Source organism: Monodelphis domestica, chromosome 1 (genome assembly GCF_027887165.1).
Source record: "Monodelphis domestica isolate mMonDom1 chromosome 1, mMonDom1.pri, whole genome shotgun sequence".
NCBI lineage: Eukaryota > Metazoa > Chordata > Mammalia > Didelphimorphia > Didelphidae > Monodelphis > Monodelphis domestica.
Genome location: NC_077227.1, coordinates 340,676,065 through 340,820,243, shown reverse-complemented (window position 1 = coordinate 340,820,243; position 144,179 = coordinate 340,676,065). Strand labels below are relative to the sequence as shown.

General features: G+C 37.1%; 1 protein-coding gene and 1 pseudogene across 1 annotated transcript; both read right to left on the bottom strand.

The window, feature by feature from the left end:
* Positions 1-53,435: 53,435 nt before the first annotated feature.
* Positions 53,436-109,642, bottom strand: NDFIP1 (Nedd4 family interacting protein 1). Its single transcript, XM_007473804.3, has 8 exons — positions 109,242-109,642; positions 85,809-85,896; positions 81,220-81,350; positions 68,215-68,302; positions 66,790-66,914; positions 65,536-65,602; positions 63,955-64,060; positions 53,436-54,459 (listed from the first exon to the last, which is right to left on the bottom strand). The coding sequence occupies exons 1-7, from the start codon at positions 109,284-109,286 to the stop codon at positions 63,957-63,959; spliced, it is 648 nt and encodes a 215-aa protein (XP_007473866.1). The 5' UTR covers positions 109,287-109,642; the 3' UTR covers positions 53,436-54,459; positions 63,955-63,956.
* On the bottom strand, positions 85,042-85,141 carry LOC130456661 (U6 spliceosomal RNA; annotated as a pseudogene).
* Positions 109,643-144,179: the final 34,537 nt, after the last annotated feature.

The window sequence follows — 144,179 nt, the reverse complement described above, 5'->3', positions numbered from 1 at the left end:
TCACAGCTATTCCACCAATCTCCTGGAATGCAAGACATTTTGTTACTAAGACCCACAGGGCACTCTCAAAACTAGAGCCAGGCAGCATAACACCAAAGATAGTGCTGGTTAATCATTTGCTTATATGGTTTCCTAATGTTTCCTAAATCAGCCTTTTTCCAAAGTTTCCAATCAGGTTGAAATTTCCAAACTGTGCCCTCCCCAATCTAACCTAATCTAATCTAACACAATCCAATGCACCCCAATATATTCCAATCCATTCTATCCCCATCCATTACAAACCAATAAGAATTAAAAACGCACTGTCCTAGGTACTGAGAATAGGAGGAGAAAATGAAAAAAACTGTCTCTGCCCTCAAAGGGGTTATATTCTAACCTAATTTGAGAGATTCCTCATTTGGGGTAACCTACTTTAGTTGAGGTTAAGAATATCTCAAAAGCAGACACAAGAACACGCACACACATCTATGGATATAATGCAATATGGTACAACTGGTGTGGATTTTACAAAACTGGTTAAAGAAAGATCAACTTCAGAAGGCAGTTTAGTGGATTGAGAGTCAGGCCTAGAAACAGGAGGTCCTGGGTTCAGATTTGATCTCAGATACTTCCTCGTCATGTGACTATGGGCAAGTCATTTAATTCCCATTGCCTAGTCCAGTGATGGTGAACCTATGGCATGTGTGCCAAAGATGGCATGCAGAGCCCTACAGTCACCCACCAGAGTTCATTACTAGAAACTGAAAAGCCAGAAGGACTCAGGGAGGAGCTGTTCCCCTCCCCCTTTCCATGTGCCTGATGACATTCCTCACTTCACCCTCTCTTCTGGGGTAAGGGATGAGAGGCTCAGGGGGGGAAGGGCCAGAAGGCAAGGGAAAGAAAGAAAGAAAGAAAGAAAGAAAGAAAGAAAGAAAGAAAGAAAGAAAGAAAGAAAGAAAGAAAGAAAGAAAGAAAGAAAGAAAGAAAGAAAGAAAGAAAGAAAGAAAGAAAGAAAGAAAGAAAGAAAGAAAGAAAGAAAGAAAGAAAGAAAGAAAGAAAGAAAGAAGAGAAAAAAGAAAGAAAAATCTTTAAATATCTGCATTTTCAGAAAGGGTCAGGGATCAAACCATTATCTCAATTTCAATAAAAGGTGATGCTGAAGACTATGAGGAATAAAGTACTTTGTACTTATATGACCTGCTCTGTTCTGGGCTTAAAGAAATAATTATTGTTACTATCAATATTAATAATACCTAACATTTGGGGGCAGCTGGTTGACTCAGTGGATTGAGAGCCAGGCCTAGAGATGGGAGGTCCTAGGTTCAAATCTGACCTCAGACACTTCCCAGCTGTGTGACTCTGGGCAAGTCACTTGACCTCCATTGCCTTGCCCTTACCACTCTTCTGCCTTGGAGCCAATACATAGTATTGACTCCAAGATGAAGGTAAGGGTTTAAAAAAATAATAATAATACCTAACATTTATATAGTGACTTTAAAGTTTTAAAAGGTTTTACATTATCTCATTTGATGCTTCTCAACAGGCTTATGAAATAGTTCTGACAGGTATCATTATTCCCATTATACAGCTGAAGAAACCAAGGATCAGTTAAATTACATAATTTTACCCATTATCAATCACCCAGCTAGTAAACGTCAAAGGTGGAATTTGAAATCAAGTTTTGAATTTAGGACTTCACAAATCCAAGCCTAGTCCTCCAGCTTTTACAATAAGAGGATTATTTTTTTTAATGGATTCGTTCTTCAGTAGTTTATAATCTGGGAGGAGGAGTGAAGACTTAGTCGCATGAAACAATTAGGGAATAATAATAGGTCACCTATATGTAGTTTATAGTGCGTTTATAAGTAAATTACCAATGAAATAACAGAAAATGGAAAAAAAATTTTAATTTTTAAAGTACACCCATAACCAGAACCCAGCCAGCTCTAAAACTATGAGCCCATGCTCCTAAGAAAGAGATCAAAATAGGCTGGAGAAGTCAAGAAAGAAGTCTTCACAAAGTTAAGTTTGAGCTATTAATATAAAACAGGTAGATCCCTCTCTTTGTCTGTCAGTCCCTCTTTCTCTCTCACACACACGCACGCACACATGCACACTCTCCCTCCCTCTCCCTTCTCTCTCGGACTCTAGCTACCGAACCCAATCCAAACACAAGGCAGCGAGGTCTGCCAGCTCCCATGCTAATGTGATTAGGGCCTTATCTTCAAGGCTGGGGAGGAAGAAGGGTGAAGGAGCAGGAGAGTAAAGTATCTACAGCCTGCGCCGATAACATATCCTCGGAGGAGCTGGGGTTCGGACATCTTCTTGGGGACTTGTTCAGGCACGACGGGCCGCGGTGGAGCCCAGCCGGATGGGAAACCTGGCCCTGAGCTTCTGAACGTGCCTGTTGCGGCGGGGGGGCGGAGGGGGGCGGGCTGAGTCGCTGTGCGGGACACAGGAAGGCCTGGGGGACCGGCCCCTTGCTATTTGTTATGGGGTGAAGAGGAAGCTATAAGTGGTCCTCTGTCCTCCATTAACAGCAGGATGGAGTCAGGCTGGAGCCGGCGGGCTGCAAAGTCAGCCTTGTTTTTTAAACACACATGGTGGGGCCAGGCCTTTTAACCCCCAAACACCCCATGGTTCCCGGAGGAGAAAAACAGTAGCCTTTGGTCTAAGAAGCTCAACAGCTGGGGTGCAGCTCAGGGCATTTCTGTTCAGTTCAGAAACAAACAGAAGATAAGAGCGTTTTGTGATAAAAAGAAACTGCACTTTTATAATGGATTATTTAAACCAGAGAGAGTCTGGGCTGGCCGCGCCACTGGCTGCTCTGGGCTCGCCTCCTCTGTAATCTGTACACACACAGCGGAGCGTTTGAGTGCGAGGAGATTCTGCGAGTTTTGCAGATGATTATAAAGAATCCATTTGTTCTCTGTGCTCCCTCACCCTCTCAGATTCTCCCCCCTCTTTCCCGAGAGGTGCCTAGGCTATTAAAAAAAAAATCAAAATCAAAAGGAAGAGAAAACAGGCCCAGGCCACCTCCTCCCTGACACTATGTACCCAGGGCTGTTGGCTATCTCCCAGGCTTCCAGCTCATTTCAAACACATATGTAGCCAGAGATGGGTTTAGAGAAAACCTTATTATTCTTCAGGGCTACAGAGAAAGTGGATTTGAATTCTGTGGGGCTTTGGTGAGTAGGAAACACCCAAATAAAGTCTGGTGACACACATGCTTCAGGACAACACAATCAAATTCGAACTCTGATCCCATAGACACCCAGATGAGTTTGGTTTTGCACTGGTATTCTGACAGTTAGGAAGGCAGGATTCTCTGGGATTTCTTTTTCATTAGGACAGGAAGTACTTAAATCAGTTAGATTTAGAATTGGGCATTTAGCAGGCAAAAAAGATTTGACTTCCCCATATCCTTGAGAGCTTAACAAAGTGCCTCACACATTTAATAGATGCTTGTTGGGACAGCAAAGTGGCTCAGGGGATAGAGAGCCAGGCCTGGAGATGGGAGGTCCTGGGATTAAATCTGGTTTGTGACCTGGGCAAGTCACTAAACCTCAAATGCCTAGCCTTTACCACCCTTCTGCCTTGGAACTGATACTTTAGTCTTGATTCTGATTCAGAAGGTATGAGTTTCCGGGGCAGCTGGGTGGCTCAGTGGATTGAGGGCCAGATCCAGAGATGGGAAGTCCTGGGTTCAAATGTGGCCTCAGATATGTCCTAGCTGTATGGCCCTGGGCAAGTCACTTAACCCCCATTGCCTAGCCCTTACTGCTCTTCTGTCTTGGACCCAATTCACAGTATTGATTCTAAGATGGAAGGTAAGGGTTTAAAAAAAGAAAAAGAAGGTATGAGTTTAAAAAATAAAATAAAATCAGTAAGTCCAACTGCTAGCCACAGTTCTCTCTCTGACTTTGCACAGGGATGCTGTCCTCTCCTTCCTCTCTTGGACCTTTTGGAATCTCTAGTTCTTTCCAAGCCTCAGTTCAAGGGCCACCTTCTACATGGCATATTCTCAGCCCCCTCATTGAACCCATATTTTATTTGAGCCATTCCTGATTTTCCCCAATTGTTAAAGCTTTCCCATCCACTGAAATTGCTTTGTATTTTCTTGGTATATATGCAGTAGCTGCTTCTTTGTATCCATCTTGCTCCATCCCCTAGCAGAATGTAAGTTCTTTAAGGACAGGGACTGGGTCATTTTGTTTTGTTCTGGTTTGGTTTTTTGTTTGTTTATATCAGGAACCCAGCATAATGACTGGCATATAGTAGTCACTTAAATGCTTGTAGAATTGAATGGAAATAATATTATTTGACAGCTAGGAAAAGTTCCCTAACCCAGCCTGCCTAGCCTACCCATCCCATCTGTTTCACAAGCTCATGTTTTCCTCAGTAAGGAGGTGGAAGGATCCGTTCTGTTGAAAAGGGTGCATTCTCAGCCCCATAATCAAATCCAGATTTTATTTAGAGATTCCCCAACGCTGAGGCAGAAAAAAAACATGTTGGAAAAGAAAACTCAAAAATATCCATCACTTCTTAGGGAGACTCAATTCATTCATAGCTCGAAACGTGAGGAAATCAGGGTTGGAATCTGATTTTCTCATTTCACAGTTGGGGAATGTCTGGCAGAGTCAGCAGCAGCTCCTCTCAGAGATTCCAATTCACCTCCAATTTCTGATCTAGGGAAGAGGCATTAGGCAAAGGCCTTTCCCCCACCCCAGAGGGGCCAACCGATGCTTTAATAAAACATTGGTCAAAGTGAGGTTGCCACTCCCAAAAGGGGCCTATAGAAAATCAAAGAGTTTATGGCTTGTGTGGTGGCAGGAAGATTAGAATCCTTGGGCCTCTGGTCACGACAGACCCAAAATGAAGAGAATGATTACTAACAGACTGTGGGCCAACCCTACACATGTTCCACATCCAAAGATTGGAAAAAATGTTGAATTAAATATGAAACAGGAAATGAAGATAAAGAGCTATTCTCACACACTCATACGGACACACACAGATACACACTCTTCTAGTTAAGCAAACGGATGAAAGCCAGTGGCGGCAATTTTCAATTAGAAATAAGGGGCTAATGTAATAGGTATAAAGCCAAGAGTTTTATCTTTCTCCCACTTTCCCTTCCAGCTTTATCTTGAGGTGGTCCATTCAATAGAGGAACATTCGAAGGGATTTGGGGGAGCTGGTATTTAGTCTGGAAAAGAAATAAATTAAGGGAAGGGGTAACTTATTTCAAGTATTTGAAAAACAATCCTATAAAAGAGGGATTAGACTGATTTGGTTTGGTCCCAAGGAATCAGATTAGGGATACCCAATGAAAATCATAGGAAGATAAATTTAAATTCAATATTAGGGAAAACATTTTTGGTGGTCAAATTTTATTTTATGTATTTATTTATTTTAAATTTTTTCCACGGGTTACATAATTCTTGTTTTCTCCCTCCCCTCATCTCTCCCTCCTCCCAGAGGTGACAAGCAATTCCACTGGGCTACACACACACACACACACACACACACACACACACACACACACACACATATGCACGCATATCACTTGAATCCATTTTAGGGAAAAACTTCTTAACCATTAGCATTATTCAAAAGAGGAATGGGTTGCCTCAGGAAACAATGGGGTCCCCCCCCACTCACTGGTGACCTTGGTGTGGAGGCTGAAGGCTAGACCATTTGTTGGGCACACTGTAGAGAGAAGTTCTGCTCAGGGAAAGGATGGGATAACTGCCCTCATAGGTCCTTCCCAATGCGGAGTCCATGGTTTTAAACGCAAGGCTAAGGCAAGTAAAAGGAGTCCTTTTTTCTTTTTTTTATTCAAAGTTATTTTATTTTCCCAATCACATGTAATAACAATTTTCATCATACATTTCCGAAATTATAAGATCCAAATTGTCTCCCTCCCTCTCTTCTCTCCCTCCTCTCAACAATGATAAGCAATTTGTTCTGAGTTATACATATATAATTATGCAAAACATACTTCCATATTGATCATTGGTATAAGAGAATGCTCATATAAAACCAAAAACCCAAAATAAAACCATAAACTAATGTAAAATGTAGTATGCTTTGATCTGCATCTAAATCTAACAGTTCTTTCTCTGGAGGTGGATAGCATTCTTTGTCATAAGTCCTTCAAAATCAAGTAGCTAAGTCTTTCACATTTATCATTGTACAATATTATTGTTACTGTGTATAAGGTTCTCCTGGTTCTGCTTATGTCACTGCATCGTTTCCTGCAGGTCTTTCCAGCTCTTTCTGAAATCATCTTGCTTATCATTTCTTATAGTATAATAGTATTCCATCACCAACATGTACCACAATTTGTTCAGCCATTCCCCAATTGATGGACATCCCCTCAATTTCCAATTCTTCACCACCATGAAAAGAGCACCTATAAATATATTTGTACAAGTAGTAAAGGAGTCCCATTTAAAAAAGCACCAATTAAAGTTATAATGGACTTTTAAAAAACAACAAAGAAAAAGCCTCAGAGATCATTAAAAGTATACAAAGATTTCTTTTAAAAGTCTTTTTAAAAAGGAATTTTGAAGTCAGAAATTTGTTTAATAAGAGGTAAGGAGTTAGTTCCAGGTCTCTTTCCTCATTGTTGTTATTGTTGAGGCATGTCTTATTCTTTGTGATCCCTTTTGGGATTTTCTTGACTGAGATACTGATAGTGGTTTCCCATTCCCTCCTCCAGCTCATTTTCCAGATGAAAAAAAACCATGGCAGAGTTAAGTGACTTGCCTGGGGTCACACAGCTAGGAAGTCATTACTTTCTTGTTATAGGTTGTTCTAGTTCCAGGGTCAATACCAAAACTTACTCTAAATCACCAACCATGATGGAATGCTATTGTGCTGAAAGGAATAATGAACTGGAGGAATTCCATGTGAACTGGAATGACCTCCAGGTGATGCAGAGTGAAGGAGCAGAACCAGGAGAACATTGTACACAGAGACTGATACACTGTGGCACAATTGAATGTAACTGACTTCTCTACCAGCAGCAATTCAATGATCCAAGACATTTTTGAGGAACTTATGAGAAAGAACAATATCCATATCCAGAGAAAGAACTGTGGGAGTAGAAACACAGAAGAAAAATAACTGCCTGATCACATGGTTCGATGGGGATATGATTGGGGATATAGACTCTAAATGATCACTCTAATGCAAATAATAATATGGAAATAGGTCTTGATCAATGACACAGGTAAAACTCAGTGGAATTGCTATGGGGGGGAGGGGATATAAAGAACATGAATCACATAACCATGGAAAAAGATTCTAAATTAATTAATTAATTAAAATTTTCAATAAATAAATCACCAACCACTCAATAGTCCCAAATCACCTCCCATGGCTTCTCCTTCCCTAGGAGCTCCATGACAATGGAGAGGTGGGAAGAAACCAAGTCTTTGCCCTTTTAAGAGTCCTTTCCTGAGGGATTTCATTGGAACAGAGAATTCATTCATAAACTCTATATAGGCACTAACAAAAAAATCAAGAAGACTCTAAATAAAATCTAGATGTAACAATAGAACTGAGAATGGACCCATGTGACAATTGAGCTGTTGTTTTTGTTTGTTTGTTTTTTAACCCATACCTTTCATCTTAGAATCAGTACTATATATTAGTTCCAAGGCAGAAAAAGAGTAAGGGCTCGGTAATGAGGTTTAAGTAATTTGCTCAGTCACACTACTAGGAAGTGTCTGAGGTCAAATTTGAACCCAGGACCTCTTATCTCTAGGTCTAGCTCTCAATCCACCGAGTCACCTAGCTTTCTTTTAAACTAAATCATTTAAAGGGCTAGGAATTGGAAGGGAGGAGGGAGGAAATTCCCTTCTTTCAAAGGGAATAGGGAGTTACTCTGTTTTGCATCCTACTACAGACAGAGTAAAGTATATAGCAAAAACTCTACCCTTTGGTACTCCAAGCACTTCCTGGAAAAGTGTTTGTTGGCCACCAGGCATTGATCTGGAAACAAAGAGCTATAAGGGACCTGACTGTGCTATTCATATATCAATTCCAATTCTGCAAGGGTTCCTCACCTATCCCTCACCAGAAATCCCATCAAGAAAGTTCAGATCTGAGTTCATAGAAACAAGAATAGAAATTGACTCTTCTTTTAAACTGACACATTTTCCTGCTCTTATTCCACTCCACCAGTTTTTGGTAAATCAGCTGTCGTCCATTTGACTTACTTGTCTATATTCCCATTTTGGGAAAATTTCTGAGCTCTTGGGGGTGATATTGTCTTTTCAAGTTTCTTTCCCAGATCTTGAGGCAAAGAGCCCCAACCAAGTCAAGTGGCATAGTTTCCTATGGTCTTTTAAATGCCACACACACATACACACACACACACACACACACACACACACACACAAACTTTAGGTAGTTCATTCATCCAGCACAGTCCTTCAGTAATCCCCAAATTATAGCCTTTCGGTAAGACCTAGACATGCCAAAAGAAAGGTGTTGGAGATCACAATCATTCCCAAAATACAAAAGGTAAACTAATTCAACAAAAGACAGTCTGTAACATTTTTCATCTTCTGGGCACGGCCCTCAAAGATGTAGAGCACCTCCCCTTCTGCACCTGGCTGCTGACCTTCCAACACTCTTTATTCTCTAATTCCCTCAGGTCAATGGAAGAGACTTCAGTTTGTGGCCAATAACTCCAAAAACACTGACAGAACAATCAAGGTCTTGGAGTGCCAATTTCTGTATCAGTATCTCCCTCCAATCACCTTCCCTAAATCATGGTTCTCTCTTGAAGGGAGGCCATTCGAATCCAATCTTGTTAATGACTGAGGGATGGGAAGAGAAGAGTTGTTGGTATTTTCAGTCATTTTGGTCATCTCTGACTCCCCATGACCCCATTTGGGGTTTTTTTTTGGCAAAGATACTGGAGTGATTTATCATCTCTTTCTCTAGCTCATTTTCCAGATGAGGAAATTGAGGCCAATTGAGTTAAGTGACTTGCTCAAGGTCACACATTTGGTAAGTGTCTGAGTTCAGATTTGAACTTAGGGAGATAAGTCTTCCTGACTCCAGGCCCCCTGCTCTATCCACCATATCAGGAAGGGAATAAACATTTAAGTAGCTCCTACTAGTTACTAGGCACTGTACTAAGCACTTTTTTTTTTAACCTATACCTTACATGTCAGAATCAATACTACATATTGGTTCCAAGGTGGAAAAGTGGTAAGGGCTAGGCAATGTGACTTAAGTGACACAGCTAGGAAGTGCCTGAGGTCAGATATGAACCTAGAACTTCTTCTCTCTAGGTTTGGTCCTGTGATAGAGACATGAAGAGAGAGGTTTTGCAGGACTTGTGGACCAAGATGCAGGGCTGGAGATCTAGCTCTAGATGTCTGTCAAGACAAGATTCCAATGGAATGTCCCCAGGAAGGGCAGTTGGGGGTTTGCTGGACACGCTGGGACTCACTCACTCTCTCTCCCTGGAAGTTTGAACCTGGCTGAAAGACTTTTGTGAGGCTGATTTGATTTTTTGTTTTCTCTGACTCTGAGCAGTTGAAGTTGACACTGAGAAGAAAAACTTAGCTTTGGGGACTTGGCCTCTGTTTTCTCTGGCTCTGAGCAGTGGAAGCTGATCAGGGGAAAAGCTTTTGAGTTGGTGGTCTATAAGAGAGTTGAGCTGGCCAGGAGAAAAGGAGAGACTTTGAACTTTGTTTCTTTCAGGGGTTAAGCTAAGAGATTTTACTAATTTCTGAAGAAGAAAGAAGAATTTGAACTGCTGTTGTCCTCCATCTCCTTAACTGTCTCAGAGTCACAGTTTGTGACTGGAGTACTCCCTCAAACCTTTCTAAATTATCCCCATAGTCTAGGGGAATCCTCATCCCTCTTACCTCAGTTTCCCATCCTGTTATCCCAATAAACCCCCTGACTGAGAAAGCAACTGGAGTATCTTTATAGTTCACTCAGGAGGGAGGGAAGGAGCAAAGGTTTCAAGAAGATTTGGGAGGTGAGGGAGGCAAAAGGGAGAAGTTGGTTAAGGGAGGGAGTGAGGGAGGAAGGGGGTTAGGAAATAAATTGATCCATCAGCAATCGGTATGGATCAATAGGCAAACCCCAGAGTAAACCCCAGAGCAGTCCTCTGTGTATGAGCATTCCTGTGTAGCAGCATCCCCCAGCATTTCTGTTCTCCCTCCATTACCAATAAGCAGCATCAGGTTCCTGTAGGCAGCCCTCTCTAGTCACAGCCAGCCAGAGAACAACAGTCATTGCAGGAGAAACAGGTTCTCCTCAGTTTACCCTCACCCTTTCAAGCAGTAACAGTATCAGTCAGTTTACATTCTTTATTTCAGTCCTCAATCCATGGAGCCACTTAGCTTCCCCCTAAGCACATTTTACAAATATTATCTCATTTTACTCTCACAATAACCCTGTGTGGTAGGTACTATTATTATTCCCATTTTACAGTTGAGGAAACTGAGGTAAGCAGAGATTAAGTGACTTGCTTGGGGTCATGGAGCTAAGTATCTGAGGCTGGATTTGAGCTCAAGTCTTTCTGACTTCTGATCTAGTGTTCTTTCCAACTATATGATTGACTAATACCAAAATGTTGTAGGCCAGGCCTGACCTCAAGCTAGTCTAATAGTTCAGGTTCATAGCTGGAACAAAATGAGACACTCCCAGATTATATAAACATTAATAAAAGGAGGTTTATTTAACCATAGCATGGGAGGGATAGTCAGCAAAGGATACAGCATTAATTCAGTGGAGTGCAGCTTTCCTGCTTGTGCTAGCTAGCCAGGCTAACATGCCAGTCAAGCCTCCTGATTCATCCATCATGTATTTGCTTTTGTACTTATGATTGGGAAGCTATGCCAAGGATTCAAGCCCAAGATCCCTGGATTAATTAATTCATTTAAGGGAAAAAGTAACCTAGCATATGTGGCCAGGACCTCAATGTTTATTATTCCTATGGTACAAGTCTAGAATATGTATGACTTAGGAGTAGGGAATTATTGCTCTACAGGAAGAGTTCCAGGATCTTTCCTTTGGACCTACCATTTTATTGATACTTCCCAGAAAGATTCTATCCAGGATCTTGGAGTGGCAGATTACTTGCTAGTGGAAAAACAAACAAACAAGGAAAGAAATGTACATAGATATAGCTTTCAGTGCAACCAAGTTATATATCATTTAATAAACATGCAGAGTTTCTGAAAAGCTTTAAAACAGATTTCAGTCTATCCCCCCTCTTTTCAATAGTGGTGGTTGAATTATGGCTCTATGAGTTTCAGAAATGTTAGTTTAAGATCCATATAGTCAGTCAGGTAACAATCATTTATCAAGTGCCAGATGTTGTGTTAAGCACTCAGGATATAAAAACAAGCAGAAAGGAAGATAATCTCTGACTTTGAAGAGTTTTTATTTTATTAAGTATGATAGCACATAAAAGGGGAGCTAAAAAACAGTGGGGGGAAGAAGTATCTGTACAGTGGCATAGTGGCTCTTGACATAATACCAAGTTTAGAGAATTCCCTACTTGAATGAATTAGAGGCTTTGCCACTAAGAACAGAGATAAAATAGGGCTATCCAAGCCCACCATCACTATTCCATATAGTTTTAGATATAATAGCTATAACAATAATGAAGAAAGGGGAATTTCTGCTGCCATATTATAAACTACATCATAAAGCAATATTTACCAAAATTATTAGGTACTAGATAAAAATAGAAAAATAGATCAATGGAATAGATTAGATAATACAGAATTATAATAAATTAGTGATTAATGGTTCCAAGGTAATAAAAATCCAAGTGAAGAAAACATTATTCAATTAAAAATTGGGATGGGGCAGGTAGACAGCACAATGAATAAAGCCCCAGGCCTGGAGTTGGAAGGACCAAGGTTCAATATGGCCTCAAACATTTCCTAGCTGTTTGACCAGGAGTAAGTCTTGAGCCCTAGAGAGCTTCCTATACCCTGCTTCCCTTTCTTATAAGGCCCATGACATCTCTTATCCTGCATCTCTGATTGGCCAGGCTTAACTTCAATGAGTCTCCAATTTGGAGTCTAGCCAGGTCATCCATAGGGATTTCACATTTGGATTTACTAGCCATGCACCCTTTGCCAGAACACCATGTAGACACATGCCTGACCAGTGAAAGGCAGGGTTGGACTCAAGAATCTGATTTTCAAACTGAATAAGTACATTTTAAATTATAGTTACCCAGGGCAGAGATACAAATTGCTCTCCTGAATGATGGAATCAGTTCATAACTCCCCCAGTAGTGCATTCCTGTCCCAGTTTTCCCACATCTCTTCCAAGTTTTGTCATTTTCCTTTCCTATCATAATAGCCAAACTGATAAGGTGTGGGGTGGTACTTCAAAATTGTTTTATTTTCATGTGTTCTATTCGTTTCTCTATTTAAGAAATTAGGTTTTAATTAGGCTTGTTAAAAAAACTTGCATCATTATGATTACTGTGTATTACTTTCCATCCTATTTACTCCCATTTAATTTTTGACCTCCACCTCCCCAAATTTCCCCTCTTTTCTATCAGCCCCAACTCCCTTCTCTTATCTCCTTCCCCTCCTATTTCCTATAAGTAAGATAGCTTTCTCAACCCAATTGATTGTGTATGTTCTTCCCTCATTGAACCAATTCTGATGAGAAGATTCGTTTGCTCTCCCCCTGATCTTCCCTCTTTTTCTCTCCACTGTGAACGCTCTTTCATGCCTCTTCATATGAAATAATTTGCTGTGTTCTATTTTTCCCTTCCCCTCCTCCCAATGTATTGCTCTTTCTCATGCCTTAATTTAATTTAATTTTTTATATCATCCTATCATATTTAACTCACACTCTCACCCTCTATCTCTGTTTACTCCTTCTTATTGTCCTAATAATGACAAAGTTCTTTGGTGTGATGGGAATAACCTCCCCATGTAGGAATGTACATAGTTTATCTTATTGAATATCTTTTGATTTCTCTTTCCTGTTTACCTTTTTAGGATTCTCTTGAGTCTTGTATATGAGAGTCAAATTTTCCAGTCAAGTCTGGTCTTTTCATCAAGAATATTTGAAAGTCTGTTATTTCATTGAAAATCCATATCCCCCCTAAAGGATTATGATCAGTTTTGCTGAGCAAGTGATTCTTGATTGAAGTCCTGGCTCCTTTGCTCTCTGAAATACCATATTCCAGGCCCTAATATCCTTTAATATAGAAGCTTCTAAGTCTTCTGTTGCCCTGAACAAGGCTCATTGATATTTGAGTTGTTTCTTTTTGGCTGCTTACAATTTTCTCCTTAACCAGGGAGCTTTGCAATTTGGCTATAATATTCCTGAGAGTTATCGTTTTGGGATCTTTTTTAGGAGCTGATCATTAGATTCTTTTAATTTCTATTTTGTACTCTGGTTCTAGAGAATACTTGATGATTTTTTTTTGAAAGATGATGTCTAAGTTCCTATTTTTTTAATCATGGTTTTCAGGTAGTCCAGTAATTCTTAAATTATTTCTCCTGAATTTATTTTCCAGGTCCGTTGTTTTCCCGGGAGATATTTCACATTTTCTTCCATTTTTCCCCCATTCTTTTGATTTTGTTTAATTGTATCTCGATGTCTCATGGAGTCATTAGCTTCCACTTGTCCAATTCTAATTTTTAAGACATGATTTTCTTAAGTGAACCTTTATGCTTCCTTTTCCATTTGACCAATTCTACTTTATAATGAGTTCTTTTCCTCAGAGAATTTTTGTACTTCTTTTTCCAAAGGGCCAATTTTGTCTTTCAAAAAGTTTTTCTCTTCAGTGCATTTTTGTATATCTTTTTCAATTTGGCAGATTCTGCTTTTAAAGAAGTTCTTCTCTTCTTTGGATATTTGTTCCTCTTTTACCAATGGGGATATTCTGTTTTTTAAAGTATTAATTTCTTCACTTTTTTGTGCCTCCTTTACCAAGCTATTGACTCTTTTTTCATGATTTTCCTGTTTCACTCTCATTTCTTTTTCCAGGAATGACTTTGTTGCCCTCTTGAATCTGTCTACCCTGCCACCAAAATATCCTTCTGTGTTGATTTTCTTTTTTTTGTCATTTGCTAATTTTCCTGACTTTTTCTTCTTCTTTTTAGTTTAAAAACTATTAAAGTTGGATTCTGTAACTTGTAAAGAGAGCATTGTTCTGAGCTTCAGTTTTTTTGCTTATCTGCTTTCAGAACTGGCACCAAGGGTGTATCTGCTTTCATTTTTTTCAAGGTATGATCTAAGGAGAAGTGTCCTTGCCTGTGTTCTGGTCTGTAAGTAACCCCAAGTGCTCTTTTATCCCTTGGGACTATGTCCAGGGACCTCTGCTTCCCCATAGCTGCAAATGCTGGTATATGCTGGTGCTCCTCCTCACCCTTGTGACTGTACCCCAGGGCTGTGTCCTGTTTCTGTGTATGGGCAATATGACAAGAGTCTTGAACCCAGAGCCAGCAAAGGAACTCCTGTAATCTCCTTCTGAGCAGTTATCCAATCCCCTTTACCATCTGTGGCTGAGAGTTCTAGAAGCCTTGGATGCTGCTTCAGTTGATCCCAAGGTTTGTTGCTTCAGTGGAAGCCACTGTGCTCCACCTCTACCCTGGTATAATAGATCCCTCTTGCTTACCTTCTAAGTTGTTTTGGCCTGAAAAATTATTTCACCTTGTCTTTTTGTTTTTGGTTTTTGGAGAGTAATTTGGTAGAAATCAGATGAGTCCCTGTACCTTCTCTACCATCTTCCAGAAGGTAGTTTCTAAACAACAGAAAGGAAATGTGAAGGAAATTTTCCAAGAAAATCCAAAATCTTTTTTAAAAATACTATTTCCCCTAATTATGTGTAAAAACAGTTTTAAACATTCGTTTTTTAAAAACTTTTGAATTCTAAAATCTCACTCCTTCCCTCCCTGCCTACCTTGTACTCTACCACCCTTCCCACTCACTGAGATGGCAAGCAATCTGATTTTATATGTGTAGTCATGTAAAACATTTTTCTATATCAGTCATTTTATGGAAGAGAACTCAAATAAAAGAAGAAGAAAGAAAGTGAAGCATAGTGTGTTTTAGTCTAAATTCAGATTCCATCAGTTCTTTCTTTTTTTTTATTTTAAATTTTGTTTTTTAAACCTTTAACTTCCATCTTGGAATCAATATTGTATATTGGTTCTAAGACAGAAGAGTGTTAAAGGCTAGGCAATGGGGGTTAAGTGACTTGCCCAGGGTCACACAGTGTCTGAGGCCAGATTTGAAATTAGGACCTCCCATCTCTAGGCCTGGCTCTCAATCCACTGAGCCACCCAGCTGCCTCCTGCAATAAATGTTTTTGTACAAATAGATCTTTTCCCCTCTTTTTTAAAAATCTCTTTTGGATGCAGACCTAGCAATGCTATTGATGGATCAAAGGGTATGCACAGTTTTAGAGTCCTTTGACCATAGTTCAAAATTGTTCTCCAGAATGCTTGTATCAGATCACAACTCCACCAATAGTGTATTAGTGTCCCAAATTTTCCGCATCTCCTGCAACATTTATCATTTTCCTTTTCTGTCATATTGGCCACTCTGATAGATATGAGACAGTACCTCAGAGTTGGGAAACCCAAAAATCTTGATCGGGTGTAAATTTATTCATTCACTGGTCATTTATTAAGCACCTACTCTGTATGAGGCTTTGTGTTAGATACTAGGAGGACAAAAACTAAACCAGTCTTGCTCTCAAGAATCTCACATTTTTCTGGGGTGGGGAAGTCACACATATATAGGAAAGTCAAAATAACATATACCCAGGGAAACTAGGTAGGGCAGTGGATAGTGTACAATGCTGGGAGTCCGGAAGACCTGGGTTCAAATGTGACCTCAGATACTTCCTGGCCGAGTGACCCAGGGCAAGTCATTTGAGCTCTGATTCCCTCACCAATCCCAAGTGAACACAAAGGAGTTTGAGAATAAGATGAATATCTAGTACCATCTCTCCTAGAAGACCTCTTGAGTTGAGCTGAAAAGGAAGCTAAGAATTCTAAGTGTCAGAATGAGCAGGAAATCTACTATAAGCATAGGAATAACACACACACACACACATTAAAAAACAACTCTATAAAGATGGATGATGGAGTGGAACACAAAAGCATCATTCATTCCCAAATTCTGTGACTTGGATTATTGATAAAAAGTCTGGGATTATTCTTTCCACACCCTGGTGTAAAACACAGAAGAGCAGGGGGTAGGCCAATAGGTTTTTCCTCTAGCATCCTGTGCCTAGGCAAAATTGGGAGAGGTATTCAGTGTTAGAGGAGCCCACTTTGAGTGACACAGGAAAGCCTAGCCCGTACTGACTGGGTAATCCTAGGCAATGACGTAGATTCTCTGGGCCCCAGCCAACTCTAAAACTATTCATTCGTAGAACAGGTGCCACTCTCGACTGATAGAGGCACTTTCCTTCCTTGGAATTCCCTACCCAAATGAAATCATAGGTCTGATCCTCCCACAAAAAGACGGGAGCAGACTCTTTTTTTCTAGATTAAATTTGCAGACCATGTAAAGAGGGATTAGAGGGCATTTCTTCCCCTGACTAGCCCTCCCCCCACCCCCATCTTGATGTTTTCGAGAGGAATTAAATGATATTCATCAGAAAGAACTGAAAGGCAGAAGAATAAGCCCCCAGCCAGGGCACACTCATGCTGGCCCCAGGCTTCTCCCAGCCAAGAGGCAACAGAACAGATCGCTAGGGATTACGCAGAAAGCAACAGTTTAAGGATGTTGGACAAAGAAGGGGTCAAGGAGAGCCCAGTGTACCTCTCTCCCGAAATGACCAAACTGTTTTCTGTAGTCCCAGAACAATGCTGGGAGAAAGACAGGGTTATTCGTCTTGAAAGCTCAAGTTGCTAACTGCCCCTCGGCCCCTCGAGGTCAAGGCCTTTCCAGTCCTCAATAGACCAAGCAGACCAAACAGCAGCTCCTTCTCCACAGCTGCCAGACCTGATCTCCTGTTTCTTTCTCTCCCCTTGTTGCGCTTTGTGAGCTTCCCATCAAGAAATATCTCTTTATATACCCTTAATCCAGAGAGTAGACCTTCTCAATATGAGGCATTTCCTAAAGGCAGAAAAGGCACGAGACTTGCTGTCATACAGGACTGGGAGCTCGTGGTTCCTCTTGTTCTCACTCCTTAGAGACCTGCCTGCTATGTTTATTTTTTTATTTTTTTCCTCTTTCTTTTTTTAAAAATATATTTTATTTGATCATTTCCAAGCATTATTCGTTAAAGACATAGATCATTTTCTTTTCCTCCCCCCCACCCCCCATAGCCGACGCGTAAGTCCACTGGGCATTAGATGTTTTCTTGATTTGAACCCATTGCTTTGTTGATAGTATTTGCATTAGAGTGTTCATTTAGAGTCCATCCTCTGTCATGTCCCCTCAACCTCTGTATTCAGCCTGCCTGCTATGTTTAAGAGTAAGCAGTGACAAGGACCATGGACATTTGGGAAGAACTGGGGGAAGCTGAAGCAGCTAAAAAGAAATACTCACAAACACTATGCAGGGCAAGTTACCAAAGAGGTTTCTGAGACAGATTAAGAATTATCTTGACCAAACAAAAAGATGGATAAATAACACGACCCTTAGGAGGTCTCTTCCAGGCTGTTATTCCATGATCCTTTCTTGATATGTGCTCAATGGGGCTTGAGCTGATTAAGCATTTCTTTTCAAATCAAGTTTCTCTCTGTCCCTCTTCTCCCTCTCCCTCTCCCCCCTTCTCCCCTCCCTCCCACCCTCTCTCCTTCTATCTCTCTCTCTTTCCCCCTCCTCTCTCTGTCTCTCTCTTCTCCTTCTCCTCTCTCTCCTCCTCCTCTCTCTGTCTCTCTTTCTCTCTCTCTCTCTCTTCCTCCTCTCTCTCTGATTCTCTCTGGCTCTCTATCTGTCTGCCTGTCTCTCCCTTTCTCTCTCTCTCTCTCTCACACACACACACACACACAGAGTTCTGAGAATATCTTAGAATATTCTGTCTCCCTAAGAGAATTTGGTTTCTCCATGTAAGCTTTTCCCACACACAGAAAAGCTCTTCAAACCCTTTCTGGGTCTTTTAGAAACTCCCCAGGGAAAGGAGATGAATCTCAAAAAACATCTATTTCAGGGGAATGTTTTTGAGAAAAAAAAGTTTCCTTCACCAAGAGCCTTCAACTAATTCTACCCAAGTAAGGATGGAGAAAAAACAACCCACAAACAAAAATGTTTCCTCCTAGCCAGTTTTGCTTTAGGCAATTCACTTTGAAAATCCAAACACTTCAGAGACACCAGGCATTATAGATAGCTAGTCCTGAAAGTTATCTCCCTTCCCTTTTGAGTAAACTAGTCTTCATACACTAAGCCATTAAGTTGCTCATATTTCTATAGGATGTCAAGCTTTGAAAAGTGCTTTACATAATATGATATCCACTCCCAACTTGATGAGGTTAGCTCTGTGCTGTTTGACTCCTAATTGGATGATAAAATGCATACCTACATTATGAGACTTACTTTACCTGGTTGTAAAGATACTTTGAGAGAAAAGGTTGAAGGAGGTAGGAGGAGGGTAGGGAGAGAGACAGAGAGAGACAGAAAGACAGAGAGAGGGAGGGAGGAAGGGAGAAAAAGAGAGGGGGAGAGAGAGAGAGAGAGAGAAGAGAGAGAGAGAGAGAGAGAGAGAGAGAGAGAGAGAGAGACAGACAGACAGACAGACAGAAAGACAGAGAGAGGGAGGGAGGAAGGGAGAAAAAGAGAGGGGGGAGAGAGAGAGAGAGAGAGAGAGAGAGAGAGAGAGAGAGAGAGAGAGAGAGAGAGAGAGAGAGAGAGAATTGAGGAAAGAGTACTGAATTGTTTAATAGTACACTGAAACCTTTTGAGTCACAGATGTATATGGAAACTAGTTGCGTTATGTCCCTTGACCTCTAGGGCCTACAATCTAGAGACTAACAGTGGACCTCCTCCTGGATGAGACTGTTTCCAACCTCCTGGTCTGGGTTGAGAAATTATATCACTTCTCTAACTTATTCTGTATTCAGTGTTATTTTCTAATCTGTAGAACTTCTCCAGTTTTTATATGCTGTTTTGCTAAGATAAAAGGGTTTACTCACTATTTGCTATTTGTGAAGTTCTTTTGTATATTTGTATAATCAGTATTTGGCGGTGCAAGGCTAAACTGGCAAATACAAGCTAACCGCTACTCTTCAACTAGAGTGATCAAGGCTTTTCTCCTTTATGGGGAGTTGTACAAGGGCCATGCTGACATAGAGAACAGCTGCCTTAGGGGAGGGAAAGGTATTGCCTAAGATCATTAAAGATCAGCAGTGTGTCCTCCAGTCTCCAAAAAGAGTATATGGCTGGAATTATATCTATCTGCCCTACCTCAAATATCTATAACTTAGAGATAACAATCTAGATTTAGAGCAGCAGTTCTCAACCTCTCAATTTGTAGCAATGAGAATACATAATGCATATCAGGTATTTATATTCTGAATCATAACTGTAGCAAAGTTACAATTTTGAAGTAGCCACCAAAATAATTTTTTTGTTTGAGGTCACTGCAACATGAGGAACTGTATTGCGGGGTCACAGCATTAGAAAGGTTGAGAACCACTAATTTAGAAAGAAAGCTGCTTCCTTAAATATTCTTAAAGGGGTGGGTAATCTTTAGCATCTTATACTTACCAGTTTAACTGTTTCCTACTAAATGAGGTTTATACAAGAAACCATCACAATCATATTACTTGCCATATCAGTGGATGGGTAGGGAGTGAGAGGAAGAAAGAAAATTCAGAGCTCAAAAAGTTTTTTTAATCATTAAAAAAATAATAATAAATTTGTTTTACAGAACATACACATACAAGAAACCATCACAAATAGCAAGTAAATCTATTTATCCAAGCAAATATAAATTGGAAAATCTATATTTATTAGAATTATTTTATATATCACATTATAGATATAATATATATTTATAATTATCATTTTATTAGAATTTACGATTCTAATCTACAGATTAGTATATGCCAAGAATACATGAGAGAAAATAAATTCTTCCTTCGGAAGCAAGATAAAATCTCAGCTCAAATCAGGAGGCTAAAATCAATCTTGCCCAGGGGAGATCCATTCTCCATGATCTCTAGTCTAGAATTGCAAGTCTTGGAGGTCAAAGGACAAGATCAGTCTAGTTCACTTCCCATATATATCTGTGTAGCTCCAAGAATTCTTGCCATTTAAAAGTTTGCTCCTTGTCTGTTTTCTTTCAACCATCTCCTTCGAGGCTCTCTCTTCAAGTGTGTCTGTTGAGTTCGGCATTCTCTCCGCTGCTCTAGTCACGTGTCCCTTGGCATAGCCAACTCTCAGCCCAGGGCTTTCTCTCCTTCCCCTCACCTGGGTAGGAGTGGCCACTTCAGCACATTATTGCATTTGGTCTTCATAACAACCCTGTGAGGCAGGTACAATTAATCGACCCCAGTTTATGGAGCTTAAGGAATTTGTCAAGTCATGCTATAGCTAGAGAGTGTTGGAGTTGGGTTTCAAATCTAGGTCTTTCCAATTCCTGGTCCAGTGTCCTAACCAATATGCCAAGCAGCTTTTCTTTGAAGCTTCATAAGTGAATTTTAATGTCAGAATAAGAACTTAAAATAACTTTTCTTCTTTCTGTTATCACCTTTTTTTCATCCTCATGTCTGTTTGACTTTTTTTTTTGGTAGGGGGGAGGGGGAAATAGTTCACAAAAAGGCACTATCAGCCTCAAGTTACTAAAGTGAACATTTATATTATTATTATTTCACTTTTACTGAATGAGGGCCAAATGTGTGCCTAAGGGCATATGTGTCCTGCTATGTTCTCCTCTGTCACCTGTGGGTGTAATAATTCTCTGACCTACAATTACCATCCTTGCACCAAGCATAGAATTATACCTTTTGAGAGTTGGCAGGGACCTAAGACATCACAGACTTTAATTTCCTCATTTCTTTTTACATTCTTTGGGAGTTATTTAGCTTGCCTTTCATTTTGTACCTCTGGGAAGGCAATAGCTAGTCAGGCCTAATTTTAAGGGAGGAGAACAAATCCTCTGGTTGTTTGGGAACCAAATAAAAGCCAGCAAACTCCATACCCAGGGTGTTTTTCTTCTTTTTTCTTTTTTCTTTTTTTTTTAATTTTAATTTTAATTTAATTTAATTTATTTTTTAATTGCAATTTTTTATTTAATTAATTAATTTAGAATATTTTTCCATGGTTACATGATTCATGTTCTTTCCTTTCTCTCCTCCCCCCCGCCAACCATAGCTGACACACAGTTTCACTGGGTTTTACATGTATCATTGATCAAGACCTATTTCCATATTTTTCTTCTTATATTCTATCAATTCCATTTTACTGAGTTCAATAAGCCTACTATATGTCTCCATTTGCCAGGTACTTGTTGTTCAGTCATTTTTAGTCATGCCCTATTCTTCGTGAATCCCATTTGGAGTTTTCTTGGCAAACTCCTTTTCCTTCTCCATTTCCTTCTCCAGCTCATTTTACAGATAAGGAAAGGTAGAGGGACTTGCCCAGGATCACACAGCCAGTAAGTGTCTGAGATTTGAACTCAGGAAGACGAGTCTTCCAGCCTCTGGCCCCAGCACTCTGGGCATTATGGCACCACCTACCTGCCCTATCTGAGATACTATGCACCCAAAAAAGCAATGAAACAAAACAAATGTCCTGTCCTCAAGGAATTTATATTCTACCAGTAGCATTGTTTCTTAGCCTAGTTTCTTCTTCCCTTAAGAAGCAATTGTGAGGCTCCTGGATCTCAATCCTATTTTTTTCCCCCACCCTGAGCTGCTGGGTCATCAGATTTGCTCCATGGATAGATAGAGTATATTATAGGAATGGCTGGGTCAAGTTTTTATCTGCTTTGGCCCATCAGGAAGCTGATTCTGACTATCTCCTCAGAACCAGGCACTGGACAAAGAAAAAAATGAACCCTAAAAATGGAATTGAGCCTCTTTGGTATTCCAAATGTTTTATAAATTTTATTTCTTAATATCCCACTTTCAGCAAAAATAAAATAACACCCTGCTCTCTGGACCCCTTCTCTTTCAAAGCTCCATAGGAAAAGAACCTTGAAAGAACAGTGATATCTTACACTGGCATCATGGTTCTTGTTTCTCCAGGGGTCCATAGCTCAGACAAGGAAGTCCTCAGAATCTTCTAATAACTTCAATAGTTGTATCACCATTCAATTGTCTGTGTTGGGACATCAAGGGGGCATCACTGAGGGTGAGAGTCACAAGCTTTCTCTTCTGCCAGTAGTGCAATGTGCCAGATCCCTAGGAAGTGCCTAGATATCTTTTTCCCATTCTTTTCACTTCTTGCACTTATAGAAATGGTATTTTCCTTAAGATACTACTCCTTGGGCACCTTATTGTGAGCCTTGCTCCTCCTCTCTGATCCCAAGACACACAGGATCAGGAAGAAGAGTCAACATATCTCTTTTGGTCATTGTCACTTCCATATTCTCCCTCTGTTGCCATCATTCAGCAGCCTTTCCTTCTCTGGGGTTCATTCTCTTCAACTAAGAGGCATAGTGGATGGTAGTAGACTTGGAGTCAGAAAATGCTGCATTTGAATCCTTCCCGAGACACTCTCTGGCTGTGTGACGCTAGGCTAGTCGTTTACCCTCTTTAAGTCCCAGTTTCCAAATCTGTGAAATGGGAATGATAACAAAACACCAACTTCACGGGGTTAATGTGAGAATCAAATGAGAGAATTCTATTTTACAAATATATAAAGAGCTTTGTGAACCTTAAAATACTATTAAAATGCTGTCGTCACCATCATCATCATCCCCGTTATTAATCCAAATTCCTGTTACCATAATCCACAAGCCTTGAAATTAGTCTCTCCTTGCTTTTTTAATTCAATATTTTCAAAATTATTTTTCCCAGTTACAGTTAAACATTTTTAACATTTGGTTTTTTTTTATTTTTGAGTTCCAAATTCTCTCCCTCCCTTCCCTGCCTCCTTAAAAAGGCAAGCAATTTAATATAGGTTATACATGTGCAGTCATGCAAAACACATTTCCATATTAGTCATATTGTAAAAGAAAACACAGACCAAAAAAAAGAAAAGAAAAACAAAGTTTAAAAAAAGTCTGCTTTGATCTGCTTTCAGACTCCGTCACTTCTTTCTCTGGAGGTGGACAGCATATTTCATAACAAGTCCTTTGGAATTGTCTTGGATCACTGTACTGCTAAGAAGAGCTAAGTCACTCACAGTTGATCATCCTACAATGTGGCTGTTACTATGTACAATGTTCTCTGGTTCTACTCACTTCACATTGAATCAGTTCATATAAGTCTTTCCAGATTTTTCTGGAAGCATCCAGCTTATTATTTCTTATAGCACAATAGTGCTCCATTAATCATATTCCACGATCATATACCACAATTTGGTTTAGCCATTCCCTAAATGATGGGCATCCCTTCAATTACTGATTCCTTGCCACCACAAAAAAGACCACTATAAATATTTTTGTACGTATAGTTCCTCATCCTTTTATTTATTTTTTTAAAATATCTTTAGGATACAGGTCTAGTAAGTGGTATTGCTGGGACAAAGGGTATGCATGGTTTTATAATCCTTTGGACTATGCCTTTGGGTATAGTTGCAAGTTGTTCTCCAGAATATATAGATCAGTTCACAACTCCACCAACGGTGCTTTAGTATCCCCATTTTCTCACTTTTCTTTAATATGAGTCAGTCTTATAGGGTTGAGTGATAATTCAGAGCTGTTTAATATACACTCCAGTCAATAGTGATTTAGATAATTTTTTCATATGACTATAGATAGCTTTGACTTCTGAAAACTGTGCATTCATAACCTTTGGCTATTTGTCAACTGGGAAACAACGTGTAGACTCAATTCTCTCTATAGCTGAAAAAGGAGGTCTTTATCAGAGAAACTTACTTAAAAAATTCTTTTTCACAGTGCATTTTTTTACTGTGTATTTTCTTCCATCCTATTTCTGCCTGTTTATCCTTCTCTCTCTCTCTCTCTCTCTCTCTCCTTTTACCCTGACCCTCCTCAAGTGTTTTGCTTCTGACTATAGCCTCCCATAATCCACCTTCCCTTATATAGGTCCCATTCATCTTCTCTTAATCTTTTTCCCTCCTACTTCCCTGTAAAGTAAAATAGATTTCTATACCCAACTGAGTATATAGAAGAATAAGGTTCAAGTGTTGTCCAATACACACACACACACACACACACACACACACACACACACACACACACACACACACACATCTCTTCCCCTCCACTGTAAAAGCTCTCTCTCTCCTTTCTTAAAAAAGAGCTAACTGGTCCACAATCTTTTTCTCTCCTAGAGTCCCTGCTCTCACATCTGGGGGCTTTGGTATATCCAAAGGAGTCCCCTTGAATACCATGTCTTCCTTATTTATCAACCTCAATTCCCATGACATTCATCTATACATCACCTTAACCACTGATGAAGATGATCATATCTTAGAATTCACCATCATAATTATGCCAGCTCCATGATTTTGAACTCTGAAATTCCTTTCTGTAATCACAATCTCTTGTCCTTTATCCCTTGTTCTGTATCACTCCTTATGTTTAATACAGCCTTCAGTTCATTCTCTCCATATTCTTCCAAATAATCATGCTTGCTATGGCCTTCTTATGCTGAAGCTGGAGATGATGCCACCTCTGTTTTAACTTTCTTGGATCAGTGAGTTCCATTTGAGAAAGAATCCATTCCAGCCATGTTTGTTCATTAACTGGTTAAGCCAAAATGGAACAAATTATTTAGCCATAGCATCCCTCAAAACCTTTTGCAAAGCAATAGAGAAGTTGCAATCTGTACCTTTGGAAGGAGTTAACCATGCAGGTCATTGTAGTATTAGAATAAAAGTAAAGTCCTATACTTGGGTTAAAAAAAATAAGTGGTAAGATGGAGAAAATATGGAGATATAGATAAAAAGTTTGTTTGATAACTAGGGATTTGGGTAGAATATGAGTTCAATAAAACAGTAATATGATGTGATAGCCAAAAAAAAAAAAGCTAATTCTAGAAGTATAGCAAACTTCTAGAGGGATGGAGAATGCAGACTAGTGCTATTGCGATAAGGTCATATTTGGAGTATTGTGTCTACTTCTATGTGCCATATTTTATTTTTTAAATAAGTTTTAGAAAAGATTCCCTTTATCTTTACATTACAGTAATTTTTGGATATAACTTTCTTCCTCCTATAACTCTTCTTCATTGAGCCTTTTCCTGTAACAAAAAAAAAAGGTAAAACCTTTTGAAACAATGCCCCAGTCTAGCAATTTGTAATATGGCTATATTAATGTCTCTCACAGGGATAAACTGTTTCCTGAGTTCTACTCACTTCATTCTGGATCAGTTCACCAAGATTTTCCCAAACTGGCCTTTTGGTAATTCCTTATATTACAATAACATTATATCATGATTTGTTTAGTCATTAATTTTTCATTTTTGACTACCATGGAAAGAGCCGATGTAAATTTTGGTCTTGCTGTTCAGTTGTTTCAGTCATGTCTTACTCTTAAATCCATTTGGGGTTTTCTTGGCAAAGATGCTAGAATGTTTTGCCATTTCCTTCTCCAAACCATTTTACAGATGAGGAAACTGAGGTCAACAGGGTTTACTGACTTGCCCAGGGTTACACAACTGGTAAGTATATGAGGCTGGATTTGAATTCAGGTCTTCCTGACTCCACACCTGACACTCTATCCTCAGTGCTATATAACTCCCCTGATGCTATAAATATTTTTTTTTACAAATAAGTCCTTTTCTTCTTTGATTTCTTTTGAATATTGCCTTCTTATGGTATAGCTGAGTCAAAAAGTATGCAGTCAAGCAACTTTTCTTTTCTTTTTTCCTGTATTTTTTTAAATCCTTACCTCCTGTTTTAGTGTCAATTCTAAGACTTAGAAGAGCAGTAAGAGCTAGGCAATGGTGTTAAACAATTTGCCCAAGGTCATACAGCTAAAAAGTTGAACCCAGGTCCTACCATTTCCAGGCCTGGAGCTCCATCCATTGTGCTAACTAGCTGCTCCCCAACTTTTATTTTCAGAACTCTTTGCCAGTACAAATCCATTCTCTACCTTGGTCAGATATGTAAGAATTAGTAGTTTCACTCTATAAACATTACAACCAAGCTTCAACTTGAAGGAGTTTTTAAAAGTTACATTTGTTAATTAGCTGTTGAGGAAGCATTTTCAGATCCTTGGCTGATTTCTGGGCAAAAACGTTTACAAATTAGGTTCAAAATATTAAGGACCTTTTTGCCCATTCTCAAACTTCCAGTGTGACCTCATGAAAATTTGCACTACTTCCCCAAATCAGTAGCACTACTATTAGCTCAGATTCATTCAAGATTTAAAAGGTTTTTTTCTTGTGAACTACTCTGTCCCCATAAGAACACCACCTTTTTAAATGACCTTATTTTGCTTTATTAATTATTAATAGTCTTATTGACAAACCTTTCTAGCTTAGAATTGCTGTTTTGTTGAATGTTTACTATTTTGTTCTTCAGTATGGTTGAGTGACTGAAGTCCCCAAGTAAAGGACTTTGCAATGCCCCGTTAATTAAAACATTCCATCATACAAATGCCACATACCAAAAAAAAAATGCCTGGGTACGAATTAGGTAGCTCAACAGGGTGGCCAAATTTAGCAATAAAACATATTGAAGCATTGGGATCTATGACATTAATTTTTTCCCTTAGAATCAGAGTTTAGACAACTGGGAAAAGGCTTGGATCTATCCTCATTGTCAAAATCTTGTCCAAAATTCACTTACATCCCACCTTGTGCCTCAGTGAGTGAGGAAACAATGTGCTGAGGGAAAGAGTAGGGGATCTGTAGTTAAAGATCCTTGGATTGGCTCTTGGTTCAGCTGCTTACTCTCCCTGTGACCCTGAGTAAGTCACCTGATCTTCTGGAACTCAGTTTACCATAAAATGAGAGAACTGGTTTCAATAATTTTAAGGTTTCTCTTTTTCTGACTACTAAATCTATGATTTTCAATACTTCTCTTTCTTCAAAGTAATTTTTCTTATATTTGCCCATTTGTTTAAAAACAACCACCATCTCCAACACATTTCCAGAGAGCAGCACTGGCCAATGGGAGAACCATGATGGTCCTGGGTTCCTCATGCAGACTTCATTTTCTAATGCATCCAAACATATGTTTCCAGTAATGCTGTTTGTGGTCGCTTTCCTCTCTTATCACTCCCCATGACCTTTGCTTGTTATAGATTTCCTGGCTGGAGCCAGTTGGATTTGTTTGATTTTTGTTGATGGTTATTAGGAAAAGGAAGTGCCAGAAGGGATTACCTCAAGTTTAAACCGATTTCCATTAGAGTCATCAGGCCTTTAATTACATATCTTGGGTCTGTTTGGTAGAGAAGTGGTCAAAGATGCACTTTTATCTCCCCTGGAATCTCCTTCTATGTCTTGTGGTCGTCCCATTTATGTCTGAAGTTCCTGTAAACTCGAGTCAGAAGCTAATATAGCTTTTGTATGGGAACCAAGGACAAGACGTTAAGATTTTAGATTGAGAAAAAGAAATGGGCAAGTCACAAGTTGGGGGAGGTGGAGTCTTTGAGATCAGGGCAAGGATTCTATCGGGGAGATGATATGCCTGGCAAAAGGGAATTGGAACTTACGTTTGTTGCCCTCCAAAAGCTTTGTTTCCCATACTTAGAAGGCTAACTGTTGTAAGGAAAACAGCAATGAATTTGGAGTCAGAGGGTTAGGGTTAGGGTTAGATTTGAATATTGGTTTTGTTCCTTACTATCTGTGAGCTGTTTACAGCAACCTCTCTGGACCTCATCTTCATCTAGATTTCTTCATCTATAAAACAGAGATTTGGAATAAATCATCTTTCAAGTACCTCATCACTGCAAATTCTGATCTAATAACGACTATCATTCCAGTGATCCCACTACTGGGTTTGTACCCCAAAGAGATGATAACAAAGTGTTTGTACAAAAATATTCATAGCAGTAACAAAATTTTGTGGTGACAAAAAAAATTAAAAAATGGGGGGGAGGGGGTGTCCATTGATTGGGGAATGGCTGAACAAATTGTGGTATCTGTTGGTGATGAAATACTATTGTGCTGTAAGGAATGATGAACTGCTTGATTTCTTTACAAACTGGGAAGACCTCCATGAACTGATGTGGAGCAAAATGAGCAGAACCAGAACACTGTACACAGAAAATGAAACACTGTGGGATGATAAAATGTAATTGACTTTACTAGTAATAGCAATTGCAGTGATCCAGGACAATCCTGAGGGACTTATGAAAAAGAATGTTATGCACACCTAGAGAAAGAACTGTGGGAGAAGAAATTCAGAAGAAAACATATGATTTATTAATTGGTTATATGGGTGTATGATTTTGGATTTGGGTTTTTAAATGATTATTCTATCATAAAAATGAATAATATGGAAATAGGTATTAAGTGATAATATGTATAACCCAGTGGAATTGCTTGTTGGCTCTGGGAGGGGGGAAGGAAAAGGGGACAAGGAGAACATGAATCATGTAACCTTGGAAAACTTATGTGTAAAATTGTTACTGGAATAAAATAAAGAATAAATTTTAAAAAATACGATGGAAGGTAAGGGTTTTTTTTTTTTAGTAGCACTTACCACCCAGGATTGTTGTGAGAATCAAATGTGATCATATACGTAAAGTTCTTGCAAATCTTAAAGCATTATATAGATACTCGTTATTACTGGTATTATTAGAGGTAGATAGTTGTAGGTGATGGGGTTCCAAAGTTTCTTCTTGAACTTTGGCCTGAAGAAAAGAATATCAGAGCCATGATTAAAGTCAATAGAGATAAAGGGCCCCTTTCACAGTCCCAGAGGGGGTCCTGATATAATCTTTCCCCTAAAGTGATCAGTTTGGCCTCTAAGTTGCAACCTCTTTGCAATGCCCACCCTGGCAGTCCTATGAAGCACACAACTATGGAGGGAAGCTTGGCTCCTCTCTAAGAGACCTGAAGCTTCAGCAAAGCAGGCCAGTCTATTTATTCCTCTCTATAATGTTCCATTTGAACAAAGGAACATAGATGTGCCCAAGGACCAAGGGCCCAGATAGACAAAGAAAAGTTAAGAGAAGTCAGGCTAGAGAGCTAGGGAGGGTAGAAAGCAGGGGATTGGATTGTGAGGAAACGTAACTAAAAATTTTAACTAGGACTGACACATCCCTGGCACCTCATTTCCTGAGGCCCAGACATCACCCCATGTGGTAAATTTGAGAAGGGCTATCTGCTAAAACTGTGGTGGCCTGAAGACTGACTTAATCCCCCTACAGATGCCCTTTAAAACTTACATTACTCGATGCCTGCGATGATCAAACGAGATAACGTATATAAAAGTAATTTGGAAAGTTTATAAGTGGTGTACAGATTCAAGGCATCATCATTATCGATTGGCACACCTTACCCATCCCTCAGGAAGGTTTCCCTTCTGTATAAATGATTATTTGTCACCAAAGACAATTACTTAAAGAGAAAGGCAAATTTTTCAGAATAACTTAAACATCCCTGGCAGGGAGCAGCTAGGTGGCACAGTGGATAGAGCACCAGACCTAGAGCTGGGTTCAAATGTGGTCTTAGACACTTCCTAGATGTGTGACCCTGGGCAAGTCACTTAACCCCACTTCCCTAGTCCTTGCCCCTCTTCTGTTTTAGACTTGCTATTAGGATTGAAGGCAAGAATTTTTTTTCCTTTGTTTTTTGTTTTTTAAGTACCTTGCAATAGGAAATCAGCTGTGGCAAAACTAGCATTTACTCAAGAAGATAAAAAGCAAAGGAATCATGAACTAGAGTAACAAGTGGGAGTTCAAGGGAAGCTTCTCTCATCACATCTCCTCTTGGGAGGGCTCATGGGTATCTGCAACAATGGGGCATGTCTAAGTCAGGGCTTGGTTCTCTTTATATGAATAAGGAGGCTATCACAACTTTATAATGCATTTGGGTGGAATACAAATAATCTAGAGGATGCCACACCCCTGTAATCCAATAAATGTCCTGTTCCCAGACTTGCTTCTTAGGACTGGTTTCCTACTCAGAAAAACTGGAGTGGCCCAATCAGGTGAGACATGTGAAATTTCTAAGCTCACCCCAATGTGGCTGAGTAAACTACAGAAACTGGTGAATATACATGGAAAAACCTGGGCTTACCTGATAAGCTGCTGATACAGTGTGCCTATGCTTCCTTCCGCCAGTTCTATTTAAACACTGATAGACTCTTGGGCAAACAAAAAGGTTTTTGTCTTCAGTGCATCCATCACTTGCCATCCTCAGTTCTTTTTGAATATGGCTGCAACTTGGCAGGGGAAGGTGGGAATGGGATCAATAGGGAAGCAAATTCTTACAGACTACATCATCTTTTTGTTTTCTGTATTGGGGATGGAGGCAATCTCTGGCACTCAGACACACACTCTTGTACTGGTAGGACAAAGGAGATCACCCAAGAAAGGGATTACCCCAGAACCACCTAATAAGAGGCAAACAATTCTCTGCTCAGCAGTCAAGAGAAAGCAAGGGATCTGAATCATCCTTATGTATTCAATAATGCAATCAAAAAAAGAAGTCAGGTTCAAACCCATGGAAGGGACAAGATTTCTGTTTGCTATGAGACTGGCTGCGTAATCATATCAGGTTTTTTAAAAATATTTTTTCCAAGGTTACGTGATTCATGTTCTCCCTGTCCCCCCTTCCTTCCCCCCTCCTGGAGTTGACAAGCAATTCCACTGGGTTATACATGTTTTATCACTCAATACCTATTTCCATATTACTCATTTTTGCAATAGAGTAATCCATATCAGTTTTTACTCAAGTGAATGGATGGCTTTTTTACATTTCTTGATCTGTATACCAAATATACCAAAATTTGTTTTTTAAGACTCCAAATTCTCTCCAAAAATGAAGATTATGTAGTTTGTGCTTTAAAGGTACAAAAGGGGCAAGAAAAAAAATATTCTTCTGTTGTTTTTGCAATATGTTAGAAACTATGTTTTTCTAAATTTTAGATTAGAAACAAAGATTCTCATTTCATGGTAGTATCGGCAAAGCATTAGACAGAGAAGCTTAGTACTATCATCATGAAAATGTCTTCTTCTCTAGGCATATTTCCTCATTCATAAAATTAGGAAACTGGACCAGCATTTAGAGCTAGGAGGAGCCTAAAAGATAATCTAGTCCTGTGCTGGAGAACCTATGGCACACATGCCAAAAAGGGCATTTCTGTGGGCACACCTGCAGTGACCCACCAGAGTTCAATACTAGAAAGCCAGAGGGACTTGAGACAGAACTGTTCCTCTCCTCGCCAATGCATCTGAGGGCATTTCTCACTTATTCCACCCCTATGCCCAGCAGCCAATGGGAGAACTTCCTCCCTCCCCTCTTTGGGGTAATGGGAAGGTGGGTAACACTTGTGGGGGGGGGCAGCACTCAGTGTCTAAAAGATTCACCTCACTGATCTAGTCTAGTCATTCATTTTACAGATGAAGAAACAGAGACCCCGAGAGGTTAGGCGATAGGTCCACAGTCACAGATAGTAAACAGAGGAGCCAGGATTAAAATCCAACTTGTCTGACTCCCAAATCACCGTTCATTTCATTACCACCTTCATTTTTAAGGTTCCTACTAGTTCTACAAACCTGTAGTTCTAAATAATATTGTGAGTGTTTGATTTTAATCAAGCACAAAGAACAACATGTCCTAATGGCAGCTCAGGTTTCAGCAATTGGGGAGAGTTTGGTGAAATCACATCCTTTAAAAATGATTCAGTAAATATTCTATCACTTAGACATTATTGCTTTGGACTAGAAATCAGAAGAACATGGGTCTAATGTCAGCTCTCTAATTAATTGGCTATGTGACCTTTGGCAATTTTACTTCTCCTGGGCCTTAGTTTCCTTCACTGTAAAATAGAAACAATAAGAGCTTCGAATGTACAATTAGTATGTCTTAGGAGGGGGATGACACATCTGGGGCAGTGGGGGGCTGAGCCTGGGGGACATGCTGCAATGTGACTAATGAAACCATGAAGAGATATTGTCCCATTTGGAGATGCCAGGACACTTGGAAAAATTGAGGAAAGGAGGAATAAAGAATAAAATTAGTTTAGTGTAGAAGGCTTCCAAGAATATCTATAAGAAGTTAAAACACTGGAAAGAGAGAAATAGTACCAGAGACAAGTGGTAGGGGAAGAAATCAAGAGGAAAGGCAAGGAAGAAGTTCAAGGGAAGGCAGGAAGGACAAGTTAAAGGTATGCAAAGATGGGATAAAGTACAAGTGAAAGTAAGACAAACTAATGCAAATAACATAAGAAAATAGTTGATAATCAACCTTTAAAGATTTGAGAAAGGCAAGGAATGGGGAAGATAAGGAAGTCCAGAAGGGCGGTAGTATTGGGAGGTTTTTTGGCTTGGATTTTTGGTAGCCAGTAGTCACCAAAGCAGTGTTTGAAAGAAGCTAGCTTGGGCGAACTGGTGGCCATAAAAAAAAAATTGGAAGGAACATATTAAACCACTTTATAATTTTTTTAAAAATCCTCTAGGTTCAAATGAAAACGTGAAAGAGCTATATAAATCCAAGATGTCAGGATCCCACCCTTACTCCCAAATGGGAAAAACAGAGGCCAAAAAGATTGCTTTTAAAGTCTCCTCTCAAAGTAGTTGAAAGATTTAGAGAAACTGACTGGTGCAGCAGCAAATATATGTATGTATATGTATATATGTGTGTGTTATATATGTGTTATATATATATAAATACATAGGGATATAGATATAACTCTTCCCTCCACCTCTACTCCCCCAGAATTTTCAGAAAGATTGCATTTTGATCCTAGGTCTCTTTCATTTAAAAAGAGGAAAAAAAAGGGCAGTTCAGGAAAATCAATCAAATCATCACTAATGTCAGTATATACAACGCTCCATACCCCTGGTCTCCTATCTCTGAAAAGAAGGTAATAGTAGTTCAATTTCTTTCTCTTCCCTTGGGTCAATCATAGCAATTATAATTATGCAGCATTCTTTTCCATTTCCATCTTCATACTCATTGAATATATTGTTTTTCTGGTTCTGCTTACCTCATTTTGCATCACTTTGTATGTTTTCACCCCTCCCCTTCTCTCAGTTCTTCATCAGTACAGTAATATTCGATTATGTTCAAGTATCACAATTTATTTAGCCATTTGTCGATTGATGGGCACCTACTTTGTTTCCGATTCTTTGCTACCACAAAGGTCAGCTTTAAGATTCAATAACACCTTTTACTAAATGAAAGCTGTGAGATGTTAGGAAGAAAAATAAAACCCTTAGAGGGAACCATGTAAAGTCATTTTCTTCAACAGACTGGATCATACATTTGTGCTCAGATTTTTTTTCTGTCTTTGTAAATAACACAGGAACTGTTATAAAAAGAAAAAAAAACATTAGTCTTTTTTAGCTTCTACTACAGGTAACTTTAGCATCATCAGCACTTCATCTGTAAATCTTTCCAAGAAAGGGAACAGAAATAAAGATTTTGAACTGAGACAAAGCCAAGGAGCATGTAGAAGGTTTCTTAGCTTGGCTCTTTGGTTGCCAACCAGTCCCCAAAGCAGTGTTTGAAAGCGACTAGCTCGGATAAACTTGTGACAGTCCTCTGACCTTAAACAGCTAAAATGGGGGGGGGGGGGGGAGGGGGAGAACAGATTTAATGGGAAGGCCACTAATAGACCAGTTGTGTTAATGCTTCATCATCTAGCTGGGAAAAAAAAATCCTAATTTGACTGCTACTGGAGTTGGCTTAGAGAACATATTTTTTGCAAAACACATTTGTTTACCTTTCCCTCTAATAAACTATGCCAAGCCATAACTAAAAGACAGTCAAAGTATCCATGGTGCTATTAAAATTTGATGTAGTTCATGAAACTTCACTGTACTCCTTTGAATGGATCAGGTAATATTTGAACATCGTCAAGGAATGATTCAGATTGGCTGCCGGGTCCAAACAGAATCATTTGTCCCTAAATACGGTGTCTGTTTTCTTAGAATTTAAATCTCTCCCTCTGACATATCAGATTACACTTTAAAAAGGCCAATATACTTGCAGGAGTCTAGTAGTGAGTCATTTGTATTAAAAGCCACCATAAAACACATTAAAGTTTTTTCTTTTTTTTTTTTTTAATCTACAGTTCAGTGAATTCCATTCACCACACTCTGTTGCATAAGTGCTGCTGTGGAGGAAAAGTCTTTGGAATTTAGGAAGGGATGGGGGCAGGGAGCAAAACTCCCAGAGTACCCAACCACTTCTAAGACACATAATCATGTTTAAATAAAAAATGAAGGAAAAATCCTTACTTTCCCACAGATTTGTTCTTAAATTTGGGCCAATCCTCTCTGGCATGGGGACTCCTAGCAATTAGCTGGCAACCTTTTACTGTGAATTTGAAGGATTAAAACATAAGGGAGAACAAAAGGAACAGATTTTCTACACTTCCCCCCTCAGTTTTCCTTTCTTCACAAATAGACTTCATTTCCTCTGGTGTCCTCCTCAACCATTCTAATCTCCTTCCTCCTCCCATACTTCCCTTAGGGGATTCTAAAAGATGACTTTGGGGAATGCGGAAACCTGAATAGGATTTGATCTGAGTTCTGTGATCCTTTGGAAAATGACTTCAGAAATTGGAGTCTGGCCAGGACTTCTAACAATGGGAAGAAAATTATACTTTATTGGGAACTTATCTCTAATGTATTTATGTAAACAAAGTAACCGGTAATAAGCCACAGAATTCGCTGGCTAGTGGTTTCAACTACTGCTTTCTTTCTCCTTGGAAAAGATTCAGGGCAAAAGTCCCCAAAGATGCTGGCTCTTAAAGGGAGAATAGCCTAGAAGTGGTGCATCCCCAATGCTCTGCTCACTGACGTGGACCATCACTCTGAGGAGCACACAAAGTCCTCCAGTTGTTGCTGACATCTGACAGGTCAGTTAATCCATCCCTCTGCCTTTCCCCTTAAACCATTACAAAGGAATGAGAAGCTGTCCTCTTTTAAAAGGCCTCCAGAGCAGATTTCACAATGCCCTCGGCCACTCACAAAGCCAAGTGTCATTTTCAATCTCCTAATGAGAAACTGGCACAATAGAGAGTTACGGGTGTATATCCTACACAAATTTGTTCTAATTCAACTCTCTTCTAAAGGGGAAGTGGAGATTCAGGATAGATGCTCACCCATTAGCCGACTTCTCTTGTTGGGAGAAAAACTGCAGCGAGGTCATCTCATTAATAACACAGAAGCCTAAGGGGGGGGGGGGCGGGAAGAGGCATTAAAAATGGATTTTGAGAACTCAAACAAAGCTTAGGAACCCGCTAAGTTAGAAAAGGAAGGGTCAGGACCCACATATAGAAAAGATGCCATGTGCGGACATACATCCAGCTCACGGGTACTCTCAAATGTCACTGCAGCTGTTACAAAAGAAACTGCTTTTGATGTAAATATGTGCTATTTTCATTACTGCAAATGCAAAAGAATACCCTAAGCATGTTAGTACTTTAGCATTAGGGCTTTTCTTTCCCCAAGCACATCTATTGCAGATACACCAATGCCATCTATGATTTATTTAAGTTTTCGATTCCGGGAGCCTGAGGAAGACAGAGTTAAGTTAACTTAAGTAACTTGCCTGTTATCACCCATTTACTAACTCAGGTCCTCCTGCCTTAATTTAGGCACCATGCTGCCTCTGGGCCATATGCCTACCTAGAGGTTATTTTTAGAGAAAACACAACTAAGTCAACCCCAAAAGTAATCCAGCTTAGAAACCACCTGAGAATTCGAAATTGTAAACATTTGCACATGGCTTAAAATCAAAAGCATCAGATGCCACAATTGGGAAGGGATTCTTGAAGGATTTTTTGGTTTTTAGGCCATCACTACCCAGTGTTAATAGAGACATCATGAAATGACACGAGAGGGGTTGCCAAAGACAGTTTAACAACATGAACAGCAACCTCAATTAAAACACAAATGTTAGAGAAACAGTGGGAAAAGAAAATCGCCAATTGGGCAGACAATAAAGAAAAGAGCATGCCATTTAGTCCAGGGCTACTGGTCTGAAAACATCCCCTCAAAATAAAGATTCCAAGGCAGGAAGCAGTTGGCCAAATTCTTGAGAAAAGCCCATGGAAGGAGTCCATTTCAGGTATTTCTGACTGCTCTGCAAGTGAAAAGAATGCTTTTTCATCAAGTGTAACTCTAGCTGGGCTTCGATAATGGGTCGCCTGAATCTTTTCTACTCAGCTCAGGAAGTAACTGGCTTAAATGGGGGAAATAGATCTCTGCAGGGGGCATGAATGCAGACCCCAAGCAAAGTGAAAGTCATGAGGGCTCTGGGATGGCTTTCTGTATGAAGCAGAGGATTGTGCTCTAAGTCCATTGAGTCCATTTTGCCGTATATTGATCTGTATTCTGATAATGCTGAATTGTGGAACACCTGTAAGGTCTGGGGATTCCTATTCCTATTTCTATCAGTGGTGGGAATTCTGTGGTTTTTTTCTGTACGCTATCTCAAAATCTTACAGTTTATATAATTTTACCCCACCCTCTCAAGGTCTGTTAGGACATGTTAAAGCGTGCTGCAGATCCCAAAAGCTTGTGGAATACTAATTTTTATAAACTTTTTATACGAGAAATAATCACTTCTTGCTACAGGAGGAATACTGTACAAGCTGGAGGAAGAAGATGCCTATTTTTCTCATAATCCATCCATCCCATTTTCTCACTTCTGTGATATAACTGCTTAAGTGGAGGGAAACTCTCTTCACTCTGCACTCAAGATTACCATCAAGATTTTAGATTTAATTAATCTGGTAATTGGTCATATTGAAAGTATAAACCTCTCATGACAATTAAGGACCATAGTTTCTGATTCAGAAAAAAATAGCCTTAAATAAAAGCTCAATCAGGAGAAGAATTAATGCCTTCTTTTGGGGAAGTGATACTAGTAATATTCATAATCATTTCTACTCTTTTGAAAAATTTACCTTTGATATACCTCTAAAATCTATCCCTATAATATATGCATAACCCAGTGGAATTGCTTGTCAATTCCAAGAAGGTGGAGGGGAGAGGCGAGGGAGACATGAATCATGTTGTCTATGTAACCATAGAAAATTTTTTAAATTAAATTTAAAATTAAAATAAATAAAAAGTAAAATCTAACCCCAAAAGTTTTAAAAATTGTGCTGATGCTTATTGACTGTCACCTCTGACAGATTTCCTCTGTATAATGAGACCCAAAAGTCTTAGTGCATTCAAACTTTAGGGATGACCCAGATTTAGCTAATTCCAGACATTCTTTCTCATTTCATTTTCTTGAATGTCATTTTTATGTCCTCACATAGCACAGTTAAGTTCAAATGTGATGGTTCCATTGACAATAATGAGGAGAGTTAGAGAAACAGTGGCAGATCTGTTCCAATTTGCATCTATTTGTTGCCTTAATTTCATAAATAAATGTTCTTAGGATGAATTGGTTTAATTGAGAGACAATGTGATATAATATGCATGTGTCAAATATCAGAATAATACTCCCTAAGTCCAAAACAGATTAAAATGTAATTAGGGGGCCTCACGAGCAACAAGATGGCAGATTGGATATTTTTTCTTATGCCCATGACCTCTTAAATCTCTCCAAAACAGAAACAATGTGCTAAAGATATGACAACTTTAACTGTTCCCATGATCTAAGATACCCAGAATCCAAAAGAAAGTAAAAAAACAAAACAAAAAACCCCAACCTAGAAACTGATGCTCACTGACCCTGAGCTCACTCAACATTCCTCACCAACTTACCATGCTACTAGAAGTAAAGTTGCACTAGCAGACCCAAGGACACACTCCAGGCTTACATCAAAACACCCTGACAGACTGATCTCCAGTCTATCTTTCTGGTGCCATAGAGACCCTGACTCCAGACTGTGGAAGTTTCCTTGAGCCTCTACAGCCATCTTGGTCACAGCCTTTCCGGAACAAAAGTCTGCTGGGGGCTACATCCAGGAATCACAAAGGCTACAAAACTCTGAACTGCTAGTGGCAAGGGGAATGGGAAGTAGGCTCTGCCAAGGGTAGGGAAAGCAAGCTCTGAATTGCTGTGCCAGACCAGAGAACTAAAGAATAGTATAAGAGATAGATCAACAGGACAGGACTTTCTGTGATATAGGGAACTGTGCAGTATTACACCAAGCCTGAGGGAAGAATACAGCATCTATCTAGGATCAGTTCTGACCACTTAAAAATTAATTGGAGCAAAGATCTAGACTGGTAAATGATGAATTGTCCAATGTTGGAGAAAGGTGAGGTCCAGCTTTTCTTTGAGATTCAGTCCCTAAGAAAACCAGAGGGGAAGCAGCCAGAAATGAGCAATAAGGAAAATAAAGGAGGTGAGGAGGGAGGAGACTGGAAGTATCAAATATTCCAGGAAAAAGCAACCTCAAAAACCTTGAACCATAAACAGATAAATTAATAGGAAAAACAGAAACAACCAAAGGAAATATTCCCTCTAGACCTAGTAAATGGGTTTAGGTATCTATGAATCCTGCAAAGTAAAGAAAAATGATCCAATGCTGGATGAGACAAAGGATTCTAGAGAATTTGAGAATATGGAACCCTATGCTATTCTTGAATGGTTTAAAAGAGAAATGAGACTTAGAAGAGCAAAATTTATGCCCTCCACAGCAAAAATAGTGAACAGAACAGAAGTCTCCCTAAAGAAACAAAAGAGAATAGATTGGGAATGCTAATACCCAGAAGTAAAAGCCGGCCTACAAGGAGAAAAACAAAAAATAAGAACATTAAAGGTGCCTAGGTGATATAGTGTATAGAATGTAAGGCTTGGAATCAAGAAGACTCATTTTTCTGAGTTCAAATCTAGCCTCAGACAGCTGTGTGAGCTTAGGGAAATCACTTATCCCTATTTGCCTCAATCCCTCATTTGTAAAATAAACTAGAATAGGAAATGGCAAACCACTCCAGTATCTTTGCCAATAAATCCCCAAATGAGGTCATAAAGAACCAAAGGGAACTGAAGTAATTGAACAACAAAAGAATGTTAAAAAAAAAAACACCTCATAATGTAAGCATAACATATATCTCAAGAAAAGAGGACATAAACAACCTAAAGATTACAGGTATCCCAGAAGAAAATGATAAGGCAAAAAGCTTACCACTACAATGAAGAAAACAATAAGAAGAGAGCTTCTGAGAACTTCTGAACATAGAAAATGAAATTCTAATTGAAAGAATTCAGATTGCCTCCAGAAAAAATAAGACTATAAACTCCAAAACACACAGGCCTTCTCATCTGCTATTAGTTAAAGAATAGAGAGATAGATCAATAGAACAGACAAGGAAGATTCAGAAACAATAAAACTCAATAACCTAGACAAAGTTTGATAAAGTAGGAAATAGAATTAATTAAAGGGGAAACTCCCTATTTGATAAAAACTTCTGGGAAAACTGGAAAGCAACATGGCAGAAAAACAGGCTTCAGCTAATACTTTAGATCACATATTCTTCACAGCATATTCTAAATGAATATGTGACACTAATATTAAAGATTCTGCTATTAAAAAAAATTAGAAGAAAAGCTGATAAAGGAGGTAAGGAAGGGAAGAGACTAAACACACATGACCCCATGACCTACTAATATCTCCAAGACAGAAATTATGTGCTAAAGATAAAGCAATTTCAGCTGTTCCAATAATCTAAGACAACTAGTATCCAGCAGAAAAAAAAAATCCATAGCTTATAGCTAAGAGATGTTCCTTAAACAGGAAATAGAGGCAACTGATATAAACATTCTGAGAGCAATCTGGAACCACACCCAAAGAACTTTGAAACTATGCATACCCTTTGACCCAGCAAGACTGCTTTCTGGGTCTATACTCCAAAGAGATCAGAGATGGAGGAAAGGACCTACTTGTTGTAATATATATAAGGAAAATCAGTGGATTGATTGAACAGGGATTACAGAAGGGTTTTTAGCAGGGAATGGAGGAGCTGAAGGGAGAGACGGAATATGGCTGCTGGTGAGGTAAAAGGAGAGAGATTTTTGAAAAATGGGGTTCCTGAGAAATGGGCCATTTATGATAGCTTCAGGGGATGTCTTCTCTATGGATTGATGTGGAAGATACCCCATAGCAGGTAAGCACAGACCCTCCTTAGGGACAAGCCTCCCCCCAAATTTAGTCACCCAGCAAGGGTCCAATAAGGACTGTTTATAGTTGACTGGCTGTCCTGAGGTTCAGCTCCCTCTATGTCCTCTGAAATGTTAGTCCTCTTATCTGACTGTGATATTCAAATAAAGATAAATTTTAATAACAAGTTTGGATTGGGGAGGTATCAGGGAAGAGGGAATAGGGATGTCCCTAGATGAGGTTTGAGTCTCTCTCAGCTTTTGAGCTGAGCCCAGGCCTCACAGGCTGGTGGAGGGTTTTTGTTATTCCTGTCTATTCTATATCTGTGCTAGCTTTCTTAATTTCAAAAGTCTTAGCAGTAGACAGCAAGAGGAAGAAAAGTTCTGACTTTTAGAGCTGGTTGGGCCTGTCTCTTCAGGCTGACACCTCTAAAGACCAGCCTTACAGTTCAAACTGCTTCCCTTAAGTTCTTTTGTTGATGACACAATCACAGGAAACCAGGGAGAGCACACCATTGGGATCTTGTTGTCTCAAACATTATGTGTCACTATTGTTTCTTTGTCATGTACTTTTTGATGTTAATCAGTTTTTGTTTTCGTTTCTCAGCATTATCTTTTGTATAATTATCTTCTATGTCTGTTACAGTGATGTTGAATTTTTCTGGTTTTACATGGGAACAGTGGAACCATGAGTCTTTCCCTGCAATTTTTATAGCTGTTGGGGTAGTAAGCAATACTTCATGTGGTCCAGTCCATTTTATGTCTAGCCAATTTTCTATTGAAATTTTTAAAGTATACTTTGTCTCCTGGTTTGATGTTGTGCAAATTGTAATCCAGGGGTAATGTTTGTTGTATCAAGCCCCTTTCATGCAACTCTGCTATTCTTTTTGTAAAGCTTGTATATATATTGTTAATTGACAGTCTAGTTTGTGAGAAGTTCTAGATCAGAGAAAGAAAGGTGTGATAGGATCATTACATTGTTTGTTTCTTCTTCTGTTTGTTTTCTATCAGGTATACAATTTTGTTCTACTTCTAATTCAGTGTCTTCTTCCTCAAACTCATACTTTTCATAAAGTTCTTGATAAGTCTTGACTCCCAATGCTGCCAGCATTTCTTCTAATGAGCTTGTGTATTCTATGTCCTGAACTAACTCTTCTGACAGGATCGTTTGTTCTTGATTTGAGTTCTTAATGTAATCATCTGTCTCCCACTCTTGTAAAGCTTTGTGATCTTGATTGTAAAGTTTGATATATTCATAAGGTTCTTGGTCTTCCTCACTTTCTGAGTCAAATATTATTGTATATAGTGGTTCTGTGTGATTCGTGTCTTGCACTGACTCTTGCTTGGTGATTTCTATATTCCCCAAGTCTTTTGCAAGCTCTTGCCTAGTAGTATGCTGTAACTCTGTGTTATGTGTTGATAAATTTGGTTCTTGTGTGTTTGTTCCTTCCTGTGGATCTGCTGTCATATCCCAGTTTTGTTCTTTTGTAATATCATCTCTGCTTTCAGTGTCGTTGTCTCCAGGAAGTCTGCTCATTTGAATGTTCTCTGTTATTGCATTTTCCTCCTCATTTGACCATTCTGCTGTTTGCTCATGTGCTTCAATTAATTCAGTTGCAGTTTGTTTAGAATCTTTAGACCCTCTACTATTTGTGTCTCATATGGTTCTGTTTTTTGGTTTTGCTATTTGTTCTATACTTTGTTCTATACTATTTGTTTCTAAAGTATATTCTTTCCTTTCTGCTAAGTTACTTTTGTCTTGTGCCGAGACATGTTGCAATTCACTGTTGCTTGGATCTAATCTTTCATATTCTTTGCTTTTAAAGTTATAATGTCCTAATAATTTTAAGGTTTTTGTATTACAGATTATTGCCAGTTTTGTTCCTTCCTCTTTCATTGTGGCTTGTTCCACAAATTTTCTCTTTAATCTATGTTACTATCTAATTGGATTTCTTCTTCTATCTGCTCTTTAGTTTTATTTTGTGCTTTTGGACCCCCCAAATTTTATTTGCATGCAGTCTCCTTCCTTTTCATTTTCCCCATTTCCTTTCCCATTTTTCCTCTTTGATGTTACCCCATGTACCTGGCTTCATAACTGACTTTGTTTGGCAGCACCTGAGAATACTTGCAAATAACATGGTTTCACTGAGGAGATGTCCATCAATTGAAGAATGGCTAAACAAGCTCTGATACATAGTTGTAATGGAATACTAGTGTTCCGGGCATAAGAAATGTATGGGACAAGTTAAGAAAAACCTAGAAAAACTTATATGAACTGATGCAAAGTTAAGTGAGCAGAACCAGGAGAACAGAGTATACAGTAAAGGAAATATTTTATGATGATCAACTATGAAGGACTAAACTATTATCAGCAAAGCAAGGTTCTAATATATCCAGAAGGGACCCATGATAAAAATGCTATCCACAGCCAAAGAAGAAACTTTTGGAATCTGATTACAGATCAAAACATGCCATCTTCCACTTCCTTTATGAGTTTTTCATTGTATGTGTGATATGTGTCCTGTGTCATGACATGAGCAATATAGAAATATATATTGCATGAAATCATAGCCTACATTAGACTATCACCTTAGGGAAAAGAAGGGAGTCTGAATCATAAAATGTCAGAAAAGAATTGCCAAAAATTGTTTCTACATGTAATTTAAAAAAATAAAAGATGTTTTTTAAAAACCCAAGAGATAGAGACAATTGCAAAAGATAAAACAGATAACTTTGATTACTTGAAACTAAAACATTTCTGCAAAGACAGAATTAATATATCTAGGAATAAAAAGGAAATAGTTGAATAGGGAAAAATGCTTTAATCAAATTTCTCTAGTAAGGGATTGGTATCCAAGATATATTTAAAATTAATATATGTATATACACAAATGCATGTGTGTATATCTGTGTGTGTATGTAACTAGTAGCCATTCCCCAAGAGACAAATGGTCAAAGAATAGAAACAAAGTTCTCAAAAGAGGAGTTGCAAAGTATTTACAACTATATAAAAATGCTCCAAATCTCTATTAATAAGAGAAATGCAAATAAAAACAACTCTAGGGCTTTATCTCCCATCCTAAAAATTGGCAAAAATGACAAAAAATGGCAACAGTCATAGTTGGAGGTATTATGGGAAGATAGGCACACAAATACGCTGCTAGTGGTGCAACCATTTTGAAAAGCAATTTGGAATTCTGTAAAGAAATGACTGCAATGTCCATATACTTCGAACCAGAGACTCCATTACTAGGCTTATAACCCAAGAAAGGCATCGATTAAAAAAAATCCTTATACACTCCAAAATATTTATAGTAGCATTTTTTGTGATAGCTAAGGATTGGAACAAAGTGGATATCCATCGACTAAGATATGGCTGTATAAACTGGAGTATGTGAATGGAATGGAATATTACTGTGCTAAAAGAAATGAGGCATGTGATTAATAAAGAGAAGTATGCAAAGAGGTATATGAACTGATACAGAGTCAAGAAAACATATATACAGTGACTACAACATAAATGGAAAGAACTATGCATCAAAAAAATCAAGATTGAATAATTAAGTAGGACTCAAATGAAAAGATATACGACATCCCTAGCTGACTACTTCATGTTGGTGAGAGATACACAAGTGTATCTGTTTTTGGACTTTCTCAATATATCAGTTAGTTGTGTGGATTATTTTTTTTCTCTAAAAAAATACTGTTTGTCATATGAAATGGCTCTCAGGAAAAGGGAGGGATACTATAATGATGGAAGAGACAGAAGATATCAAAAGATACTTATTTCTCAAAATATAATTGGGAGGGGCAGTTAGGTTACCCAATGAAGAAAGACAAGAATGGAAAGTGGATGTCCTGGGTTCAAATCTTACCTGTTACTTCCTATCTCTGAGACCCTGGGCAAGTCACTTAACTCCCACTGTCTAGCCCTTACCGTGGAACCAACACATAGTACTGATTCTAAAATGGAAGGGTAAGGATTTTTTTAATTAAAAAAAAGTATAATTGGGAAATGTTTGACAAAATAAAAGATTAAAAACAGAACATAGATAGCATGTGTGGTTTACTACTGTAAAGATACTTATGTATAGTTCAGCATATCACTCTCCCTTTTCTATTTGAATTTAATTATTGTTGTTCAGTCATATAAAACTCTTTGTGACCTCATTAGGGGTTTTCTTGGCAGAGATACTGGAGGGTTTTGCCATTTCCTTTTCCAACTCATTTAACAGATGAGGAAACCGAGGCAAACAAGGTTAAGAGACTTCCCCAGGATCACACAGCCAGTATCTGAAATCAAATTAGAACTCAAGTCTTCCTGACTCCAAGACCAGCACTCTTATCCATTGTGCCCCCTAGCTGCTCCAAGTTTGATACCACTGGTGTAATGAACTGCTGTTCACCATACTAGAAGTCAGCAAAGAGTCGTATTTTGATCCCGCTTCAGACGCTTGGCAGTTGTGTGATGAAAGGCAAGTTATTCAACCTTTCAGAGTTTATTAGTTTCTCTTCATGTGATGTGAAAACAAAACCCTTCACCATTCTGATTGGCTTTCCTCTAGATTCTCTCCATCTAATTAAGGTCTTTCCCAACCTTTGGCATGCAGCACTGAATAGAATATCCCAGATGTTATGTGCCCAGGGCAAAGTACAAAGGAACTATCACCTCCTGATTTTTGGAAATTATGCCTCTCATAACTAGCTTTTGGGGTTGCCATACAACACTGCTGACTCATATTATATTTACAATTCATTAAAGCAACTTCTAATTTTTTTTCAAACTTGATGTATGATCTTGTCTCCTCTTGTGAAACTGATTTTTTTAACCCCAATGTAACTTTACATTTATCTATATTAAATTTCCTCTTCTGACATTCATCCCAATGTTCTCATCTCCCAGGAACTTTTTGGATGCTTTCATCCAGTCCACAAACTGATTTCTCCCAACTTTGTGGCATCTGCAAATCTGATGAGCATGCCTTCAAATCCCTTTATCTAAATCAATATTTAAAAGCACACATCCTTAGGGCACTCCCTGAAGACTCCCTGACAGCCTGACGTTGAACCATTAATGGCTACTTTTGTGAGTTCAGCCATTTCACCAGTTCCAAATCTAACTTCTTATTGTCCAGTCTGTAGTTCTCTTCAACTTTTCTATGAGAATGGCATAAGATAATTTATCAAATGTTTTGACAACATCTAGACCTATTCATTTAATAACTGTGCTTAAAAATAATGGTGTTTGGCTTTATTCCTGATAAAGCCAGACTGGCTCATTGTTGTTATTTTCTTGTCCAGAAGTTCAATAACCATCTCTTGCGGCAATCTGTCCTAGAATTTCCCAGGGAATCAATATCAATAGCATTGTTCTCTTTCTACTTTATAAAATATTCTAACATTTGCCCTTTTCCAGGCCAGCCACACATGATCCACTCTGTGTGGTCTTTCAAATACTGTAATAATAATAGCTAGAATTTATTTAACACTTAAAGGTTTGCAAAGTGTTTTATAAATGTCTCATTTGACCCACATCATGCTATAATGATCCCTGGTTTGTAGATTAAGAAACTGAGGCAGAGGTTAAATGATTTGCCCAAGGTCACATAGCCAGTGTGTCTGAGGTTGGATGTGAATGAGTTTTGAATTTGAATTCAGGTCTTCCCGAGTGTAGATCCAGCGCTCAACCCACTGCACCCCCTAGCTGCCAAATATCGACAGTGGCCCAGCAACCACATCTGCCATCTTTCAGGGCTGAGGAAGAATGAAATCAAGTCTATTTGCTAGCTCTTTTTTTCTGTGCTCTTTTGGCTTCCTCTCTGTGGCAGCCTTTTATGTTAAATGTCTTCAGGTGATAGTGATAAAGTCTTTCTTTATTTTCATCCACTTCCCATTTTTCTTTGTTTAGATGTCTGGAGCTATTAGAAAGTCTAGTGTTTTCTTAATTTTGTTTCTTGTTTCAAATGCTTTACTCTAATCAGCTAATGATCTCATTCAATAGACAGTCCAGTTCTAAAATGAGTCCCACATCATTACCCAAGCATTTCCTCTCTACTAAGATAGTTTTATTTGTGTAATGAATGTCTAGTGCTCATTATGTCTGGCACCACCCAACTCTTCTCTTAAAAGTAATCATGGTGGGCAGCTGGATGGCTTGGCAGATTGAGATCTATGCCTGGAGATTGAAGGTCTTGGGTTCAAATTTGACATCAGATTTCCTGTGTAACCCTGGGCAAGTCATTTAGGGTTATAAAGGGAGGGCAGCTGGGTGGCTCAGTGGATTGAGAACTAGGCCTAGAGATGGGAGGTCCTGGGTTCAAATCTGGCCTCAGACACTTCCTAGCTGTGTGATCCTGGGCAAATCACTTAGCCCGCATTACCTAAGCCTTACTGCCCTTATGCCTTGGAACCAATACACAATGTTGATTCAAAGACAGAAGGTTAAGGGTTTAAAAAAAAAAGTAATGATAGGTGGGGTGGTTCTAAAAGAAAATCTTTGGCTTTTTAATTTTTTTTTTTTACTAAACCTTTACCTTCTGTCTTAAAATCAGTATTGGTTATCATGCAGAATGGCAAAGACCAGACAGGAGTGGTTAAGTGACTTGCTTTGGCTGGAACAGCTAGGAAGTGTTTGAGGCCAGATGTGAACCCAGGACCTCCTGGCTCTCTATCCACTGAGCCATGTAGCTTCCCCTTAAACTCTATTTTCCATGTATGGTTTTGTTTCTTCATCATCCTCTTTATACCCTCCTTTATACTGAAGTCAACAAGAATCCAGCTATAGGTTGCACTTGGCTTAGAGCAGGGAGTTCTCAACAGATTTTTGTGTCACATTCGTTTGCCAGTCAGATGAAAAAATGTATAGACTTCGATGTAAGGGGAATAAAAGGGTTTATTTATAAAAAGGTTGGACTGGGTTATATTTAAAATAGGGTTGCCAGAAATTTCTATTAATTCCAAAGAGATTTATTTACAATATATAGAGTGAAGTAAGAAAATCAGAGAGAGAATAGGGTAAGATATTTGGCCTAAGCACTAAGTAATTTACTCCCAGCCCCTGGCTCAACCTGGGCAGGGAGAGTTAGTCCTTAGGTCGAGGACCTGGGAAAGTCTCTCTCAAGAGGTAAGTCTCTCCTGAGGCTTTTTTTTTTCCCCAGAAAATCCAGCAGTTAAGAGTCAGCTTTTCACTCACCACATGTCAGTTCAAAGGAAGAGATTTTAGAACAGCCTCTCCAGGAACAGTCTCAGGTCCAGCCTTCACTCCAAAGAATGAAGAATTGTCTCTAGTCTCTACTTCCAAAGAATGAAGAATTGTCCTTCACAGGAAGTGACAGCTCCTTTTAAAGACACTTCTTTTGCATCACTTCCTGTGTCTTCCCCTAATTTTAAGTCTACAAATGTGGAAATTACACCAATCACAGTTGAAGCTTTGCTTTAAGATTGCCTAGTTAGTTTAATTCTGATTCGTCACTCACTATTGCACATGTGGGTCAGACCTCCCACTTAATGATTAAGTGGAATGTTTACACTTTTGGTGATTAAATCTAAAAAATAGGCAGGGGTTACAATTTTAATCTTCATAATCAGGGGTCAGTTGACGTTAATCTTCACATCAGAATGTTTTTAAAAGCATAAAGTACATAGGAATACAAAGGAAAACAATTACACTGAAATAGTTACAAAAAGATATATTGAAGTAAATGACTAGCAGGTTAAGAATGCCTCATCTGGAGAATAACATCGAAATTCTTCTCAGAATTTATCTTTCTTTTACAACAAATGTTGGCAGATAAGCAGCCACTCTCTTTGTGGCAGCCCCCTTGTTTGTACTAATTAAACTTCCAGTTTGCACAGGAAGGCAAGAGAACCAAGTGCTCTATAAAATGTCTCTTATTGTCCTCGGATGCACAATGAAACCAAATTCCCCAATCTGTAATTGCCTCTGGTTTCATTTTTAGTGAGAATGTTGTATATGTAGCTTAATTCCTCTAATAGTATAGAATTGTACTGATCATTAGGAAAAGTTGTTGCATTTAGAATACTAATAATTAAACTCATATTTACAAACAGTCTAAAAACTATTAATTCTTAGCACTTTTTTTCTGGCCATTTTACCAAATTCTCACTATGGAGGGAGAAGGGGCACGTAAGACTGAGCGCAGTTTTGTATTTTGATTTGCTTCATGGTGGATGTGCCCGATTATAAAAGAAGAAAGATTTTTAAGGTTATTTTAAAATGGGAGATTGATACATCATTTCCCTAGAATGCCTTCTCGACACCTAGATCCCCAGATCCCTGAGATCTTAGATAATGTTCTGTTGGAGGCCCCATCTTCACTATCATCCAATGACAGAGGTGTGGAAAATAAAGAGTCCACTGTACTTATTGTTCCCTGATTACAGAAATTTATTAGATTATGTAAAAGATATTCTTGAAGGCTTGCCTACAATGAGTTATCTCCCAAGTAACAGCACTATGATTCCTTGTGAATTGGCACATCAGATAATTTTGCTTGATGTTGCTGTTATAGATTTCATAGATGCTCTTTTTTTATGGCTAACAATATACTGATTAAATTGAATCCTTCCAACAGTCTGAGACTCATTCCCTCAAGAAAATGGTCTGGACAAACAGAAAAGCCAAGTAAATGGAGAATATTTACTGCCCAGCTGTTGCCCACACATCCACAGTCAACTGACTTAATCTGTCAATGTATTTATTTTTGACAGGCATTGCCATGGGCCCAAAATTAACTAGGTGGAAGCTAGTTCAGCTGAAATCAAGTAGGGCCACACCTTGTCACCAATATTTAAATGGATGTATGATCTTATCAGTTTGGAGTTTTTATTTTTGTTGGCATGCAAAACACGTGTCCATATTGGTCATTGTTTTAGAAGAGCACATTCATACAAAACCAAAAGCCCATCAGTAAATACACCATTGTGAAAGAGGACTCCATCAGTTCTTTCTCTGGAGTGGGATAGCATTCCCCAGCCTAAGTCTTTCAGGGTTGTCCAGCTTGGGAGTTCGTACCTACAACATACACTGTTGCCCACCTAGGCCTGCCCAGTCAGGGCTATACAGAAACCATGGAAGCATTCTGTCTGTCTGCAGCTAATCAGCGCATCTTTTCTCTCAATACAATTGAAATCGTATCACACAATTGTAATACAATTCCTTGATGACATTCTTTATTTCTATTTATCTTTGGAATTCCCCAATGGTTTATGTGTGGCAACTTGCTCACACCTACCATGAGTCTCTCCATTGTGCGCTGTGATGCTCACCTTCACTTCTTCAGAAGCAGTGGTGGTCTAGGTCTCACTGCCACAGCAACCCAGATAAAAAGTATGTGTATTGAAAAGAGAGGCATTTGCTCTTCCGGAAAACTTGGAATTTGCAGCCAAAGCACACCTTTTTACCATTATTTAATAATACTTTTTCAGGAAGTCTATATGACTGAAAATCATAGAGCCCCATAAGCTCAGAAGAATCAGTAGAGGACACAGTGGATAGAGCAGCAGGCCTGCAGTCAGGAGGATCTGGGTTTAAATCTGGATTTACACTTCCTAGCCGTGTGACCCTGGGCATGTCACATTTTGTCTAGTCCTTGCCCTTCCGTTGTTACTAAGACAAAAAAAAAGCTTTTTAAAAGTTGCCGGTGACAACCAAGGGCAATAGAATAGCATATGATGTAGTCGAACATCAATCAACAACTATCATGAAAGCTACCGTTGAGAAAGTGTATGATCAGAAAAGAGTGGGCCAATCACATTGTGAGAACAAGATGGAGAGTTTAGGTGTTGCATTAGTCGCCACAAACCCTTGTGTCCAATTCTTCATGACTCTTTGAGATTTTCTCGGCAGGATACTGGAGTGGTTTGTCATTTCCTCCTCCAGCTTTTACAGATGAGGAAGCTGAGGCCACAGGATTCAGTTGACATGGATCTACTCCACTAATAAATACCTTAAGTCTAATATACTGTGAAAATTCCCAGAACTCTGTACTTGAAGATCACTTCCTGAAACAGTTTATTTTCTAAATACTAATTTTTGATAGAGGTAACCATTGACTCTCAGACTACAGAAAGTAATTTTAAGTTAAAAAGTGTTGTTCTTTGGGAACAGGAAGGTAATAATTTTAGTTGAATTGGAAGATTACAACCTCCACTTAACATTACCAATAAAAAAAAAAAGCACTTTTTTTGTGGATGGTCAGTTCATGTGCAAAAAGGAGGAGTTAATATATGTGTGGGTATGTATATATAAACCTATACATAGGATAAAAATAAAGCCTAAGTGTATTTTTAAAGGCAAGTTACTAAACATCCCCAATCAATTCAGCTTTATAGAACATAACCCTTAAACAAGGATAAAAGAAAAAGTAAAATGTATTCTCACCAAATTTTAAGGCTATGTAAATAGATATGTAGATATTAAATGCTGGTAGAAATATACTTTGACAGCACTTGTTCTCCAAATCAAACTGCTATAATGCCTAGAAAACAAACCATGAAAATAGTAAAAAGCAAGGGAAAATCTTAACGCTTAAAAATCATTTCACAAATGTCATCAATATTAATTTGTTCTTCTTGCGAGCCCAAACCATATATAAAAGTCAGGAGAGCCACAACTACATTGCAAATAACTTTATATTTTATGTTTACCTATATGGGCTATAATAAAACTCTTCTTAGAAATATTTTAAATTAAAATGATTTTCTGGTATTAACTATGAAGTGATTTGTATCCTATAGCAATTCCCGAAGAAGGCCAGATCTGGGCAGTGTGAAGATTCAATTAACTCTTCCCCTGTCCATTTTTAGATTTAATCACCAAAAGTGTATACACCCCACTCACACTTGAGTGGGGAAGGCCTGTGACCCACGTGTGCAATAATGAGTGATGAATCAGAATCGACTGACTGCCCCCTGGGCAGTCCTAAGAAAAAGTTTTAGCTGTGATTGGTACACGTAAAGTGGAAGAAAGCCACAGGAAGTGACAAAAAGGAATGACCTTTAAAAATGCCAAGAACTTCCTGTGAGCACTCTCTTTGGTCTTTCATCTTCAACTTGACTTTGGAGGAGCTCCATCTTGAGATCCCAGACTGCTTCCCTTTGGACTAACATGTGGTGGACAAAGGGCTGACTCCCTTTCCTAGAGACCTACCCCCCCCCCCCTTTTTTAAACCTTTACCTTCTGTTTTAGAATCAATACAATGATTTAGAATGACTTAGATGATTTAGAATACAATACAATGGCTCTAAGGCAGAAGAGTGGTAAGGGCTAGGCAATGGGGGTTAAGTGACTTGCCCAGGGTCACCCAGCTGGGAAGTGTTTTGAGACCACGTTTGAACCTAGGACTTTCTGACTCTAGGCTTGGCTTTCAATTTACTGAGCCACCCAGCTGCCCCTTAGACCTACCCTCTTGAGAGAGGCTCCCTGCATCCCCAAGTCCTCAGCTCAAGGCCCGAGGCCCCTCCAGCTAAGGACTAAGTAGCCCTGCCTGAGTTGGGCCCAGAGCTGGAGCAAAATACTTAGTGTGTAGCCTAGATATCTTACTCTACCCTCTCTCTGATTTTCTTAGTTTCACTCTTTCTATATTTTATAAATAAATCCCTTTGGAATTTCACAGAATTCCTGGCGACTCTATTCTTAAATGATCCAGTCCAACCTTTTATAAAAAAACCCTCACATTTCTTTATCCCTTACAGCAGTGAGGGTAAAGAGACAGTTCAGTTTGAAATACGTATGCCAGATGGAGAGCTCTACTGTTCTCCTTTCTCAGATCTGTTTATACTGCCTCCCACCCCAAACTTTGACATTCTGGACAAGTAGTAAGTGTCTCATATCCCTTCAATTACACCTGCTTATGACTCTCAAAGCTGGCCAAGTGTTGACTTTGATTTTCCTCTGATATAATCAGGTATATTGAGAATGATCCTTTCTGTTTTACTCAGGGACAGTCACAGGTTGGAAAACATGAGAAAAGTAAACAAAATTTTAACTATCACTTAACTCCTTAAAAATCTGACTTTTTAATATGTTCTTACCTTTTAAACTCTTCTCAACAATCAAGTTCCTTTACCACATTTCCCTCTTTCAATTTCTTAAAAGCCTACTATTTTAAATTTAATTCACTTAAAACCCTCTATTCCCACATGGTTCAGTGTTTTCCTTCTTAGTTCCCCACCAAAGAAGATGGCATGGTACAGTGTAATAGCTGCAAAACAGCTAAGGTAGGTGGCTCAGTAGATGAGAGCCAGACCTTCAGTTGGGAAGATTGGGTCCAGATCTCACCTTAGACATTTCCTAGTTATATGACCCTGGGCAAGTCACCTAACCCTGTTTACCTAGCCCTTGCCCTTCTGAGCTCTTGTCCTCTAGGAGCCCAAACAAATCAGTTGCTGAAGACTCAATTTCTCCTTTAAATTAAAAAAAAAAAGGCTATCTTCTCTGCAAAGAGTGCTACAAAAAGGAAAGAAAGGAAACCCAAAATTGCCCTGGGATGGCAGATCCCGTCAGGAAAACAGTTAAGATTTCTTAACTGCTCATGGAAGGAAAGGGGTAGCTGAAACTATCTGGTAATAAGTACTTTCAAAGACCGTCCAACTGTGGCCTTCTATTTGACAAAGTCTTCCCGGCTCATCAAATGAACAGAAATGAGGAATTTCAAATATTCAGTTCTCTGAATATACAAAAACAAATAAAGAACAAATTCCTAGAGAGTAAACTTGAGTTTATGTGATCTAGGGTTCTCTATTTTATCCTGCAAGAGAAATTAAATAGTTCTCTCTAACATATGTATTTGCATATATTCATTCAAGTTACTCTAACCCAGGAAGATTTGGGGACATATGTATCCTTGGAAAGTTAATGAATACCTGACCTTGAAAACATCTGCTCTAATGTGGAATGGGGGGAAAAAGTCTTTCTAAGGATTGTTCAAATATCTTCTTTTAAAACATAATTCTGGAAAGGAAAGTAATATTGTGTCTATACACTCAGTAAGCTGGTAAGAAAGTTGAATGATGACACTACAAATCATAACTAAAGCTAAATATCATGATGCTTCTGCCCTCAAAAGTGAACATTGGGCATTTCCCAATCATTGGATAAAATATTAGAAACACCTCAGTAATCATCAACTACATACCACCAAAAGTTTAGATTCTAAAATAAACACTGGTCTACATAAAAAATTTGCTACATAAGTAACATTTATTAATGTTCTGCTGTATTTACAGTTTTAACATAGTAAAACTCAAATTTGAATTACCACTCGGCAGAAAGCACGTCAGTCTACACTTACATTGCATCATAGTTTCTGCTAACACATTATAAAAGCAAGTAATACAGTTTACTAGGGATCATCTCCAAAGTCCCAAAGCCAACACTCCTCCCCCCCGCCAAAATCTCCTAGTCTCCATTTCTAGAGACAATAAAGTAAAATAAAATATAATAAAGAAGAACTTGTTTTATGATGTAAAGAACTGTACTTTGTAATTTTTTCTTCTTTGACCTTGATAATATAACAACATCATATGTAGTTATAACATTTACCAAATCCCCAAAGTATTGAGTACAAAAGAAAAGGGAACTGTAGAATTTAGGTTACAGACTAATACTTGTATTACCTTGCAAAAAGAACACTCATTCCTGACTACACCTTGAATGAATTTTGTACTATGACTTTGTTTCCAGGTGTACACAAAACACAATTTAAGATTTATAGATTTATTTTAACAGTGTATACGTATCATGTGCAGAAATGTAGTCTTAACAGTTTTCTAAACTTTTGAGAATATCCCTTCAAAATGGCCAGCATTATACATATCTTACACTGAAATATTTAATTCCAAATTCATTTTAAGATGGAGAATTAAATAAAGCAAGACTGCCCCCTACTGACTATAGGGACATAGCTCATGCTATTTTAAATGACTACAAACAATATATAAGGCATTATTAGTACATCACAGACTTGATTGCAATAGCTTTTTCAGACATTAACCACTAATGATTCAATGATTACAGAATTCTGCGTTAACTATTAAAATTTTACACCTAGAAACAAATAATGAGAAATTATCTTCAACAGTACTTTATTTTTTAAAGCAGGTGATTATTTCTTCTGTGTTTTGAGTCTTGATTCACTTCCTGCAGGTGTCCTGTTGCTTCTTGAGAGAGAATTCATAAATGCAGGAAGGCCTTGCCAGAAAACATCTGTCAGAAAAGGATATTGAATATTGAAACTATAGTTAGATTGTTATTTTGGCCAAGAAGGATGTAGTACACAAAAGAATGCAGGATGTTTGCAGACATACAAAAAACGCACCTCAACATTGTTGGAGGATGACTATACACTGATGTCATAAACCAATGGTTAAACATTATTAAAAAATAGATAATCTTAAGAGTTAATAAACCCTCTAGAACTGAGAAGGATGGACTTGCCTTCCCTAAGGTTTGTGAGAAGTACTATGTAGCCAAGAGTGTGGAACTTAAAAAGTCTAGCTAGAGCTCTAGGTCTAATCTAATGCTCAACAGCTGTGTGAGGACAGCAACATCACTTACCTCTACCTACTCTCTCTAAGGCTCGGCTGTCTCATCTGTAAAATAAGGATAACAGCTATGCTATCTACTTTACAGGGTTGTTATGAAGATCAAATGAGATGATGCATGTAAAGCAACCCTAAAATATTAATGCCAAATAGTTGTCATTTTGTTCTCATCTTTTTGATGAAGTTTAGACAGAAACCTATTCATGCTATTATTATTGTGGACTGTCTTCAGAACCTCATATACAAGGGGGCCATGAAAATAGCTATTCAAAGAAGTCTTGGAGCAGTATTTTGCATCCAACATGAAACATATATAATATATCTAAGTATGGTATACAACATTTCAAACTACTCTTGAAGTTTTCTGGCTTTACCTAGTCATTTAAAAAACCTAGAGACAGGAGGTCCTAGGTTCAAATTTGGCCTCAGCCACTTCCCAGCTGTGTGACCCTGGGCAAGTCACTTGACCCCCATTGCCTAGCCCTTACCATTCTTCTGCCTTGGAGCCAATGCACAGTATTGACTCCAAGATGGAAGGTAAGGGTTAAAAAAAAAAAAGACTTTCTCCAAGAACAGCCTTGAACATAGCACCAAAAATGCATCCAAAAATCAAAAATCAGTGTCTAAACAGTACACACCAAACATAATAAACTACTTTAGGCTTGCAAGAAACAAATAATTTATTTTTTTTTAAACCCTTACCTTCCATCTTGGAGTCAATACTGTGTATTGGCTCCAAGGCAGAAGAGTGGTAAGGGCTGGGCAATGGGGGTCAAGTGACTTGTCCAGGCTCACACAGCTGGGAAGTGCCTGAGGTCGGATTTGAACCTAGACCTCCCATCTCTAGGCCTGGCTTTCAATCTACTGAGCTACCCAGCTGCCCCCAAGAAACAAATAATTTAAAGAAGCAAAACATGCTCTGAAGAAATACATATTCTTGACTCAAGAAAATCTAAATACCAGGTACTTGGGAGGAGGCTAGACAAAGAATGGCTCACCTATCACCATCTCACAGGTGTATAAGTATTTGTATAAGACTATGTTTTCTTTTTCTAAATTACTCTCAGTGCTACTAAAGGTTACTGTGGATTCCTTTCTATAGGTATTATACAGCATTATAAGCTAAAAAATGATATTAGGAGTATGAAAGGCATAGAAACTTCAGGGAAAATTAAGTTTTTCTCATTCTTTCCCCTTTTCATTCTTTGGAACTTTAGTCTAAATTTATTCCCTGTCCCCATCCTGCCCTTTGGTCTTAATTTAAAGACAAGAGTAGCAGCATGGTGTAGTGAAAAGAATGCTGCAATTGGAGTTAGAATACCTGAGTTAAAATGTTTAGCTCTGCCCTATTCTGCTTGTGACCTGAGACAAATCACTCATCCTCTCCCTCAAACTCCATCTATAAAATGAGGTTAAAAGAGATGAACCCTGAGGACAGTGGATTGAGAGCCAGGTCGGGAGATGGGAGATCCCGGGTTCAAATCTGACCTAAGACACTTTCAAGCTGTGTGACCCTGGGCAAGTCACTTAACCCCCATTGCCTAGCCCTCACCACTCTTCTGCCTTGGAACCAATACACAGTATTAATTCCAAGAAGGAAGGGGGAGGGAGAGAGGGAAAGAGGAAGAGAAGGGGGGGGAGGGGGAGAGAGAGAGAGAGAGAAACTCAAAAGATGTTTCTTTCCAGTTAATACATAAGAATACATATATACATAATACATAAGAAGTAACTATAATGATTTTTAGGAAAATAAACAACTGCAAAAGACACAAAGAAGGAAGAGTTTATACTAAATGTAGCCTTTGCAATGAGGTCACTGAATTTTTATTCATTCCTACTGCTTAATATTTTATCAGTTTCCATTACTACATATAAACTCATAAATTAAGCACTAACTTGGTTACAACATTAATGTTCACGAAAGTATATGCTATAGTTCAGATAATGAATGACATTAGTCCTTCCCTCAAAGGCTCTTACTACTTCAGCTTCAGTAAATTAACTTTGCTGGATTTCTTAAAGTCAGTATAGCTACATAGTAAACAAAGAAAAAGAGATAAGCTTGTCAAAGGGTGATTTCACCTACGTGTTTTTTTCACAAGCTAACACTCAAGCAACTCTTTCACATCAGTCAGCACAATGAAGTTTCTCCTCAATGAGGCAAAAGAGCTCATGATGAAATTAAGAACGAAACATTAATCTTTGGTAGAACAAAATCATTCTTTCTGAGGCACTGTAGGAAATTTTAGATTTCCAGCGAAGCCTATATGGCAATTTTAACTCCTCTACTTTAAAGTTGCATATTCCAATAAATCCTGCAAGGGAGAAGCTAAGGTGCACAGTGTAATAGAGCAGCAAATCCTGGAGTCAAGAAGCCCTGGGTTCAAATAAGACCTCAGACACTTTCTAACTATGTGACCCTGGGTATCAGTTTCTAGCCCCTGCCCTTCTGTCTTTTGAGTTGTTAGTAGGGCATAAAGTAAAAAGGTTAAAAAAAATTAACTATTAAGCCATTCAAGCCTAGAAAGGCCTTTTAAAAAAGAGCCAGAAAACTACATACTCATGCTTAGAAAAGGAAAATGGATAAAAGTGTTTATGACTTCATTTTAATTAGCAATGGAATAAAGCCCTAACTCTGTCAGGAGATACCTGGACCTTTCCTTGCACTTATTTTTCTAAACTAGCACATGCCCTGATTCATCATATTCATTATATTCAGAGACAATAAATACAAATATCCAAATATATCTCTCCCAGTCAATAATATAACTAAATTGATGGTTTTAAAAAAGATTGATTGTATATTTCATTTATACAAATAGTTTCAAGATTTCAGATTATATTAATTTCACCAAATTAGATGGGGAATTTTGAAATTCCGGTAAACAGGAATTAGCAAATTAACTCTCGGTGTCAAGAGCACTTAAAGACTTTTAAAAGCAGATTTCTAGCACTACTTTGGACCTATTATTATACTACACTGGCTTCACTAAAGAATGAGTTATCTCTAGTGGAAGACTGCTTCCTTTAAATTCCAAAATTTGAACTATTTCAAATGGAAATACTTCCAACATTTATTACACATTTTCTGCCTTTTTAAATACACCGAACATAACCTTTTCTTAATCACTCGCAGAATCATTATGAAAGTAAATTATTATACCATGCTGCACTACAATGATGTCTATAGGGATTGTTTACCCTGTGTCACAAAGGCCTGGTAGCTATACCAAAGTTCTTGTGTCTTTTTTTAGTGCAGCAAAAAGAACAATGGATTTGGAGTTAGGACCTAGGTTCAAATCCCATGATTAACTATTTGACCCTGGACAAGTCATTTGACTTCTCTGAATCTATTACTCATTTGTAAAAATAGACTAGACCAGGTGGTCTCTAAAATTGACCTTCCAATTCTAATCTATGATCCTGGGATCCTATCCTCCATGCCAGAAGGTGAAGACCTTCCTTTTTCTTGATTTGCTATGGGCCAAAAGACCAATAACAAGTTTGTTAAAATAAGAGTAAGATTGTGCTAAAAGGAATAATAAAGTGGAGGAATTCCATGTGAACTGGAACGACCTCCAGGAATTGATGCAGAGTGAAAGGAGCAGAACCAGGAGAATGTTGTACACAGAGGAGTATACACTGTGGTACAATAGAATGTAATGGACTTCTCTATGAGCAACAATGCAATGACCCAGAACAATTCTGAGGGACTTATGAGAAAGAACACTATCCACATCAAGAGAAAGAATCGTGGGAGTAGAAACACAGAAGACAACTGCTTGATCACATGGATCAATGGGGATATATGATTCTAAACAATCACCATAGTGCAAATATCAATAATATGGAAATAGGTCTTGATCAATGACACATGTAAAGCCCAGTGGAATTGTGCATCAGCTACAGGAGGGGGGAGGGGTGGAGAGGAGGGAAAGAACATGAATCATGTAACCATGGAAAAATATTCTAAATTAATTAAATAAAATTTTCAAAAAGTAAAATAAAATAAAAGTAAGCATTGAGTGAAGTTCTTTCTTAGGAGTACACTTCACGAGCTTTCCCACAGTGTTTGTGACATCAGTTTTATGGCTCACATGTTGTTTCAGGTTCAGCAGTTTTAACAATGTTAGAGCCCATTTTCTATATTTATTGAATTAAATTATTCTGTGCTACAAGGAAGGTAAATGTAAGAAGTGGGAAAGCTTTCACAGATAATTTTCTACAACAGTGTCCTCAAAGCCACAGCTAACTGAGAAGTATAGAAAGTAAAAGATCTTGCTATGTTTGCTGATTACAAAAAAAGCTTTTGATTCAATGGAACAAACTACTTGAGAAGGTAGGGGGAGCTTAATCTAACAAGATAAGTCTTCATACCAAGTTACGAGATAAATGCAAACTAACCTTGCTGAATGATCCTATGGGGATAAATATCAAGCAAGAATAAAAAAAGGAAACATACATTTACCAAATGTGTCTGAGTCATGAATACAAAACATTGGAAGTATACCTATAGATAAGATTTTCTAGTTGCTCTTTTTGCAGATGACACTATGCTTATTGTACTTCAGAGCACTTAAATTCAATAGTCTCATTAATAAGAACAAAATATTCTCAATGCCTAGCAATCTAACACAAGAGAAACCAAGCGATGAAGGCATATTGCCCAGTTTTTAATAACTGGCTAGATGGTCTTCTACCAAGTTAGTCCATTGGGACAAACACTAGACAGACAAGACAATGAGACAGGTCTAGAGGTCAATAGTAAATAAGGCAAGATCACATTTTGGAAAAAACATGTAGCTGTTTCAATGATCCCAAGTTGTTCCCTAGCATCAGGGCACACATCTTTTTACTGCCAACGTTCTGTTCTGTGACTATAGATCATGAGATATCACAATCTCAAAAGAATTCATATCTCAGTTGATCCAGAGAAAAATGGAAAGGTTCAGATATTGTGTAAACAGGATGTAATTCTTTCCAACGATGAACTACAGGTGCAAGGAACATGAAAACACATCATCAAAGAAGTGTATTATCTGAAAACTAGCTAGGCTGGTCTATGTATGGACAGAGAGAAAGGAGAATATTCCAAGTGCAGCCCTAGTATTTACAGAATGTTAATAAAGAATTAGAGAAAAGCCTACAATGTCTTAGTTCAATCCTCTATAGAAGATCTATGAAAAGATGTGTTCAAAACTTACGTAAGATTAGAAGGCATAGGTCAATTGTGATATACTACAGTATAAGGTCATCAATCCATTGAAAAACTCAAATATATTTAGTAAGCAATTCTAAACATGTATGATATCTCCTAGAAAAATCAATTCTGTGGTCTAGCACAGTTGTTTAAGCTTCTTCTGAAGCTTAGAAATGGAATTCAAAGGTTACTTTAGCCCAAACCATTCAAATTGTATATCTCTAAATATTCCTGAAGCACAGAATTACATCTACCAAAGGATTATTTGGTGTGGTTATTACTTTTGCAAAAAGAAAGCAATTAAATGTAATATATTACCCTCAATGGAAATCTATGCTACAATTCTAGGAGAGTTGTTAAAATGTAGTTGTTTTTTTTAAACCCTTACCTAACCCTTTGACTACATCAAAAAAAAAAATTTTTTTTTAACCCTTACCTTCTGTCTTGGAATCAATACTGTGTGTTGTTTCCAAGGCAGAAGAGTGGTAAGGGCTAGGCAATGGGGGTTAAGTGTCTTGCCCAAGGTCACACAGCTAGGAAGTATCTTAGGCCAAATTTGAACCCAGGACCTCCCATCTTTGGGTCTGGCTCTCAATCCACTGAGCTACCCAGCTGCCCCCTAAAATGTAGTTATTCTTAAAACATACTCTGGACTACTGCTGACAATAAAATTTAAATAGTAAATCTATCTTGAAGAACCATTTTCCCCAAAGATTCTCTATTTTAAATCCTATCCATGTAATATAACAAATTTAGAAGCATCTCTACTAAAAAACTTCATCAGGAATTTTGTGAAAAGTTACTAATTAACAAAAATATAATTTACAGAAATGTCTCATCAAAGTCAGTCTTCAAAGAGAAAGAGAGAATGAAGTCAACTCAAATTTCCTTATTACCTGGATACACACTATATGTCATTTGATGTAACTAAGATGGAGGATTATAACTATCTAGTAACTGTTGAATAAAGATTAAATGTTTCTTCTAATGAAAAAATCAAGAAAAGAAAGATTGGTTCATCCCATTTAAACAAACAAAATTGTTACTAAGTACCTATCAGACAGACTTCTGAGAAGATATTTTTGCAGTAATGTTCTAATTTTTAAGTAGAAGATAAATAAGACAAAAGCTAAAAGTTCAAAACCAGTTTTAAAGCTAATTTTAGGAATTACCATTATTAGCAGGCCTATAAAAACAATGGAAGAAAAAAAAATCATGCTATTTTGGGTAACAAATGGCTTAAGAGATATAATTTCTATGATGTGTTTTTAGACCTTCATTCTCACCAACAAGAATCACATGATTATCTCAATAGATGCAGAAAAAGCCTTTGATAAAATACAACACCCATTCCTATTAAAAACACTAGAAAGCATAGGAATAGAAGGGTCATTCCTAAAAATAATAAACAGTATATATCTAAAACCATCAGCCAATATCATCTGCAATGGGGATAAACTAGATGCATTCCCAATAAGATCAGGAGTGAAACAAGGATGCCCATTATCACCTCTACTATTTGACATTGTACTAGAAACACTAGCAGTAGCAATTAGAGAAGAAAAAGAAATTGAAGGCATCAAAATAGGCAAGGAGGAGACCAAGTTATCACTCTTTGCAGATGACATGATGGTCTACTTAAAGAATCCTAGAGATTCAACTCAAAAGCTAATTAAAATAATCAACAACTTTAGCAAAGTTGCAGGATACAAAATAAACCCACATAAGTCATCAGCATTTCTATATATCTCCAACACAGCTCAGCAGCAAAAACTAGAAAGAGAAATCCCATTCAAAATCACCTTAGACAAAATAAAATACCTAGGAATCTATCTCCTGAGACAAACACAGGAACTATATGAACACAACTACAAAACACTCTCCACACAACTAAAACTAGACTTGAGCAATTGGAAAAACATTAACTGCTCATGGATAGGACGAGCCAATATAATAAAAATGACCATCCTACCCAAACTTATTTATCTATTTAGTGCCATATCCATGGAACTCCCCAAATATTTCTTTACTGATTTAGAAAAAAATATAACAAAGTTCATTTGGAATAACAAAAGATCAAGGATATCCAGGGAAATAATGAAAAAAAAACACAAATGATGGGGGCCTTGCAGTCCCAGACCTTAAACTATATTACAAAGCAGCAGTCATCAAAACAATTTGATACTGGATAAGAGACAGAAAGGAGGATCAGTGGAATAGATTGGGGGCAAGAGACTACAGCAAGAAAGTATACGATAAACCCAAAGATCCCAGCTTTTGGGACAAAAATCCACTATTCGATAAAAACTGCTGGGAAAATTGGAAGACAGTGTAAGAGAGATTAGGAATAGATCAACACCTCACACCCTACACAAGATAAATTCAAAATGGGTGAATGACTTAAACATAAAGAAGGAAACCATAAGTAAATTGGGTAAACACAGAATAGTATACATGTCAGACCTTTGGGAGGGCAAAGACTTTAAAACCAAGCAAGACATAGAAAGAGTCACAAAATGTAAAATAAATAATTTCGACTACATCAAACTAAAAAGCTTTTGTACAAACAAAACCAATGTAACTAAAATCAGAAGGAAAACAACAAATTGGGAAAAAATCTTCATAAAAACCTCTGACAAAGGTTTAGACCTTCATTCTCACCCTCAAGGAATAAAGCTGTAAACCCAAAGGTAAAAAGGGTCAGAGGATCCAAAAGGCTAAGGAATAACCCAAGGCTTGAAAGAACTCCAAATAATATATTGAGAAAAAAATACAATAAAATACTATTAGCAATAAGTCAGTGCTTCCAAGTCTTAAAGCAACATTGAACAGGAAAGAATACAAAGATGCATTACTCGTTTAAGGGTTTATGTCAGTGATGCATCAATATCATCTATTTGTGTGTCTGGAGTCTGACTTTAAATTAAATGTTTAAAGGATGTTACAAAGAGCTAAGTAAGTTTTCTCATAGTGACTTTATAGAATATTCAACAATGTTCTTTTTGAATTTGAATTCTTTTGTCTATAAACATTTTCTAGCAGTAAAATTTTAGCATTCCCTTGAAGATATGAGATTTAACTATAGTGTGAACTCTAATTAGATTCTTTGCATTATTTTTCATAAATATATACACTTTTGTTATAAACCTTTCATTTAAAAGAAAATAATAAATTGTTAACAAGTAAGCAAAATGTTCCAATTTGTTTCTCTCCAGGAAGACCAAGTGGCTCTATAGTTTTAAAAAAAAGTCTAAAAGGCACCCAGGTCTCATTAATAAAAGTTCAAGTTCAAAAGAAGCTGGAAACTATATACATATGCATATATTTATATCTATATGTATGTTAATAGATACACACACATACATATGAGGAAAGGGCAGAGTCAGAGACACAGAGAACAAGCAGGAAGGGTATTTATTTAGTTGGACTAAAAAAAAGGAGCAGACTATGACTCTACAGATTTGTTCAGTCCAAGAAAAATGGACCTTGGAAAGAAACCACATTAGTCATGGGAAATTGAGGAATTCTATCTCAAAAGGATTTCAGTAAGACATTCTTTAAGTTGGACTCTCTTATCTTCTCTGTGTGTATATATAGTAGTCTACCTGTACATATTTTCCACTGGATCAATAGCAAAGAAATTTTTATGGCAATATAGAAAACTGGCCTGATAATGTAGTATGGCCTTGAAGAATTAACATAAAATAGTGAATTTGGGGATAATTAGTGGGGAATTAAGTCTACATTTCCTAAAGTCATAATTGCAACAAAGTGGTCCAAACTCTTGGGTAGTTACAAAGGCAGGGAGTCTACTGCATGCCACCAGAAAGTCTTACGACATGATAGTTCTAAGAGACAGATGCTAAAATTAATTTAAGCATTTCATTTAGATGTAACTTAAATCTGTAATAAAAATACACATACTAGGAATATGACTTAGAAACAAAACTTTAATACCTTTAGTAAATAAAGAGAACTCTGGTCCTGGGGAGGGTTGAAAAAGTATCTGGCATCTTCCGAACTTTTGCATAATTGATAAATCCTCTGAGAAACAGAAGAAAGCCTAAAAAGATTTTAAAAAAACACACACAATATTTCACTACTATAAAGAACTTATGCTTATAGAAAGAAAGCTCAAGTATAATTGCAAAAATTACTATGTAAATCCAATCTCCACTCCAAATACACTTTATGATGGCCATGTACCAGAAATGTCACCCTGAAATGAAGGAGAATCTGTAACTATCTCTGCTAAAAAGAAATCAAAATATAGGAATTCTGTAAATTTCCAAAGTAGTTTCCAAACACAATTTCTATTAATTAATAAAATCAAAGAAACTCAGAATCAAACTTTAGAGGTACTTACTTTTTTGTATATATCCAAGAATGATAGGGCTAAATCACTTAATTGGCTTAAGTGGGCACATAAAGGAAAAACCAGCTGTCATATCATTATTTATATCTGGAGATTCATAAAAATACCTTCTTATGGTTCAAAAGATATTCTGCAAGTTAATCACTAAGGTTGAGTGATAACAAATTTACCAGGTTTCATGAATTACAATTCACCATTTTCCATAAATATTTGTCTGCAGACCAGTCCACCTCATTCTGGTCTTCCTTAATGTCAGCATACTAATACTCTCCACTAGATGGCAGGATTCCTTTACCTACAAAAGTGGTTTCGACCCCTTTTTTCTCACCATCCTTTAAAAAAAGAGTAAGGAGTAAATAAAGGCTGGGAAGAGCAAGGCATGGCTCCACTAAAGACAAGATCAGATCTAGCATTGGTCAACTACGTCATCATCACTGCCACCAGGGACTGCAAGGAGAAATGTGTCAAGTAGATAGTAGAGACTTGCAAATAAAGTATTTTTCCAAAAACTAATTGTATTATGTGATAGCACATGTTCAACCTAAATCATATTATCTGCTTTCCTGGAAAGGGGGGGAAAAAGAATGAGAAAGATTTTTGGACAAAGCTAATATGAGAAATTTTTTTCTCTCAGATAAGCATAGTTAATATAATTTATTACGTATTTATAATAGATCACATGCATATTATCATGTCACATACATTATGTAATATATGTGTAAAAAGAAAAATGCAAATAAATAAGTACAAGGAAAAAACATGGAACTATTTGATCATTGACATATAACTGATTTACTTTGTGGAAAATTATCATGTCATAGCATGATTTTTAGTTTATTATAGACTCCTTCATATGTAAATTTATAATGTATCTTGCTTCTAAATAATACATATGGGCAACTAATTGGTATAGTGCATAAAGTGTTAGACTTGGACTCAGGAAGGGCTGAGTTCAAAAACATCCACATACATCCACATACTTAACTAGCTATGTGACTGTGGGCAAGTCACTTAACCCCTTTCATTTTCTGGTATTTATATGGTATTGTTTTTAAAATACCTTACTATGTAACTAGCCTCTTAGGAAAGTTCTAAAATAGTCTAAAAATGAATGGGAAAAATAGGAAAACTTTTTTTTCTATTTCTATTTTACAAATACTTACCTAATATAAGGAAAACCCACCAGAGCCAATACTGACCATCAAAGTAGCCAGGGAAATAAGTGGAGAACTAAAAAACAAACATTTAAATAATATTCAGAAATGTTACAATGCAATAAAATTTCCTATGTTATCATGAATACAATGAAAAATAGCTAAGAATTTCAATATCATTGTTGGTTTACTTTTATGGAAAATATTCATGTAATGGCATGGATTCCAAATTTCTGGACTCCTTCATATGAGAGAGACAGAGAGAGGGAGGGAGGGAGGGAGGGAGGGAGGGAGGGAGGGAGGGAGGGAGATGGAGACAGAGAGAGTGGACTTTTTAAAATTTTAATTTTAATTAAATTTTATTTAATAAATCAACATTTTCTTAAAAAATTCTCAAACCACTGAACCATCTAGCTGCCTCTTACATGGGGTGGTTCAGTGGTTTGAAAACTAGGCCTATAGACAGGAAGTCCTAGGTTCAAATCTGGACTCAGGCATGTCTTAGCTGTGTGACCCTGGGCAAATTCTTAACTCCCATTACCTAGTCCTTACTGTTGTTCAGCCTTATAATCAAAACACTGTATAGATTTTAATACAGAAAGTACGGGTTTAAAAAAAACAAACAACTAAAACCTTTTATATTCATGCATTTATCTAAGACAATGCCAAATCAAATGGTTTATTCAATCACTTCAGTTTTCTACAAATTGAGTTAAAACATTCATTTGGTAATTTTGATGAAAAAAGGTTAACTAAAATTTCTCCCTTAGTTTTCCATTGGTTGTATGGTATAACACAAACACAGGTTAAATCAGTTTAGTAAAGGAAAGGTTTTACATATTAAAATAATTTTGGGGTTTACTTTAGAATAAAGTTTGTGCAACAAATATAAAACTACAAATAATTTTACAGAATGGGAATGCCTACAAGTGGGAGTTTTTTTGTTTTCTACTTTTCAGAAATACATTAATAAGCCTTTGGGGAATAAAAAACTATAATAACTCAATGAAGATATATTAATGAATTTAAAAAGCCAACTATAGAAAATATTTTCTCTTATGAAAGTATGCAATTATCAAACTTGAAATTAGGGGGATTTTAAATTTTAATTTACACTTCTTTTCAAATTTGAGTTATTTCTTACATAAGGTCCCAAGGATTCCTTGAATCATGTAGGTCAAATAATTGACTTGCTCAAAAAGCAGTGGTCTAAAGGCTTTTTGGTCCCTGGATCATTTTGGGGTAGATTTCCATACAACTTACCCTGACAATCAGAATCCACTTAATTAAAGATAGGCCAAACCCTGAAATGGCCCCATATCTTCCTGCGGCTGAGGTGGTCAGACAGAAAGATAGGAAAAACCCAATCCAGTTAAAGAGGAATGCCACTGGAAATGCAAGAGAAAAATAGAATATAAAAATATACATTAACTCAGGTATAACGTAAAATTGCTTGCAAATTTTATTTCAACAATACTCCCAAGAACAAGAAAGGGTTTCCTTCCCTGAACCCTAAATTTCCCAAGAAAACAACCACTTAGCCTAATCAAAAATCTTTAACATCCCTAGAGGTTCTAAGTAAAAATACAAACTCCTATTTGGCTATTTAAGGCACCCCACAATATGACTCCAACATACATTTTTCAGCCTTATTTCATAACCCTTTTATATACTTTATAATCCAGTCAAACTAGAAATTATTCCCCTGTATCAACATGCCATCCATCTCCCACCTTCCTGTATTTGCAAAGACTGTCTCCATCTAACTCTCTCAAAGCTTGAAAATAACTCCCATTTCATCACTCACTCTATCCTTTGCACTCTTCTCTAGTGGTCCCAAACTATCACCCACACACAAAAAAAATAATAATAATAAAAAGCACATGTGATTCTTGAGAGCAGACAATTTTACTTTTGCTTCTGTCTTTCTAATGTCAATCACACTTTTGTAAATGTTTGTGGCACAGAAGTGAAAAAAATGTATTGCCAAAAAATGTAGTTGCACTTCTTTCTAGTCTAAATTCTTAGGTTTTTCTATTTATCCCCTGCAAATATTTTAAACTTTGATTAAATTGGTACATAAAACAATTTGCTGAGTATTTAAAGTGTTCAAGCTCTTCATATTTCTTTCAACTATAAGGAATACATTTACCCTCACCAAACCTCTAGCTGTCCACAATCTTTAAAGAGATTATTAGACAACTTTGCCATTAAAATCCCTCACCATTAAACACAGCAAATGAAAAAGACTGCTACCCTCCCAATGGATATTAGGAAGGGAGGGAGGGAGGAAGAAAGGAAAAAAGGGAGAGGTGAGGGGGAGGAAGGGAGAAAAGAAGGGAAGGAGAGAAAAAAGGAAGGAGGGAGGGAGGGAGGGAGAGGGAAGAAACAAAAGAACAAGGTCAACTCTGATCTTTAAGACAAAAGGACTCCTGGGGGAAAATTCAGGTAAAGAAACAATGTTCTTGTTCTACAGGTCAGGTAGGGGTAGGAATAGTAATGAAGCAGAAGTGGTATAAACTGAAGCATTCCCATAAAGACCTTAATTATAGTTTTCATAAATATGCATGGGGAGAGAAGAGGAAATGAGAGAATACTAAAATATAAATGTGATAATGCTCAGACTTATTTGTTTCCTCTCTCTGGGATAAACACAATAAAATGGCTCCAATCACTATATATACTTACTGAAAAAAGTTAGCATGAATATCCCATCATTTCCTATCCTCAGCTGGTCAGCATCATCAAAATCATCCCTTGCTACAAAATCATCATCCTAATATGAAAAGAGAAAGGATAATGAGAATGTGTACTCAGTGCTTCTGAGGGAAAACAAAACAGACCCCAAAAAAGTGTTAACATGAGATTTTTTATTTCATCTTGAATTAAGACAGGCTTATACATTAAGAAAAAGATAACCAATCTAAGATTAAATATTAACTACATAACCTACTATATACAATAGATGTAACATTTCTTCTCAATAAAATGCTTTAAGTTCAAGTATCTGCCTCCCAACTATTTTATGAAGTATGTTGCACTACCATCTCCCTATTACAGATGATGGAAACTAAGGCTTAGAGATGTTAAATGGTTTTTCCGTGGTCACAAAGTAAAGGATTACAGCCAGAATTTTAACTCATCTGTATTTGACAACAAGCATTTATTTTGCTTTTAAATGAAACAAGTTTAGACTGCACACATAATTCAGTAGGTACTAAACATTTTGCATCTTGCTATGATGTACTGTGCTGATCAATAAGGTCAAGCTCCTTAAATGCAATTCTTCTGTAATTTCTGGTAGAAATGACTTAATTCTTAATTGTCATCATAAAATCTTTCTATTTTTTAATAAACAATTTCCAAGACTAAAAAAAAAGACTGCACACATACACAAAAAAAATTTTTAATGTTCTAATATATCTCCTTTTTAATATAATTAAAAATATAGGGCAGGGGATAGAGTGCTAAGCCAGGAATCAGAAAGATTCATCTTCCTGGGTTCAAATCTGGCCTCAGACACTTGAGCTGTGTGACCCTGGGCAAGTCACTTAACCCTATTTGCCTAAAAACAAGAAATTAAAAAAATAAGCAACAAAAAATGTTTTTTGGTTACAGAAAACCTGACAAATACCAGCAAGTGAATATTTATATATAGAAAGAAGAGAAAAAGAGAATTTTTACATGAAACCACCAATCTCCACTATGTCAAAGTTGTTTTTTAAAGTATATTAACAAAACAACAGATAAGTGGTTCAGAAATTAAGACCCAAGCCTGGAGTTGTTAGGTTCTGGCCACTTCCTATCTGTGTGATCCTGGACAAGTCTCTTAACCACACTGCCTAGCCCTTATTGCTCTTCTGAACTGATTCTAAGACTAAGCCTGAAAGTAAAGGTTTTTTAAAAGGAGAAAAAAAAAGTATATTAACACATTTAGCATGTTAGTTACAAAAGTGTCCTGTTGTCTTTCCCTCAATATCTGCATTCTGTTTCCTTTTTAAAATGTTTTACTGATGGACTTTTTATTCTTTTTCAGATCACTATTATTATCCTTCTCCCTAGCAATTCTCCATCTTTCCCATCCCCCAAACTCCCTTTCAGTCAATGATTAGAGTTAAGCAAAGCAAATCTATACATTAGCCATGTCCAAAAATCTAGGTCTCATTCTCTTTTCTTTCTGTCGGGAGGGAAACAAGATTCATCATTGCTCCTCCAAAAGACTATGGTCACTGCACTGTTAAAAGTTAAGCCTTACCAAAGTTGTTCTTTTGTTTTGTTTTGTTTTCTTTAATGTAACAGTTTTCACTTCACCCAAGTACTCCCAGGTTGTTCTGAATCTATACATTTTATTTCTTTTAAATTCAATTTTATTTTCAGTTCAATATTCTCTCCCTCACTCTGTCTCCTCCCAGTGAGACAGCAAAAGAAACAAAGCCCATTACAAATATGTATAGTCATGCAAAACAAGTTCCTGCATTTTAAAACATTCAATATATTTTATCCCTTTATTTCTTATGTTGCAAAAAGATTCCATTATATTCAAACACCACAATTTGTTCTTAACCACAAACCAAAATCTCTGATGTACAAATGGATTCCTTCCTTTTTTGTTTTAATTCGTTAAAACATCATAACCCTAACGAATGCCAAGTAAAGGTATTGCTGGGTCAAGGAGTAAGCAAAGTTAAATAATTTGGGGAGGAACAGTTCCAAACTGCTTTCTAGAATGGTGTGGATTCAGAGATCCTTCAAAAATGCATTTGCTGGATTGCACTTTCTGCCTAACAACTTTGTTATATTCTCTCTCTCTCTCTCTCTCTCTCTCTCTCTCTCTCTCTCTCTCTCTCTCTCTCTCTCTCTCTCATCTTTGCTAGGCTGTTGCAAATTAAATGAAAGCTCAGAGTTGTTTTAATTTGTATTTCATTTATTATTCATAATTTCAAATATTTTTAATATGGTTATTACAAATTTTTCTTTGAGGAGCTGACTTCATATCCTCTGGCCACTTTATTTATTGCAGTTTACTGCACAGATTATAATATAATTTGCAAAGTAATAATTTTGGCTTCTCTTTATCTATATTACTCCCTCAATGTCTTTTTTAATTGTTACAGAGGCAGCTAGATGGCATAGTGGTGTGAGGAAGGCCTGAGTTCATATCTAACAACAGATGCTTTACTAGCTGTATGACCCTAGGGAAGTCACTTAAAATCTATTTGCCTCAGTTTTCTTTATTTGTAAAACTGAAATAATAATAATAGTATTTAACTTGCCAAGTTGTGAGGATCCAATGAGATAATCACAAAGTGCTAAGCAAAGTACCTGGCACATAGTAGACACTATTAACTTTTATTATAGATATAGCAGGCAGTTCCAGAACTATATTAAATAGTAGTAGCAATAATGGACATACATGATTTCTGACTTTTCTGGAAAAGACTATAGCATTATCATATTAAGGAAAAGTTCATTTCTGTTTATGTTTTAATGGCTTTTTTAAAAAACGGTTTTACTTTTGTCAAATATTGTCAAAAGAGGCAGTGTGGGAGAAGCCCAGAAGAGCAGGGTGCCAGTCCTAGCCCTGACACATACTTGGTATCTGAACCTAACACATCACCTACCTCTCTGGACTCTTTGGACAATTGTCATTTTTTTCTTTGACCAACAAATTTTTAGGATTATATTATTTAGTGTCCATTTAAATTTGAACATTTTCTTCAAAGATACTTTAGTGATCACAAGTTTTATTGCATGGAGGGAATAAGATTTCCAAGCACTTCACTATGGCTTAAAAATGATCTTGGGTTTTCAGTGTAGGGTCTACTAATCTGGAAAAGCTTCAGTGATCCATCCAATAAAAAACAAGGTAGAATACAGTAAAAACGACAATAATGAAATGATTGAAAATGAATATTGTGAAATTATAATGATCAAGTTTGACCTCAAAGAAAACATACAAAAAGGCATTTATTTACTACACCTTCTTTGCACAGATGTGGGACGGACCAAGAGCATGGAACACTGCAAAGAAGGTCAGATTTTTTTTCAATGATTGGTTAGTTTTGCCTATTCCACCCCTCCTTCTCCCCACTTTAAAATTATTTTTTAATTCTTTGTTATTAGGGGTGGCCCTCTAGGAGGGGAAAGAAAGAAGGAAGAATACAATGGGAAATGTAAATGATATAAAAACAAAAGACAGAAATAAGTATTTATTTTAGGAGGCAACTAGATGGCTCAATAAATTGAGAGCAAGACCACTGGCCTCAGACTTCTCAGCTGTGAGACCCTGGGCACTTAAAACCATTCCCTAGCTTTTTCTCACTCTTTCTGCCTTGGAATCAATATACCATATTGATTCTAAGACAGAAGATAAGGATTTTTAAAAAGTATTCATTTCTAAAAACACTGGCCACCTAAGTGTCTCTTTCATCCAAAGACCAACCTATTTAAATTTTGGAGAAGGCTGGCCACCTGAGGAATTTTTTTTTTTAAATTATAAACCCTTACCTTCCGTCTTGGAGTCAATACTGTGTATTAGCTCCAAGGCAAAAGAGTGGTAAGGGCTAGGCAATGGGGGTCAAGTGACTTGCCTGCCAGGGTCACACAGCTGGGAAGTGTCTGAGGCCAGATTTGAACCTAGGACCTGTCTCTAGGCCTGACTCTCAAACCACTGATATACCCAGCTGCCGAGGAATTTTTTTGACCACAGCAATTCATGAAACCATCTACTTGGGTGAGTAAAAATCACAGATCATTTAAAGTAAGAAAGTCTCCTTTATCCAATCTCAACAAAATTTTTCTAACACACCTTTAAATTAAATTTATACAAACACTAAACCAATTATTCCCTTACAGGCATTATTCAATTTAAAGCCAAATGTATTTCCTAGTATAGATAGCTATATGGAATTTCTGCCAGAATGAGACTTGAAAAGATGGTGGTAAAGAGAAATAGAGAGAGAGTAATCAATAAATAAATTAATTTTACCTATGTTTCCCACTTATTGATACTTTTGTTAGGACCTTGTCAATTTATCCACTTAAAAATACTTCTGGCCTTAGATACTTCTAAGCTGTGTCACCCTGGGCAAACCACTTAACCCCTACTGACTAGCTCTTACCCTTATTCTGCCTTGAAACCAATACACAGTATTGATTCTAAGACAGAAGGTAAGGGATTTTTTTAAAAAGCAAAGAAATAGACAGTTTTTGGATAAGAAATAAAATCCATATATAGGTATTTTTTAAATGCCCTAAAAATTACTATTAATTATAGAAATTAAAATAAAAACTTCTGAGATATCATCTCACCTTATCATATTGTTTAAAACGATAAAAGGACAAAATGACAGATATTGGAGGGGATGTGGAAAAATGGAGACAGTAATACACTGTTGGTAGAACTGTGAACTGATCCAGCTATTTTGGAGAGCAATTGGAATTATGCTTAGAGAGTTATAAAACTGTGTACTCCCTTAGATCTAGCAGTACCTGCTAGACAGAAATATACCTGGGGTATATTTCCCCAAGTGATCAGGGAAAAAGGAAAAGAACCTATATGTTCTAAAATATTTGTAGCAGCTCTCTTGTGGTAGCAAAGAACTGGAAATTGAGGGGATTTCCCTCAATTGAGGAATGACTGAACAAGTTGTGGCATATGATTGTGATGGAACACTACTGTACCTTAAGAAATGATGAACAAGTTAATTTTGAAAAAAAACAAAAAGGTTTTATTTTAATTTCTATAATTAATAGTAATTTGGGGGCATTTTTAAAAAATTCCTATATATGGATTTTATTTCTTCATCCAAAAACTGTCTATTTTTATCTTATATCAATGGGGGGGGGGGTTCTTATAAATTTGACTGCTTTCTCTGTAATTTAGATATGAGACCTCTACCAGAGAAACTGTCAATAAAACTTTCTCACCAATTTTCTGCTTTCTTACTATCTTGGCTATGTTAATTTTACTTGTACAAAACTTTTTTAATTTAATGTAATTCAAATTCTCTATTTTATATCTCATAATGCTTTCTATTCTTATTTCTTCACAAACTCTTCTCCTATCCATAAATCTGATAGGTAATATGTTGTCATTTCTTCCAATTTGTTTATATCTCCCTTTATGTCTAGGACATGTATCCATTTTGATCTTATCTTAGAAAATTGTGTAAGATATTGATCTATACCTAGTTTCTGTCATGTCCCAGCAAATTTTTACCAAATAGTGAGTTCTTATCCCCAAAACTTTCATCTATTCTGTTTGTTGTATGTCTATTCTGTTCAATGATCTTCCTATTTCTTAGTCAGGTCCAGAGTTTTGATAATTACTGCTTTATAATGCAACTTAAGATCTGAGACTTCCTTTGCATTTTTTTCATAAATTCCTTAGATATTCTTGAGCTTTTGTTTTCCCAAATCAATTTTGTTATTATCTTTCATATTCAATAAAATAATTTTTGGTGCTTTAATTGGGATGGCATTGAATAAGTAGATTAGCTAGGAATGTCATTTTAATTGTATTAGCTCTGCCTACTACCCATGAACAATTAATATTTCTACAATTATTTAAATCTGACTTTGTTCAGAAAGTGTTTTATAAGTATGTTCTTGTAGTTCCTGGATTTGTTTGAGTAAGTATACTCCCAGGTATTCTATTAGATCTGTGGCTATCTTAAATGGTATATCTCTTCCTATCACTTCTTGCAGGTCTTTGTTAGTGATATATAAAAATGCTGATGATTTTTATGGGTTTATTTTATACCCTGCCACTTTGCTAAAATTATAGTTTCAACTAACTTTTTAGTTGAATCTCTAGGATTCTCCATACATACCATCATCATATCTGCAAAAAGAAAATTTAATTACCTCTTTGTAGCCTTCAATTTCTTTTTCTTCTTATTACTACTGCTAGCATTTTTAATACAATATTAAATAATATTGGTAATAATGAACATCTTTGTTTCACTCCCATTTTTACTGGGAAGGCTTCTAGCTTATCCCATTACAAATAATACTTGCTGATGTTTCAGGTAGACGCTTCAAATCATTTTAAGAAAAAATCCAGTAATATCTGCTTTCCAATATTTTTAAAAGGCCTGAATTTTGTATTTTGTCAAATGCTTTTTCTGCATTAACTGATTCATATGACTGTTACCTTTGCTATCGATATAGTCAATTACACAGATAGTTTTCCTTATATTAAATCATTCCTGCTTTCCTGGTATAACTACATCAGTCCCCAATGTATAATCTTGGTGATATATAGTATTGTGTTCTCCTAGCTAGTATTTTACTTATGATTTTTGCATCCATATTCACTAATGGAATTGGTCTATAATTTTCTTTCTCTATTTTTGCTCTTCCTGTTTAGGTATCAGTATTATTTTTGGTTCACAAAAGGAATTTTGTAGGACTCTTCCTTTACCTATTATTTCAAACAATTTGGCATTGAGTAAATAGATTATTTTCCAAGTCTTAAATAAAATGTTAAACAGGTAAATGAACTCAGGCCACCAAAGGAAATCATCAATTTACTGTTTCCACATTAGGATGTTGTAGGAGAAGATCTAGATCCAACTTATCTAACTGCCTTAGATTTGACTTGATAAAATTTCTGCCAACAACACAGGATCAACTTCCATGTTGGAGAGAATACAAGTTCTAGTGCTGAGAACAAAAGAATATTTCATATTGCATACACAGCCCTGTGTCTCTTTCCCCCTGCTGAGTACAATTACTGATTCTGTTCCAATGTCTTATGTTTCCTGTACTTTTTCCCTTCAGCAACCTTATGCTAAGTCAGCTAGATGCACTAAGGAAATACAGAGGAAGGTGGAGGAAAGGAAGGGTGACAGGCTAAGAGAGGAACATCTATTCAATCAAACTGTTATGGGTAACGTCTCAGAGGCTTTCATACTTATGATACTTGGAGAGATCTGGATCTTTTTATATTACATTGAACCATTCAGGCTGGTGGTCTAGTTTTTTTCAGATTATAGGGAGATTCTTGTCATAAACCTCCAACACAGTTTCTCTCTCTCTCTCTCTCTCTCTCTCTCTCTTTCTCTCTCTTTTTAAATAATATTGAATTTATTAACAGAGAAGGGATGAAGGGAGGAAGGAAAAGTGGGAGAAAGAAAATCTGACTGTTTTACCCTCTAATTAAACCCACTATTTTAACTACCTTAACTAATTACATAAATTCCTAAAGGCAAGTTCAACAGGTAACCACATTTTTCATACTCAGAGAGTCTTTTGATGGGTCAGGTACAGGAATCCAGCTTGAGTCCTCAGATGTCCAAAAAAGAGACTGATTTCCTCCAATTTTCCTCTCTGTCCACCAGAGGGTATTGGGGAAACTCTTGCTTAATGGTATTCAAAGAGGATGCTTCAAGATGTCCAAAGGAGTACAGGAGGAATCAGATCTGCACCCTTCAGGCTTCATTTCTCAGCTCCAGACTGTCAGTTGGGGAACTCTGTCTTCAACAGTTTGGAACTTTTCCTGTCAGCCCTGGGAGAATTCTGAGTCTTGAGGGCTTGTCAATCAAAACTCTTTGCACCCTGTAATTTCCCTCACTACACAGCCAAAGGTCAAAGATCTCTTGCTACTCTGGTCATCTTTGTTATCATTTAATTATGTAAATGGAGAACAAAATAATTTGTTCCTCCCTGACCCAGCTCCTGCCAGAAATATAAGTACCAGCTGAGAGGGTACCAACAAGTCATGTCCTAACAAATCAGTATTTTTATCTTATTTGAACTTTCTTAATTCTAAACTGTCTCAATCCTTATAAAAGGGACAGCATATCCAGATCTTTCAGATCTGACATAAAGCTTGAAATGTAAAAAGAATGATATTGCCTCCAATCATCATAGGGTGCTAAGAAGCAAGTTATAAAGGGTCTAGCAAAAATAAAGAAAATTTACAAGTCTATGTAAATAGGTAGTAGTAGAAACCTGGTTCCTTTTCTCTTTCTCTCACTTGTTCTCATGCTCTTCCTCATCCACTCCCTCTAGTGGTAAAATTAGAAAAAAATTTATATTTAAATTTGTATTTTTTATTAAAGTTGCTAAACTTATTTATTAAACTGTTAAACTTATTAAATTTATCTTTTTTCATTAACAAAGTTATCTGTTTATCCAGTAGGGTGCAAACAGCCAAGGGTCTTATGATCTTCTAGATGTCAGATGTTAAACAAAATCCTTTCCCGAAATAATAGCCTTAATAGCTTCATAGAATCATAGAATTGGAAATTTAGAAGGGACCTCAATAGCCATTGAGTTTAATCTGTACACTAGTGGAATCTCCACTGTAACTTACTGACCACCAAGAGTTTTATTCAGACTCTGCTTGAAGATCTCCAAGAAAGAGACCCCCCTCCCCCTTCACTTAGACAGCTCTAATTTTTAACAAGTTTTATTGACAGCAAGCTTAAATTTGCCTTTTTTGCAGCTTTCATATACTTTGCAGGACTCACCAACACTCCTGGTTTTGACCACTGAGGCCAGACAAAACAAATCTAATCCCTTTTCCACAAGACAGCCCTTCAAACACTTATGACACTTCAAACACTTCAGACATCATGTCCATCCACCCTACCTAGCCCTCTCCTCCCTCAGTATTCTTTTTCAAGCAGTTTCTTCAAATGATCTTCATATAACACAGACTCAAGGCCCTTCACTCTTTTGGGTACCTCCTTCTGGATACGCTTTAACTTATCAATGTCCTTTAAAATGTGGTACCCAGAACTAAAACAAAATACCATGAATCAGGTCTGATAAAAGTAAAATACTGTGGGATTATCAACTCTCAGTTTGTTGAAATTATGTCCTTAATGAAATCTAAGCCTCCCTTAACTTTTTTGGCTGCCACATCACAGTTGCCTCATATTGATGAGCTAGTGACCCACTAAAACCCCCAGACTTTTTAAACTACTGTATAACAATGCTTGCAAAGTTGACCTTTTTTTTTAAATGAAGAGCAAGACTTTTTCAATTATCTTTTTTAATTTCTCTTATTCAGTCCAATCCCATAGCTCATCAAAATTCTTTTGAATTCTGACTTTGTTATCCCCTGCTTGGTACCATCTGAAAATTTATTCAGCTCAATGATAAAAATGTTAAACAACATATGGCCAAACAGGGATCCCTGGGGTACTCCATTGGAGACATTCTACCCCATTGACATTGAACTTTTAACAACTATTCTTTAGGTACCACCATAATTATACAAAACATATTTCCATAGTGTTCATTTTTGTAACAGAATTCTCATATAAAACCAAAACCCCAAAAAAACTAAAGTAAAAAATTATATGCTTTGATCTGCATTTTGATTCCCAAGAATTCTTTCTCTGGAGGTGGACAGCATTTCCTACCCTAAATCCCTCAGCAATGTCCAGGAGCACTGCATTGCTAAGAGTAGCTAAGTCTTTCACAGTTGATCATTCCACAAAATTGCTTTTACTATGTACAATGTTCTCCTGGGTCTGCATATTTTGTTCCGCATCAGTTCATCTAGGTCTTTCCAGCTCTTTCTGAAATCATCCCATTCATCACTTCTTACACCACAATAGTATTTCATCACCATCACGTACCACAATTTGTTCAGCCATTCCCCAGTTGATGGGCATCCCCTCAATTTCTAATTCTTTGCCACCACAAAAAGAACTACTATAAATATTTTTGTACAAATAAGTCCTTTTCCCTTTTTTATTATCTCTTTGGGATACAGACCCAGTAATGATAATACAGGATCAAAGGGTAGGCATTATCTTATAGACCTCTTTGAACATAATTTCAAATTGTCCTCCAGAATGGTTGGATCAGTTAACAACTCTACCAGCAATGTATTAGTATCCCAATTTTGCCACATCCCCTCTGACATTTATCACTTTCCTTTACTGTTATATTAGCTAATTAGATATGAGGTGGCACCATATAGTTGTTTTAATTTGCATTTTTCTAATCAAGAGTTATTTAGAACATTTTTTCATATGATTATTGATACCTTTGATTTCTTCATCTGAAAACTGCTTGTTCATATCCTTTGACCATTTGTCAATTAGGGAATGGCTTATAGTCTTATAAATCTGACTTAGTTCTCTATATATTTGAGAAATGAGACCTTTATCAGAGAAATATTTTTCCCAATTTGCCATGTCCCTTCTAATCTTGGTTACATTGTTTTTGTTTGTAAAAAACCTTTTTAATTTAATATGGTCAAAATTAATCATTTCATATCTTGTAATGTCCTCTATCTCGTTTGGTCATATATTCTCCATAGGTCTGACAGGTAAACTATTCTGTTCCTCTAATTTACTTGTGGTATCACCCTTTATGTCTAAATCATATACCCATTTTGACTTTATCTTGGTATAGGGTGTTAGATATTGGTCTATACCTAGTTTCTGCCATACTGTTTTCCAGGTTTCCCAGCAGTTTTTGTCAAATAGTTCTTCTCCTAAAAGCTAGGATCTTTGGGCTTATCAAATACTAGATTGCTAAAATCATTTGCTCCATATCTATTCCACTGTTCTACTATTCTATTTCTTAGCCAGTACCAGATTGTTTTGATGATTGCTACTTTATAGTAGTAGTTTAAGAACTTCTCCTGATAGACCACTGTCCTCAACATTTTTTTTCTTAATTCCCTTGATATTCTTGATCTTTTGTTCTTCCAGATGAATTCTGTTATTATTTTTTAGTTGTATAAAATAGTTTTCTGGCAGTTTGATTTGTATGGCACTGAATAAATAAATTTAGGTAGAATTCTCATTTTTATTATATTAGCTGTTAAATTTAAAATCATATCTCTAATAATAAAAATATTATATTTTATGAGGCTTATTAAGGAATAAAGATATAAAATAAAAAACCCACATGCCCATGGTTGATTAATCCATTTAAAATCCTAGCACTTAGCTTACCACTATACTTGCTACACCTTTGCAAAGGAAGGAAGAGAGCATGGGAGGTGTTGCTGCCAGTTAAATGCCAATTGTGATCTCACCGTGGAGACTCAGGAGAGATTATAGGGAATTCTGAGAAATACCAAGGACTTCTGGGGAATGAAGTCTAGGGTTCAAAATCTCCATTTTTACATAGCTTAGCCGACCCATGAGCAATTAATATTTTTCCATTTGTTTAGATCTGACTTTATTTGTGTGAAAAGTGTTTTGTAATTGTGTTGTCTTGGAAAATAGATTCCTAAGTATTTTATACTGTCTAGAACAGTGGTTCTCAACCTTTCTAATGCCGTGACCCCGCAATACAGTTCCTCATGTTGCAGTGACCCCAAACCAAAAAATTATTTTGGTGGCTACTTCAAAACTGTAATTTTGCTACAGTTATGATTTGGAATGTAAATACCTGATATGCATTATGTATTCTCATTGCTACAAATTGAGAGGTTGAGAACCGCTGGTCCAGAGTTATTTTAACTGGAATTTCTCTTTCATCTCTTGCAGTTGGACTTTATTGGTAATATACAGAAATGCTGATTATTTATGTGGGTTTATTTTGTATCCTGCAACTTTGCTGAAGTTATTAATTATTTCAACTAGTTTTAGAATTGATTTTCTAAATATACCATATTACCCACAATGAGTAATAGTTTAGCTTCCTTGGTATTTTTGTTTTATCAATTTAAATGTGAAATTTGTTCCCTTTGACAGAAAAAAAAAACAGAATGGAACAGCTCTGCCTTATCTATTGTTGATAAGCCCTACCCTTTTCTCCCAAAATAGTTTTTAAAAAAGAAATTAAAGAACCCTTACAGTTGTCTTAGCTCTCTTTACCAGCTTTCAGCTCATTCTGAGATTAAGTATTTCTGACACTATTTTTATAAAATTGTGCCACACTTTATTCTGTTATGTGGTCTGTTTCTATCTTCTATATATTTCATTTTTCTGTACAATACATTCTTCTGTGTCTTCTGAACATTTTGTGTTTAAATCTAGATTTGTTAAATACACTATATACTCACTTCAGTTTCTTCAGGCACACCCCATTTTTTCTCTTCATTGTTCTCCTTTGGGCCTTCCAAATTTCATTATTGAGCATCTACCACATTCCCCTTGCATGTACTACCCCTGAAGTATCTTGCTGATTCAGATTCTATCTATCTTTCCTCTGTATCTTTTGAAATCTGCTTTCTCAAAATTTAGGGAGCATGTCAGACCATGCTCAGATTTCTTTTCCTTCTCTACCACAAACTAGAAGATGAACTAATCACTTCCTCCAAAGATCCCCCATCATTTCCAGCCCAGCTACTAATTCTTCCCTCACAATCAAAGTTCATTCTAGAAAAGAAATTCCCCTTGTTAGTTGCTCTATTTTTTTACTTCATTATTAGTAACAAGAGAAAAGTCTATTTTTTTTAAAAGGACATAGTTCTTAAGAAATTTGGGAGTAGCTAGGTGGCTCAGTAGATTGAGAGCTAAGCACAGAAACAGAAGGTCTTGGGTTCAAATGTGGATTCAGATACTCCCTAGCTATGTGATTCTGTGCAAATTCCTTAACCACATTTGCCTAGCCCTTATCACTCTCCTGTCTTAGAATTAATAGATATAGGTTCTAAGACAAAAAAGTAATAGCTTTAAAAACAAAACAAAATTACTAGTATTTTCAGGAATTATTTTCCTCATATCTAATACAACAATCATTAATTATATCATGTTCAATACTTACTCTCCCAGGAACCAAAGGGATGGTAGCTTCAGCCTTGGTCCTTTCTGCTTCATCATAAGTAGGCAATGTGGTAGCCACATTGTAAGAAGGGGGCTTAGGAAACCCAGATTCATCTTTGTAGTCAAAATATGCTGTAGAGAAAGGTTAAAAATAATCACATACAGAAAAAGGCTTTAAGACAGCTTATTTATTGCTTAAGCCAGGTAGTCTCTCAATAGGTATGATTTTTAAATTATTTCTATGTAGATTATTAAAAATAAAGTTTTAAATCTAAGATCGCCTTTGCCCTGCCATATTTTTAGGACAACTCCACTGTCATGTGCTTTATGTTTCCAAAATGCAAACTCCTTTTAAAAAATGACTTATAGAAAAACCTATCCAACCAAACTAACCTAATACATAAAATACCATATACCAAAGAAACAAAGATTATTTTTAGAAGATTGTGGATTCCACTCCATTACAACGAAGAAATAATTGTTTTTACTAAAAGGTAAAATTCATATCATAGTAAAGTTGTTACCCATAAGCAGATGCATTGTGTACATTATTATGAGAAGTCATTATTGGATCAAAGGTTTAGAGATAGAAGAAACATTTGAAGTCAACTAAGCCAACTCCCTCATTTTATAGATGATGAAACTGGGGTGCCTGAGAGGTTAAGGGACATAAATGACAGACTCATGATTTGAATATAGGTCTTTGGACTTCAAATTCAACACCATTTGCATCATGTCATACTACTATTTATGAGATTAGCACTGTCATCACTACAGACAAGAGAAAACAATATGAATAAAAAGACCTGGACTCAAATTTCATCTTTAATTACTACCTATAAGACTTAATAAAAGACAATAAAATTCATGGGCTTCATTTTTCTTATCTGAAAAAAGAAGACACTAGAATAAATGTTCTGAGGTCCCTTCCAGGTCCAAGTCTATGGCCCCACCACATTATGGCATGTATGATACGGCTACTATATCAGCAGAACCATATACCATATTTTATATAAAAAGTTGATAGAATAGGTCCAGAAACAAGGCATAATATTAACTAGCCTTCCTTTCTCTTTAAAAGTGAAAGTTCACAATCAATGCCTCAATTGTCAAAAATTCATTTACGTTAGAAAAAAACATTTATTTAGAAAAAAATCTTAATCTCTCCTTATAGTAATTCTCTCTTAATTAAATTCTATAATGTCCTGTGAGAAACAAAAAATGTCCTATAATTCATAGAGACTACATTTACTTTTTAAAATAATTTTCTCATGCCTTATTGAAATTAGAAAGGCTATCAAGTTCCAAAACCTATGCAACCTGGCTCTTACATTATTGTATTGTCATTTTTAAAACTATCTATATGATTTCTCTATAAACTTTCATTCCTTTCTACCTGAAGACACACTCTGTAAAAAAAATAATACACTTAAAATGAATTTGTAATTTGGCCAGTCTAAAATTATTCTACTGCTATAGAAAGTGCTAAGAATGTTTAAAAAGTTATGCCAAACTGAATGAATGCAGCTATAGATTTCCCCTATAAAGAAAAAGTCACAAATTTGTCAAATGTCAAATCTAAAATCAAGTATTGGTTAACATCTTAATGATGAACTAAGATTCTTTCATATCTGAAAAAGAAACATGTTACAGAAGTCTTTATGAAAAATTTGCTTCCAATTCCAAAATATGTGGAATTCTTTTTAAAAAAATACAAATAAAATGCTTCATATTAACTTAAGTTATATTGCACATTTAACGCAACTTTATCAGGTACCCTTGGCACTGCTCAAAATGCAAGGAGATAATGACAACAACTAGCCAACAACATTTCAGAGTCCAAGGAACTCAAAAAATAGAATCGTTTGAGGTAGTATATTGTAAAAAGACCCTGCATACCTCAAAAGTGATTGAGAGGCATCATTGTATTACCCTAAGTTATCAAGAAAAGGTTAAAATATGTTCACTATACTCTACATTTTAGAAAGATTTCCTTCCAAAATAGTTTAAAATGTCTAATATGTTGGTACTTAAAGAAGTAAATTTTAATCTATTAAAAAATGCATATGTCCAGAACAACTTATCCTCCAAAGACTGTACATAGTCAAGATAAAGGATTTGTTTCTCTCTCTAAAATAAGAATCTAGGATTCGTCTGCCAACTGAAGTTTTTACCAGTACTGCTTAGAGTTACAGATCAAGGGGAGAGAGGGGGAGCATGACTCTTTCGTCATTTTTTAGATATCCTCAGTTTAAATCTACAGAAATTAAGGAGGCTAGCCAAAAAAGACTATTGGAATATTTTTCCTCTCCCCTAATTCCAAGTTAGTCATTACTCTGACTCAAAAATGAAGAAGACAATTGATGAAGTCCCCAGTTACTAAGGCTAGTTTGCCAGAGAGGGAAGCAGAAGCAGCAAGAATTAGGAATAAAATGTGGAAATCAGGGTTAGTACCTGGTCATCCACTTACAAGAATGGCAATAGCAACTTCAAAGAAACAATGCATATACCCCATATAATCCTAGTGTGAAGTAAAAGATGGGGAAGTTGCTTGGCTGGCCAGATCACCATTTGATTGCAAGCCTGTGCCCCTAACACATGTTTCCTTTTCTCATCTCCCTCAAGTTTATGCTGAATTCAAAGAGTTCTTTAAATAAAGGAAGATGAGAGGTTGAATACAGCCCATTTAGATTCATTGTTTTGATTCTTTTGTTCCTTTTCAAGCCTAGTAAAAGACAATCATGAGTTGTACTTTTGCCCCCAAGTTTTTAATTTATTAAGATTTTATTAGCATAAAAGCATCATAATAAACCTAAATGCTATAGACTTTAGTAATGGGTTCATAAAAGAATCATAAATAACAACACTAATTAAACTGTGAGATCAAAAAAATCATGTAAAATAGAGCAGAACCAGAGAAACCAAAAAAGGCAGACTAATAGTCTCAAGGCTTTTAAATATCTTCTTTCTATTAGTGTATTTACTGGAGCCTTGGCTATATACTTTATTTTTCAGCATTCTGAATTCTTGATTTTATTCTTTAACTGGCAACATATAAACTATTAATAAAGAATCTTATCTAAAACAGTATGTTACTGTGGGTGCTTTCATGTAAGATAATCTTGGTCTTATGACTATTAGTCCCTTATCTCTGAAATTCTATGTTCTGAGATCACTTTTAGTTCTGTATTTCTATGTTCTAAGGATATCATATTTGTCTATAATTTAAATTAAGTATAAAATGTAATGAAGCCCAATTAAAATTTTTTTTCCAATTAATGAAAATTCTTTTTTTAACTAAATTTTGTTTTTTAATTAACAAAAATCTGCTCTTTCCTCTCTACACCTCTTCCCTCCTCCTTTCAAAAAGAAAATTTAAAAACCCTTATAACAAATATATATATAGTCAAACAAAACAAATTCTTGCATTGGTCATATCCAAAAAAAGTACCATCATCCCTGTGTCAGCAGTTGGATAGTACATTTTAAAATTATTCCTCTGGAAACAGCTAGCCATTAAGAGTTCATTAGTCATTAAGAAGTGGTTTGTCCTAACAATATTACTATTATTGTATAAATTATTCTTCTGGTTCTGCTCATTTCACTCTGCATCATTTTATGCAATTCTTGCCAGGTTTCTCTGAAATTATCCCCTTCATCATTTCTTATAGCACAACAATATTCTGTCATTCATATATCATAAACCCACAACTAGTTTTAGACATTCCCCTATTGATGATTCCCTCAAGTTTCCAGTTCTTTGCCACTGCAAAAAGAGCTGCTATAGATATTTTTATACATATTCCTCCAACTCTTATTTTTTTTTAATATGGAACACATTACAAATTTACATGTCATAGATGCACAGGGGCCATGCTAATCTCTGTATCATTCCAATTTTAGTCTATGTGCTGCTGAAGCAAGTGCCCTCCAACTCTTTAAAAAAACAAGTTCTACCTGACTAAAAAAAAATGTCTATTCCTATTCTGTAATCTCCTGGAGGTGATTTATTGAAGAAAAGTATTTTAACTAACTAATCTTGAGGTTGATAGAATCTCCGAGGACAGAGGTGACCTACAAAACTTCTGAGGGCTGCCAGAAACATACCAGATTAAAATGTTTAACAAAATAAATAAAACTACAATACAACATAGATAATATTAATTTGTGGATTCTAAGCCCACAGACATGCTTTTCTATTTAAGTTTGACACCACTGTCCTGGGGTAAAGAACTGAAGAAAGAAGATATCATGAGTCAATATTACAGGATTTCTAAAGAACCACACATTTACCAAATGTAAATTGAAGATTCCTCCTCTTTCAGGTATATATTAGAAAAGATGACCAATTGGACCCTTCCAATTCTGGGATTCTATCTATGACTCTAATCCTGTGAAAAGTAATTTGGGCCCTTCATAGCTAATTGAATAACATTATCTAATAAAAAACTGTACCCCTTAGGTCAAATACTAAAAATTAGATAAGTTAAAAAAAAAGATAACAAGGCAACCATTTATGAAAATATATTAGAAAAAGAAATCTCTGAGAATCATGAAAAGAATGAGGCAATTCAGTTCTTTTCCATTTACCTGCACTCTCTGCAGAGATGCTGCTGTATGGGGGAGGAGCATCATTAACGACTCGCTCAGGCTCTCCAGACTCTTCCTCATTCTGCAGCTGAAAATAAATTTTAATAAATATGATAAATCTGATGTGTCCGATATGGTGACAGTGCTGTATACAGAGATGTACTTAAATGTTTGTTATGAATAGTTCACTCTCACTGTTGTTGTCCGTCACATCTGATTCCTTGTGTCCTCATTTCAGGTTTTCTTGGCTGAGATACAGGAGTGGTTTGCAATTTCCTTTTCCACCTTATTTTACAGATGAGGAAACTGAGGCAAACAGGATTAAGTGACTTTTTCAGGGTAACTCAGTATCTGAGATCACATGTGAACTTGGGAAGATGAGTCTTCCTGACTGCAGGCCCAGCACTCTATCCATTGCACTACTGAGCTGCCCCAATAGTTCCAGATATGTCTTCTATTATATATTATAAATGTATGAATCCTCTTTTTCTTTATGTGTATAGAGATTACATAAAAGGTAGTGTGGAATTTGTTGTCATGTCCAATTCTTTGTGACCCAATTTGGGGTTTTCTTGGCAAAACCAATGGAGGGGTTAACATTTCCTTCTCTAGTTCATTTTACAGATGAAAAACTGAGGCCAACAAAGTTAAGTGACTTGCCCAGGATCACACAGCTAGTGTCTGAATTCATATCTGAATTCATAGTGGCAAGACTAATTAAGAACTAATTAAGAAAAATAAGATGTATGTGCAAATACTCTGCTTAGATACTTTTCAACTCAAGTCCACCAGACTAATTTTTCTACAAGATTTGATATTTCAAAGATGTTTTAATGATTCTAAATAGCTTAGGCATTCTGCTAGATTTGACAAATAAAATTTCATACTAATTCCACCTATGAAACCCCATAGTAGGCACTTGGCAACAAGAATAAGTTGTTCAAAATACTCAGTCCTTTTCTTTTCTTTTTTGTCTGGACTTCTGATTTCATTTGGAAATCTTGGTGAGGAAGTCCCTTCTACCAATGTCCCTTTTACTGTTCTGCACTTAACAATGTTGGAGAAGAGCCTAGGCAACTTCTCCAAAGTTACATAACCAACAGGGGCAGCTTAGGTGGTACAGCAGCTAGGACAGTAGGCCTAGAATGAGGAAGCCTTGGAATGAGTTCAAATCCAGCCTCAGACATTTACTAGTTATAGGAATCTGGGCAAATCACTTAACCACTTTTTGCCTCATTCCCTTCATCTATATAACAGCACCTGCTACCCTATAAAATAATAGCCCCTACCACCTGGAAGGATCAAATGAGATAATAATTGTAAAGCACCTTTGTATAGTCCCTGGCACATTGTAAGCACTATATAAATGTTAGTTATTGTTCTTATTAGTAGCAGTAGAACCTGATTTGGAACCCAACTAGGGCCGATTTCAACCTAATACAACCAACACATTCCCTCTGCAGTTTTTTAGCACACATTTCAAATGTGTTGTTCTACTGTTGATGGATGAGAATAGTACTATCTTAGAAAAAGAAAAATGAGATTTTAGCTTTTCCAAAGTAGTAACAGGCTTCATTGGGCCATCCACTCAATCTTCCTTTTCACTAATAGTATTGACTTATGCACTAGCTAGTATTAAGAATGCAAGTTGAGGGGGCAGCTGGGTGGGCTCAGTGGATTGAGAGCCAGGCCTAGAGACGGAGGTCCTAGGTTCAAATCTGCCCTCAGACACTTCCCAGTTGTGTGACCCTGGGCAAGTCACTTGACCCCCAATACCTAGCCCTTACCACTCTTTTGCCTTGGAACCAATATACAGTATTGATTCCAAGACGGAAAGTAAGGATTTTTTAAAAATGCAATTTGAGACCATGGAGCATGTAAAGAGGAAATTATTCTTGAAGATTAAATCTTTTATCTCAGATTTACTGACATTTTGGGGGGCTCATGCCTATAATTTCAATGGAAATAGTTCCCCACTGACTTAACTCTCTTTGCTAAGGCAGCTCAGCTGCTTACTCTGCAAACTTATTAAAGAACTTTTGAGGGCAGCAAGGTGGTTCAGTGGGCTAAGATCCAAGTCTAGAAATGTGAGGTCTGGGTTAAATTGGGCCTCAGATACTTCCTAAACTCTGTGACCCAAGTCATTTAACCCCCACAGCCTAGACCTTACTACTCTTCTGCCATGGAACCAAAAAACAGTACTGATTCTAAGACAGCAGATAAGGGTTTAAAATAAAAAAGGAGCAGCAAATTTGTAAATGCTAGTATTACCAAATTTTCAATTTCAAATTCTTGCTCACAAGCCTAATTTTTAAAATAGCCAAAAACATAATTCTGCAACTACAAGTACTTTAATGAATGTAACATGTATTAAATGCTTACTTTTTGCAAAGTACTAGGGACACAAATAGAAAGTTAAGACAGTTCCTGATCTCAAGGAGCTCACATTCTAAAGTCTCATGATCTTTCAGGCATAATGAAAAACAGATGGTAATGCTTGTTTTTAATGTCATTTCCACTCATAAAATGATAGCCCTTTCTGAGATTGAACCATTGGAAGTCCCAAGGGCTTTGGTAGCAAGAACTTTCTTTTCTGGGTCAGCAGAAGCTGGAGGCTACAGCACTGACAAAAGCAGTTGCTAAGCTGCATCTTCATAGGAATTACTTCTCAGGATGATAGTAAACCTTCACTTAATGGGTCTGTACCCTTTGTATGGCAGTGGATAAGCTGTTGGTGGGGAAAGTTGGCCCCTAAACCACAAGATTTGCTTTCCTAGATAATGATGAGGGCTGGGCTGTAAACAGCACCAGTTGTCTGAATAGTACTGACATTCCCAATGCTCCCCTGCCTAATATTAAACTCGAGCCAAAATACACCCTAAACATTTAATTTTAAACAAAAATTGATTTTATAAAACACTTAAGAATATCTATGTACAAGATAATTATTTCATAAACTACAATGATTCAAACTTTCATATAAAAAGCAAATATTTGCCTTTATTAGGTTCTGCAGTGAGAACATGCCAAGTACCCAAAATTCTGGCAAACATTTCAAGCTCTAGGTGGAATAAGTCTCAGGAATGCAAAAAGTATATTCCAGAGTTATATACCTTTCATTTCTCATTCTTGTAAAATCTTTTTCAAGGTGAAAGGTACCACTCCAAACTCCATTTTATACAATAAAGCTATAGATAAATAGTTTTTTATTTAGTTTTTTATAACATTGCCTTAACGCTAAACTTTAATACCTCATAAGATTTGTAATTTTATCCACTTAGATATAACCTCTCCCTGGTCTCAGAAAAGGAGATCATCTCTGAGGTCCCTTCTAGTTCTAAATCCTAGAATACTGTTTATTGCCTTCTTGATGGGCAATGTCTGACAATGAATCCTTAATTAAGTTCAAATAGTTGCGTCTATACTTCATTTTACATCTCATGAACATGGTATAAGTAAACATTAATGACTTCAACATAATTTAACTATGCAATAATTCTTCTAAAAACTATAGAAGTCCATAAAATGAAGAGATTTTACGTTCAACATCACTATGAGAAGTTTCCTAGCAATCTTTAAAACGGAAAAATGTCTCTCATAACTGAAAAAAGAGAGATTTCTGAGAAGAGATATTCCCACTTCCTCAGAAAATTCCTTACCTTCTGTAGCATTTTGAAAACTAACAGAATACTCATAGTCAGGGAAAGTAGAACAATCTCTCTATAGTGAGATCAGTACCTCCATTTCATCCAAATTCAACTTTCATTAAATGTACTATGTACAAGATACAATGCTAGGCTGGGAAGATAAAGATAGAAGTGACTATAGATTTTGTCTCAAAGAGTTCTATCTCTAAAAGGTAGTGAGGTGGAGTGGGAAGGTGGAACAAGCGAATGTAGGATAAGTACAAAGGTAAAAGTTCTATGAGAAATAAATTTAGGGAAATAAAACCATTTTCTTCTAACACATTCAAGTTTCATTCAGTATAGTTTTGTCAAATCAAGTATCACAGTCACAATTCAAAAACTTAATACCTAAACCCTACCACTTTGAGATTGTAATATCTATTCAGTAATATATAATCTAGCTGGAAAAAATGTTTCTAATGAAGTGTTTCCCTTTATACAGTTCAAATGTAGTAGTTCCATTGTCTTTGATGATAAAGAAAAAGAACTCATCATAAAAGAAAAATACAGATCTTTTTCCATCTTATATTCCTTCCAGTTTCACCTTTAAGTATCTTGTATCAGGATGGCAGCTTATTCAATCAATTTCTTTAAAATGTTTTACTTCCTAATGCTTCTCCTCATTAATTAAGAAATACTACACATACGTACGTTTTAAACTATCCATCTCCACAAAACTTTACAATTTTATAGAAAAAATTATATTAATTAGCTAGTAATTCACTATCCATAGGTCATAGTATCATAGCTATAAAGATATTTAAAGGGCCTTCTAGATCATCAAGTGTAACCTCATTTTACAGATAAGGAATGTGAGGCCCAGGGAAGTTAAGTGCCTAGAATACAGAATATCTTTGTACAGAATTTGAACCTGGTCTTCTTGACTCCAACTTCAAGACTAGTCACACATGACAATGTCCTTCCTATTCAACTCTATGAGAATAATGAAATTCAGTTTTTGCAAAATGTCTTTTGGCTTATTTTTTCTAAGAGTGATTTAGTTTAGGTTAAGGTTACCCACATGCTTTTATCTAATCCCCCTATGCCAGTGATGGCAAATCTTTTAGAGATGGAGTGCCATGCCTGCCCCTACCAGAGACCATGTGCTGTGCCCCCTCAAGTACCACGCTTGCCCTCCTTCCCCCCATAGGGGAAGGAGGAAGTACTCCCATTGGGCTGCTGGCCAGAGGGGCAGGGCATGCAAAAAAAAAATGACATCAGGCATGATGGAGAGGGGAAGGGGAGCAGTTCCCTCTGCATTTCTGGTAACAAACTGAGGGGGAGTCATTTGCCCACAGAGAGTGCTCTGTGTGCCATCATTGGCACTTGTGCCATAGGTTTGCCATCACTGCCCTAGACATTCTGGACATACATTTATAGGATCGAGAATGGCTCAAAAAAAGATTTTCTGCATTGACCCTACTGCTTCATATTGGGGTCAATATATTGGACTAATTAATTAACACCATATTTTCACCAGGTGAGCTAGTATGCATAAAGCATCACTTAATTTGCTATCCAACATATACATACATACATAACATACACGTAAGAACTTTTAACAAGTAAGATTTGTGCAGTATAAGAAGAAAACTGATGAGCTTTTGCTGCTTTGTAGCTATACATGATGGCTCAATATTAGTTATATAAGAGCTCTAAAATGATTTACCTGACCTTGACACTTTTGAAAGACATTGAATGTGAAATATTATCATTTTTACTGAACAAATTTAGCAACAGACAAATGAAAATGCCATTTAAAATGAGGTAGATAATCATTTTCTTTTACTTTAAATACCACAGGTAACAGAATTTCTGCTGGAAAATTATTTTAATGGTTTACCTATTTACTTGTTCATATTTTTATTAGTCAAATTTAATTTGAACTATTCTTATATTTTTAGTTAATACCATCTCTTCTTTTAATTTTTTTATTCTGAATTTGAAAAAGACCAACAAAATGAATATTTCCACATATAAAAAAGTGAAAAGTAGAAAAGGAACTATATACAAAATGACATCTCTATTCTATATGTGAAGAGTTCAATCAAAAACTTAAGTACCCCTACTTAGTACCTTACCAGTCACTAAGTATGAGAGTTCACAAGTCACTTGCTAGAGTGGGTGACAACTCCAAAGGCTACTGCCACCCCCCCTTGGGCAGTGCTAGGCAAATTGAAAGACTGAGATTGGTTCCATAAAGTGGGGGAGTGACAGGAAGTGATTTCGAGAAAAGTGCTTTAAAAAGGTCAGCCTGAGTATTCAAGGATGATCTCTGCCTTGGTGAGCCAGACTGGAGGAGGAGACTCCTTCCCTGGATCCTGTGTGGGTTTGAAGTTGTGAGTGGAGTGATTCCATCCTTGGTTCTTCGGTGAGGAGATCCTCTCTGCTTGTTTGGTGCTTCAGTGGGACACTCTCTTCAGCTGTGAGTTCTGGTGATATTCCTGGCAGTCTTAGTCTCGTGTGAACTGAAGGTTCTTGGTGAATTCTTTAGCATCTCCTGGCTCTTCTCCATTTCAGCTTCAAAATTAAGACTTTGGAGTCTGGTGAGATTTGCTTTTGGATTCACATTTTCTTGTCTGGAGACATTAGGATTAAACTTAGGATATTTTGTAACTAGCCAGTATTACTTGTCTCTTTATCTACATTTTTCCACTTTCACTTTTTCCACCTCTTTGTAAATAAAGCTGCTGAAGTCATTTTAACTTAAGATCGAAAGTTTTAAATTGGTGACCATAATATTACTTTAGAATTCTCAGATTTAGTATAAAACCTAAATTTAAATTCTTACATATAGTTTAATTTAAAAAAACAAAACATTTAGAGCATTAGTTTAAAAAGTTGTGCTTTGTCTTTTCTTCTCCTAAAGTTTCTCCTGTTCCTTGCATTTTTAAAAACTGCTTTTAACAACTCTTTCTTTACTCCTTTTGGAAATCATTAATCTCCTTTGTAACAAATAAGCATAGTTCAAAGGAAAAAAACAGTCAAGCAAAATTTGGGAATATTGGTCATATTCAAAAATGTACTTTTCTTTCTGAACTTCTCTCTAGTCCATCATTATAAGTCTTTTAGGTGGTTTTCTTTAAAGTGTTGTGCTCAGGGGGCAGCTGGGTGGCTCAGTGGACTGAGAGCCAGGCCCAAAGATGGGAGGTCCTGGGTTCAAATATGACCTCAGACACTTCCTAGCTGTGTGACCCTGGGCAAGTCACTTAACCCCCATTGCCTAGTCCTTACCACTCTTCTGTCTTAGAACCAATATCCAGTGTTGATTCTAAGACAGAAGATATGGGTTTTTTTTTTTTATTAAAATAAAAAAAAAAATAAAATGTACTCATATAAATTATTGTCCTGGTTCTACTTACTTCACACTACACTACTTCATACATGTCTTCTTAAGATCCTCTGAATCCATCCCTTTTGTGATTTCTTATGATGTAAAAATATGCCATCCATTATATTCATTTGGCACAATTTGTCCATCAATTCTCAAACTGTTTAGCACTCTCATAAATCTCCAGTCTTTTGCTATACCAATTAATGCTACTAATAAGAAAGGTCACATTTAGAACACTAGATCTGTTGTATGCAATTTATTTGGAAATAAAACTTTGGGACCATGATTTTATTTGAAAAAACAACACATGTATTATATGCTAAGTAAAATGAAACAATAATTTACAAAGCACTTTCATTTTTCTCTCTCCTGTGAAATGTAAGGTACTTGAAGACATGTACATAAGTTATAAACTAAAATTAACTAGGATAACCTGGAGTTTTTTCCAGGTAGAAAACATTTCAGACTGATTGCTTTTCTAAACATAAAAACATTTGGCTTCAGAGTAGGATTTTTATGTTCACAATAATATGTAATTATGGCAATTTTTCTTCAGTTTGCTCCTCTGCTTAAAGAGTGATTAATTTTTTCAAGATATAAGAAAATTAATGTTTATTATCTGATATGTAATATATAAACAAAGATGTTTTATCAGCAATGGTTTTAAAAGTAATCAAATTTTAAAGTTTTTTTAAACTAGAAAAGTTTAATTAATGAAGTTCAGTCCTAGACTCATAATTTCTTCAATACCAAAGATTTTGAGGTAGGAAACTTACTGGTTTTGATAAAAGATTTTCCTTAAAAAGTATTATATGTTATTATTACCATTATCACCAAACTAAATACTCCCCTACCATGCTTCCTCATTGTTTGCTTGATTTTCTCACATATTCATGTGAGAAATAATATAAAATTCTATTTCTTAATATGCAATATTACTCTGCCACCCATTATACTTATCCTGCTCTATCTGAGCAAAATACACTCGTCCAGAGTACTATTTCAGTAATAAGATCTATTCTGTTCAGTCTAATCTCAGATAAGTATTACTTCATAATATAGAGTTCACCTTGTTTGATATTCATACTTGGTGAAGATGAGTATAGACATTGAGGTCATGAGTTTTATTGCTTGTTTCTTTTTCTAATTTTGTGTTGTTCAGATTCAGCCTATCAAGGAACAGAAATCTCATTAACCTGCATCCAATTTTATCTCTTATGAATTACTGGGCAACTCTCTACTGATACTCTTCCTATACTCTGGCAATTCTTTACATTATCTAGCTTGGAAGATACATAAATACCATGAAAATAATACACGTCCCTTAAAGGTCTTTAACTTCTTGCCGAAGACTTCATAATCTTTATGATTTTCTTGGTTGCTACTGTTTCTATAGCTTCCAACTTTTTTATTAGTTTGAAAAGTTTTTTTTAACCATAATAGTAATGTATATTGTTAACTTCAGTAAGATACCTATCATATATTATATGTAATTATATATCATGTATAGTTATTTCCAATAAGATACCTATTAAGTAATAATGTAAACATGCCCCTATTCATAAGAACATAGATTGAGAGTCAGAAGGAACACTTAGCTATCAAATCCAACCTGCTTATTTTGCAGATGAGAAAACTGAGGCCCACCTTAAAAGACTTTTTTTTTTTACTCCAAGTCCAAGGCTCTATCCACTATACCACATTCCTCCTATAATCAACTATGAATACAAAAGAGAAGACAGTTTTTGCACTAATTATATACAAACAAAATTAACACATCACCATTCTTTTATGTAAAGAAAAAAGTATTTTATTTACCAAGATGAACATTTTTTTCTCATTGTTCAACCTGAATTCTCCCAATTCTCCCAATTGGGCATATGCCTTCACTTTCAAAAGAGCACTCATCAGTGAATTTCTCCAGAAAGCAGAATGTGTTAACAGTTATCTTGAATGTCCTCAAAAAATAAATAAATAAATGGAAACATTCTGCAACCCTGGAAATAAGGTAGCTAATTCTTAATGCCACCTATCTTAGCAATGAGTTTAAATTAGCTGAAACTAATCTCAGTATTTGCTGAAAACACCTTTAAAAACCTTGCTGGCTAAGTTACTAGGCAACACACGAAATTTAACATTTTGCATTACTGTTCTAGCTATAGAGGAAAAAGTGACTAAGGCTCTACTAATAATTGTCAGGAGCTCCATTGACCTGCTTTACCATTCCTTCTACTACTTCTCGATGATTACCCAAATAGGATAGTGTGTATGGGGAGGAAGAGGCCTTTTCAAAGCAACTAAAACAAAAGCATCTTTAAAAAATTTTCCTTTTGAACTATTTTTACTCCTTAGAAAAGCAAACTCGTGCTGTGGAAAGATGACTAAATTTGAAATCAAAGATTATCTTGGTTAAAAATTTTTTCACTAATTACTACCTGTGTGACATTGGCCAAGTCACAATTTCTTTGGGCCTCAGACTCAAAAGGTCTGTGAGGTTGTACTAGATGATTCATAAAGTCCCTTTTAGATCTAAATCTATCTCATATCAACCTCCACAAAAGTTGCATTGCATAGACTCATCATACTACAAAGCTTACTCTTCCAAAGGTCTCAAAGATCATGTTGATGGGGCCCAGAATTCTATCAAAGAAAGATAGTAACATGGATTCCAACTGGGAAAAGACAATATTTAATGATTCTAAGCTGCTCCCTAAAACAAAACCCCATCTTTTAAACATCAGCATCCTTGTGATGTTGCTATATGACATGTTAAGAAATGATGATTTTCAAAGACTCAAAATTGCAAGTGACCCAAAAGGGCAATGGTAAGACACATGGTAGATAAAGACTGCCACATATAACCAACTGATTTGGGTGTGTAAGATTTGGCTAAATCAGCAATGTGTGATTGAAAAAGGAGACAAATTAATCACATTTCAAAAGAAAAAATGACAGTCTTTGTATGATACTAGTTCCCACTTAATGTTACAAGATTTAAAGGAAGACTTTAAGCGGGTTGGGTAGATCCTTTATATAAAGGACTTACAAGATGACACAGAAAAAGAGTTGTACAGAATAAGAAGTCTATATTATAGACCACAGTAGAGAACACTCTCATCTATGAAATCAGTTCAACTTTAGTACTGAATATTCAAATACCATATCCAAGTACTTAAAAGTAAATTAAAATTTTTAAAAGATGATTGAGAAATGGAACAAAAATTACCAAAAGAGTTATTCTTCAAAAATGTTTAAGTAGGGGGAATATTTAGAGAACTCTGACAGAAGCCAGTAGCAGAGTTGACTCAGGTAAACTTAATACTCTCTTTTGAATAATTACAATTTTGATCCCACTAGAATTCCTGGAATGTTTGAAGTTCGAATGTAATTAAATTGTTGGCCGTGAAATTTTAAATGATTCCCAGAGGTAGTACACTTCACACCCTAAATGAAAGATATACAATTATTAAAAGTAATGGATGGGGGGCAGCTGGGTGGCTCAGTGGATTGAGAGTCAGGCCCAAAGATGGGAGGTCCTGGGTTCAAATATGACCTTAGACACTTCCCAACTGTGTGACCCTGGGCAAGTCACTTAACCCCCATTGCCTAGCCCTCACCACTCTTCTGCCTTGGAACCAATACACAGTATCGATTCCAAGATGGAAGGTTAAGGGTTTAAAAAAAATTTTTTTTAAATAAGAAGTAGTGGATGATCTTGTATCAAGTACCCTTTATGTCAACAGAACCTACTAATCTGAACCCCCCCAAATTGTAGCTTTCCTTACAATAATACACACAAAATTTTAAGACACAAAAATTAAAATTATAGGCTTAAGGAAAACAATTTGAAAGGGAAAAAAACAGAAGTTGAGGATTTTTTTTTTGTTTAGAACAGAATAAAAAAATATAAAAAAAAAGATCTTTACTATTACAAAATAACAATCCAGAGTTATGTTAAATTTATTATTTTCTTAGATTACATAAACTTTAACTTCCAATGAAAAGTACATATACAGAAATATATAAACAAGAAAAGAAAAACAAAAAATTAAAGACTATAAATTATTTTCTTTGTAAACTTGTTTTTTACTATTATAGTAAGTTACAAAACATTCATACTGTTTTATAAGTGCTTTCAATCTTTCCTATGTATTGCTGTTACTGCCATTAAATAAAATGAAAATTATTAATTAATAAACCTGAATGAAAATGGAAATGACAAAATTCACTCCATATTGCTGATACATATTTCCAAATATATCATATTCCATTAAAAGACTATTTTTTTGGTGGCAAAAAAATTGGAAAATGAGAGAATGTCTTTCAATTGGGAATGGCTGATCAAATTGTGGTATCTGTTGGTGATGGAATACTACTGCTCTCAAAGCAATAATAAACTGGAGGAATTCCATGCAAACTGGAACAACCTCCAGGAATTGATGCAGAGTGAAAAGAGAACCAGAAGAACATTATACACAGAGACTGATGCACTGTGGTACAATCGAACATAATGGACTTCTCTACTAGCAGTAACACAACGATCCAGGACAATTCTGAGAGACCTATGAGAAAGAACATCAAACACATTCAGAGGAAGAATTGTGGGAACAGAAACACAGAAGAAAAACAACTCCTTGATCACATGGGTCGATGGGGATATGATTAGGGATATAGACTCTAAACGATCACCCTAGTGCAAATATCAATAATATGGAAAGACACATATCAGTGATACATGTAAAACCCAGTGGAATGGTGAATCGGCTATGGGAGGGAGGTGAGGATTGGGGAGGGAAAGAACAAGAATCTTGTAACCATGGAAAAATACTCTAAATTAATTAATTAAATAATTTTTTAGGAAAAAGATTTGTATTTTCAAGTTACTTCCTATTTCACAAAACTGTAGATGTATAAGCAAAACTGTTTTTTCTTCTTAAAAATAAAGGTTATATTGCTTATATTATAGTGTGTTTAATAAAGAAGGATATCTGGGGGCAGCTGGGTGGCTCAGTGGATTGAGAGTCAATGGGAGATGGGAGGTCCTAGATTCAAGTCTGACCTCAGACACTTCCCAGCTGTGTGACCCTGGGCAAGTCACTTGACCCCCATTGCCTAGCCCTTACCACTCTTCAGCCTTGGAGCCAATACACAGTATTACTCCAAGACAGAAGATAAGGGCTCAAAAATAAATAAATAAATAGACAAATATAAATAAATAAATAAAATAAAGAAGGATATTTGTGAAGTGGGGGGAAATGCTAGCAGAGATCTATAATTTCACCAAAGGCAAGATAATTTAGTGGAATAAGCTCCGAATTTGGAAGTGAGGAAAGACCTGAGTGACTCCTATTTCAATCATTTATTATCTGTGTGACCCTGGGAAAGTACTTAAAACTCTTTAGGCCTCAATTACCTCACCTGTAAATGAAGGTGTTGGACAACCTCAAAAGGTCCCTTCTAGTTCTAAATTTGTGACATATAAATTTAGGATTAAAAAAAAAATCACTATTTGACAAGAACTGCTGGAAAAACTGGAGAAGTTTGACAGAAACTAGGTATCAAAATGGGAACATGATTTAGACACAAAGGATACCATAAGCAAATTAGGGGAGTATGGAATAGATTACCTGTCATATGTATGGATAAGAAAAGAATTTCTGACCAAACAAAAAATAGAGCATTGTAGAATGTAAAACGAATAATTTTAATTACATTAAATTTTAAAGGTTTTGCACATACAAAACCAATGCAGCCAAGTTAAAAAGGTAAGCAGAAAATTGGAGGGAAATTGTTTATAGCAAGTTTCTCTAATAAAGGCCTCATTTCTCAAATATATAGACAACTGGGTCAAATCTAAAAAAAATACTAATCTTTTCCCAGTTGATAAGTGGTAAAAAGATATGAACAGGTAGTTTTCAAATAAAGAAATAAAAGCTATCAATAGATGAAAAAATGCTCCGAAACATTATTGATTAGAAAAATGCAAATTAAAACAACTCTGAGATTATCATCTCTTTGATTGACATGACAGAAAATGAAAAAGACAAATGGTAGAGAGGATTGGGAAAACTGGGACATTAATACACTGCTGATGGACTTATGAACTGAACTAACAACTCTGGAGAACAATTTGGATTTATACCTAAAGGGCTATAAAACTGTATATCCTTTGATCCCACAATACCACGAAGTCTATACCCACAAAGAGATGAAAGGAAAAGAGATTACATGCATATTAAAAAAAAAATATATATATATATATATCAGCTCTTTTTATGGTGGCAAAGAGTTGGAAATTGAGATGTCCATCAATTAGGCAATGCCTGAACAAATTGTGGCATATAATAATGATGGAATACAACTGTAGTATAAGAAAAGATGAATAGGGACAGGTAATGGATAGAGTGCACTGGGCCTGGAGTAAGAAAGTTTCACCTTTCTGAATTGAACTCCAGGGAGGGAAGAGGAAGGGGAAGGGGGAAGGTGTGTGACTGACTTCATTAGATATTTCCTTGTGGAAACTTCATCCCAATGAAGACCAGCATCTTTTCCACAATTTACAGTCTTAGCTGCCTGAAGCACTAAGAGTTTAAATAATCTTCCCAGAATCACACAGCCAGTATATCATAAACAGGATTTGAATTCATGGCTTCAAATCTGGCTCTTAAGCCAGTGTTCCACAAGAGTCTCAAGTATTTTCTAATATATCTTAATATTTTCCTTGATCTCCTTGATTAAGCATAATTCTTTTAAACCTACATTTGTATTAACTACTGACTGTTAATATTATACAAAAAAAGGTAGAAAGGCCAAAAAATGTGTCATATTGCCTAAGGGATATGATAAATATTGCACAAGGGGAAAGAACTGTTTTAACCAATTAGTAAATATTTTACTTAAAAAATAGTAAATATTTTACTAAAAATGTCCTTGAACCTAGCCAGCATTTAACATTTGAAACTTTTAACTAGCTGTTCAGAAAAATAAAACAACTCCAAATGCAACAGCAAGAGATACTGGGTGATATCTGACAACTGCTTTAAGATGAAGACAATAGTACAGCCAAAAAGAAAGCTCTGATCCAGGGATAGTATTAATGTGGGTACCCTTCCAATAGATAAATGGGGTAACACCTCCAAAGGACTATGTGGATACCCCTCAAATCTTATCTCTATATCTTCTAGGAGGAGGTCCAATTAATGTATTGGTGATCTTCTAGATCTCTTGACAGTATGTCGATATCTCATTTCTACATCTTAAACAGGAACTTATTAAACTTGCAGTATGCCAGATGAAGTACACAATGCTGGGAATACAGAGAAAAAGCAAAAAAAAAAAGTCCTTGCCCTGGAGGAGAAGACAACATGTACATAAACAAGTACATAGATGATACCTACAGAACAGATGGAAAGTAACCTGAGAGGGAAAGGTATGAGCAGCTGAAGGAAACAGGAAAGGTTTCATGCATTTCAAAAGTGGCATAAGAGTTACTCTTGAATGAAGTCAGGGAACCTAAAGAGGCAGAGGTAAGGAGGGAGAGCATTTCAGGCACAGGAGTACAAGTCAGTGTAAAAATACAGAAACAGGAGATTGGGAGTATTGCATATGAAGAATAAGAAGGGCAAAGGTTCTGTGACACTGATTATTTTTCTAATATTTTAATAACTAATTCAATATAAGCAATTTCTTTCGAAACCCCACGTATTTAATTTTATGCATTCAAAAACAAATACTCTGAGAAACGGGTCCACAGGTTTAACCAGAATGTCAAAGGGGTCTATAACACACACACACACACACACACACAAATTTAAAAACCCTGTAGTTGCAGGGGCAGCTGGGTGGCTCAGTAAATTGAAAGCCAAGCCTAGAGGCAGAAAGTCCTAGGTTCAGCCGTGGTCTCAAAACACTCCCAGCTGGGTGACCCTGGGCAAGTCACTTAACCCCTACTGCCCAGCCTTTACTGCTCTTCGGCCTTAGAACCAATACACAGTATTGTTTCCAAGATGGAAGGTAAGGGTTTACGAAAGAAAGAAAGAAAGAAAGAAAGAAAGAAAGAAAGAAAGAAAGAAAGAAAGAAAGAAAGAAAGAAAGAAAGAAAGAAAGAAAGAAAGAAAGAAAGAAAGAAAGAAAGAAAGAAAGAAAGAAAGAAAGAAAGAAAGAAAGAAAGAAAGAAAGAAAGAAAGAAAGGAAGGAAGGAAGGAAGGAAGGAAGGAAGGAAGGAAGGAAGGAAGGAAGGAAGGAAGGAAGGAAGGAAGGAAGGAAGGAAGGAAGGAAGGAAGGAAGGAAGGAAGGAAGGAAGGAAGGAAGGAAGGAAGGAAGGAAGGAAGGAAGGAAGGAAGGAAGGAAGGAAGGAAGAACTAGACTAGAATACATGGAAGAGAGTTTTGTGTAAAGTCAACAAGACAAGTCTATAATTCTACAGGTAATAAAGAGTAATTGGAGATTACTGGATAGGAGATGATATATGGTCAAACAAAGGCTTTAGGAAAATTTGTTTGGCAGCTGTATAGAGTAGAATGTTAAAATCTCAATCCACCATATACTTCCAGATTAAAATTGGCACACCTATCAGTTGGGCTTAACATAGCAGAAAAACAAAATGATAAATGCTGGAGGGGATGGGAAAAAAATAGATACACTAATGCACTATTTTTCAAATAATGAACTGGTCAAATCATTCTGGAAGACAATTTAGAACTTTGTCCAAAGAGCTATAAAATCATGCATACCCTTTGACCCAGCAATACCCCACTAGGTCTGTACCCCAAAGAGATCAAAGAAAAAGGAACTATATGTACAAAAATATTTACAGCAGCTCTTTTTTGAGGTGGGAAAGAACTGGAAATTGAAAGGATGCCATCAATAGGGGAAATAATTGAACAAGCTACAGTGGTTGGGATAGAATTATAAGAAATTATAAGAAATGACTAGTGGAGGCAGCAAGGTGGCTCAGTGGATTGAGAGCCTGGCCTTCAGATGAGATGTCCTACGTTCAAATCTGGCCCCAGACATTTCCTGTCTGTGTGACCCTGGGCAAATCACTTAACCCACATTGCCTGGCCCTTACCACTCTTTTGCCTTGAAACCAATACACAGTATTAATTCCAAGATGGAAAGTAAAGATTTAAAAAAAATTAAAAGACTAGTTAGACGTTTTCAGAAAAACCTGGTAAGATTTATGTGAACTGAAGCAAAGTGAAATTAGTAAAACCATGAGAACACTGTACATAGTAATAGCAATACTGTAACAATGACTAACTAAGAAAAGCTTAGCTATTCTGATCAAGACAATGATCTAAGACAATTTCAAAAGACTCTTGAAAAAATGCTATTCACATCCAGAGAGAAAACTGATGAACTTTGAGTGCTGATTGAAACTTTTTTTAAGTTTCTATGCTTCCTTTCTGCCCCCCCCCCAACATAGCTAAAATGGAAATGTTTTACATGACTTCACATATAATAATTACAACATTTCTTACCTTCTCAACAAGAAGGGGAGGTATGAGAGGAAGAGAATTTGGAACTTAATTTTTTTTCAAATCAATGTTAAAAATAAAATAAAATTTAAATGTAATTGGACTAAGTTAAAATAAATAAAAGCATCCTATAACATAGATAATGCTAATTTGTGGTTTTCTAAGCCAATATGCAGCCCACAAAGATAATTTCTATGAGTTTGATGTGGCAAAGAATTGAAAACTAAAAGGATGTCCCTCAATTGGGGAATGGCAGAACAAATTGTGGTATATGATGATGATGATGGAATACTATTGTGCTATAAAGAATGAACAGGATAATTTCAGAAAGAGTTAGAAAGACCTATGTGAAGTGATGCAGAGTGAAATAAGCAGAACCAGAAGATCATCATACACAGTAACAGCAATATTGAGGAATGATCAAATGTGATACTTTGCTACTAATACAATCCAGAACAATTCTAAAGAACTTATGAAAAAGAATGCTATCCACCTCCAGAGAAAGAATTGTTGGAGTAGAAATACTGGTGAAAACCTATCATTTGGTGTTTTGGTTTTATGGGATTGTTCACATACAAGAATGAATAATATGGAGATTTTTTAAAAATAATTTTTAAAAGGCTGACCTTATTTTTCCCCCTAGACGTCTGTGCTTATCATCTCAGTTAACATGTTTAATGATGAGCCCAAGATTCTGGCTTTAACTCCTATTTAACCAGTTAGGTTTATGTAGCCTGATACCTTGGCTACAACTAATATCTTTATCAATCAGTTCTCCTCTAACATAGTAAACTAAGAGAGTAAAAATAAAGCTACACAAATCCATCATTAATGATGGAGAAAACTCAGTAAGTGGCTTAGAAACAGCCAATAAGTAGGGTCATAATAGGGCTAATACGTGATTATTTGCAGATAGACAGAACCCAGAAATCAACAGAAAGCTAATCACTTCCAAGAAAAATGATGTGACTACAGTGAATTCATAATGTGGTAAAAATGGCTTAAAATATGAAATTTCAATTAGAAAATAATTCTAACAATCAATTTTTCTTATGCAAAGATTTGTCTAGGTCTTGAATTCTATTTTCATAGCCAATGCTTTCCTGAGCCAAAATAGGATCTTAATATACCAAACAGATGAATGCTTTTAATTCAAACATTAAAAACCTACTATGTGCAAGGCATTATATTTTTATAGAACATTAGAGAACAGTACAGCATGCAATTGTAAAAGTTACTAATAAAAATGCAAATATCCATTTTAATCAAGTACCTCAAATTTGTAATATTCCTTCTTGTAACATCATCTGCCTTTACCTGATCCAATACCCTAATCACTATACTATTATATATCATATATACTATTATAAGAAACTTTGGTTTCTTTGGTTCATAATGTTTATTCATAAGTCATAGTGAAATGCCATACAAAATTATGAAATAAATGCATACATCTATGGTCTGCATCCCATCCTAATCACACCATACTGATCCTATTCTAAGATAAATATATTCTTTCTTATTTCATATGAGTTCATACATATGCCAGCAAGACCTGCCAGAAAAAAAAAAATATTTGTTGAACTATTTAATTCAACAGTCTCACTAATGTCTCTAAAATTATTTTTTGTAAAATCTACAATGGCATTTTATGTGAATATCCAAAATTAAACTCAATAAATATTTAATTACCTGAAATGTATGAGACAGTGCTAGAGTCTATAGAAACTTCAAAAATACAGTACTTCAATTTCTTATTTCTATCAAGAGCACCACCATCCACCATCAACTATCTTAGCCTTATTCTCAACTTTCTCTCTTCCTCACCCCATAAATGCATACGGTTACTAAACCTTGTCATCTTTTTTTTTTAAACCTTTACCTTCCATCTTGGAATCAATATTGTGTATTGGCTCCAAGGAAAAGAGTGGTATGGGCTAGGCAATGAAAATTAAGTAACTTGCCCAGTGTCACACAGCTAGGAAGTGTCTGAAGCCAATCTCTAGGCCTGGCTCTCAATCCTATGAGCCACCCAGCTGCCCCCAAACTTTGTCATTTTTACTCTCCACAATTTCTCTATCCTCCACAAAGCTGTCAAAATGATTTTTCCCAAAGCAAATCCCTTACTATATAATCTCTTCATCAAACTCCCAATGGCTCCCTATAACTTCCAGTATAAAAAGAAAGCTCCTCTGCTTGTCATTTAAAGCCTTTCAAACCTGGTCCCAACCAAACCAACTAGCCCTATTACACATTATCCCCATCCACATAACTATTTAGTCTTCTTGATGTTCCTCAAACAAGACAATAGTTTATATCTTAGTGCCCCAGCATTAGCTGTGTCCCATTCCTATGAAGGTCTTTCTCCTAGCTCTCTGGATTCCTTCAAAATTCAGTTTCGTGCGCCACCCTCAAAAATGACTTCATGAATTTTGGACAACTTCCATGACAATGATGAATGCTTTTCGTTAAGCTTATATCTTCTTACTTTATGCTTCAATTAAAAAGTATAATTAAGGATTAATAATAATAAGCATGTTTTTCTCTACTGTTACATAGTTCAAGAAACCTTGAGATGTTGATACAAAAATTTTAAAGTCCCTTAACTTCCAAAAGTTTACAATCTGATAGGGAGGATAATACACAATAATACACATCCACAAACAAATGTGATACAAAGTATCTGACAAAGGAGTGAATTAGACAAAGTACTAGGCAGATGAGAATATAACTTGGGGGTAGGTGGAAGTTCATGAGAACTAATGTTTGATGGAGGTTATAGCTCCTAATTGATCCTTGAAGGATAAAGATTTGGCATAAGCAGAGATGTAGAGGGAGTATGTTCCAGTCATGGATTTAGCAGGTCAAGATCAAGGAATAGCCAATGGTCCAGTTTGACTAGAACAAGGTAAATATGCCTGAAAAGATAGGTTGGAGTCAGATTTTTTTTGTCCTTAAATGCCAACCTAAGAAGTTGGCCTTTTATCCTACTGTGGGCAATAGATGGCCACTAAAACTTTTTGAGAAGAGGCTTAGCTTGACTATCGGGGTTATGGTTAAGCATATGCATTAGGAAGAATTTTTTGGCACCAGAATAGATTGGTGAAAGGAAAGATAAGATGACAGAAAAGTTAAGAGATTATTACAATAGTTTAAGCAAGAAGAAATGAGGGTCTCAACTAGGATGGTAGCAGTTCAAGGACAGAAGGAAACTAAGGTTTCAAGCACAATATCAACAGAAATAGAAAAACTAGGATACTGGAAGAGAAAGAGAGAAATGAAGATTTAAGTTTTAGATGAGGTTCCAATAGAACATCAAGACAAAAGTGAAAGCCACCAGAATGACACTCAGGGTTGAAATATCAGGCTCAAAAGGCTGTCAACTCCTTTAGAAGGCTGTAAACCAAACCTGAATAACTAAAAATTGTGCAGTCTTTTTAATGTATAAAATAATAATAGATGCCAAATATCTTATATTTACAATGTTTCAGAATGTTCAAAATTATACGTTCTTTTGATCTTTATGAAATAATTTTGAGACAAGTACATAATGATGACACTGCCAATTTAAGTATCCCAAGTTTCAAAGCACTATATATATATATATATATATATATATATATACATACATACATACATACATGACAGACATATATCTAGTACTTGATTGGATATACCAAAAATATTATTCCCATTTTATAGATGAGGAAATGAAGGTTCAGATAGGTTAAGTGATTTGTCCATGGTTATATAAAGAGAAATTGCTTAAAAGCCCCAAGGAAACAATGGTATCTGGATCCCCTTGTTCCTATTCTAGCACCCCAAGAAAATGCTCAAGGAAATAAATCTGGAGGAGATGTAATCTGGCAACTACCTCTATAAATCCTGCAGCCCCTGCCTCCTTGGCCACCACAGGTCCTAAAGACCAAGAAAATATGGTTCTCATCATCAGAGTCTTGGCACTATCAAATGGTTCAACAACAGAAATAGAAGTGATTTTTTTTTTTAATCTTTACCTCCGAATTTAGAATCAATACAGTGTACTGCTTCCAAGGCAGAAGAGAGGTATGGGCTAGGCAATGGAGGTTAAGTAACTTGCCCAGGGTCACATAGCTAGGATGTATCTGAGACCCCATCTGAACCAAGGACCTCCCAGCCTCCAGGCATGGCTCTCTATCCATTGAACCACCTAGAAACAGATATGATTTTACTCATGAAAATGATAGCAAAGAAGATGCATTATCGACTACCTTGCCTAAGGATCTGATTTATCCCTCCTACTGTATCATCTCTCACAATTAGCTAGCAAGCTCCAAAAGAACAGGGATACTTTCACAAATTTTCTTTATTAACATGGTGCTTTGCATATAATAAGCTCTTTTAAAAAATTATTTTTTAAACTTTAACTTTCAGTCTTGGAATCAATATTGTGTATTGGTTCCAAGGTAGAAGAGTAAAGCAATTGGGGTTAAGTGACTTGCCACATGGGGTTAAGTCACATGGCCAGGAAGAATCAAATTTGAACACAGGTTCTCCTGTCACCAGGCCTGCATCTCTATCTACTTAGCCACCTAGCTGCCCCTCTAAGTTCTTAAATGCTCTTTAATTTATTCTTGCAGCTAATGTCAAAGATAGGATTTCAACCCAGAGCTCTACTTTGTTCTACTGCAATATCACATAATCTACACTGGATCCAAATTCACAGAACTCAACTCAAAGCTCTTCACAAACTTCATCAGTCTTAAAATAGTGAATACATGACAGTTTGTCAAAATCATATTGTAGTTAAGGAAAGGATAAATTACTTTGGACAAGTCACCTAAAGGAAAGGTGGAATCAGAATCTGCCACTGGAATCTAATATCTCAGCTCCAGTGCCAAACTTCTAAAATTTTTTGCAAATGGAATGTAGCTGCATTTTTCTCAATAAATAATTTTAAAAGATATTGCAGATATTGTTTTCAGCATATATAGCAACAGATTTAAATAAATGTCCCCCATATTCTTATAATCTACTCAAATTTGTACATTCCACAACCATTCATTCATTCAATAAACATTTAAGCAGCACCTATTATGAGCAAGAAAGAGTATACAAAGATTAAAAAAAATGTTTAAGTCTCTGCCCTCAAGGTGCTTACAGCCAGATTTTAAATTTATGCAGATCTTCTCCCTAACAAGGAAAAAATCCCTAGCAAGTCATTAACAAGAACAGGTTAAAACACTATTCAAATATATCAGTGGATATATTCACTCTGCTTTCTACTATCTAATTAGAGGAACTGGTAAATTTAATCAACTAAGTCAAATTTAAAAGGAAATCCAATTTTGCAAATGATGTGCTAATATCTAAAACTGACCCAATCCTGACATATCATACTTTTATGTATTAAAATATTGGATTCAATTGTATGCAGTATAAGAATCTGCCTGTATTTTTTTTTCTAAATGTTAACATGCCAACAACAGTCACATGAGTAGATGGAGAAGATGGTCATTAAAAGAAAATGGATGGCTTTTTTTAAGTCAACAATTAACGTTTAAAGAAACAAGAACAAATCTTTAGGAAATGTGAGATTTATGAACATCCTGGAACTGTTAAATGACATAGGTCATGAATTACATTGAATTAATGAAGACACCCAGACACAGGAAGCAAGAATGACTTGCCCAAGGTCATATAAGAAGTCTATTCTAGAATACAGATTAGGCTTTAGGTCTCCTTAATCCAGTCTAGTGATTTATACACAATCTAAAATTATTCGTGACAGTCTACCCAAATTCCTTAAAAAGTCACCTTAATAGCTAGAAAAATGTGATGTAGGAAATGACATTATACAAATGATGAAAATAAAAACAAAGACTGGGTCATATTAGGTTTAAAATTCCAGTTTTAATCTTTTTGTGGTTTTGTGGCAAATAAAACAGCTTATACTGACTTTATGTTGAATCCTTAACATTATTCATTAAAAAGCATCTTTTAACATGACTAGATTACAGGCATTTGTGTATCAATCATTAAGTATCAACAGCTATAACCTAGCTGTCTTCTGACAATCAAGATGGATGATGAGTTGTATCATTAAATATTCTTAGGCCCCGCTGTTTCCAGAAAAATATGGTACAGTAGCATAAAATTTTTTTCTTCCTGAAGCCTGTTTCTAAACTGCTGTTAAATAACGATCCAACATTTAACTATTCATTTCCTCCCATAATTGTTATGAAAAAGTATTTTCTTTCATCATAATTTTCAAGAGCTTAAAAATACAAGTCCTCCATCTACACGTCGCCATTTCTAAGAATACATGCAACAAAAGATGGCCTTTAAAAAATTTGCAGGCCGTCCTCTCTGGGTCTCTCTCTCTCTCTCTTTTTTTAATTGTCTTAAAGGGAAGAGAGAGAGAGGGATGGCAAAAACAGAGCCAGCTTTGAGGCATGAGTAATCCCATCTCACACAGCAGGGAGCGCTGGGCGCAGGCACCGATTTCAATCCCTCTCTCCGTCAGTTCTTTTTCAGAAGATTTCCACCCCTCCCCCATTTTCTTTACATTGACAATCGGGGTAACCAGAAATAAAAGAAAAGGGGGGGGGCGAACGGGGAAAAGTTGACCTTTTCCATCTCAAGCAGTGCCCCCAGCTAGACTAAGGGACCCGCCCGCCCCTGGGGGAGGTCATTGCTGAGGGGACCTCCGATGGCCGCACAAGGGGTCTGCTGAGTCTGCGGGAGGGGCGTGGGGGGGGAGGAGCGCTTACATCCCGGGGGTGGGGGGAGCGCCCTGGGGCCAGGCCTGGTTCGGCCAGAGCGTCCCGCGCTGGGCCTGCAGAGCCTCGGCGTCGCGTTCTAGGCCCGGCGGGAGAGGAGAGCGGGGCCCCAGGGGGCGGCAAGGCGGGGCTGACCTGCGGACGAGAAGGGTGCGGGCTCGGCGGTTGCTCACCTGCTGGTATCTGCTGCCGCTGCTGGGCTCGGCCGCCGCCGCCATGGCGCAGCCGGGAGGGCGGAGGGGCCGCTGCGGGGATGGAGCCGGGGGAAGCGGCGCCTGGGCTGCTCTCGGAGAGGCCCGGGAGAATGGGGGGAGGGGATCAGAAGAAGGGGGCAACAAGGAAGGCACGGATCGCGGGGTGGCCCCTGCGGGGAACACTGGGAGGCCGCGGCTTCCCTCGAGTTCTCAGCGAGCTGCTCTTGCCCGGCCTGACAGTGCAGCTGTCGAAGCACAGCCGCGGTCTCTCCAAGAGGAGGCGGAGACCGAGACTAGACGACGAAGCCTCTGCGCCGAGCTGCGCTCCCCTCCCCCTCCCCCTCCCACCACTTCCCCTCCCTTCCCGGCCCCGATCGCTCGGCGCGGGCGCGAACCCTCCCCCTCGCTCCCCACCTCCTCCTCGGGGCTCTCCCTCCACCTTCTTCTTCTGGATTCTCTCCCCCCCCCTCTCGCTTTCCCTCCTCCTCCTCTTCTTCGTTTCCCCTCTCCCTCCGAGATCCCACTCCTCCTGACTCTCCCTCCTTCTCCTCGTTCCCCACCTCCTCCTTCTCTCTCCTCCCTTCCCCTTACTTTCCTTCCCTTCTCTCTTCCCTCCTCCCCACCTTCTCTTCCCTCTACACCCCACCGTCTCTTCCACTCTCCCCCAGGAAGGGTGGGGGGTAATTCTGACCCTCTAATTCCCCTCCACTTTTCTCCCTTCACTCTGTCTCTCCTTTCCTTGTTTTTGTGACCCAGAGCCTCCTCCCCTCCCTTCTCAGGCCTTTCCTCAGCCTTAACTTCTTCCCTAGCAGTCCTCCTTCAGAATTAGAAAGAAAATCCTCCTTTCCTCCCTCCATCCCACCACTACAATCACCACCACCTATTATTAGTACATCTGAGGCTGGAAAAGGTTCCTAGAACTGCTTGGTTAACCGAAAGAAACAAAGGAGATGTAGTAACTTTGCCCTGTTATCACATTCCCTAGAACTATAGATATGAATATATAGGTATAATTTTTTTCTTTTAAGACTGCTAGATTCTCCTCTAACCTGGAAAAAATTCTCCAATTATCATCAAAAGGTTTTGTTTTGTTCTTTATCCTTCTCGGTTTATGTGTCCATGAGCTGAGTGAGGGCTTTGTAGAAATAGAAGTATAAAATACAGCTCCTTCCTGCAAATTTATAAACTATTTAGAAGAAAAGATCTCCAAATTCTAAGAGATGATGCCCCCCCCATGCTTTCGTGTGTAAGTAGAGATATACATGTATGGTGTGGATATACACATGAATGCATATATGTGTGTGCATATACATATGTATGAGCATATATATTGTCGTATATACATTACATACTGTTGAATGGAAGGAAACCTTTTAGGTTGCAGCTTTGTGAAGAACAATGGCCTTGGGCTTGAATCCCAGCTTTGCCATTTACTAACATGACTCAGCAAGTTACAACCTTTCAGAACCTCAATTTCTTTGTAAAATGAGGATCCTTGCACAACCTGGCTCACATAGCTCTATAAACTATAGCTTTAAAATATGAGCCACTGTTATTTTCTTTTATCAGACCAGTGATGTCATACACCCACCTGCAGCTTGCTGAAACCTCTGGTCAGAAACCAAGCCCTGGGGGACTTAATCGCCCAGGTGGGGAACACTGTCCTAGAGGTTGTGAGGTCCTGTGGAGTGGGCTCACAGCCGTACCTTCGGACCCAAAAGACTTACCCTTCTGTCCTTGCTGCAGCTCTCTTACCCTCCCCTACTTTCTAGTTTTGAAATTAACCATTATCAAATCAATACTACTCTATCCTGGAGGACTCTTCTTGCCATCCCTGACTTCCCAAACTAAAATATACTACCCTGTCCACTACATTTTGTCTCCCTATCAAAATGGAAGCTCCTTGAGGTATGGGACCATTTCAGCTTTGTATTTGTATTATCAGCACTTAACACAGTTCTTAGCCTTAGAGTGTTTAATAAATGTTTTTTTCACTCATTCAGCAGTAGGAGGAACTACCAAAAAAGGAACTCCCTCCACCAATAAAGATTATTCCCTACTTTGTAAAGTACAGGTTTGGAAAGTTACCTGGGGCATCACAATATCAAGCAAATAATGCAGGGTCACACTTGGGGGTGGAGAGAACACTTAAACCCCCATCTCCCTTACTCCCAACAACAGGTCCTCATCTACTGGCCACTGTGCCTATGTTACCAACTATCCAATGGTAAGAAGTCCATTGTGCCTCATAGTGGGAAAAGCATTGAATTTGGAATCAGAAGCCCAAGCCTGAATCTTGGATCTGCTCCTCATAATATGTATGACTTTGAATGAATTACTTAACCTCTGTATGCCTCAATTCTCCCCTCTATAAAATGAGGGGGTTCTGCTAGTCATTTTCAAAGATTTCTTCACCTCTAAATCCTATGATCCTGTAAATACGGTGGAATTCAAAGAAGGGAGAAATCACTGGAGGATTCAGGATAGGATGAGGTTTTTGATAATTTGGAGGCAGAAGAGGAACTACACAAAATGAATCAATCAATTAATCAATAAACATTTATTAACTGCCTAGTATGTGCCAGGCACTACTAAGCACTGGAGATAGTAAGAGACATCCCCAACCTCAAGGTTTACAATCTAGGGACATGTAGGTGGTTCAGTGGATAGAGAGCCAGGGCAGGAGGTCCTGAGTTCAGATGTGACTTCAGACAATTCCTAGCTTTGTGTTTCTGGATAAGTCACCTAACTTCAATTGCCTAATCCTTACTGCTCTTTTGTCTTGGAACTAACTTCATAGAAATTCTAAGATGGAAGGGAAGGGTTTTAAAAAAAGAAACTGCTTACAATCCAGAGGTAGAGACAACATACAAAGCAAGGATAAATAGGAAACAACAGGGGAAAGTACTAAAATTAAGAAGGGTTGAAGAAGACTCCCTGTAGAAAATTGGATTTTAATTGGTTCTTAAAAGAAGCCAGAGAGGTAAGTGATCAGAGCAGAGGAGAGAAGTGTTCCAGGCATAAGGGACAGCAATAAAAAATGCCCAGAGCCCAGAGATGGAGATCCAGCATCCCTGGATGGAAGACTACATTAAGGTGAGTAAGGTAAGAAGATTGGAAAGGTAGGAGGAGATTATGTTATGAAGAGCTTTGTATGCCAAACAGAGTATTTTGTGTTTGGTCTTAGAGTCAAGAGGGAGCCACTAGAGTTTATTGAGTTAGAGGGTGGCATGATAAAACTTGTTCTTTGGAGAAATCACTTTAGTGGCTGAATGGAGCATGAATTGGAGTTGGGAGAGACTTGAAGCATACAGACCCATCTGTAGCCTATTGCAATAATCCAGGCATTAAGTGGGCCTCTACTAGCTGGGTGGCAGTGTCAGAGGAGAAAAGGGGCTTATTGGAAAGATGTTACAAAGGTGCATCTTTTGCAAAGGCCTTGGCAACAGCTTGGATATGGGGGGTTAGAAAGAGTAAAGGAGTTCAGGATGACTCCTACATGGTGAGCTCAAAGGACTAGAATGACAAGTCACCCTCAACAAGGGGGAGATAGGAAGAATGGTGGGGAGATTTAGGGAAAAAAATAATGTTTGTGGAAAGTAATATGTGCATGTGTGTGTTGGAGGGAGCATATACTCTCAGTTTGCTGTTTGTTTCAAAAAATTAATGTTATATTTCAGTCATTGTTAGTAACTTTCAGTACATATCCCTTTGTTAATTGATAGTAACTGGTTAATAGATATTAGGGAGATGTTAGCTGGTTAAATGATAGTGAGGAAAGTACATATATGATGGTTCATGAACAATAATGTTATAGAATTCCAACCCCTCAGGCTTATCTCTAGAATCCCCCCACTGGGGACCCAGCCTAATCAAGTATAAGTTAGGAGAGTTATCCCAGAGCCTGTGCCTCACACATTTCACAGGTTTCCTTGATAAAAGTATGAGGTCAGAGATAGACTTTAACAAATTGTATTCTATTTATCAATTGATAAATGGTCAAGGAATAAAAACAGGCAGTTTTCAGATGAAGAAATCAAAGCAATCTATAATCATATGACTACTATTGTACTATAAGAAATGATGAGCAAGATGATTTCAGAAAAACTTGGAAAGACTTATATGAACTGATGTAAAGTGAAATGAGCAGAACAAGGAGAATATTGTACACAGTGACAGCAATAATGTATGATGATTGATTATGAATAACTTATTCTCATCAATAGAGTGATCTAAGACAATTCCAAAGGACTCATGATGAAAAAATGCTATCTAACTCCAGAGAAAGAACTGATAGGAGTCTATAAGCAGATGAAAGCATACTATTTGTCACTTATATGAGTCTTCTTCCACAACATGACCAATATGAAAAAACATTTTGCAGGATCATACATTATAACCTAGATCAAATTGCTTACCATCTCAGAGAGAGGAGAAGGGAAGAAGAGAAATAATTTGGAACTCAAAATTTTAGAAAATTAATGTTAAAAATTCTTACTGGTAATTGGAAAAAATAAAATAGTATATTGAAATATCTTTAAAAATTAAACTATTCTATAGTAGGTCATATCTTTATATCATATTGACTGAAAGACATAGTCAAATCAGGCCAATATTGTACTTATTCTTTGTTGATCAAGCAAAAGCATTTGATTCAGTAAAGCAAATGCTGCCTTAAAGATTTGTTTCTAGCAAGGTAACTCCCATGTGTATACAAAAATAACTTTATTCAATAACTTGCTAGCTATAATTCTCAAGAGAAACAAAAAATTCAAAGACATATATTTATTATATATGTTGGCAGCCCATGACAATGTTTGCCAGGTGGAAGAGAAATTCTTATGTACAAGAAGTCTTCGAAATTTTTTTATATGAAGATTCTATTAAGTTGATTGCATCATGACTGAGACCATTGCAGAGCTTCCAAATGAGAGCTCTAATCACTCAAAAGAGTTCTTCCTAACTATCCACACAATAAAAACTAAGTCGATGAATAATACCTATTGCCTATCCTATAATATTCCATTAGACTCACATCCCAACATAGCTGTTCAAGTGAAAAATCAACTGACCCCAGAGATGAGTAATAGGAGAAAACCAAGCTGAATTACTCTTTGAAAATTGCATAGCACTTTTAATGAGTCCAGTTTCTCTATGAAACAAAGACCTATATTTTCAACACCAATATTAACCTAATAAAATGGCATAACTATAAGTCATAGATTACCTCAATTCCCGAAGAACAAAGTTTCAGACCATTCAGAGATTAAAGAAGTAACAGTAAACTGGAGTGAGTTGTTAAATATTTTGAATGAAAAACTGGACAAGAGAAGGAGCATAAAGGACATTGGGAGAGAGACTTCTGATCAGAAAAAGAGAAAACCAGTTACATAAAAAGAGAGGAAGAACCAGGGAATAGGATATACTTCCCCTTGGGAACCAAGCACTACAAAGAAGCCAAAGGACGCCCCACATCAACAGGTTGAATAGGAACCTGTAGAGGAGTTAAGGTAAGATATGGACAAGGATAAAAAGGTGTGAGCTTTAAAAAGGGAATATCCACACTAATGAGATCAGAGATCTAAATACTTCAAATTCTTGAAAATTTGTATTTTTTTTTGTTCTAGTAGGGTTTCTGTGTGTGTATGCGCATACATGTGGTTGTTCTTTTATTCTTATCCAACTTGTGATTTTATCAGTTTGGATAACTTTGGTGTGGAAACTTCCTACACTAATACAGATCAGGAACCCCTCTATAATTTATAGTTTTCTTTTTTAAAAAAATTATGAACTTAAGACACCAAATAAAATGTAAATTTCCATAAAAACAAAATAAAAAATAGAATTATATAGAAAACCTCTAGACTCTACTTATTTAACTTATTTTAAAATATATATATAATATTTGTATAATTTATTACTCATAAATTTTTTATAGTTTGTGATTTCAGTATGTGAAGGTGAGCCCAGGAAAGGATGGAGAATGGAAATATATTTCAAGCAGCAACTAGGTGGATCAGTGAACTGAGAACCAGCTTGAGAGACAAGAAGTTTGGGGTTCAAACCTGGCCCTAGACACTTCCTAAAATAGAAAGTCAGACCTCAAACTATACTATAAAGCAGTGATCATCAAAACAATATGGTGCTGGCTAAGAGACAGAAAGGAGGATCAGTGGAATAGACTTGGGGTAAGTGACCTCAGCAAGACAGTCTATGATAAACCCAAAGATCCCAGCTTTGGAGACAAAAACCCAATATTTGTCCAAAACTGCTGGGAAAATTGGAAAAGAGTATGGAAGAGATTAGGTTTAGATCAACATCTAACACCCTACACTAAGATTAAACTCAGAATGGGTGAATGACTATATAAAGAAGGAAACTATAAGTAAATTAGATGAACACAGAATAGTATACTTGTCAGATCTTTGGGAAAAGAAAGATTTTAAGACCAAGCAAGAGTTATAAAAAGTTACAAAATGCAAAATAAATAATTTTGATTACATTAAATTTAAAAGATTTTGTACAAACAAAACCAATGCAAATAAAATTAGAAGGGAAGCAACAAATTGGGGGGGGGGAGGGAATCTTCATAACAAAAAACTCTGACAAAGGTCTAATTACTCAGGTTTATAAAGTGCTAAATCAATTGTACAAAAAATCAAGCCATTCTCCAATTGATAAATGGGCAAGGGACATGAATAAGCAATTTTCAGATAAAGAAATAAAAACTATCAATACACATGAAAAAATGTTCTAAATCTATTATAATCAGAGAAATGCAAATCAAAACAACTCTGAGGTACCACCTCACACCTAGAAGATTGGCTAACATGACAGCAAAGGAAAATAACAAATGTTGGAGGGGATGTGGCAAAGTTGGGACATTAATGTATTGCTGGTGGAGTTGTGAATTGATCCAATCATTCTGGAAGGCAATTTGGAACTATGCCCAAGGGGCGCTAAAAGACTGCCTACCCTTTAATCCAGCCATAGCACTGCTGGGTTTGTATCCCAAAGAGACAATAAGGAAAAAGACCTGTACAAGAATATTTATAGCCACACTCTTTGTGGTGGCAAAAAAAAAAAATTGGAAAATGAAGGGATGCCCCTCATTTGGGGAATAACTGAACAAATTGTGGTATCTGTTGGCGATGGAATACTATTGTGCTAAAAGGAATAATGAACTGGAGGAATTCCATATGAACTGGAATGACCTCCAGGAACTGATGCAGAGTGAAAGGAGCAGAACAGGAGAACATTGTACACAGAGACTGATACACTGTGGTACAATTGAACGTAATGGACTTCTCTACGGGTAGCAATGCAATGATCCAGGACAATTCTGAAGAACTTATGAGAAAGAACACTATCCACATTCAGAGGAAGATCTGTGGGAGTAGAAACACAGAAGAAAAATAACTGCTTGATCACATGGGTCAATGGGGATATGATTGGGGTTATAAACCCTAAATGATCACCCTAGTACAAATATCAAAAATATGGAACTAGGTCTTGACCAATGACACATGTAAAACTCAGTGGAATTGTGGGTTGGCTATGGGAGGGGGTTGGGGAGAGGGGAGGGAAAGAACATGATTTTTGTCATCCTAGAAAAATACTCTAAGTTAATCAATTAAATAAAATTTAAGAAATAAAATAAAATAAGTCAAATGGAAGGTAAGGGTTTTTAGATATATATTTCTGGTTTAATAAATGAAATGTCATAATCTTATTGATTAATCAGACCCTTAATACCTATATATCATACTTTCTTCCAAAAGAGTTTTTTGTGAAGAGTATCACAAAGAATGCCCATATTCTTAACAGACAGGAAACAATTGGCTACTGGTGAAGGAGTAATTTCAGAATCAGTTGTCTGTGCATTTAGGCTACCAACTAGTTAGCATAAAGGCCAACAATGAACAACAATTAAGAAAAAAGGATAAAAATGAAAAGGACCTTCATAAGCTGAAACTGATTCAAACTGACCTATTCAAATAGTTCGTTGATGTTCAAAAATAGGACAAAGAAAAAGGGGAAAGATATCGACCTTCATCATCATCATCCTGCATAATTTTAACAGGTATAAAGCAATTGCCACAATATAAGAGGCCAAAAGAGTTCCAAAGCTGCCTTAGTCAGCATACACTTGATCTCCATGCTAAGTGTAAATGTCAGCCAAAAGCAACACCAGTTTAGAATATAAACTAATTTGTAGAACACTACAGAGGAGAAAGAATATGGGTAATATCATCTCATTAAATGTCAAAAAGCAGTGGAGACAAAAATAAGTCTATAAAAAGCTTGGCATAAGACCCAACTAGGCCACATCATCCTCAGAGCATTCATAGATGAAATTGGCAGAAGAAACAGACATAAAATATAATACATCTGTCAACATTTCTAGAATAATCTGTTTTCATTATCAATGTTAGAGAAACCATTTCATTTGGACTCTTAACACCTCAGTCCACAAAAAATAAAATGAGGGCATAGAAATGGTACTTAATAAAATTATATTGGGAAGAGATTGGACTGTGGAAGTCTGGGCTGGAGGCAACACAATTTTGAAAGCTTCAGGAGATAAATTTACAAGTTATCTCAAGGAAGGAAAGATATCAAAAGAATGGGGGAGATATGGATCATAGATGCTATTGCCATCAACAAAAATTATTATAGATTTAGAGGTAGATGGGACCTCAAAGGTCACCTAATCCAGCCTCTCATTTTACAAATGCATAAACTAATGCCCACAGAGTCTGTGACACCCTGATTCTCACTCAGGTCTTCTAACTTTAAATCCATCATTATACTATTTTTTTCTAATCCCTTACTATCTGTTTTTAGTGTCTGTTCTAAGACAGAGGATAGCAAGGCCTTGGCAGTTGGAGTGAAGTGACTTGCCCAAGGTCACATAGCTAGGAAGTGTCTGAGGCCAAATTTGAACCCAAATTCTCCCAATTCCAGGATTAGCACTCTATCCACTGTGCTACCTAGTTGTCTAAATCCATCATTCTTCCTACCACATCCATCGACTTTAATACATCAGTAACTACTACTTTTTCATTTTATAAATCTTCATGGGGCATCAATGACTAATACTTTTTCATTTTTAATAAATTGTCAGAATGATCTCCACGTATATCTTTAGTATCCTTGATAAGAATATGATAAGAAAACCCAGAATCTTTCACAAATAGCAGATTACTTCTGTACAGTCACAATTGACACAAAGATTCAGAGAATATAAGATCTGGCTGGGTTTGGATTTGTTCATTACAATTAAGCATTGACATTCACCCTAGGATTTCAGAAACCAAATTTCTTTTTTTTAATTAATTTTATTGATTTTTTTGTCTTTAAATAATGTTTCCCAATGTATTTCTTTCTTACTCTCCTGAAATTCATCCCTTATAACCATGACTGTCCCCAAAGAGGTTTTCAACAACTAGTTGTTAATTTTTGGGGTGTGAACATTTATCCTTCAAAAATCACCAAAACTCTAATATACTAGGCCTTGATTTATTAGGGTCTAAATTTAAGAAAGTTATAGAAAAATATTAATAATGTAGATTCAACTTTAAAATATGTGCATACAACCCCCACCCCCAACCAAATATTAAGCATATACTAGCATTCCCCTCTATTGCTCAACAAACATTGCTTGAGTTCAGCAGGAACTTAGTAAAAGACTTAAGGAATGAGGTTATTACCAAACTGGAAAACTAATAATTATTTATATTTATAAAAGACTTTAAGGTTTGCCATGTGCTTTTCTTCCACTATCCCATATAAGCTTCACAAAATCCCTACTTGAAGCAAAGAAGAAAAAAAAGAGCAGTGAAAATAGTTTAGTAAAACCAATCAATATATTGAAAAAAACCCTGACATTTTCAACATTCCACAGGAATGTTCCTGAATGTTCCACAGTCAGGAAGACCTGAGTTTGAACCTGGTCTCAGAAACATACTACCTGGTGACCCTGGGCAAGTCACATAACCTCTCTTTGCCACTGGAAAAGAAAATGATGAACAGCTCCTATATCCTTGCCAAGAAAACGCCATGGACAACATTGGCATTCTAAGGTCTGTGGAGTCATGAAGAGGTATAAATAAGTGAACAAACAACCTCTGTAAAGGAGCCTTCTTATCTCTGTTCTTTGGGGTCAGTTTAGTCATAATTTCATAGCATTCAGTTTTGGTTCTTCAGTAATTTTTTCCACTTATATTTTAGTCATTGTGTGTATTGTCTCCCTGATTCTACTTCACTATATTCATATAGGTCTTCCTGTACTTCTCCAAGTACAAATTTCAAAAGATTAAAGAGAAAAGAGAAGTAGGGTCTTGTGATTGAATTCTAATGGCAAAATTCTCTTTTTTAAAAATGTATTTATTTTTAAATATTTTTCCAAGGTTACATGATTCATATTCTTTCCCTCCCCCTCCCAGAGCTGACAAGCAATTCCACTGGCTTATACATGTGTTATCACTTGATACCTATTTCCATATTATTTATTTTTGTAATAGAGCAATCTTTTAAAACCAAAACCCCACATCCTCTACCCATATAAACAAGTGATAAGTCATATGTTTTTCTTCTCTGTGTTTCTATTCCCATAGTTTCTCTAGGTGTGGATAGCATTCTTTCTCATAAGTCCCTCAGGATTATCCTGGGTCATTGCATTGCTTTTAGTAGCAAATTCGATTACAATTGATTATTCCACAATGTTTCACTTTCTGTGTACAATGTTCTTTTGGTTCTGCTCATTTCACTCTGCATCAGTTCATGAAGGCCATTCCAGTTCACATGGAATTCCTCCAGTTCATCATTCTAATAGTATTCCATCACCAACAGATACCACAATTTGTTCAGCCATTCCCCAATCAAAGGGCATCACCTCATTTTTCTTTTTTTTTTTTTGCCACCACAAAGAGCACAGCTATGAATATTTTGGTACCACCATTTTTTATTCTCTCTTTGAGGTACAAACCTAGTAATGGTATTGCTGGATTAAAGGGCATGCATCTAGTGGCAAAATTCTAACAGGCACAACCAGTCCAGGAGGAATGGGCAGTCATCAGGAATGACATTTTGAAAATACAAATAATTCTCATGAGGAGAAAATGGGAAGAACTATCTAAAGAGATTAATATGGATCCACAGGGCACCAAGAAAGAGAGAATGCTTTGTTGATCCTTTTTTTTTGTTTTTGCATCACAATCATTTTCCAGACATACAGCTATCAGCACCCAATGGGATCATCCTCATAACAATGAAAAAGTTAAATGATATAAACCAGAAATAAAACAGAATGTTGGGTTTAGAGTCTGGAAAGCCTGAGTACAAATACTACCATAGACACTTACTAGCTATGAAATCATTTAATCTCTTAATTAAATTAAACCACTTAATCTTTCTAACCTTAGTTTCTTCCTCTTTAAAAATGGATTTGTTAAAGCACCTACCTCAAAAAGGTTCTTGGGAGGATCAAATAGGATAATATGATCTCTTTTTTGTAGTTACAGTTTAACTCAGAAAGTTTTGGGAAATTCTGGGATTCCTTGAAGAAAACCACTTTATAAAGCAAGCTCTGGAGTCTTTAATTCTTTCTGCAACAATGTGTCTTAATAATAGGGCTTTTCAACACTTGTAGTCCTTAAAACAAAAAATTGAAATTAATTGGAAGACCAACCTGACATTTTGCCTTGTCGATTGCCACCCTACATTTTAATGATTTTTTTCAAGCTAAGAAACAACAGTTTCATACTTGTAAGAGTTAAAAAAAATAAAATCTTAACTTTGACTTGTCCATTAAAAAAACCCACAACAAATAGGGTAATATGTAAAGTGCTTTGCAAACCTTAAAGCACTAAATAAATGTTTATTATTATTATTATTGTCCAGATAAACAATTTGAAGTCATTGCTTCATAACTTCTAGGCTTGACCTGATGCAGGCAAGCCCCCCTAGTAGTTTATGTTTGAAATTAGAATAAAATAAGATGCTTGTACATCATTCAACAATTAACAAAAGGAGTTTACTTAGCTTCACTAGGAAAAGCATATTCCACAAGGTTATGCACTGAAGATGGCCTGATTTGACTGGAGGCTCTCTTGACTAAATTTATTAGATAAATCACTATGTAGGGCTTCGTGGAGGAGGTTAAGTTTTGAGAAGAATTTTTAAGGAGAGATATAAATTCAAGTGAAGTGACTTATCCAAGGTCCTCTGGGTCTTACAGGACAGAGTGAGGATGTAGACAGATATTCCGCTACATGATGTTACAGTGGGATGTCTCAATGGAAAGGAGTAGGAATTTCATTCCACATAAAAAGAAAGCCTGTGAAAAGGCAACAGCAAAGAGATTATATTTCTAGGTCTGAGTCAATCAACAAGGGAAAGTGACTAGATAGATAAGGAAAGTTAGAGGAGACAAGAAGCAATTTGTGAAAGTTCTTAAGGTAGAAAGGACTAAAAGGTTTTTATAAAGACCACCCAGTAAGAGAACCAAAGCTAGGGAAGCAGGAATAGAACCTAAAAGAGATTTCCTTAATTTATACCTTTCATCCTGGAATACAGTTGATTTATTCTAATATTACTGAATATAGAGCAGTGGTTGGGATGCTGTGAATTTCTGTGCCAAACACCAGGGTCTCACTACCTTTGACAGAGGCACAGCCAAGACAATAACAAATAATAATGATAACAGTAAAACAGCTGACATTTACATAATGCTTCTGGGAAAAGTTCAGAAGGCATCAAGGCTGAGTACTCTGGGAAAGAAGGAATATTTATGTATCTGGGACTCCAGGGAAGTGCAGCCACCAGCTATTCCCTGGGCCTATTAAAGGGTACCAGAAAGTAGCCTGATGCTGGTCCTTGGTGGTTAGAAAATGACTAGATAAAGAAAGGAAGGAAGGTAGATAGAAAGCACAGAGCAGTCATCTGAGAGGAATTATGAGCAAGATGCCAGACTGAGTCGCAGTGTCCCCCTCCACACACACCACCACCACCACCTTCCTCAGTGATTATATTGACAAAAGAAGAGCAATGATGAGACTACTAATCAAATCTGGTCTTAATTTATCTGATCTGGGCTTTTTTTGAACTTTTCCCAGGCTATTTTGGGAAGAAAATTCCATGGTATAGGGGGAATATTCAGGATAACCCTTAAGGTGAGCATAATAGGGTTTTGTTTCCCACAGGCCTGCCTCACCTAAACATGGAGGTACTGAAGGCACTTCTAGGAAAAGGCATTCTGAGTAACTTTTTTCAGTTGGCTACATAGCCAGACTGGGCTGCATCTTCCTACCACATTGCATCATTCTCTCTTTTCTTGGCTTCATTCAGAAGGACTGAACATCCTGTTCACTATAATACAGGCACCATGAGTTGAGCTGGATGAGAGGAGTTCCAACTTTCCATCTTCTCCCTTCTTTGGGGTTCTGCGGCCTTATGAAGTGGTCTTGAGGTTTTGGTCTGGTTTTTTTGTCCTTTTCAGTACTAGATGCAGGTGGCGGGATACCCAGACCCGGATTCTAGACTCGGCAACCTTGCAGGTGGATTCAGGCATCAAAGGCCTGAAAAGTTGGGGTATCCAGGGCTCAGCCCAGGATGGGAGGGTAAGAGGGGGTGAAGGACTTTGAACTTGAACTTTGTTGGGATTATACTATATAGGAACTGAAGTCAACTTCATCTCTGACCATTTACCAGAGAAAGAGAGAATTATGTCTTCCACAAATTGGGAAGGATGTTTATATGGTTGTTGCTGTATTTTGAAGATAGATATTCCTTTGGTGGCTAATTTGATTGTTGATGGTTAAATGGAACTGGTATGCAAGAACCCTTTAAAATAAAAAATCAGTAGGGTTTTGAGCCAACAGCAAAGAGTCTAGACCTTTCTGGACCTCAGAAGGGTACTACAAAACCCTAGGGGACAGGTGAAATGTACCTGTTACAGTCACCTACTAATCACTGTTATACTATGAATGCCAGTTTCATGAAGAGATGCTAAAGCCAACTTCCTAGTCATCCACAAAGAACTTGCATTTAATTAGAACCTTTATATGCAGTATAATATAATAAAAGAAAAACTGAGTTCTTGTCAAGATGATGAACGAGCTCATTATGTGACCTTGGGCAAGTTACTTTCTCCCTCTAGGCCTCATTTCCTCTTCTGAAAAATGAAGCAGTTAGCTCTATGATCTGAGGATCCAGTGAGCATTAAGGATTCATGAAGTTATCACCCATGGAAAAAACTCCACATAGAGAGGTGGAGTCAAGATGGCAGTATAGAGGCAACAAAAGTTCAGAAAACCCTTCCTTACCAATTACAAACTAAATGCTCCTAGGGAACTAAAAATCAAGCCTAACAACAAGACAGAGCCAAGGAACCCTCCTGCTGGACTCAACTAAAAAGGTACACCCCCAAAAACTGGAATTCAAGAACATTCAGGGTTTATTTTTTGTTTGTTTTTTTTCAGTGAAAAAAAAAATTTTTTTTGATGTGTTGGTTTCTGTTTTCTCAGTATTTTTATTTGTTCCGATTTTTTTTAAAATTTTAAACATTATTTTATTTGGTCATTTCCAAACATTATTCACTGGAAACAAAGATCATTTTCTTTTCCTCCGTGCCCCCCTCCCACCACCTTTCCCTCTCCCATAGCCGACGCACGATTCCACTGGTTATCACATGTATTCTTGACTCAAACCCATTTCCCTGTTGTTGGTATTTGCATTAGAGTGTTCATTTAGAGTCTCTCCTCAGTCATATCCCTCAACCCCTATAGTCAAGCAGTTGCTTTTCATCGTTGTTTTTACTCCCACAGTTTATCCTCTGCTTGTGGATAGTATTTTTTAGATCCCTGCAGATTGTTCAGGGACACTGCATTGCCACTAATGGAGAAGTCCATCACCTTCGATTGTACCACAATGTATCAGTCTCTGTGTACAATGTTTTCCTGGTTCTGCTCCTTTCGCTCTGCATCACTTCCTGGAGGTTGTTCCAGTCTCCATGGAATTCCTCTACTTTATTATTCCTTTTAGCACAATAGTATTCCATCACCAACATATACCACAATTTGTTCAGCCATTCCCCAATTGATGGGCATCCCTTCATTTTCCAATTTTTGGCCACCACAAAGAGTGCAGCTATGAATATTCTTGTACAAGTCTTTTTCCTTATTATCTCTTTGGGGTACAAACCCATCAGTGCTATAGCTGGATCAAAGGGCAGACAGTCTTATATCACCCTTTTGGCATAGTTCCAAATTGCCCTCCAGAATGGCTGGATCAATTCACAACTCCACCAGCAATGAATTAGTGTCCCCACTTTGCCACATCCCCTCCAGCATTCATTACTTTCCATAGCTGTCATGTTAGCCAATCTGCTAGGTGTGAGGTGATACCTCAGAGTTGTTTTGATTTGCATCACTCTGATTATAAGAGATGTAGAGCACTTTTTTATGTGCTTATTAATAGTTTTGATTTCTTTGGCTGAGAACTGCCTGTTCATGTCCCTTGCCCATTTATCAATTGGAGAATGGCTTGATTTTTTGTACAATTGATTTAGTTCTTTGTAAATTTGAGTAATTAAACCTTTGTCAGAGGTTTTTATGAAGATTGTTTCCCAATTTGTTGCTACCCTTCTGATTTTGGTTCCATTGGTTTTGTTTGTACAAAAACTTTTTAATTTGATGTATTCCAGATTATTTATTTTGCATTTTGTAACTCTTTCTAAGTCTTGCTTGGTTTTGAAGTCTTTCCCTTCCCAAAGGTCTGACATGTATGCTATTCTGTGTTCGCCTAATTTTCTTATAGTTTTCTTCTTTATGTTCAAGTCATTCACCCATTTGAATTTATCTTAGTGTAGGGTGTGAGGTGTTGATCTAAACCTAATCTTTCCCACACTGTCCTCCAATTTTCCCAGCAGTTTTTATGCAATAGTGGATTTTTGTCCCAAAAGCTGGGATCTTTGGGTCTGTCATATACTGTCTTGCTGAGGTCACTTGCCCCCAGTCTATTCCACTGATCCTCCTTTCTGTCTCTTAGCCAGTACCAGATTGTTTTGGTGACTGCTGCTTTATAATATAGTCTGAGAACATTCAGTTTTAAGGGGAAGGAAGAAGGAAGGTCCTAAGACCCTCCCCCACCTAGAGTGCTAAGCCTCCGGGGCAGCTGGAACTTCTGGGCGGGCAAAGCTGCTGGTCTGGAGGGAGTACTTTGTGGGCAAAGTTGTGCCAGGCTCAGAGCATTGAACACAGATGGTGGGAAAGCAGTTAGAGAAGAAGCGCAAAGCCTAGTTGTAGCAGCTGAGACACTCCATATTGTGCCCCCCCCTTTCCAGAGGTTTTGGCCTCAGGGCACATCCAGATCAACCCAGCTGGACTTAATCCCATCAAAGCCTTCAGAGGGCAGGGAAGCTCAAGCTCCAGCACCCCTCCCCCACAGACTACGCTGAGAGATTTGCTGACAAAGCTCTAAGGGTGAAGGCTGAAAGAAAATCCCAAAACTACAAAAAAAATGAGAGGAGCAAGAGCACAGGTAACTGAAGGGAGTAAAGAAGGGGGTAAATATGAGCAAACAACAGAAAAAGAATAAAGAAATTACAATAGACAGCTTCTATACAGGCAATGAATAAAGAGCAAACGGAACAGAGAAGGATGAGGGAACACAAGCAAAAAAACTCCACATAGCCCATGATGATGATGATGATGATGATGATGGATTTACAGAGTCGTCTGGCCCTGACCCCCCCTTTTGAGTATCTCCATACATTCTTGTAAGGTTTGGTGGGCTTTAGGGGTACAGAGGGCAGACACACATCAGCACCACATTAACTAACTCACTTGGGAACTAAACCTCATGATCCCTTGTATCATGAATAGGGTATTCTAACATGCTGAGCTAATTAGATACAGGCATTTAAAAAAGCATTTAAGAGTGGGAACCAGGCTTAATGGTCTCAGGGGCCCTCCCAGAAATGGTGTATTAGAAGACATTGGGTAAATCAAGTGTTCTTTCCATTTCCTCTCTGTCTTGTGGATGGGTAATTTTCTCCCTGTGTTTAGGGACCATCAGGAGAAGCTGGGACACACCAGGGAGAGATTATAGGCAGACATTGTCTTGTGTATGGTCTGGCAAGGGAAAAACAATGCACGTTAATTATCAGACACAAGAGGAAAAGAACTGTGGTTGGGGAAGGGAATGCCCGGGTGGAAGAAATTCATGTTGTTGTTTGGTAAAACCTATAGCAGATGTTCCTAGATAGGAGGACAGTGTTTAACCTTATGGGTCTTTGGGGAAACCCGGCCATGTGACAGAGATCAGGCCTGGGGCCTGTGTTTGGAGTTATTGCCCTGGTGTAAGCAAATGGCATACAAGTGAATCCATACTGTTCATTGATATTCAGTTCAACAGACATTTAACATTGGGAGGCAGCAAGTATAGTCACAAGAGCCCTGGCTTTGGAATCAGAAAACTGAAAGGTTGGTTACTTACTCCTGGTGTGGCCTTGAACAAGGGGAAGCTAAGGTAAAACAGTGAAGGCATTTATTAAGTACCTGCTATATGCCAGGCATTGTGCTAAGCACTTTACAAATATCTTATTTGATTCTCAAAATAACTGATGGGGGCAGCTGGGTGGCTCAGTGGATTGAGAGCCAGGCCCCAAGACAGGAGATCCTGGGTTCAAACTTGAGTGCTTGAGCAAGTCACTTAACCCCCATTGCCTAGCCCAGTATTGATTCTAAGGCAGAAGGTAAGGTATTTAAAAAAAAAAGGAAAAGAAATGGAAAAAAACAAAACTTTGGGAGGTATGCTGTCTTCAATACTATTTTACAGTTGAGGAAAATGAGACAGGAGAAATGGTCACACAGGGTCACACAGTGAATAAGTATCTAAAGCTAGATTGGAAGTCAGGTCATCTTGACTCCAGACCCACAAACGATATCCACTGTACCACCTAGTGAGCTGACTGTTGTTTCACTTCTCTGAAATATTGACTCCTAGGTTTCCTCTCTTTTATTTTTAAAATCCTTCACCATCTGTTTCCAGCCTACCTTTCTAGTAGAAGGAAGGAAGGAAGGAAGGAAGGAGGAAGTGCAAGAGAGGAACTGAACTTAATCTGACATCAGAATAGAGAGAAACAGATCTGACAAGCTGGAGAGTTCTGCAGGAACAGGGGAAGAGAAGGAAGGAGAGAGAATTCTGGGGAAAGGAGAAGAAGTGAATTGAACTGGACAGTTGGAAAGATTCTCTCCTCTCTGAGAAGCTACCAGCACTTATCTCTTCCTGTGAAAGCTTGCTCCAGTACTCCAAGAAGACAAACAAGTGAATAGGACTGGAAGCTGTTCACTAGAAGAAAGATTTCCTCCAGATCCCCTAAAGTCCTGGACTGATTACAGCTTCCAAGGCAGTTAGAACCAGGACTTCTTCTTTAACTGACCCCAAGTGGTCAGAGCAACAAAGCTTGATCTCCCAGACTTTTGGGAGGAGGGGTTTCAGTTAGTTTAGGGCAGGGGTCCCCAAACTATGGCCTGCGGGCCACATGCAGCCCCCTGAGGCCTTATCCGGCCCCCACCACTCTTCAGGAAGGGGCACCTCTTTCATTGGTGGTCAGTGAGAGGAGCACTGTATGTGGCAGCACCATAAAGCAGCGTCACTCACATACAGTACTACTTCTGGTGAAATAATCCTTTGCGGAGCGCCTTGTTCTGAGAGTAACTGAACGAGAACGAGGTACTGCACAAAGGATTATGTGATTGCACAATGGAAGACGTCAGCATGGTGAGTGGTGAGCTGGGAGAGGAGATTGTGCACTGTGTATACTGCTGCCTGGTTAGTGTTAGGGTTAGGTGTTTATAGTCTAGCCCTCCTAGTCTAAGGGACAGTGAACTGACCCCCTGTGTAAAAAGTTTGGGGACCCCTGGTCTGGGGACCCCCTGCTCCCTCTTTCCTTCTGCCCCATTCATAAACTCATCTGCCCTATCCCTTATCTTGTTCCCTTAGAATAGAATAGTTTAATAAGAACAAGTGACTGACTCCATAACATCTAGAGAAAGACTTGAAGTTAGGGGGAGGGTGTGGAGATAATTTTAGGGTTGTGACTTAAAATCTAAATTAATTGGTCACCAGGGAAAAAATCCCAAATAAAATACCCAACTCAGTCTAGAAATTTATGGTAATTTTAATTAATATAGAGGGAAGGATTTTAAGGAGAAAGAGGGAAGAGGGTATAGGATTTCTCCCACCTGGCCTGTGCCAGGGGGAGTTCAAGATCTCCACCACTAGGTCTCTGAAGGTCACTTAGAGGCTTCTAAGAGGATAAAGTTTGGAAAGTAAAGGAGGAAAAACTCAGCCAGAAACTCACCACTGAACCGGACAATAGCTGTAGCCATGCCAAGATGCCAAAAGGCCCAGTATGCTGCCAACAGCCAACTCTCTGCTGCCAAAAGGTCCCTGAGAGAGGAAGTGACGTGCAATATATAGACCTTTTACTCTTGTGTCCCCTCCTCTAAATTTTCACATCTACTAATCATATCAAAGGCTTTTCCCCAGAACTTCCCATTCTTTACTTCTCATCTTCTTTGATTAGATTATATCTTTTTGAGTTACTTAACACTTCTTTGTTAAATTCACCTTTTGTTAGTTACTTAACCTTTTTGTGATTAATTTACTCTTTATAGTTACTTAACACCTTTTTGTATTAAGATGGTAAAATAGACTTAGTTTAAAGTTCTAGCTTCACTATAAAGTAAGAATTAAATACCATCATTGTTCAATCAGGAGATTACAATTTCATCTTCTCCATAAAGTAAGATCTAAGTAGGGTGGAGTCATCTAAATTTCACAAGGAAAGTGACATCTCTACCCAAGGAGAGGGAAGCTAACTGTATCAAGCTTGTTTAGCCAATGTCTCTGAGGGAACAGAAGTTAAAATCTTGATAGGCAACCAGAGTGGGGTTTGTCAGAGAGAGCTGAGAGGGAAGACAATCCATCCGCTCTCTCTCTCTACATGACTCAACTCCATCTTTACCTCACTCTGATCCTGGCACAGCAGGGAAGGAATACTCCATTTTCTCCCTACCCTCATATTGCATAGAAGGAAGGAAGGAAGGAGGGAAGGAAGGAAGGAAGGAAGGAAGGAAGGAAGGAAGGAAGGAAGGAAGGAAGGAAGGAAGGAAGGAAGGAAGGAAGGAAGGAAGGAAGGAAGGAAGGAAGGAAGGAAGGAAGGAAGGAAGGAAGAGAGGGAGGGAAGGAGGGAGGAAAGAAGGAAGGGAGGGAGGAGGGAGGGAGGGAGGGAGGGAGGGAGAGAGGGAGGGAAGGAGGGAGGGAGGAAGAGGAAGACTTTATTAAACACATACTCTGTGCCAGACACTATGCTAAATACTTTACAGCATCTCTAGATGCTGTAATTATTAACTGAGATAAAGAGGTAAAATGATTTTTCCATAGTCACACAATTAGTTAGTATCTGAATCCATATCTGAATTCAGGTCTTCCTGATTCTAGGTATAGCACTTAACAACACTGTAAAAACAAGCAAAAAAACAAGCATAAGCCACACATTTCAAAAGACAAAAACTATTCAATGCAATGATCCAAAGCTCAAAAGAACATGAAATGAAACATACTTCCAGACCTCCTGACATACACAGAAAGATATACAACAGACTCAAAATCCTTAGAATAAGACATACATTTTTGGCCATGACAAATGTGTGCATTTGCTTTGACTACATTCATTAGTCACAAGGATTTTTTTTAATTTAAAAAGGGTACTCAGCAATAATGCTTTCCAAAAAAGAAGAGTCATTAAGACATCTTAAAAATCATCCAAAAGAAAAAAGTTCAGAAAGAAATGTAGACAATTTTGAAAGTAACTTATCATTAAACTTATTGTATACTTTTTAAAAGCAAACTGTACATAATAGAGATTCACAGTTTCAAATATAATTCTCTCTTTTAGTTCTCTTTTTTGGTTAAATTTAGAATAAAAAACAAAAATAGTTTCCAAATCCAATCCAAACAGGGGATGCAGAATGGAAGAACAGTTGAGTAAACATGACCATGGTATTAAAAAATGAAAAGGTAACAAAAATTTTTTCAAAGCTTGTGAACCTAAGATTGTTCCTATAGACCTTGCAACATGGACATAAAACTTAGCTTTGAAAATGTTGCCTTTTGGCTAGACATTAATCTAGGCTAACCACAAGTCTGGGTGTAGTCTTTCATGGCCAATTTGTTGCATAGGGCCGCATTCTCCTCCTGCTAGTAGACATATTCCTCCTTAGGAGAAGGGAGAGATGTCTCTTGTCAGCAGACACCAGATTATTTCATTTTGAACTGTTAGAAATGTTCTTATGTTTTCAAGGAAAAGGGATGGTTTGGCCAGGAATTCCAGTGTATTCTTCTTTAATACAAGGGGAAAAGAGACAAGTTCCATGAATATAATGCCAGTGACTCAAGTATTCAAAATAGAAGCCCAGAGAGTATTCTATGGCTAGGATTTACTAGTGTAACTCCTTGTGTACAAGATTAGACTTCTAAGTATAGACACTGGCACTCTAACTAGCAGACAGTACTAGGCCCTTGAAAGATAAAATTAGCCACTGGAGATTAGGAATGAGGGCAAATCTAGCCAAAAGAAAAGGTCCAAGGGAAGACTTGATTTGTTTATGTAGCAGGTTATTTTGACTATGAAAACACCTCACTCCTATTATTCAACAAATGCCTTAAGAGACTCTACCCAAGCACAGAGAAGAAACCCAAGAAAAGTGCCTTGACTTTCCTTACATATATGCACATTAGATAATCTCTCTTCAATTTTAGTGCCTGTTAAAAGAAAAGTTCCTCTTTTCTTCCCTGATCACAGAATTTTAGAGCTGGAAAGGAAAATCTAGGGTAAGTCTTACCTAAAAAATAATCCTCCCTTATGATATAATCAATAAGATATCATCTAATCTTTGCCTAAAGGCCTGCTCCAGTATGAGAGAATCCACTGTCTCTCAAGGAAGACCCTTGCATTTTTGCATAGTTCTAAATGTTCAGACATTTCTCTTTATGACAAACCTAAATTTGTCTTTTTTGCAATGATTTTCCATTCTCACTATTTTTCCCTCTGGAAAAATGTAAGCTCATTGCAATTAGGAATTGTTACATTCTTTGGATTTGTATTCCCATTATCTAACCCAGTGACTGGGCATTGTAAAACTTAAAATAAATGTCAATAATAAAAATATTATATTTTAGGAGATTTATTAATGATCATTAGAAATCAAGGAATAAAGAGGATACAAAATAAAGACCACGTGCCCATGGCTGATTAGCCCATTTAAAATCCCTGCTCTTACCACTGCCACCATGCTCGCTGCAAGCCAAAGAGACTGGGACCCTCCACGTCACTGCCTAATATCCCTTGTCTACAGGAAGTACATAATGACAGGAAGTCGGTGGGCTCCCAGGAAATGTAGTTCTTTTTTAGGGTAACAGGTTTTCAATTATATGTTCCCCCTCGATGATCAATTTGGGGGCGTCTCCCCAATTTGATTACTTAACATAATCAACTTTTAAGTTACAGTAATCTGGGGATAAAAGGGAAAAAAACAAACCTGTGATTGCTAGGTGCTTTGACAAAAAGTCAGTTGGGGTCAGTCCCCTTCGGCATACAAGTATACATACAAAACAAATTAATTCCACTCCACACAGTTCAAATCAGCACATCCCAAAGTTCACTCGGGATCTTCTGGGGTAGTGTGTGGTCTGTGGAGGCATCTCCATGGTGCCTTCTCCAAAGAGTTCACTTTCTGGATTCGGAGAGGTAGCCTGTTTCTTAAACTAAAATTATTCTCAAAAAGAATTTAAACTTTGCAGTTTAGAATAATAATACATTCCCCCTTGAATAGGGTGTTGAAAAAACACAGGGATCATTTATTATTGTTATTGCTTACATGTACAATATACTATTTCAGTTTTATTTTTTCTCTCTTTTTTTGTATTTGAAGCACATATCACCAGTATTGAGTTTTTCTTTAGATTTTTTGATTTTGCAGTAATATGTTTAAAATACATTTGCTATAATATTAATGCATACCCAAAAAGTTTTAGACTATAAAAATGATGCCATTAATTGTTTAAAAAAAATTATGGAACTTCGCTTAATGAATCTATCTGAGTCCAGGAGAAGGAAATACAAAAAGAGCCACTGCACAGTGCCAAAGAAGCAGAAAGCTATTTGCATAGTGCCAATGGAGCACAAGGTCAAAAAGGACCAAACCAATCCATAGGATTGACAAACTTCTAAGCCAATATGAAATGATTTGTACCTAGTGTGAGACTCAAGGTTGTGGCACTTGTCATATGTTAAGACACAGGACACCTTGTATCCACACTCTGTGAAATATTCACAGACAAGTACCAAAGTTTAATTATCACCCTGGCTCCCCTTATCCCTGAGAGTGAAAGTAAAATCAGACCAGGGAATGACACTTCCCTATCACACAAAAATCTACTCCTTTTTTCTCTCTTATAATATGACAACTTCCCATAGTCTTGACTACAAATGGGTAAGAAAAATATTACTGCATTTTGTCTTATAGGCTGGTAGAATAGAAATTACTTTAATTGGACCCCAGTACAAGAACCTATTAGAAATTTATTAAATTGAACCAAAAATACAAGGGCCTATTATGAATTTACTCTTGTTTACTCAAATTTTTATATACATGGATTTTTGATATTTTGATTCTGATTTTGAATTTTTTCTTTATTCCCCAAAATTTACTTTTTCTTCCTTTTGTTTTTTTTTATATATTTTTTCCTTTTGATAATTGACTTATGTACCCCATCACTCAACCATGCATCCTGAGCTAAACTGGGTGTTTCTCAACACCCTCTTCAAGGGGATTGTATTTTCACAAAAACCAAGATTTAAAATTTTGTTCGAGAAAAATTTTCAAGGAAAGAAGCTCCTAACCAGAGAATGAACTGTTTGCAGAAAGATGCCTGCAAAACCTACACTGCATCAAGAATATCCAGAATGAACTTTGGGGTGTAGTTGATTGAACTGAAGGTTGATTGATCATTTATTTTGAATGCACACTCTTATGCCAAAGGAGACTGCCCCTAATTGGTTTTTGTCAATGAGCTCAGCAAAACATTGATTTTGCTTTCTCTCTCTTCTATTTCCCTCTTATCTCTATTGTAGTTTCTTCTTAGAAGGTGAAAATTTGTATGCACCTGAAGTTAGAAGATTTTAGAAGTACAAGATGATTATGTTAAGTGGTCAACTGGGGAGACTAGTCTCCCAATCATCATCAGGGGAGATTGTGAAATTGAGATGAACTCCATCCTACTTATTCTTTAGAATTTTAGCCACCAGGAATGTATACACCCCCACTTAAGGATTTAGTGTGGGAGAGGAAGGTCTATGACCCACATTTGCTAGCAAGTGACAAATCATAAACAAATGACTGCCTTCTGGTCAGCCCAAAGCCAAGTTTAAGCCACCACTGGTACATGTAAGGCACAGGAAGTGACACAAAGAACTGCCTTTCAATTTTGTGGTCATTTCTTGTGAGGAGGTCTTCACCTTGGACTGTGGAGGAACTCAGACTGGAGATCTCAGACTGCTTCCCTTTGGACTGTCACATTGTGAGTGAAAAAGCTGACTTCCTTTCCTTGGTTTTCTGGAGGCACTAGCCTCTGGAGAGGCCCTTCATCTTGGAGATGGCCTTGTGGCTAGAAGCTGTGTTAAATTTAATCCTCTGGGCACCCTCCACCCCTTGCTGGGGCCTCTGAATTCCTGCCTGGTTCAGACCAGGCTGGAGCAGCTCTCTCTCTCTCTCTCTCTCTCTCTCTCTCTCTCTCTCTCTCTCTCTCTCTCTCTCTCTCTCTCTCTCTTTTCCTTAATTTTTTCTCTCTATTTGAAAATAAACTACCAAAAAAGCCATTCTGACTTGAGTAATTCATTAGGATTTAGTAATTAAATCCCTGGCGACCAACTTTCAAATATTCAATCCAACCATAATTTTTACCCCTTACATCATATAGCAGACACTTAATAAATATTTTTTTAATAATTGGGGCAATCCTTCCAAGTAATAATAGGCAATGCTTATATAGCACCTACTATGTGCCTACTGTGCAAAATGCTTTAAAAATATTATCTCATTTGATCCTCATCACAACCCTACAAAAATGGGCACTATATCATCCCGTTTTTACAGATGAGAAAACTGAGGCAGAGGTTAAGTGACTTGCCCAGGGTCATATTGCTGCTAAATATCTGAGGCGAGAGTTGAATTTAGGTCATCCTGTGACTCCAAAATCAGTACTCCAGCCACTCTGCCACCTAACTTGAAGATACCTGTCATCCTATTCTTTCCTGTGTCTTCTCCAAACTATACATCCTCAGTTCCTTCAACTGATTCTGACATAGCATGAATGTGAACTGTTTCACCAATGTGGTCACCTTCTTCAGGATGTTCTCTATGTACTTCTTAAACTGTGAATGGATGGATGGAAAAAGGCAGTTTTTAAGCACTAACTATGCTTAGCACTGAGGATGCAAACAGAAGTAACAGCCTTTTCTCTCAAGACGCTCATATGAAGAGACAGGAGTTTAGCTTCAAGGCAGATGGAAAGACTTGGTGGTCCTTAGTGTGCAAAGATAGATTAGATGTGTTAACTTGGAAATAACACAGAACCACAAAAGTAGTCAGAAAAACCACTCTTTAATAGGAAAGGTGTAAGTCCAATATTTGGCCCTTTACTCAGAGTCTGGTGCCACAACTTTTACAGGGTCTACACCCTGGACTCTGGGGACATTGTCCCTGGGAGTGACAGCACCCTAGATGATGATTCTAAGGAGCCATTAAAGTTGGGAAGCTTAAACACCTTTCTTGGGGAACATGGGGACTGAGGATGAGAGGGACAGTTGATTGACTTTACAATGGTAACAAAGGAAAATGAGGACTCCCAGACAGGAATAACAGTGATTGGCAAATGCTTTACAGTGAACACAAAAGGAAAAGACCCAGCTTGACTGGGTCATCTTGGTAAAGGATTTTTGGCCTAAGGGGAGAAACCACTGGGACAAAAGAGATACTTAACACTTGATGCCCACCTCCTTTAAGGTCAATTGTTAGTCTGAGACTAGTGAAGTTGAACTTTCCCTCAGGGAGAAACTCATGTGACAAGATCAAACCTGGGGCTTTCACCTTTAAGCTAAGTAAACTGGGGTTCATTAACTCATACTGGGTTACAATTTTGGGGACTTCTAGATTTCATGTTAACAGATGGCAACATCCAATGACCTATCATCTTGCTGGAAAAATTATATTTGGCAACCCTCTGCTCATCCAAATGATATGAGGGGCTATTTCCCCAATCATGATTTTTAAGAAAAGAATAATGGAGGGGCAGCTAGGTGTCTCAGTGAATAAAGAGCCAAGCCTGAAGACTGAAGGTCTTGGGCTCAGTGGAGGATGACCTTAGACCCCTTCCTGCTGTGTGACCCTAAACAAATCACTTGATCCCAGTTTTACCTAGCCTTTACCCCTCTTCTGCCTTGGAACAATACTTAGTATCCATTCTAAGACAGAAGGTAAGGGTTTTAAAGAAAGGTAAGGTGGACCTTGCGGTATCCTCCCAAGACAGAAGGGATAGGGGATCACCATCCAAACAGGGAGAAGTGTTCAAAGTCCATTGGGAACAAGGCAATAGGGACTGGATTGGGGGGAAAGCAGAGATGTCTGTGCTCAGCTTCTGTTGACCTAGAACTTCCTATTATGACCTGGGTGAGAGGTCTTGGATTGTGACGGAGAAGGAAGACCAGAACTGAATGCAGTACTCTCAATGTGGTCTGACTAGTCAGAATATTGAAAGATCTTCATCTTATTCCTTGACACAAAGTCTCTTTTAATGTAGTCAAAAATTACATTAAATTTATTAGCTGATATATTCCACTTCTGACTCCCGTCGAGCTTGTAATACATTAAAACTCTTGGATCTTTCACAGACAAACTATTACCTAGACATGACTTCCCCTTCTCATTATTCCAAAGTTGATTTTTTAAACCCAAATGTAAGATTTTGCAATTATTCCAATTACATTCCATATTATTGGCTCAATGTTCTAGTCCATCAAGTGTTTTTTGGATCTGGACTCTTGTCATCTTAGGTGCCAGTTATACTTCTCAGCTTTATGGGATCTACACATTTGCAAAACATGGCATCTTACTTTTGTCCAAGTCACTAACAAAAGCATTAAGTAGCTGAGGGACCAATATAGGTTCCAGAAACACTCTGATAAAGATCTTTTTTAGTTGCTTATAAGACTATTATTTTGTTTTTGCTCTTAATAATATTTTATTTTCCAATCATGTAAAAGTAAATTTAACATTCATTTTTCAAAACCTTGAGTTACAAATTCTCTCCCTTGGTCCTCCCTTCCCTCCCTCTCCCTGAGATGATAAGCAATTTCCTATAGTTTATATATGTGTGAACATGCAAAACTTATTTCCATATTAATCATGTTGTGGAAGAAGATATATTTTTTAAAAACATGAAAAAAAAAAGAAAAATAGTATGCTTTAATCTACATTCAGATTCCATCAGTTTTTTGGTATTTTTTTCTGGTAGTAGATGGCATTTCTTGTTATGACTCCTTTAGAGTTATACTGGATCCTATAGGTCTTATTTAAAATAATTGTATTGTTGAAACTAGTTAAGTCATTCACTGTTGATCATGGTGGCAGTATTGCTATTATTATGTACAATGTTTTCCTGGTTCTGCTCCCTTCATTTTACATCAGTTCATGTAAGTCTTTCTAAATTTTTCTGGCTTTATCCTGCTATAAGGCTTTTAATGAATTCTCTGAGTTGAGGCATTCAACACTCAGTTCTATTCTTTAAAAAATAATAGAAACTAGTTTTATATGTAACTAAGGGAAAAATAAAATTTTAAAAACATTAAGTTTTGAATCCATCTATTTGAGCTATTATCTAACCAATACCACCATATTCTCCATCAGAATAGCATAAGAATTTTTATCAAATGCTTTGCTAAAAATCTAGGTAAACTCTTCAGCTACATATTGTAAAAAAATAGACACGAATCCAGGACTTCAATCCCCACAAGCCCTTGCTCCACTTCCCCAAAATGCTTTGTAATCTCACTGAATTCTCAGGTGGGCCGAGATCGAGAAGGGATTTAACCTGATTGCAAAGGCTTTTGTGACTCTTTTGGACTTCTGTTTTGGTGCAGATGTGGCTCTTCCATGATGTGAGATTATCTTGTCTAGGCCTCTCTGGCCTAGGCACGTGTTTTCTTATCCTGTATTTTCTTTAATCCTTAATCTTTAATAAACCTCATAAAAATATAATACTCCTTGCAGAGAGAAAATTTCTACCTGCCTCAGTCTCCCCTAAATTTTAATCTTTACAGTAGTTGGTGACCACGAAAGGACAACAAAATACCCTCAATCTTCTGATTCTTTTCTCTGATCTTTAGTTCAGCTTTAATAGCTAGTGCCTAGAATTTTTTTAAGCCATGTTCCTCCAAGATGCTTTTTTAGAAAACCATCTTGATCAGCTCCTGCCTGCAGCCCCCAATCCTGACCTCTCTCTGTCCTCACCTGGTCCCAGCCCTGCCCACCCCAGCAGCCTTTCTCTCTCTCACCTGGCCCACCTGGCCCACCTGATTCAACCAAGATTGCAATCACCTGGTGACCTGCCTGCCCAACAAACCCAGATCCTCGGAGCAGATCGACCAGCTGATAACAAACAAACTGGGGTATTGACCATGTGGGACTCATAGCAGAGGAGAGAGAAAGGGAGAGAGAAGAAACAGACTTTTCAAACAGGAACTTTTAAGCAATGGGCTATTTAGAAGGATACATTTTGACTCTTCTGGTAATTTCATTGACTTCACATGCGTGTCAGGGAGAAAATTCAGCCCAAAGATTCAACTTTAACTTTGAAGTTGCAAATGGGTGGCTCAACGAACTGAGAGCCAGGCCTAAAGACATGCGGTCCTGGGTTAAAATCTGGCCTCAGATACTTCCCAGCTGTGGGGCCCTGAGCAGATCCCTTAACCCCCATTGCCTAGCCCTTACTACTCTGCCTTCAGACAATAGAATTTAAATGGATAATTAATTTATAAAAAAACACCTAAAGAACTTCAAAGAGACTAGAGGTTATATATTTTAAGGCATTTCAGACTCCAATGGTTTATTTAAAAAAATCTCTGTATTGCATTTTCCTAATTGTTTTGTTTAAGATATAACTTTGTGATTTTAAGTTCATATATTACTGGATTCAATATTATTCTGTTATACTGTTCATTTAATGTACTGAGTTTTAAAATTCTGTTGCTTTTCCCCTATAACCATATTGAAAAAATTCATAGGTTAATTAAGCCCATAGATGAAAAAACAGCTTTTTTCTATTTTTGCCTTTGTAAATTGTCACATAGAGGATAGATGGACTTCATCAGAACTGGTTATAATTGTATAACAACCTTTGGAAAATTTAATGTGCTAAATATCTCAAATGATTTTAAGGGTTTTTTAAATATGATTTTTAGAATTTTTTTTAACAATCTCTGGTTATTTTGCCTGCCCCTACCACGAGGTGTAAGGCTCACTCTAGTAGCTGAAGTGAAATACATTTTATAACCCACAACCTTCCCACATTCCTAATATGTGAATGGAAGTAGGGGCAGTTAATCTTAGGGCATTTGTACCCCTAAAAAGCCTCCAAAAAAGGAGCACCCCTTTATTTATACTCTTCAGCTCACTACTTGACTTCCACCAGAATGATATATAGATTTCTTGATTGTGTTCTTATCCCAAGATGAGTTTTACTTTGTTTTAAAAATATGTTTAATTACCAAGGTTGAAAGATTTGCTATGATTGTAAAAACTTGCGACAAATATCCATCAATTCATAGGTTTTAAAAAATGCCATACAGCAACTTATGTGAAATATGAAAGTGTGTTTGTTTGCTATTGTAATTAATTGGGCTATTGAGAATTTTGGGGATATTGATATCTACATATTTGTACTACTGTATTTTTAAAAATGAAAAAATTGTTACCTTTTTCAATTCATTTGCCTTCACTCACAGTGATCATGGCCAGATATTAAGAGGAAATGGATCTCATTTTTGGTGAGAAAGCCTTGCATTTTATATTTTCTTAGCTGACACAGAGTGTCAATGATTATAAGCTACATTTTTTGAATTTTTTAAAGCTCTTTTATTATTATATTTTTCTTGCATGTGCAATATACTTTTTCAGTTTTTTTTTATTTTTTCTCTCTTTTTTATATTTGAAGCACATGTCACCAGCATTAAGATTTTCTTTAACCTTTTGATTTTTTAGTTTACAAGTTTAAGATACATTTGCTAATGCATGCCCTAAAAAGCTAGAGACTATAAAAACGATGCCACTAATTATTTAAATAAATTATGGGACTTTGCTTAATGATTCTGTCTGATTCCAGGACAAGATATACACACAAGAGCCATTGCACAGAGCCAAAGAAAACCCAATCCAGGATGGATTGATGCACTTCTAGGCCAATACAAAGGTCTTGAACCTAGTGTGAGACTTGGGGTTGCAACACTTGAATTATGTTAAAATGTAGGCCTTCCTTGTGTCCACACTCACTCTGAAAATACTCACAGATAAGTATCCTGAAAACCTTGGCTCCTATAATCTGGTCCCCGTTTCGGCCTCTCATAGTGTGGTAACTTTCTGTAGTCCTGGCTACTGACTGAGTAAATGCATCATTGCTTAGATCATTGGGCCCTGATTCAAGGACCTGTTATAGATTTATTTTTCTTTTACTTGGAATTTTTACACATAAGACTTTGATAGTCTATATTTTCATCCAGAAAGTTTTCTTTTCTTTTGGATTTTTCTGATGTCTTTTTAATATCTCTTGCCAATTGATTCATATATCTCATACCTCAGCCATGCATCCCTAAGTGATCTTGTATTTTTCAATCACCCACAACATGGGGAAATATAAAAAAATATCATTATTTAAATTGCAAAGTTTAAATTCCTTTTGAGAAGAATTTTAGGTAAAGAAGATGCTACCTCTCTGAATCCAGAAACTGAACTGTTGGAGAAGCCACCATGAAGAAGCCTCCAGACCACAAGCTGCACAAGATCAAAATGAACTTTGGGTGTGGTTGATTTAACATTTATTTGTATGTATACTTTCATGCCAAAGGGGACTGCCCCCTAACTGATTTTTTGTCAATGCGTCCAGCAATTATTGGTTTTCTTCTTTTTTTCTTTTTCTCTTATCTTCAAATTATTGTAATCTTTAAATTTACTATGTTTTCATGATCCTTTGGGAAAAAAAATATTTTTTTTTCAAATGATCACATGGAGAAATGTAAAAAAATAGACACGAATCCAGGACTTCAATCCCCACAAGCCCTTGCTCCACTTCCCCAAAATGTTTTGTAATCTCACTGAATTCTCAGGTGGGCCGAGATCGAGAAGGGATTTAACCTGATTGCAAAGGCTTTTGTGACTCTTTTGGACTTCTGTTTTGGTGCAGATGTGGCTCTTCCATGATGTGAGATTATCTTGTCTAGGCCTCTCTGGCCTAGGCACGTGTTTTCTTATCCTGTATTTTCTTTAATCCTTAATCTTTAATAAACCTCGTAAAAATATAATACCCCTTGCAGAGAGAAACTAATTTCTACCTGCCTCAGTCTCCCCTAAATTTTAATCTTTACAATATTAGCTCATTCCTATTATCATGTCATCCCCTACACTGAAGATTGGAATGTCCCTCCATTACTTCAAATCCAAACACTTTTCTATTATAATCAAGACCCTCTGCAGTTTGTCTTCAACCTACCTCCTCAGTTTTGTTTACTGCTCAGACTTTTATAAACAGTTTCCTAAACTCCAGATGAATCAAACTAATTATTTTCCAGATACTATAGTATATTTTCTCACCTCCATGCTTTTGCCTTTGCCTATGTTGTTCCCTCCATCTGTAATCTGAAATCCTTCTCAAGATTTTGCCTATAGAATTCTTCCTTGTCCTTGTAGGCTCAGCTCAATTACCATCTCCTGTATTCTGAAGCCTTTCTTGATTCCCTATGTGGAATCAATACTGTGTATTGGTTCCAAGGCAGAAGAGTAGTAAGGGGGTTAAGTGACTTGTCCAGGGTCACACAGCTGGGAAGAGTCTTGAGGCCAGATTTGAACCTAGGACCTCCCGCCTCTAGATCTGGCTCTCAATTTATGTGGAATAAATCTTTTCCTGCAATGCACACTCATAGAACTTTATTTCTCACTTCTTTACATTCTAACCAGCATTGTAGTTATTTTTCATAAGATGAACAGAATAGGTTATGTCCTCCTAGAAAAAAGTGACTGAATTATTCTTGGTAGTGTATCTCCAAATAATAAACTACAAATGAAGGGTTTTTTCATTGATTTTTCAAAATCAAACTAAATGATTCCATCAGTGATAGCATGTGACATAGCATACAAAGGTGAAAATGTCTATGGAGAAAAACAATTTAACCAGCAAGAATAAACCTAGACAGTTCACTTGCTTTGCACTAGGATAGAGTCTGTCCCATTTGGAAATAAAAGTGTGTATGAGGGCAGGAGATGGGCAAGATGTTCCAATATTCATGCAAAATGTGCACTCATTAAAGGTAGAGTGATTAGTCTAAGACAGTGCAGGAGAGCAAAAATAAGCATTGTACTTGAAAGCCACTGTTTCACTGCCTTTTTATATACTACACTCACCTTCACACCTTCCCCAAACAACAATATAAATTATACATTTGGTGTAAGGCAGAGATTTCACAATCCTACAGGTCTTATTTAAAAGAATCATATCATCATAGATTAAGAGGCAGAAGAGACCTCAAAGGTTATCTAGTCCAACCCCTTCATTTTACAGACAAGAAAATTGAGATTCAGAGAGATTCAATAATTTGCCTGTGGTCATCCAGGTATTAAGTGGTAGCTTCAGAATTTGAATCCAGCTCTTTTGATTTCAAACCCAACTTTCCACTGAACCATTCAAAAAACAACCGACAGAGAAGCAAATAAGCTTCTGAGCCGTAATTTCTTCATTTCCTGGATCCTTTTAGTTTAAAAAAAAAAAGTAAAAAGTAAAAAATATTTCCATGCTTTGGAGTTGGCACTGAAAAGGGAGCAAGAGTGAAAGAAGAGATGTGGAATTAAAAGTAATGGGATGAAATAACTTGACTAAGTTCCTAAGGTAGTTAAATTGTGACTGCTAATGTGAACAAATCTCATATTGAAAGTTGTGCCATTCTTCCTTGCTCTTCCTGACTCCTCAATATCATCTAATTACAGCTCTGAGAGAGATGGAGAAGTAGGGTATGTTACAAATTGCTATTTTAGGCATAAAGTCTAATAGGTAAATATTGCACCCTCACACCTGATTATATGAAGAAATACCTTTCTGTACAGGAGAGCTATGTACCTATCAGTCCTTGAATAGAAATTGGCCAGAATTGCCTGACAAGACTGTTATTGAGGAAAGGGGGTCACTTTGTCCTTCATTAAATTGTGGCAGACAGGACCCTCCCATGGTCCTCCCATTCAATGCTCTGGGAGTTCCTAAAAAATCCCCTTATGCTCCAGTCCCCTCCTGGACATGCCAATCCAGGGTCTAGAAAGTATAATAAAAATTATGCAATTACTTTTCTATGATAACCAGCACTTATGTAGTGCTTTAAGATTTGCAACATGCTTTACACCTACTATCTCAGTTTATCCTCACAACAATCCTGGAAGACAGATGTTACTGTTATCTCCATTTTACAGATGAGGAGACTGAGGAAGCCTAAGGTCACACAGCTAGTAAGTGTTTGAGTCAGGCGTGGAACTCAGGTCAGGCCAAGTCAAATGAACACTCTCTTCATTATGGTAGCTAGCTTCCATGACTTCTCCGGGAGTTCTAAAGCTCTAGAATAGACAGAGGTAGGCCTACTTCAGGAGAATAATTCTAGATTTGTAGACTAGTAGAACAAAGATGTTGTTTTAAAATGTCTACCACTTAAATATAGAGTACTTTTTAGTTTTTCAAATTTACAGCAACCTCTGGTTGATAGTTGTTTTTCAGTCATGTCTGACTCTTCATGACTCCATTGGGGTTTTCTTGGCAAAGATATTGGCATGGTTTGCCATTTCCTTGCCATAATTCCCTGTGAGGTAACTGAGGCTGGTGATGTGGTACTCAGGGTCTGAGGCCAGATTCAAACTCAGGAGATGAGGCTTCCTAACTCTAGGCTCAGTACTCCATCTACTGTCCCACCTAGCTGCCCTGAGAGATTGATAGGATGGGTATTATTCTCATCTAACAAATGAGGAAACTAAAATACAGAAAAATAAAATGGAGTACTCTGAGGGTGGAACACTGCATATATTGTCAATTTAAACTATTTTGTTGGTTAGTTTTACAGAGCTGCCCTTTCCCATTGTTATTCTTTGTTACTTGCTGAGTTGGGCAAGGGGAAAACATGTATTCAGAAATGAAGATAATATTAAAACAATAGAGAACAATAAGCATTTAAAAATGTTTAAATTAAATAACTAGCCCAATTCAAGAGATCATGCATTGGTCCATGAGGATAAATTCTAAAAGCATAGCAATGTTAATTAATATTAATTCATTCATCTTGGGTCCTGTAGCTTATGCAGAAGATAGAGAAAAGAGACAAAAATTACTCTAAAGCTACTCTTTTTTTTTTTAAATAGCTCTTACCTTCTATCTTAGAATCAATACTATGTACTGGTTCCAAGACAGAGGAGCAGTAAGGGCTCCATGGGGGTTAAGTGACTTGCCCAGGGTCACACAGCTAGGAAGTATCTAAGGCCAGATTTGAACCCAAGG

What these genes read in the sequence shown, in the direction of transcription:
- NDFIP1 (XM_007473804.3), bottom strand. Translation starts at nt 109,286, where the DNA reads ATGGCGGCGGCGGCCGAGCCCAGCAGCGGCAGCAGATACCAGCAG. An exon ending in GCGGCAGCAGATACCAGCAG is followed by an intron (nt 85,897 to 109,241) that starts GTGAGCAACCGC and finishes ATTTATTTTCAG; the next exon opens with CTGCAGAATGAGGAAGAGTC. An exon ending in ATTCATGCTAACTTTTTTCA is followed by an intron (nt 66,915 to 68,214) that starts GTAAGTATATAT and finishes TTGCATTTCCAG; the next exon opens with TGGCATTCCTCTTTAACTGG.